Source organism: Nyctereutes procyonoides, unplaced genomic scaffold (assembly GCF_905146905.1).
Source record: "Nyctereutes procyonoides isolate TBG_1078 unplaced genomic scaffold, NYPRO_anot_genome, whole genome shotgun sequence".
NCBI classification, from domain to species: domain Eukaryota; kingdom Metazoa; phylum Chordata; class Mammalia; order Carnivora; family Canidae; genus Nyctereutes; species Nyctereutes procyonoides.
Window position 1 is genome coordinate 21,698,588 of NW_026575036.1, and position 108,381 is coordinate 21,806,968.

The following is a 108,381-nucleotide window of genomic DNA, read 5'->3' on the forward strand; positions in this document are numbered from 1 at the left end:
TCTCTAATAAAAAGAACTAGACAACTTATTCTCAGTTTATATAACTGAGAGGAATAAAAACATTAATAGTAAATTTTATAATAGTACCATAAAGTAATGAAATTAATAAATAGTAACAAAAGCTGTGTGTGGAAAGATGCACCACAGTGATTGTATCTATCCTTGGTAGACCATAGCTAATGTCTATTCTCCATGTTTCTCTACAATGAGCACATATGCCTTAAGTAATAATAATTAAAATATGATTGCCTCCCTTACAACATACCTAAAAATCAATTCCGGATGGACTGCAGATCTAAATGTGAAAGATAAAGCAATTGAGTTTTTGAAGAAAATAGGATAACATATTTATGACGTTGGAGTAGACAAGACTTTCTTTAGAAGAATACATGTCAACCAAAAATGATAAACTGGATTGAAGTAAGATCAGGAACTTATGTTCATCAAAAGATATTATTTATTAGAAGAAATTAAAATGTGGAAGAAATTTTTTGCAAGTCATATATATGACAAAGGACTAGTTTCTAAATATATATAGGTAAGAATCATCTCAGAATTATGGTAAAATTAAGAACTTCTCAAGACACGATTAAGAGAGTAGGAAGTGTGAGGAATATTATGTGCAATACATTTATCTGAGAAAAAAATTGTATCCAGAACACCTTTGAATGACAGATGACCAAACAGAAAAATAGTCAAAAAACTTCAAAATACATGTGATAAAGGAAAATACCAAAATAGCCAACATAGGAAAATATGCTCAACATTAGTCATCAAGGAAATGCAAATAAAAGACGCAAGGAGACACTACTACACACTGGCAAAATCAATGCATTTAAAGATAGAAAAGAAAACAAAAATAAAATATCAAATGGTGGGGATCCCTGGGTGGCGCAGCGGTTTGGCGCCTGCCTTTGGCTCAGGGCGCGATCCTGGAAACCCCGGATCGAATCCCATATCGGGCTCCCGGTGCATGGAGCCTGCTTATCCCTCTGCCTGTGTCTCTGCCTCTGTCTCTCTCTCTCTCTGACTATCATAAATAAATAAATTAAAAAAATTTAAAAAAAAATATCAAACGGTGACAAGGACTTGGTGCAACTGGAGCTTTCAGACACTGCTGGTGGGGATGTCTGAGAAACAAATTGCTATAATCACTTTGGAAACTGCTGAATATAAACAAATACTGTATAACTCCTGAGTATATCCCAACGAGAAATGCATCCATAAGTTTGGAGAAAGAGAGGTACAAGAATGTTCAAGGAAGCACTATTTCTGTAATAGTCAAAAACTAGGGGATCCCTGGGTGGTTCAGTGGTTTAGCGCCTGCCTTTGGCTCAGCGCGTGATCCTGGAGACCTGGGATGGAGTCCCCCCCATTGGGCTCCCTGCATGGAGCCTGCTTCTCCCTCTGCCTGTGTCTCTGCCTCTCTGTGTGTGTGTGTGTGTGTGTCTATCATGAATAGGTGGATAAAATCTTTAAAAAAAAAAAAAACAAGGAAAACTAAACACCACCCAAGAGCCAACGAATAGTACAATAGGTCAACGAATTGTGCTATATGTACACAATAGTATTTTAAAAGGAATGAGAAAGTATAATCTTAACAACTACATGCAACAACATAAATTAATCTCATAAAAATATTGTTTATAGAAAGACCCAGATCCCCTACCCCATCCCCAAGAAAGGACATACTGCATGATTCAATCTCTATGCAATATACAAAAGCAGGCAAAACTATTTAATGCTAATAGAAGTCAAGATAGTGCCCAACCCTTGGGGTAGAGAGAATAGAGATTGGAATAAAGATGAATGGACTTTTAAGATGCTGGTAAAATTCTGTTTTTTTGATCTGGGTTCTAGTTGCACAGATAGGTTTGGTTTGTGAACGTTCATATATCTGCAGTCTTTTGATGTATATTTTCATATCATAATGCTATGTACCATATTTCTGTGTGTATGTGTATAATGTTATATGAAACATTTATTTTTATATGAAACATTTTTAACTAAAATAATTTACTATAGAGAAAATATACATAGAACAACTTAAAGAGAATTTCAGGTAATTAAATATTAAAATAATCTTTTGAAGTAAATATTTAATGTTCCCCCCCACGCCACCCCCAACACAATTTAATCCAATAACCAGAACCTATAGAATCTCATGAGCCTAAAATACCAGGAAAATCCTGACAACAATAAATATCTTCCACAGATATTTTCTGTCACATAACCACATATTGAATTTTTCTTTTAAAAATAAAAAAGGAAAGGGACACCTGGGTGGCTTAGTTGGTTAAGCGACTATTTCAGCTCAGGTCATGATCTCAAGGTCCGGAGGTCAAGCCCCACATCAGGCTGTGTGCTGGGTGGGGGTGGGGAGGTCTGCTTGAGATTCTCTCCCTCTCTCACTTCCCTTCCCCTGCTGGCACTCTGTCTTTCTTTCTCTCAAATACATAGATAAATCTTTACAAAATAATAAAAAGAAAAATAAAGGGCAGCCCAAGTGGCTCGATGGTTTAGCGCTGCCTTTGGCCTAGGGTATGATCCTGGAGATCCAGGATCAAGTCCCACCATGGGATCCCTGTGTGGAGCCTGTTTCTCCCTCTGCCTGTGTCTCTGCCTCTCTCTCTCTGTGTGTGTCTCTCATGAATAAAAAAATAAATAAAATATTTTAAAAAAGAAAAATAAAAAGGAAATAGATATATATTTTCATCCAAAGAATGTATTTGTATTTAATTAAAATATATTGCTAACTACATGATAGCTCATAAGTTAGAAAAGGAAGGAAGGAAGGAAGGAAGGAAGGAAGGAAGGAAGGAAGGAAGGAAAGAAAGGAGGGAAGGAAGGAAAGGAAATTTAATAAGTAAGGAAATTTAATAAATCTTTCTTGATTTTGAGGGATTTATCAGTTTTCTTTTAAACTATGTAGTGCTAAATTCACTCAGGAGAATGTTAGAATTCTGATGAATATAATCATTATTTTACATTTGCAAATTCTTGAACTTTTATATTGTACTGCATGTGATAGTCCATAACCTGTAGGATATTTGATATCCTACAAATCCTATATTGTAGGATATCTTGATAGAAGTATTTTCTGACACATTGGATTTTCATTGAATACATCAGCTGACTTTCTATCCAGATGTTAATATTCCATGAAAATGAAATATGATTGGAAGGACTGCTTTAAAAGGAAGTAAGTTTTTCTAAATACTGACACAATTTGTATGTGCTTAAAAGGTCTTTATATTGGAATAAACTAATGTGTCTTGATTCTGAAAATCGGTCTTTTGGTCAAATACTCTTGAAAACAAGTTCTTGATAGTTTATGGTCTAAATCCATATTAACAAAATTCTTCCTTCTAGACACAGTATTTAATAAGGAATATATTTTGCATTTCATTTTGTGAATGAAAATTCTAGAAATCTTTTAGGGATAAAAAAAGTTCAAGAGACTTACTACCACTATTTTTTTTAATTCTATGCTAAGGAAAAGATATACTCTACTTAGGAAAAACAAAAATTACTTTCTTTTAAGAAGGTGCTAAATTGAAAATAGATACTGTGGCGTTTAATTAGTAGAATTTTTGCCAGAAAATTTAAAAAGGTAAATCAGAGAGCACAGGAACCAGTCTTAAAATTTACCTCCATGACATGAATGACTGCCAAATAAAGTGGAATGCCACCAATATGAGTAGAAAATAAGGCAAGGAACCTTTAGCAAGTCAATGAGGGAAAAGGTGGCATCATTCCAAGGTCTAAAGAAGAAAGGAGTGCTCTCTCCAAGCTCCAGCTTAAATTACAAAACTCTGGAAGTGATGGGAGGGGCTAATAATACAGCTCTGTTCTAGCTGGGGAGATGCCTGGAAACCCATCAGACTAGCATGATGATGATTGAGTGGTTTAAATATAAGACTAGTGGTGTTTGCAAAGAGCCAAGTAAATGTCTGCACTCAGGAGAATATGACACCAAGCAAAAATTCATTCAGGCTTTTTCATTTCAATATATATTTCCACATTTTTTGAGAAATTTTATAATCTATTTTCTAAAACTAAAGAGTATTTTGAATGATGCTCAAGGATGTTGTCACATCAAAGAACAAATATGTCAGGTCTCTTAGTCTTGAGGTCTCAGTGTGTTATCTTACTTATGAACCGCAAAGGCTGAACTGGATAACTTCTGTAACTATTTACAAATGTAACATTTTATTTATCTGTGATTTTATAATTTGAGATAAAGTATAAAATACCCAAGATACACCAGAGAATGGAAGAGATAGTGGGGCTGAAGAAGGTCAACATGAATAGGGGATCTTTATTATAGAGGGAAAGTAGCAAAAATGGATATTGCACTTTGGGATATAAGACAGGAACTTGAAGGAATTCCCTATTCTTTAATGAAACAAGATAAGGTGGAAGTCGAAAGCTGACATAATTATTTTGGCATCCAAAGGAGGTCAATAAAGCTCAGATGGATTACACTTAGTCAACCAAGTTACATAAATAGGATAGAGAGAAAAGTATGCACTGCACGGTTTATTTTGAGATGTTCTATAGAAACAAAATTTATGCATACTGACTTTTTTAGTTCCATCCTTTTACACTGCACACAAATATAGAAAGAATTCCTTAAGTATTAAGGTTGATAAAAACTGAAATGAACTCTTAGCAGAAACACAATGTCTTCATGACTTCATACATGCACACAAGCAAACTGAGACCAAAACTATATTTCATGTCGAGGTGTGTACTTTTTACAGAAAACTAAAGAAAGAAAAACACCTTATAAAGGAAGCATAATTCTTTTTTTTTAAACTCTTCCTTTTTTTTTTTTTTAGATTTTATTTATTTATTCTTAGAGACACAGAGAGAGAATGAGAGGCAGAGACACAGGCAGAGGGAGAAGCAGGCTCCATGCAGAGAGGCTGACGTGGGACTCGATCCAGGGTCTTCAGGATCACGCCCTGGGCTGCAGGCAGGGCTAAACCGATGCGCCACCGGGGCTGCCCAAGGAAGCATAATTCTACACTGTTTTCCTATTGTTTGCTTTTTCCTAATTTTATCTAAAAGTGCAGGAAAGTGGTTGGAAAAGTGAACATTTCAGAGCCCAATTATGAGCCGTGTAAGTAAGTCACATTATCTATTTTACTACCGTATTTTTTAAAAAGATTTTATTTATTTATTCATGAGAGATACAGAGAGAAAGAGAGGCAGAGACACAGGCAGAGGGAGAAGCAGGCTCCAGGCAGGGAGCCTGATGTGGGACTCAGTTCCGGGTCTCCAGGGTCACACCCTGGGCCAAAGGCAGTGCTAAACCCCTGAGCCACCCGGGATGCCCTACCTCATGTTTTTTAACCCATTGCCCAATTTGCATACTTGCTTCCAATTGAGTAGTGAGTATTCAAAACCTAAAATACCTCAAGGCCTCCAGTGAGGATCTTAAACATTTTTGCTAATAACTGTAAGAGAAATTCTAAAAGAAATTTACAATCTATTTTTGGAAAAAGCAATGGTCCTTGTCACAGAGCATGGTAAAACTAAATGTAGTTTTGTTGAATTAATTATTACACATTCTTTTTTGAAACTATGAGCATCAACTATTATCTATATATCTATCACATAATCCGCTTGACCAAAATTATTCAATGTATATGATTAAAAGATAAAATGATTTTCAGCCTGACATAGCTAATTAAGCTAACTCTCAAAAATTAAGGAATGCCTAACACAATCTTTCTTCACTCTTGAGGTTTTAGAGAAATACACATAAGTGTTACTCTAAGTTTCTCTTCCCTATGAGATGAGGCTGTGAATACACAAAAGTTGTTGTATCCAAATTAGAAGCATTGCTGAAATGCAAACAATATATTATCATCTTTTCTCCATTCTTTTAGAAGGAAACAAAAATTTTAACAAGCACACTAAGCTTGTACCATACAGACTTGGAACTTTGAAAATACCTAGATACTCATTTCCTTGAATAAATATATAAAAATAAGAAATGGTAGGCTAATTATATATTATTAATTATAATTAATTAATAATTAATATAATAAGTAATTAATAATAAATTATAATTATTTAGAGACAGAGAACACAGGTGAGAGTGGGGGAGGGGAAGAGGGGAAGAGAGAGAGAGAACCTTAAGCAGACTCCTTGCCTGATGTGGGGCTCAGTCTCACAACCCTGAGATCATGACCTAGCTGAAATTAAGAGTCGGACATTTAACTGACTGAGCCATCCAGATACTCCTAATTATCTATTTTGACAGTGATTTTACAGGATCTTTATCAGAACCTATAGCATTGAAATATTTATTAATAATTCTTATTTGCTCTTTGTCTCATTTAATGTAAGTTACAATGAAGGTAGGAGGAGCAGAGCGGGGAGACTGAGCTATGTGTGAAACCACCATGGAAACCACATCTATGGCCAATCAGTGAGAACTGGTAGACATGATTCTGTAATTATTATTACAAAACTCCAAGTATAAACTTATTTAAATCCCGTGTTTCATTGTATATCTATTTTGACTTAATACAATACTGAGACTTTTTTCCAGAGTCATCCCTAACCTCCATATAACCACAGATATCCACCAGCCACTTCTCTTAAAACTTGGCCTCAGAATCATCTCTTGATGCATAATGGGGACATTTATTCTCTGAATCAATCTCTCCCTCTCTCTCTCCCTCTCCCCCCTCTGCCTGCCTCCATATTCATTTTTCAAATATAGGAACAAGGATAGAGATATGTCTTCTTCTGTGGGATTAGTTTATTACAACTGGGATTGGAAACAAGATTTAGGGTAGTTCATTTTAAGTTACTGTCTTAAAGAATCAGGACAGAATGTTGAAATGGGAGCCAAAGTATTTGCAGAACAGGAGTAATCAACTAAGAAGTGGGGGGAGTAGCAAATAAAATGAGTGATAAATATCTATTGGATTTCACAAAAAGGACCTTGTTGGAGCCATTGGTGTGAAACTGGAGTAGATGAAAGTGATACAAAGGCTGAGGAGGTGCAGACAGTGAACTTAGATGTATTTTCAAGCCACGTCATTATGAAGAGAGAATAGTCTCTGAGAGAGATGTGGTTGAAGAAGTGCTTGTGTTTTCTAAACTTTTTAAAGGCCAGAGTGTCTTGAGGCTCTTTAAAACCCAGTGGGAAAACAAATAAAAAATAAAAATAAAACCCAGTGGGATGAAGCCAGTAGAGAGCAGGTAATCAGGACTGAGAGGAGAAAGAGAGGGCAAGGATGGGATCCTGGGAAGTGGTGGGTGGATGGGTTTTGGGAAGAAAGAGATGGTAAAAAGATGGGTTATAATTCAATAAATATATCAGGGCGGAGGCAGGAAATTGAAGGAATTCCACTCTTAGACACCTGTTTTCCCTGTGATGTACATAACAAAGTTACCTTCTATAAAGGAAGGGCAGGACAGGGGGCAAGAGGCTTGGGGTAAATTGAGAAGGTTTGAAAGGTCTTTTAGTCCTGACACAGGGGGAGATACGGAGAGATATGGAGGCAAAAGTTAAAAGATGGCCTGGAAATATTGAGAAGCCACCTAAGGTTGGAGAAGTTCAAAGTGGCACCAGATTCTTGTTTAGGCCATTTTTTTTCAACAGAACCCCAATAGAAAAGATATTGAGAAAAATAAAATGATATTTCTAAAGATTCCTGAGATTGTACTACTTAATGGAAATTGCATAGCTTGTTTTAGGCTTTAAGATCAATTTAAATACGTGAATACTGAATCTTGCAAGAGGACCAAGATTTCTCATATTTCTAGGTAATATCACTGTCAGCCTACTGAAGGGCAGTGATCATATCTTTTTACATTCTGTCCCAAGGACCTAACAGGGCCAAGCATGCAACAGACTTAGTACATTTTAGTAAATATGTATTGAAAATTACAGGCAAATTGCATGTGGAAAGACATACGGGTACTTTCAATTTGTTACTTTTTCACAGGAATATATTTAAAAGAGACCCAAGTTACCCCTACTCAAAGGAGCTTGTTGTAGCTAATTAATGTATCAGGTAAGCCTTAGAAGGAGGTAGTAGCCAAATAACCGGGGGCTGATCTCAGGAAATGCAGTGAGCACAAGTAGAAATTTCACGGTCTTATTGATGTTCCATGGACTTAATCATAAAACAAGAAATGATCGTAGCTATTCACTATTAACGATAACATTCTGAGATGCTTATTATGTGCCATGATCTGGGATCAGCACTTAGATGAATGTTCTAATCCTCACAACACCCCCGAATTAGGGGCAGGTACTACTAGCATCCTCTGTTCGCACATGAGGGAATGATTCTTGAAGACATGTTTTGTTTTTTTTTTTGAAGACATGGATTAACTAACAGATCTGGTAAGAGGCAGAGCTCATATAGATCCATCTCTCTCTGTCACCAGAACCCACACTTCTTCCCATGATGTCAGTCCATCCAGTGAAATGCCTTCATTTGTCAAATGTGGAAACTGAGGCGCAGGGAATAAATGAGTATTCATATACCTTGTTAATTCTCAAACCATAAATGGAACTCAGACATCTTCATTCCCAGCCCAATAACCTCTTACCCATTCTTGAAAACCATAAGCCCTGACACATTAATTGCTAGTGTTTGAAACTTACCTCAACTCCAATCCACTGACTTTAGTGACCAAAATTCACCCTTGGTTAACTGACCGGATGCATTTTCCATCTCAGTGCTCCTGACCAAACTGAGATGACTCTATTTTCATTCATTGATTACATAGAGAATATATTTTAAACTCAGATACTTGAGAAAAATTTTGAATTAGTACCCCCTCCCTATTCTCCCAACACTGTAATGTAAGGCGAGCAAGAAGCAAAGGCCACTATCAGAAGCTTTTGGGAGAATACTCAAAATAGGAACATGATAGTAGCTAAATATTACTATAATAAGGCAATAACCTAGGCCCATCTAATTTATTAATTCATTTAAAACGCACGGAATCGTACCACCGAAAATGGATACAATTAGTATTCACATTTTCTGGTTGGGGAATGTGAAGTACAGAGGGTTCCTGTCATACATTTAGGAAATGGCAGACTGTATGTGGGTCTTGACCCTCTAGCTCCACAGTCCACACTCCTACTGAGAACCTTTTCATTTATACTCACATTTATAATCATAAGAGAATGTTAAATAGGGCTTCTCCAGGCTTTTTTTTGAATTTCAGCTGAGGCCCCAGATCTGAGGTCAATGGATACGATCTAAAGGATAGGTTTTCCAACTATTCCAGAAGCCATCACCTGGAACAGTCTATGGAAGATAAGGCTAGAGATTTACTCGAGAGGCATTCCTTCTAGGGCAATTTGTAGGATGATTGCCTAGTGATAGAAAGCAAAGAGAAATCTTTACACACACTACTTGGGTGGCACAGTCATAGGGAAAAATCAACTGGCATCTCATTCCCCAATGAGATGCTTCCTTCGCTGCATAAACTCCGTGGCTCATCCTAGGCTAATACAACAATGATGTATGAGAGTCCCTTGGGGAATCTAATGAATTCCTGGAGTTTGGGGTGCAGACTCTATGACTCTTGCCTGGAGTAGTCTGGAGGTGGTGCATGGATGCAGTTGCCTTTGTCTGCTAAATGAGCAGAGAGAAGAGGGCAGTCATGGAAGTGCAGCTTGCATTTCCAGAATTTTGCAGAACCTGGATGCATAAGTTCTAGTGGACCAAGTAAATGCCATTGAATTAAGCCAGATTCCAGCCTAAGAGCTGCTTACCTAACCCCGTGCCTAAGAAACTTGTCTGATGGAGGTAGAAGACCCAGCAGAAAAAGACTGTCTGTGGGGTGCCTGCATGGCTCAGTTGGTTAAGTGTCTAACTCTTGCCTTTGATTCAGGTCATGATCTTAGGGTGATAAGATCAAGCCCTGTGTGAGGCTCGGCACTGGGCATAGAGGATTCTCTCTCTCCCTCTCCCTCTGCACCCCCTCCCCACTTTCTCTCTTTTTAGAGAGACAGAGAGAGGAAGAAAAAAGAAAAACATTGGGTCCACCTTCAGTTCAGAAGGGAGGTGAGGGGCCAAACAATGAAGTGTGTGGGATCAGTGTGTGCGCAGACACAGAGGAAGTTAAATCCTCTGTGTTAAAGGGTAGCCGTGTCTGTGATGTTATGACATGCCAGCCTGAGCAGTGGCCATGGATGAATCACAGAATTAGTTAGAAACTATAGAAACAACATCCTGTGGCTGCAGCAGAACACTCCAAAAGTCACAAGCAGCACGTGTAAGTCCCTTCACCAGAGAAAGAGGGGTTTGGATTTCAGTTTTGGCTACTTATCACGCCCCTATATCCCAGCGCAGGAGAAACTGCATGTCAAGGGTTACAGACACTTAATAAATATCCGTTGAATAAATAATAAACACACTGTCCTCTGTAGAGTATCTCATTACCAGTTCTTGCAAAACAGCAGGTCTGGCAATTCTCACCATATTCCTCATTATTTTTTCAAACTTTTTCATATAATAGCTGTCCAGATCTTCCTCAGTCAAACATGCCTCTTTCCCCTTATTCTAGTAAAAGCAATGTCATCTTTTGTAAAACTTGGTCCTCCCCTGCTTAAACTTTTTGACATCAGCGAAGCCGCCAGTCACAGGCACGTGAACCAGGCTCAACCATTCAAAGGGTCCCATTGTTTTAGCAACAGGGACTGTGTAAAGGATTGGCACAAGACTCAAACCTGGTTAATCAGCATTATTCCATAGAAGTGTCATATATGGAAGCAGAAGAGAGTGAGCCTGTCTTGTCTTGGAGTCATGAAGCTCTCATGCTGAGAACCTTAGAGCTGCTGCCACCAGTCATGTTCACTGTTGTCGCATGGAGAAAGCCAGTTGGAAGGAGGCACGCTGGGGTTCTGTGTGCACGTGTGTGTGCATGAGCGTGTGAGAGAGAGAGAGAGAATGACAGAAGCAGAGGAAAAAAACAAATGTTTCATAAGAAAGGTAGTGATTACAATTTTTCAGTTTAGATTTTCTTTATTAACATTTTCGTGCTGTTTCAACAAAAATTATTTTCATAAATCAAAAGAAAACACAAACATACATAATAGAGTACATATTGGAAAGACACATGTGAATGTTTATCATCATTTAGCTGATCCGGCCTCACCAGGCTTGCCTATTTTAGACTGTTTATTTCAACTCTGTCACCATGTGTGACACTAATGAAGACTCTAGCTTCATAGTCCATGTGCTAGGAGCTGCATTGTTTTCTGTAACACTCCGGAGTCCCCCATAAATATTTAAAGCATGCCAAGCTTGTTATCTGCGAAGGAGATTCCGGGCAAGAAGTGCGTGCTAAAGCTCCCCTAGAACATTAGAATGGGGGTGAGAGAGTCATTTTAAAATCATAAAGCTTTGTAAAATTCAGGCTGACTTCTCCTTATTTTAGAAGTTGTTTCTTAGTTTTCTCCTATATCTTCCTTTGTATATCCTGTTTCTAACTAGATGGTCTTGTTTAGTATTTCTAAAGGAGATCACCACACTGATTCTTAAAATCAAAGAACTTAAGGCGGGGGGGGGAACCTATGGTTGAAAATGAAGCAAACTATAAAATGTTAAAGAAAAGCAAATCAAAATTGTCATGAAACACCAACAGATTTGAAAGTTGAATTATTCAAGACGGCAAATTTTCTGGATTCCAGCTCTATGCTGCAAGAATTGGAAACAGATAACAGAGGCATTGTTATATATTTTTCACTGCCAGCCTTCTGCTGCCACCACAAAGCACCCCAGTCTCTGTCCCCATTGCCAGTCGACAAGAACCTTGCATGGAAAATAACAAACAGTGTCCCTGGTTTTATTTTTCAGCAAAAGACACACCTTTAGATTTTTACAAAGAAGAAACTCCATCTAAAGTTGTACTTAATCCATTTGTGTAATAATGTACCAGGTAAGGCTTGCTTTTATTGTTTTATTTTTTTTCCACAGTTAGGCACGATTACAAATATAAAGACTGGATATAATAGGGTAGATAGTTTTGGAAAATGCATAAAATTCCCATCATTTCTCTCGAACTCATAATCTTTGAATTGGCATCGCCCCACAGTTATGCTAAAATCACATAAATGAGAGACTCTCTCCAACTTCAACTTCCTTGCAAAGTTTGATGCCTTCTAGCTCCACACATTTTTAAAAATAATCGAGGCATCAACAAAAAAACTGAATTAAATCGACTTTTCAAAGACACTCTTCCTTTGTTGTTGCTGTTTTTGTTTTTTAATTTCCTGCTCCTCACTTTAACAGTACTTGTCCATAGGGTTTGTTTCCTACATGAAGGCGGTCCTAGTCTCTGTGTGATTTGAAGAGTTCTGAGGAGGAGCCCTGCCCACATACTTATTTTTATTCTCCTCAGACTAGTTTGTATGAAATCCCACATCTCTAGAAAGCCACAGTCATGCTGCAGGGAAATTCCTGAAACGGGGAGGAGGAGGAGGAGGATGCAGAGGAGGAGGAGGAGGAGGAGGAGGAGGAGGAGGAGGAGGGAGGAGGAGGAGGAGGAGGAGGAGGAGGAGGAGGAGGAGGAGGAGGAGAAAAGCTGGAGTGGGCTAGCCAGCAAGGGAAGGGAAATAGGATGGCAACACCCAGCAAAGGAATAACTAAAAGGGCGTAGCGTCAAAGGAGAGGTGATTTTTTCCTTCAGACTCAAGTGATATAACATGAGAAAGCACTACTACAGAGCCTGGTATACCAAGCTTGTGTACAAGTATTTCCTTCCTTCCTCGCTTCCTTGCCAGTTCTCCATATAACAGAGAACAAGACTGATGGGGGATACCCCACAAGTCCAACAACGGGTTGGAGTTATGCTAACTTGGTAGGTACCATGCTTGCAGCAGACTTGTTCTAGACAATGCATGTCTAATAAAATAAGTTTGGAAGGCCTAAAAGTTCCCACCATATCTCTCAGCTAAAATTACATACAGATGCTGCTCAGTGCCTGTATTAACTTGTAACTGTGAACAAATTATAAGGTTTTAAGATCACAGAAAGGTTTTTGAAGTTGAAAATAACCACCATTACAGACAAAATAACCTGTCACTTCTTTTAGAGTTCAGGAAAATAAAATGTTGGTAAGAAAATAAAACATTCTGGCTTCATGCCAGAACATAACATTACACTCTCCCACATACTTCTAAAGTGCTTATCTTAAGTGTCAGCAAATGGCTGTTTGTTTAAATCCATCTCCCTTAAAAATATTTAAGGTCTTTTCCATTGACAATACAGAGTGTCTGTTATATACAAGATTATATGTTAACTTTGTTCTAAAAGAATAGCATCTGAACTTTTATTTCATCTGAATCAAACTCACATTCATTGTAAAACTCACCCACAAATCAAAGAAAGAAAAATATTTGATATATTTAATGAAAAGGGTGATAACTATCTAGATTTTAATTCCGCAACATGACTTTTTTCTGGCTTTCATTATTTGAAACAAACAACATGCCAAATTTAGAATCTATGCATGACACCTTAAAATGTCTGTCTACAGATATTATATTTTATAATAATAAAGTTTTAAGAAACATGTAACTTCAGACAAAAAGGCCTAATTATCATTTTATTCCATGGTTTTGAAAGTAATTATTTAATCACAATATGTAACTGATAGGAAATGTAAAGGAGGTTGCTTTCACCAACACTCTGATTAATCAGAAAATACGTGGCATTAGCTCTCAAAGGGGAAAAAAAAAAACTAGTTCTCTTCAGATTTCTCATCTGCAGCTGTATTCTATAGAGGTCTAAAAATCATTGAAATGAATTGCCCCAAGGTTCAACCCAAACTTTTTCTTTGAAGGGCACACTGAGGGTAAAGTTTTGAGCCTAATTATTATGCCACTTCAAATACACTCTTTCAGCTGGATCCGTGGAACACAGCCATCCACACACGGGTTCAGCATCGCAAACGTCTACCCTTCTGACCCTTCCTTAGTTCCTCTTCCTGCATGCCACACTTTTCTGGCTTTTATTTTCCCTCTTCCATCTTTCTGACTCTCCAAGAAAAAAGAAAAAAAAAACTAATGTGAAAGAGACTGGGCGTGTAGTTTCACAAAGAGAATCTAGCATACACGGAGTCAAAGCTCTCTGTATCGTTGGCTTCAAATAATGACTACCAGGAAAATGATTCTTAACTGTCAGCTGCACTATCAGGCCTGATATGCCAAAATGCCAGAAAGTTCAAAATCTGAGAGTGCCTTCTGAAGCGTACCATTCATACATCACCCCATTCAGCATGAGGATTATCATTTAATTTTGTATTAGCGGGTCTAATGCTTTTGGCTATTTTGGGATTGTATTAATTGGTCTAAAGGTCAGAAGATCTAGGATCTCCTCTACCCTTAGAACTCTGTGTAACCTTGAACAATTCATGGTTATGCACATGACCTGTTCATGCACATGACCTGTTCCAAATCATTTGTTCCCTCATTGGTAAAATAAGGAAGCTGAACCAAATCAGTTTCTAGCCTATGGGTCAAAACCCCCTTCAGGGCCATGAAGTTGCTAAAAAGGGTCAGATAAATCAAATGTATAACTGAATAAATACAACTATCATACAAATAGAGGTAATATTAAAATCTTCAAATGTGTGCAGATACTATTGCTGTTAGTAAAATAGAAGTTCATTTAGAGACTTATTAAATTCAAAAATGCATTTTGCTACTTTGCATTTTTATGAATCATCCAATAGTAAAATCACGACTGCTATGTGAGCAGTCCCCTGAAAATGGTTGGTGAAATCTGAGATTACTGCCACCTCTCAAATTCTAAAAATCCTTGGAAAACAAATTCCATGCAAAATTCCTAGGCTGCTCTCTAGAAGGACTATAGAAATTTTAAAGTAGAGTTAATGGACATCTCTCTGTCCCATGGCCTATTTTCTGCCTCACTAGCCAAGGGTGACCATTACTGGGTATAGGAGTATGGATTCTAACCAGAATGCCTTCAGATTCCAACTTGAGCTTGGCACACCAAAGACTTTGAAATATGTTTCTTTCTCTGTCTCATAATTACCCACAGATATAGTCTAGCCTGTAACAACTGCAACGTTCTTCTTTGAATGCAAAACATCAGCTATGAATTCCATGTTAGAAAATAGTTTTAATAGACCACATGAGAAATTTCCCATAATACTTTTAGAAGAAAAATAAAGTAGCATTGGGGAAATAAAATACTTCTACAAAGTTAGTCCCAAAAAGATAAGAAAAGCTGTTTTCTGTATCCATTGTGATGCTTTAGATATGATAGATTTTCTCTTTTCTTTTTTTTCTTTCATTAGTCTTATACTAAAATATATGTGTCCCAAACTGCCAAGTGGGCTAACATCCTTAGCAGGGATAGCAACTAATTAATTATTACGATAACTGATAATTATTTCTTTGATTGATTCATCCACTATCTTTATCTCTATTGTCCACATATCCCCACAACCCCTCCAGTGGAATTTTCTCAGGTTTCCATACCTCCCAAATCTCAGAGCTCTGGATCCCTCTCAGCAGAGTTCAGAATGCTAATGCTTACTTTCTCTCTATATTCTGATTTCTTCCAGATAGAGTTCATGTTGTCCCAGTGAAACCACCCCTTTCCCATCCCTGCTTGATTCCAGTTCACTCCCTACACAAGTCCATTCAGCTCTGCCATCTGAATTGTTTCCCTAGAATACATTTACTTACATTAACAACAGCATCCAAGTTTTTAAAAATTCTTCAGTTACTAGCCTACAAAGCTTTACAAGCTGGATGTGAACCTGATTTTTTAGCCTCATCTCCAACCAGCCGAATCTTACTTTTACTTGAATGAATGCACCATGATGTTTTTGTGATGCGACTTCTTGTATCTAGAATATTCTGTCTCCAAAGCCTCCTCACTCCTGTATCCTCCTCTCCTGTCAAGCTTTTATGTAGTCTCCAGGATCCAAATTAAACACCCCTCCTATATTTAGCTTTCTCTTACTCCTTTTTCCATAGTGGAGTTGATTGAATCCTCTGTGAGGCATTAATAAACATCTGTGTGTGATATATCATACTAGACACTGAGGGTACAAACGTTTATAACAAGACAAGTTCTTCCCCTCAGTGAGCAGACTAGTAAAGACTACAATCCTGTAAAGAAATAAATGCTACTTTTGTGAGTTCTATGACAGAAACCAGGATCCAGTGCAGTGGAGCACAAATAACAGAGTGATCAATTCTAGCAGAGAGGAGAGGAAATGGATCAACAAAGGCACCAGAGGGGAAATCATCTTTGAGCTGAATCTTGAAAGAACACTAGATCCGCAACAGAGAATAAATAATGATCGAAGAAGTAGGAAGAGTCTATTCACTCATTCAGGTATTCATTCGACCAACATTTATTGAGTGACCACATGTCAGGCACTGGACTAGGTACTAAAAAACGTGAAGATAAAATACATTCTTTACCTAATAAAAGATAAACAGGTAAATAAGCAATTATATTACGAAAGGTATAGTAGACTGCCTCTAAAATAGCCCCCTGTGTTAAGGAGAATAACTCCAACTTCATCTTTGATATTCAACCCCTGACAGGTTTCATGCCCCAACTTCCCCTTTCCCTTTTGCTCTATATCAAGGTAAGAATATAAGAAGCCTTGGCTCTACCAGTTAATGCTCATGGAAAAGTTCAAACCGCCCTAAATCCATTCCTGTGGGAACCCTCACTAAAGTCCCACTTTCCACCACAATATAAAAACCAAAGCCACTGCCTTCTCTCTTCTCTCAAGACTTTCCGGGCTGGTTTTTGTACCTGCCCTACTTTCTTCAGAAAGACCCATTAGGTGAGTAATAAATATTTATAAACCGTCTTGATGCATGTGTGGTGTCATCTGTCTTAACATGTGAACCGATTATGAGTGGGGGTTTATTGCCCTCCACAGGGCAACCGTAGAACACCCTCAATGATCCCAGCACCCTGGTGTTTATGTTCTTGTATAATCCCCTCCATCTGAGAGTGGGCTGAGCATAACAAATAGAATATACCAAAAGTGATGCAACCTATCAATTTTAAGTAATAGGAGTAAAGTAATCCTGTGCATTTAGATTGCGAAGACTTTAGTTTCTCTCTTGCTCGTGCTGTACTGCTGTCTTCCTCACTTTGATGGTAACCAGCTAGCATGTTGTGAGGTACACTACGAAGTGAGTACTGAGGGAGGACTACGGTCAATGGTCAATGAGGAATGGAGACCCTCAGGATATCAGCCTATATGAAACTGAACCTACCAACAGCAATGTCAGTGAGGTCTGAAGTGGACTGTCTCACAGCTGAACCTTCATATGAGGCCTCTGCTTTGATTCACATGTCGAGTGTAACCTTGTAAAAGACACTTAAATAAAGGATCCTGTTAAGCCATGCCTGGATTTCTTCTGACCCTCAGAAAATGTGATTCAATAAATGTTTATCATCTTAAGGCACTGGTTTTCAGGGTAATTTGTTAAACAACAATAGATATCTCATATAAAGGAGTATAGCAGTGATAAAAATATCCCAAGATAGTATGATACTTCGGGGTGGTGGTGAGGCATGGCTGGCTAACCTAATTGAACATCACGGTAAAGCATGGAGACATGAGAAGTCTGACAAATCCATGAAATGTGGGTGCTTAAAATAACTTAGTATGGCTGAACTAGAAAGTCGGAGCATGGTCTGTCTCTGGCTGGGCCTGGAAAGATGCACTGAAGCAGGATATGCAAATACCTTGTAAGGCCATGTTAAGAGGCAAAAAGAAGTCATTAAAAATTTCTAAATAACACAACAACAGGATCATATTTATGTAACCTGAACCTGTGCTGTTTTCACCCTCTGATTCAGACATGTCTGGGAAGGTTTTAAGGGCTAGTGGCCTGGGCCCTCAGTAATCTGATTGCATGACTAGTCTAGAAATATCCTGGGAAATAAGTCAATCTGTAAGAAGCAAGGGTTCCTAGGACTCTTCGAGTCAGTAAGAGAAGAGAAGGAGTTCTAATTGTAGCAGTGCAGTATCTGCCGCTCAGATTATCCTTCATTCCAGCCTCTATGGATTGATGACTGAGCCCCAAAAAAGAAAAAAACTGCAGTCACAAGCAGAAAATCTAAAAGGACTATTTCACAAGTTTCCCATGAGACTCAGATCCCAAAACAATACCATCAAATCAACAGCAGTGTAGTCAGTAGATTTGGCAGGAAGAAAGGTACTGGCTGCTTTGCAAGGACATTGGCATCTTAAATATTAGACACCAGCACTGGCGTCAGTGCCCTGGTAAGGACTCCAGATCTTCCAGAAGGCATTATTCTCTTCTTTTAGGAGCTAGAACAAGAGAGAAGAAAAATAGTGGACAACAACAAAACAACCCTAAAAACAAAACAAAACAAAACAAAAAAACTAGAGCATACATGAAACATCACTGGTCCCCTGGTTCCCATATCTGGAGAAGAATTTGAGGAAACTAGAGTTTCTTTGATAGGGACATTGGGGGGGGGGAATAAAAAAAAGAAGAGGAATGCTACTTTTTATTAAATTTTATTCTTTATTTTTTATTTTTTTAAATTTTATTCTTTAAGACAGTTTAGATTTACAGAAAAATTGAGCAGATAGTACAGAGTTTCCAGATCCTTACCCTTTGCAGTTTCCTTGATTACTCACATTTTACATTAGTATGGTACATCTGTTTACAATTAATGAAACAATATTGATATGTGATTATTAACTAACAACTATAGTTTATTCAGATATCCTTAGTATTTATCTAGTGTCCTTTTTCTACTCTAGAATTCCATTCAGGAGACCACATTACATTTAGGTTGTCATGTGTCCTTAGGCTTCTCTTGGCTGTGACAGTTCTTTAAATTTCCCTTATTTTCAATGACCTTGACAGTTTTAAGGAGGATTGGCCAAGTATATTGTAGGATTCCCCTCCACTGGAATACTATGGGTTTTTTCTTATGATGGGACTGCATTACAAGTTTGGGGGAGGAGAAATTTATTTTGATATTGAAGTTATGGCCATTTTTATCTCCATACTGCTTTGGCCTGGGAAATGTATAATGTGTTATATTTGTAATTTGGAAAGATCACTAACGTAGAAGAAAGAGGGAGTGTGGGCAATAAACTAAGTGGTGGCATGACCTACTTGGAGGCTGTTGCAATGATTCAGATAAGATACAATAAAGATCTGAGCTAAGGCAACTGTGATCTGAAGAATGGAAGGGAAAGATACAAGATATGCTAAGACCTTAGAAAACGCAGAATTCTAAAACCAATTCTATATGGATGGGAGGAATCTGCAAAAGTGACTGAGAAGAAATGGCTCAAAATGTGGAAGAAGAACCGAAAAAGCAGATTACCAAAGCCAAAGGGAAAAACATCTCAGGAATGCTTGTAGTCCAATAAATGAGAGCCAACATGATCTTTGGACTTGGAAACTAATAGGGTTATTAGTCAGGGACAGCAGCATGAGCAGAAAGTCTGGAAAGTGAATTGGATGAAAGGAAATAAAAAATAGTGAATGCCAATATTTCTGATTCTAATTATAAAGAAAAGAAGAATCATCAGGGTAGATGTTCAAGAGATATTGAGAATTAGGATGTTTAATGATATGTAAGACATGAGCATATATTTGTAGGCCACATGATATGGAAGAAACCAGTAAAAAAAAAAGATTGAAAATATGGCAAAATGAAAAACTGGTCTGAGAGCAGATAAAAAGATGAAATCATTAATTATAATAAGCTACACACAGTATTTACCTATCCATTTTGGGGGGTGGGATGGGGCTTTGATGCACTCTTTGCATTAACCTTAAAAACACTCCTAGGTGGTTAAGTGTTGCGATTATCCTGATTTTATAGATGAAGAAACTAAAGCATAGAGCAGTGTGAGTCAAGATTTGAACCCAGGTAGATAGACTCCACTTGCTTAATTACTACTATATATTGCTTCTGCAAAGCGTGGGTGGTAGCCTGAAACAGCAGAAGAGGTAATCTGCAATATGGAGGGAAAGCAACAAGTGTGGGTGGCTCGGGGTTGTTGCATAATAAATATTTGTAGGATGAATGAAAGAATAACAGAGTGCAGATACAGATATGTAGCTATAGGGGCAGGAAGTTGATGGAGGGCACACTTTACAATACTGTTTACATCACCATCTATGAATGTGTAACACTTCATACATGAATGGTATAGCACTTGTTTCATTACATTACAATTCTGCATTTCACCTCTGTTTCCTCACTTACCTAAATCCCACTTCCTCAGCCAGGAAGAGGCTGGGACCGACCTGTCCCTTGGATTCCTTAGGCCAGAACTGGAAAAGGCTTCAGAAGGTGTCAGAAGGAGCAAAGGAAGGAGCAAAGCTCAATGAAAAGTTGAAATTCAAAAAGCTGAAAATCAAAGTTCCCCATAAAGATGGAGGCAGCAGAAGCAGGGTTGGAATCCAAGAGAATAGAGGCAAGGATTTGAAATCCTGGTAGTCGAGAACCAGAGAGAGGCCTGGGAAAATGAGCTCAACGGGTTGTCACATTCTGAGTCCGACTTTCAGCTGCCAGTCATAGTGATCGATGGCCAAGCTGGCAAGTTTAAAGGGTCATGAGGAGTCAGTACCTCTAGGTAGTGACATCTTAGGGGCAGAAGATTTGTCTTTTTTAGCGACAGTTAAGTTCTTAGCATCTGACACAGTGCCTCTCTATACTAGATAGAGAATGTGTTAAAAACACTGAATAGGCCAGAACACTAATCATCTATGGGTCTAAAATGTTTAGAGTGATTACTATCTAAATTATAACATCTGAATTTGAACTTGAGAATTATGCTATAATGTCATTTGAATTTGCAATATGTCCCTGGTTTATTATTGGACGTTACTTACCCATATAATATATAGTCCTATTTAAGATGATAAATGATTACCCTTCAAAGGGAACAATAATAGAAACACGATTCATAAATTTATTAATCATTCTTTCTAATTACAGAGAGTCATAGAATCCCCAAACATTTTTACTGGATACATGTGCAACCCAGCTGCCTCTCTCTAGTCTTCACATTTCCCCAAGTTTGTCAGTTAAATTTGATCAGGGAAATAGAAACACTATTAATAATTGTAATCAGTAATTTATCATGGAGATTAGACCTTATGAAATTTGGGGAGCTAATGAAAAAACTGTAGAAGACCATTATTTCTGCCTCTGGTGGTTGGCCCGAAGTCACTGTAGGTCAAGATTCTAGTGGTCTGAACATGAAGAGATGTCTGAGGACAAACTGGTACCTGAAAGGTCAAAATGAAAGCCATGTATAGAAACTAGACCCCACATCTGTCTCTCACCATCTTAAAATTCGAGACGCAAATGACCCGAAGAAGGGATGGATCCTCTTCTCCACAGAGCTGTACACCTGCCTGGCCCAGGACTCTAAAGAAGCTGAAGGAATACATAGGGGAGTGGTTAATCTGCTGGCCCTATTTGGGAGTCAAATGATTTATTATTTGTATTAATTTGCTAAATTAGAAAAACAATAAATCGTTTGACTCACAGATAGGGCCAGCAGGTTAGCCACAACAGACGTTAAGGTTCACCAGTGCCTGGAACTCTTCACCAACCTTCAGATCATAGTTGCTGCTGCTTTTCTTATGTCTCCCAAATCTCACATAGATTTGTACTTTGTCGATTGTAACCGAGAACCGTATAGAAAAAGGAATTCTGGGAAATGTCGTTTTGGATTAGCTGGGTGGATACAATATAAAATAACCATAAGTAACACTTACGTGCGCTGCAAATTTGTGTTTGCCCCTTCTTCAGCATCTCCCCTGCTGCAAAGCCCTGCAGAATGTTTCCAGGTTGTTGGCAAAGTCCTCACATTATCTTGTTTCCACTTGAGGGTAGGCACAGCTAAGTCTCTGATGAAACTGTAGATTCCTGAGAGCAGGGGAAGTATGACACAGCACTAGAAGTGACCCAGCCAGTGCACTTCCTTTTACTTCCATCTACCAATAGGAAACACTAGATGTCAATGTCACCTTCAATTCCTAGAACAGCCACTCACAGTACTAGAGAAAGGAGGAAGATTTCAAATGCCTATGTCTAGATAGCTCCACTTCCAGCTTCCATATCTGCCTACACCTGCTCCTCCCTCAAAGTCAACAAAAAATAGGGGGAGGGGCAAGATGGCGGAAGAGCAGGGTCCCCAGGTCACCTGTCCCCACCAAATTACCTAGATAACCTTCAAACCATCCTGAAAATTTACGAATTCGGCCTGAGATGTAAAGAGAGACCAGCTGGAATGCTACAGTGAGAAGAGTTCGCGCTTCTATCAAGGTAGGAAGACGGGGAAAAAGAAATAAAGGAACAAAAGGCCTCCGAGGGGGAGGGGCCCCGCGAGGAGCCGGGCTGAGGCCGGGGCGAGTGTCCCCAGGACAGGAGAGCCCCGTCCCGTCCCGGAGGAGCAGGAGCTGCACCAACCTTCCCGGGCGGGCGGAAAGGGGCTCGCAGGGAGGTGGAGCAGGACCCAGGAGGGCGGGGATGCCCTCGGGCTCCCGGGGACACTAACAGACACCTGCGCCCCGGGAGAGTGCACCGAGCTCCCTAAGGGCTGCAGCGCGCACGGCGGGACCGACCGGAGCAGCTCGGAGGGGCTCGGGCGGCGGCTCCGCGGAGGGGGCTGCGGGGCGGGAGCGCGAATCCCACAGCGCAGGCCCCGGAGCACAGGGCGCCGGGACACAGCCCAGGATCCGGCCTCCCCCGGGACAGGCAGAGGCCGGGAGGGCCCAGGACAGCAAGGACGCTCCTGCCCCGAGCTGAGCAGATCAGCGGCCCCGCCCCGGAGCCTCCAGGCCCTGCGGACGGAGAGCCGAGAGCCCCGAGCCCCGTAGTTCCTGCGGAGGCTGAATCCAGGCTTCCAGAGTTGCCATAGCAACTGCGGCTGTTCCTCCTGGGACCTCACGGGGTAAACAACCCCCGCTGAGCCCTGCAGCAGGCAGGGGCAGAGCAGCTCCCCCAAGTGCTAACACCTGAAAATCAGCGCAACAGGCCCCTCCCCCAGAAGACCAGCTAGAGGGACCAGTGATACTCCCCCGTGTTCCAATACAACTTGTTTTTGGCCACTCTGCACTGAGCAAAATGACTAGAAGGAAAACCTCACTTCAAAAGAAAGAATCAGAAACAGCCCTCTTTCCCACAGAGTTACAAAATCTGGATTACACTTCAATGCCAGAAAGCCAATTCAGAAGCACCATTATACAGCTACTGGTGGCTCTAGAAAAAAGCATTAAGGCCTCACGAGACTTCATGACTGCAGAATTTAGATCCAATCAGGCAGAAATTAAAAATCAACTGAATGAGATGCAATCCAAACTAGAAGTCCTAACGGCGAGGGTTAACGAGGTGGAAGAACGAGTGAGTGACATAGAAGACAAGTTAATGGCAAAGAGGGAAACTGAGGAAAAAAGAGACAATCAATTAAGGGACCATGAAGACAGATTAAGGCAAATAAATGACAGTCTAAGGAAGAAAAACCTACGTTTAATTGGGGTTCCCGAGGGCGCCGAAAGGGACAGAGGGCCAGAATATGTATTTGAACAAATCCTAGCTGAAAACTTTCCCAATCTGGGAAGGGAAACAGGCATTCAGATCCAGGAAATAGAGAGATCCCCCCCTAAAATCAATAAAAACCGTTCAACACCTCGACATCTAATAGTGAAGCTTGCAAATTCCAAAGATAAAGAGAAGATCCTTAAAGCAGCAAGAGACAAGAAGTCCCTGACTTTCATGGGGAGGAATATTAGGGTAACAGCAGACCTCTCCACAGAGACCTGGCAGGCCAGAAAGGGCTGGCAGGATATATTCAGGGTCCTAAATGAGAAGAACATGCAACCAAGAATACTTTATCCAGCAAGGCTCTCATTCAAAATGGAAGGAGAGATAAAGAGCTTCCAAGACAGGCAGGAACTGAAAGAATATGTGACCTCCAAACCAGCTCTGCAAGAAATTTTAAGGGGGACTCTTAAAATTCCCCTTTAAGAAGAAGTTCAAGTAACTCTGAACGTGAATGGGCTTAATGACCCCATCAAAAGGCGCAGAGTTTCAGACTGGATAAAAAAACAGGACCCATCTATTTGCTGTCTACAAGAGACTCATTTTAGACAGAAGGACACCTACAACCTGAAAATAAAAGGTTGGAGAACCATTTACCATTCAAATGGTTCTCAAAATATACCCTAAAAACTACAGAACACTTCTGAAAGAAATTGAGGAAGACACAAAGAGATGGAAAAATATTCCATGCTCATGGATTGGCAGAATTAATATTGTGAAAATGTCAATGTTACCCAGGGCAATTTACACGTTTAATGCAATCCCTATCAAAATACCATGGACTTTCTTCAGAGACTTAGAACAAATTATTTTAAGATTTGTGTGGAATCAGAAAGACCCCAAACAGCCAGGGGAATTTTAAAGAAAGAAAACCATATCTGGGGGCATCACAATGCCAGATTTCAGGTTGTACTACAAAGCTGTGTTCATCAAGACAGTGTGGTACTGGCACAAAAACAGACATATAGATCAATGGAACAGAACAGAGAACCCAGAAGTGGACCCTGAACTTTATGCTCAACTAATATACGATAAAGGAGGAAAGACGATCCACTGGAAGACAGTCTCTTCCATAAATGGTGCTGGGAAAATTGGACATCCACATGCAGAAGAATGAAACTGGACCACTCTCTTGCACCATACACAAAGATAAACTCAAAATAGATGAAAGATCTAAATGTGAGACAAGATTCCATCAAAATCCCAGAGAAGAACTCAGGCAACACCCTTTTTGAACTTGGCCACAGTAACCGGAGAAGGACAAACAGTGTATGTTCTCATTCATTTGGGGAATATGAATAATAGCGAAAGGGAATATAAGGGAAGGGAGAAGAAATGTGTGAGAAATATCAGAAAGGGAGACAGAACATAAAGACTCCTAACTCTGGGAAATGAACTAGGGGTGGTGGAGGGGGAGGAGGGTGGGGGGTGGGGGTGAATGGGTGACGGGCACTGAGGGGTACACTTGACGGGATGAGCACTGGGTGTTATTCTGTATGTTGGTAAATTGAACACCAATAAAAATTAATTTATAAAAAAAAAAAGTCAACAAAAAATAAATGACCTTTAATATAATATTCTCTTTACATACTTAGCATATATTAAGTACTCAGTAAATAGAAGCTATTATATATTATTCTTAGCAATTCACATGCGTGTGCACAAACATATATGTGTGTATGAATATACATCCTTATATATTATCTGTTACTTATATCAGAAGAAAATGATTGCTCTTTCCATATTGAGCACATATGCGAAAGAAAGAAAGAAATTCATCTACATAGAAATGGGAAACGGAGTGGAAGAGGCAAAGAGGTATTGAGTGAGGAAAAGTTCAGTGAGGTAAAACAGACACTCTCATTAAATTAACTGTTGCAAAATCTCATCCATATTCCAATTTTGAATCTACCAACAGATATGCTTGAAAAGTCTCTATGATGTCAAGTAAACTGAAATCAACTGCCCTTGACCTTAGTTTTTAGTATAAAAATAATACTAGAGCATCTGAGGACAGTGAGTTCTAACAAGTTTCCAGGGTTTCTCATAAGAACAGATGGTTGTGTACTAATTTTTCACCTTGTTTTAAGCTGCTAAATCATAACATGTGTTTATTATGCTTAAATCCACAAAGTCGAAACAATGTTAATTTCTTCCTGGCATTTCATATGCTTCAAATGTTTTTTATTGTTTTCCTAAATAAGGCTATTTCAGTCGTATGGTGGGGAAATCTCTGTATTTACCATGTTTTTCTAATTTAGCAAATTAATACAAATAATGAATCATTTGACTCACATTGCTAATGAATTCCCTAATGTGTGCATTACTCACCAAATAATTATTGAGATAATTGTGTGCCAGGTATTGTTCTAGACTCTGGCAAAAAGAGAAATAAGTGTCAAGTATTGTTCTAGACTCTGGCAAAAAGAGAAATAAGTGTCAGTTTCTAACAGATTTATTAAATCTACTACCAGGGTAGACATACATTTTTTCAATCACTACACAATGTGATCAGAAGTAAATACAAAATACTGTATGGTAAGAAAGGAAGTAATAAATATTCTGTAGGAACAGAAAGAAAGAAATAATGGTATTGCGGAGGTGATATTTTAATTGGGTATTAAAAAGAGCGGCTCAGACAGAAATAGTCAAAGAGAATTTTAAGCAGAGAAAAAATGGTGAGCAGTGTCAGGGAGAGCTGAAAGATCCTGAGACATGCTGGTTTAAGGCAAATGATGCCCCAGGGTGGAAGCATTAGCAACAGAAGCAAACAAACACAGCAGGTATATTTGGAAAGGCATTTGGAAGAATTTGGAGTTTGTCCTGTCAGAACAGAACCCTTTAAGGATTTATTTTCAAAATATTGACTTGGCTCAAGTATTCAAAAATGAAAATCAAATAAAATGGTATAGAAGTAATATTTTCCTGAGTATCTCTTCTTCAGTTTTAAACTGGGCACCACGATATTATACTAGATTTCCAAACAATTTGGAATCTATTCAAGAAGTCTGCTAATGAAAAAAAAAAAAAAAAGAAGTCTGCTAATGAACTATGTAACAATGGTACAAAGTAAAGACATTGTGGCTGATACAAGTCTGGGAGTAAGCTCAGAATAGAATGCTGCTTCCAGGTGAGGTTCCTCTCTCTGCCAATTTACTGTGGAAAGATTTATACCTTAAGGATTCAGGAATCTTTTCCTTCCAGGTTACCCATACATTAATTGTATGCTATCTGTAAAACAATGTTTTTAAAGATTCAGCCCTATAAAAATGTAAATAAATATTTAAAGATGTAGAAGAGCAACATATTTCTTTGGCATGAAATGGTGGTGGTGAGGGGGTTGATCTGCATAGAAAAGATGGAAGAAATAAGGAGTCATGATTTTAAAGAGGCCAGGGACTGATTTATTAGAACACAGCGGAAGAAAGTTTGTATGTGGAAGTTTATGTTGGGATGCAACGTCTTTGAATAAATAACAAATAATCCCAAATAATATATTTTTTAAACTTCTATTTATTTATTTATGATAGTCACAGAGAGAGAGAGAGAGAGAGGCAGAGACACAGGCAGAGGGAGAAGCAGGCTCCATGCACCGGGAGCCCGACGTGGGATTCGATCCCGGGTCTCCAGGATCGCGCCCTGAGCCAAAGGCAGGCGCTAAACCGCTGCGCCACCCAGGGATCCCCCAAATAATATTTAAAACAACCCTAGAAGTTCACATTCTCAAAAAAGAAGCAAGAGCATTGATAGAAGGAAGTCTAAAACAGATTGATATTCAGAATGCTACCAGGTCAGAGAGGAAAGGAGCAAAAGAGATCATGAATTTTCAAAACTCAGTGTCAGAATTTCTTAGAGTTAAAATAAGAATAAGCTTTAAAAAAATTTTAAAAAAATAATAAACTTTTATTAATTTCAGTTTAATAGAAAAAATCAACTTATAACCATTGGCTCCTATTAACTGACATAAATACATTGTATATAGTTGTTTTAGGGTATACATTTGAACTTGTATTTTTATTCACTATTTCTCCATGTACTTATATTAATGTACAGTCATTTCTAATTACTATAATGTATTCTAATTAGGATCTCTAGTCAGACCAATGATGTGAGAAGGAATTTCTACCATCTGCAAACCAAAAACCACTGCCATCCATAATCTAATTGAATTACATCTAAAAGGACACTAACCCAGGAATTAGGAGACCATATTTTAGTCCCAGTTATACCGTTAATTTCCCAAGTAGCTTGCTGTGAACTATTTTACCTCCTTCAGACCTTCAGACTTCGTTTCCCCAACTATAAAATGAAATGGTTTTAAGGAAGATCTAAATATCTAGATATCTGGATACCATTCATTCCTTGATTCATTTATTTACTTGTTTATTGATCCATTCAACTGATATTCACTATTATTTATATTTATTTTTATCATATTTATATTTATTTATCCTATCTGTGTCAGATGCTAGAGATACAGCCCCCTGGGATACAGTAGTGGACAAGATCATCAGAAGCCCCTACTCTCTTGCCATTTACATATTTGTCATAGGAGACAAATAATAAACCAAAAAGTAATGAAATAATTTCGGATAGTTATAAATGCTGGTAACATAATTAAGAATATCTAATGAGAAACAAAGATTTTGTTTTGGTACATGTGTACAAATGGATGCAGAATGTGCTTTGACCCACCGTGCTTCATATTTGAGGGATGTTTCTTGCAATTAAATTACCCACTGGTATAAATAGCAAAAATATGATGCTATAGACATTTCACATCTAGTTCTTTATAGATTAGCTGCCCAATTTTGGCAAAAACCCTTTTAAAATATAATTGTAATCTGAAACATAAATAGAATATTAACATAGAAGTAAAAAGACATTAAAGTGAAATGGAAATGAGAAAGGGGTCATTTAGTTGTCCTCTCTTGGGATACCATGACAGATAAGAAGGTGAGTAATATTTGCCATGTCTAAAAGGGCAACACAAAGGTAGAATCAAGAAGACTGTGTATCTCAGTTTTCCTTGTATAATTGCCCTGGGTTATGGACATCTACATTTCCATTGTTTTCTCTCATTAAATAACAAAGGCTTGGCTACACATCTCAGAGCTGAAGAAGGCTCCACCTCACACCTGGTCCTGTATAGATGCTGGAGACCTCTGAATCAAACTGATGAGGAAGAGAGGAAATAGCCAACATAGAATAAAGACAATAAACTGCTTCCTTTCAAGACCACAAATCAAGACTTCATACTTCAACTAAACATGAAATGCTTTCTCCTTCATTTCTTTTATTCTGAAACTGGCCTGGAAAGATAACACTCTCATCCACATTTCTTGGACCATTGCTAGAGTGGATTGGGGGAAGCCTCTGGAAATTAGCCTTTTATTTCAGGCTAAGAGAAAATCTAACTGTGCCTCTAAGTTTTCATAAGCCAACTAAAAGATCTCATTGGTTGATTCCCTTGAATTTACACTGTCAAATTTGAATAAACCTACTGAAGGAGGTTTTCATGATTCAGGATGCATGCCTTTGGGCAGGTCCCTGCCATCCTAGTTAGGGATAAATGTAAGCGAGGCTCAGCTCAGGAACTTTCTAAGTCCTGAAATTGTAGAATCCACTGCTAAAGGACTAGCTGCACCATAAAAATCCTTAGACTCTGGCCAAAGTTCTTGATAATAGAATAGCCTTTGATTATCTTTTAGTGGAAAAGCAGGAGGAAGTCAGTTATAGCTAACACCATCTACTGTATCTGGATTAACTCTCCAGAAGAGAGAGTTGCATAAAATAAAACTCAGTTGCATAAAATCACTAAGAAGGCTTGAAAGGGAAACTCCTTCAATGGGATCTTTCTTTGATTGGTTTGGGTCTTGGAGACTATGGCTCTAACGTGCATTAAAAACTTTGGGAATGGGATGCCTGGGTGGCTCAGTGGTTGAGCATCTGCCTTTGGCTCAGGGCATGATCCTGGGGTTCTAGGCTCGAGTCCCACATCAGGCTCCTTGCATGAAGCCTACTTCTCCTCCCTCTGCCTCTGCCTCTGTCTCTCATGAATTTAAAAACAACAACAACAACAACTTTGGGAATTATCTTGCTTATAGTTATCATAATAATGTTCCCGGTGTGTTGTATTCTCTCAAAAGTTTTAAATGCAGATTCGAAGCCACTAACTACCAAGCTGATGATTTCCCTGAGACTGGAACAGAGGAGAAGTAAGAAGAACGGTTGACAGGATTGTGGCCTTGAGTTGTGGCCTGTGGGTATCACAGGGATTCAACACAAAAATATTCCTGGCCTGTGACTATCCAATAAAAACTATAAGAACTAGAGAGCGAGAGCTGACAGTGGCCCTAATGCCTTACATTTTTATTACTCCTCTCAGTGAAGCTGAGAATCTGATCTAAAGGGGGCAATTGTCAAAAACAAAACAAAACAAAATCACAGGCCTCAAATGGCATTGCTTAGCCCAAGCCACCAAACCATGACTTAACACCTAACCTAACTGCAGTTTCAGCCTCCCCCAGAAATATGTCTTAGATGGTCAGCCAGAAATATTCTGATCAGCACCAATGAGGTATCTGTCATACGGGCCCCCTCCATCCCTCAAAGGAACATGAGGTAATCCACCTGATAAAACCCTCTGCCCTTCCACCTAAGAGAAGATGACCTTGACTGGGACAATTCTATCTTTTCTTTTGCCAATAACTTTCTTATTCCACCCTGTTGCCTATAAAAAACCTTCCCTTTTATACAACTCTGCTGAGCTCCCTTCTACTTGCTAGAGAGGATGCTCCCCTATTTATGAATCACTTAAAAAGGCAACTTAGATCTTAAAAGAAGAAGGTGAAGGAGGAGGGGGAGGGAAGGGAGAACAGAAAAAGATGACTCGGAATGATTTCTCCTGGAGTATGGACATCTATATTTCCACTTTTTTCATTAAATGTAGAACTATTTGTTCCTTTTTATTTCATATAAAGGACATAAAAACAAAATTATAATTTCCTCAAATTTGACACACTATTTGCTGCGATGTGCATATAGAGTTTAGAGAAGGTGTATTATCACTAAAACGATCTGCATATGCAAGAGCAGTCAAGCAGAGCTTTGTTAGAATGAATTTTGCAAGCATATGTAAAGTCAAAATAGAGTGATTGTCAATTTTTTAAGTGAACATCTAGTGTATATTTTAAATCCCTAAAGTCATGTTTTTATCTCAGTTGATTTGCTGAACAAGTACTATATCTTCCAAACACCTCACCTATAAGGTACTTAAAAAAAATAATACACCAAATGGAGTGGAATTTAAAATAGCTCAAATTATAGGTGATGGGGGATGTCTACTTCATTTGTTCACATAAGAGTAAACAATGTTAAATATGCCTCATACTCCCAGAATTCCAGAGAGGGTTGGAGGAGGATCCTCCCTTTACAAAGACATCATATCAAATATAAAAAGTTTTTTTTCTTTATAGGCCAAATTGTATCTCCTTTAAAACATGGATCACTTGGCCCCAGAATGCTCATCACACCAGCTTACAGCAGAACAGCTGCCACCTCATCAAGGGACTCTGGGCAGTGTAGTAAAATGGATGGAATACGTTGGCCTTCGCCAGACTATAACAATGCAACTGCAGAGAAAAATTCGCCCAAAGTAAAAAAGTAACAAAATACTCTGAGAAAGTGCTTCAAGTTCAAAGCTAAAGATACTACCAGAATTTATTTAGATCTACAAATTCTCTCTTATAAAATACAGAATTAAAGTATGCATATTTAAACCATTTTAGATAAAACTGGTTTATTTATGCAGAACACTTTTTATTTCACGACAATATCTATTTTCCAATCTTTCAAAGTAGTAAACATTTTTCGATGTTTCAAAGTAGTAAAGTGAGCCACTTAACACTCAAGGAACAACTAAGTAATTTTTAAAACAATTATTTGATCATTGTAAATCCTCTGAAAAGAAAATTTCTTTTAAGATAAAAGTTTCTGGTCATACTACGTATCCTGTGATATAAAAGGAAAACTTATTCCAACTTTAAGAAAAAATACGACAGCAGAAGTGGCTCTCTGGCTGTTATAAGGAACACAGAGCATTGTTGTGTGTGCCATTGTCCACATGCAACATGACATGACAGGTTTGGTGTAACTGTGTTATAATCCCCAAGCTTTATAAAACAGTGTATTTGTTAGCAAGTCGGTTCTCTCTCTTTTCTTTCAGTCTTTTGCTCTTTGCTTGAGGTACACAGGCACAGCTGTCATGGCACGAACAGGAGGAAATGGCCAGGATAACTTTTATTTTTTTTTATTTTTATTTTATTTATGACAGGCACACAGTGAGAGAGAGAGAGGCAGAGACACAGGCAGAGGGAGAAGCAGGCTCCATGCACCGGGAGCCCGACGTGGGATTCGATCCTGGGTCTCCAGGATCGCGCCCCGGGCCAAAGGCAGGCGCTAAACCGCTGCACCACCCAGGGATCCCCAGGATAACTTTTAAACTGGCTGTGCTATTGCCAAAGATTGCGAAGGGCTGTCCAGCCACAGAAATTTTATGAATCGACTATGATTTGTTTACCCCCTGGATCCAGAGTAAATTTGTACCTTAGCTTTTAGATTAAATATGAGACATGGATTTATTCAGTGGACACTATTCAGTTTTGCTTTCCATTTGAAAGAACGCATCTTGTTCTAGTTGTTGTAAGACTTGCCAAATTGATGTGAATGGTTATAATTCTGTGTATGGCAATTATCCTCAATATGTGGGAGTAAGAGGCTACACTGTATTCTTCCCAATTTGGAAGTAAAATAAATTAATAAGATGTCCTCCTAATCTTAAAATAACATCCTGTTTTGTTGGCATGGTTCCAGGATAATAGCAGAGACCCGCCCTTTACCACTGCACTAAATCTGCAGAGCAAATATACACTTAAAGTATTTCTAAAGTACAAGAAAAAAAAATTGTTTTAACTCTCAGGGTATAACCACATATTAGTTGATGGTTGACATAGTGCATCTTTACTTACTCCTATCTCTTTTGATCTACTTTTACAATCATTTCCCCACTTCTCCATTATCAGCTTCTGAATTATTCTAAACTGCCCACAAGGATCTAATACTAGCTCAGTTTATCTCAGGCATGAAAGCTTCCTAAACACAGCATTGTTGCTTTTAACTCATAGGCATCCTCATTACTTTTAACTTTGATTGTTGCTGTTGGTTGATAAATATAAGCTGGTAACAGCCTACAAATGTTTATGTCCTTAAAATATTTTTGTTTTTGAAAACACAAAATCACCAGTGGAAAACGCAAGAGTGAGTAAGCCCATGTGCTTGAGTGAAGAATGTCAGCTTGCCTGATGGCTGCTTCGACACCTGTTACAGAAATGATGTGAAGGCTAATGGAATAGCAGCCCACACATGTCACCAATCTGGGGTGGGAGACAAATTGGGGTCGCCCTATCTAGCTCTTACTACTTTGATTCTGTTGTTTGTGATGCTGCTGCTGTATGTACTTACAGAAAATGAGTCATTTGGTGCTAGTTAGTTTTAAAAGAATCAAAGTATGGGGGAGCAAGGAGTGTGTATATAGTATATATATACTATATATGTACAATATATAATTATAATATTTTGTGATTCAACATACAAAATGTAAAAAATATCTCTATAGAAATAAAATGTGCATTTTTCTCTAAATATCCCATTAATGTAGGTATTCTGGATTTCAGCCTTCAGTCCTCATTAGTTCTCAACCTCATACTCTTCATGGGAAGTAACTTCTCTTTTCATGATTCCAGTTGTATCAACAGATGTATGATTTCCCAATCTATATTATCAACCCAGTCTTCTCACTTAAGCTCCAGACCCATATGTGTACTAAATCTCCCACATATGTCCTACTTAACATCTCCATATCAGAATGAATCCTGCTTCCCATATGCTTTTCCTTCAGTGTACTCTGTCTAGCGAATGTCACCACCATCCACCCAGTTACCAAGAGCAAAACTGGAGATCCTAGCTTCCTCCTCATCCTTCACCATCTCTGATATCATCAATTCTGGACCTCTCATTCTTTTCCTATCTCGATCTCAAGAGTGACTATCTCACTAGATACCTCCTTGAATACATGTACTATAGTAGCCTTAGATCCCAGGATAGTAAAAGGTAGCGACTCAGAGTACACTTTCAAAAATATTTCTTCACTGCTTGATTACCTGATTCATCATGTACTTAATAGAGCTAACATGTATTTTTAACATTTCATATGTAATTTATATAGCAAACTTTCTTTCATACCCGTGAGTCCATATTTTTGATAAGATACTTGCCGTGTTATAGAATGACATTGATCTAATCTACAGTAAATACTTTTGCTCTGTTTCCTATAAGTCAGAGATGTATTTTATCAGATGGCTCCTTTGGCCATGCATTTCAGCTTCTTCTGGTTTCTCTAGCTGAGCAAAAATTACTACAGAGTGCAAGAAATAAAAGGTGATGGACAGAAGAGGGTGTCTGGGTATGTTTACTTTAGTTTTCCAGCTTCCTAAAGTCAGATTTATCTACTACATTCAGTAGAATTTTAGATCTGCCAGTTGGCACACAATCTTGAGAAAACAGAAAAAAGCTGTTAATGCCAACAAACTTGGTTCTATATCTACTAAACTTTATCTTGTTAGAATGGGCTCTTCATGTGCTATCTACTTCTTCAACATTCAGAATGTAGGTAATATGCATCTCATGTTAGCATTGATATAATTCTAGAGTTGTTACTTCTACATTTTTATCAAACTTTCATTGTCCATAATAGATATGTCCAAAGCTAACCCAAGATATTGAGCCTATCTGCAGTCATAGCCAATGGCCTTTTTCTTTGGACTGTCCTTTACCTTTAACTTTGCTAGTGGTGGGGAGCACCAAGGGAGAATTACGTGGGTAGGAATAAATCACCCTAACATTCTTCATAGTTAGTCCCAAAAGAAAGTGATACTTACACATCAAACAGATAAACTGGCTTCTAAGGCCTACAAGAGGTAAGGGTAACTTGATTAAAAGTACTAAATTTACTGTAACTCAGAGTGGTCTGTGAACCTCCTATACTGACCTAACTGGGAGCTTGTTAGAAATGTGGAATCTAGAAGTGCCTGGGTGGCTCAGTGGTTGAATATCTGCTTTCGGCTCAGGGCGTGATCTCGGAGTCCCAAGATCAGGTTCCACATTGGGCTCCCCACAGAGATCCTGCTTCTCCCTCTGCCTATGTCTCTGTCTCTGTGTCTCTCATAAATAAATAAAATAAATAAATAAAATCTTTTTAAAAATGCAGAATCTAGAGCTCTAACATAGGTATACTGCATTGCACTTTGTATTATAACAATATTCCTCTGTGATCCTGCCACCTTTTGAAGTTTGAGAAGCACTATATTAAATTATACTAAGCAAAAAAGAAAAAAAAGAATTTATCAAACTGAAGGAAGATTGTCAATCATGACATATTTTAAAAATGAAAGTCTCAGAAGAAAGTGAGCAGAGTCTATCTCAATATAGTTTAAGGGAAAGGAAGTCAGGCTTAAAGTATGTGCATTGACAAAGACATCCTTACTGGACTCCATCCTGTAGGAATCCATGCTTGTCATCCAACCTGTCCTAAAGAGGTACAATAATGAGAAATCATAAACTCATTTATGACCAAAAGACACTTATGGACCAGATAAATGTACCCTCTAGCAATTATTAGGACTCATAAAGTCTCTACTCACTCTATATGATTATTCTTATTTTAGAAGAACTCCTATTTCAGTCCTTTTATCCTTATGGATTCAGGAAAGTCTTGTTTGATAATCTAATGAAACTTCATTTCAATTCTGAGCTCCTTTATTAGTTTGGATAAATCTTATATGGCTCTATCTGCCTGTTGAACTTGTCATCTTGGCTATATAACAGGTTGGGAAAAATTCAAGCCTATAACATTTTGTAGTATTCAGACTTTCAGTGGCTTGGTCTCTCACTCTCTTCTTTCTTAGGTCATTGTCCTTCATTCTTCCTTCCTTTTTCATCTTCCTTCCTTCCTTCCTTCCTTCCTTCCTTCCTTCCTTCTAATTACTTCTAAACCATTAATATAGTATCCCATAAAAATCTCTTTGTTGAAACCATTGTGCAATCTACATACTTAGGAAGTATAATATAAGAAATTCCCTTGTGCATTCTTCAAAATTGGCAACTTATATCCTCAGAAAGCGTGACTGCAATTCTCCTTGTAGCTGATGGGATGAGTTGGGATTAAGGAATGCCAAAGGGTTAGTACCAAGGGGTAAAATACCCATTGGCCGAAATCACTGTAGGAGTTTCAAATAGAGCAAATCTTTGTGTTGGACCCAGTGTCCATTCATAAGTAACAGTAGACCTTCTCTTTGATGATCTAATGGTGGAAATTCCCTGCATCCTAGCCAGCAGTGAAGAAATGTTGCTTCAAGCAAGATTACTGATGCCTTTCAATTATATTAAAGAACTAGCTCAAACAACAGTAAGTAAATAAATGAATGAATGAATGAATGAATGAAATTAAATAAATAAATAAACGAATATGTGTCTTGAGAGCAAGTAGTGTGTGACAGAAAGAGCATTAAGTTGGGAACTCTGAGAGCTAGTCCTGGGCTCTGGCACTATGTAGCAATAATAGGTGAGTTACTTCATGTCTTAGACCCTCATTTCTTCAACTATGAAATGAGAATATTGGATTAGATGATCTTTAATATCCCATCCAACTCAAACATCCTTTGTTCTATAATTCATCATGGAAAGGACTTCAAAGAAGAAAATAAAAGTGGGGTTTAAACAAAATAAATGAAGAGAAAAAGGAGATACATAAAGGAGAAAGAGGTGAGGAGTGGGATGAAACATTTTCAAACTGCTTGTCTGAATAAATATAGCTACTTCTTTATGAACAAATGAGATCGATTTAAGGGACGAATTTCTGTTGGGCTTGTAGTCTATGAGGATTCTAAGTGAGGCAGTATTTTCTCACCGGCAGAAGAGAATCTCGTCTAGTAACCAGACTGAATTTCGGTGATGAGCTTGGGACTCCATAGAATAGAAAGTGTGTATTTTCAGGAGATAATGTGGACACCCAGGAGACCTCACTAGAGAGGCAAGAGTTCTCTGCTCTGTTTCACAGAAGCTGCTTGGCAGCAAATCCCACAAGCATGCTACTTGTCTTTTCTCATACTTTCTACATGAATGAGAGGAGCCAAGAAAATAGAAAGTATCAGCAAGAGCTCTGTTAATAACTCCAAACTAGATGCTTACAGTTTGATAGAAAAATTAAGGTTTTAATTTTATAATCACATTCTTTGAGTCTCAAGAGAATGAGAATTGAATGGGAGGGATGTCCCTCCTCCCTTTTTTCTCTTTCAGTGTAATTATTTTAGAAAAATTATTTCACAGTGCTGATTTTAAAACTTTCCCATTTAACTGCTCTTTCATTTCTGCAGAGCCTGAGCAACTCCCAAAGTTCAAAGATCACAGTTCTTTACAAGGCACTCAGTATAACATGATTCTGTTCACACAGAGCAATGAACTACAGTATTTCATGTTCTTTCAGATGGTAACTGTTGGCAGGGAAAACTATTGGTAATCCTTTCCACAGCTGCAAAAAAAAAAGCCTCTGTGTATCATATCACTAGATCTAATGGCAACCAAAATGCACAGTACCTTAACAAATCTCCAAATCTACTCAAAAATTCAAGATGACCAAAGCTTCACGTGCTAACATTAAATGATCTTATTTACAGAACGTGCATATTAAAGTTGTTTGCAACCTTGCATGAAATATGCACTAAATTTAACCAATTTCATCTGACAGTAGTTTATTTGGCTAGGATGCACAGTATTATGTATTGCCAGGAAGATTGCTGTTTAATAAGCGGAAAAAAATGGAGCTCATAAATGTTTGTGGAGGACTGGAATGTTCTACACTAAGACTAAATTTCAGTAATGTATTATTTAAAAATTATAACAACACTTTGGAATTTGAAGTGTCTGATGTACTGTGTACCAATAAAGCTGTATACAAATACCCTCTGTTTTGAGACAAATCCAGTAGCTTCAGTCTGTCCATTGCCACGCAGAGGAGTTAAAAAACAACAAACAGGGAAAATTTCTCCAGAGTCAGCATTAAAAGGAAATTATTCTGCTACAGAGTTTCTTCAGGATTAGATGTATTTCCAAATACAAACTATCAGCCAAAAAATAACAACAAAAAATTTGTCAGGGAAAATTTCAAGTGACTCAGAGATTCTCAACTGGAAATCAAAGTCAGTAAATATGCTGAGGGTGGGAGGTAGGGTTTGAGGTAGAAGCAGTAACTGGGTTTTTCTTGGTGTAGGGCAGGAAACAGAGCATCTTTAAGCGTGTCCCATTACTTAAATGCAGAAAAGTACTGACTGAAACAGCTGAGTTTTTTCAAAGCTTTTACCCCTCAGTTAGTCTGGATAAAGTAACTTGTTCTAAAGTTAATTGTAGGCTTCTTTTAAATACAGTGTGAGGGGCTCCAATTTATGATTCTCTTTTTCGTTTATTGCAAAGATAAAAGTGGTGTGTGTGTCTGTGTGTTTCAGTTGAAAGGCTTTTTTTTAAGTTCATGTTCTGAGACTATACTCTTGGTCTTCTTAGCAGAGATATATTTTTGTTTCATTGATATGTTTCTGAGTAATTCTTCATTAAATGCTTAAAACCACATCATCTCAGTATGTGTTTTAAACATTTTCACTCTTTGAAGCAATCTTCCACAGAACTTAAACAGAAAGCATGGGTAATCTGCCCAACACTTTTATAGTCTAATAAAAATGTTTTTATAAAAAAGGCATTAGAGTCACTGCAAGGCCAGTGGAAGATAGAGATGCAAATGTTATGGTTCTTACCTCCCAGGAGGCTTACAATTTAATGCACAGAATAAACAATTATATATATATATACATATATATATATATATAACTATTGGGGAGTAATATATATATATATATATATATTTTAGAAGAGGAAAGTCAAATTAAATATTTGTAGCATCAAGTTCTATTTCATTCTCCAAGGAAAATACATTTTATTTTCACTTAGTGTAGAACAATAGGGAATGTCCATCCATATTGGCTTTTTTTTAATAACTATATTAAGATATAAATGAAGTGGATAAACTTCATATGTTTAAAGTTTATAATTTGAAAAGTTTTGACGTAAGTATACACCTATGAACCCTCACCACAATCAAGAAAAAGGACATTTTCATCACCTCCAAAAAGTATCCACTTGCCTCTTTGGGATCCATCCCTCCCTCCATTCTGTCTTGAGGCAATCATCGAGTTGTCTGTCCCTACAGAGAGGTTTGCATTATTGAGGACTGTATACAAATAGACTCGTGGACTATGTATCCTTTATGTCCAGCTTGTTTTACTCAGCCTGATGATTCTGTAATTCACTGGTGTGGTTGTGTGGATTCATATGTTCTTCTTACTGCTGAGTAGCATCCATTCTCTAGTATACAACACTTTGTTGATCCATTCTTTTGATGAGTATTTAGGTTGTTTCCAGTTTGGGACATTTACAGATAAAGCTGCTACGAATCATCATGGAAAAGTTTTTATGTGAACATATACTTCCTTTTTTTTGTTGAGTGTCATCTTAGGCATGAAAAGATCAGGTCATATGGCATGTGGAGGACTGGAAAGGACTTAAATGTTCATTTAAGGAAAGTGCCAAATCGTTCCAGTGGTTTTGCCATTTTCCATCCTCTGCAGCAGTAGACGAGAATCTCCTTTGATCCACATCCTCACCAACACTTAAAATGGTCTGTTTTTAAAATATTAGACATTCGAATATGTGGGTTGTGGTATGTCATTATGGTTTTTTTTTGTCATTATGGTTTCAATTTACATTTCTGTAATGACTAATAACTTCAAGCACTCTTTCAGCTTCAATTAGGCTGTTCCTCTCATTATTTACTTGTGAAAGTTCTTTGTATATGCTGATAACAATTCTTGTCTGATATGTGTTGCAATCATTTCTACCAGTTTGTAGCTTGCCTTTTGATTTTCTTCATTGTGTGTTTTGAAGAGCAAAGTTTTGAATTTTGATTAAATCCAATTTATCAAAATTTTTTCTTTTATGACTCATGTTCTTGTGTGTTTTTTTTTAAAAGATTTTTATTTATTTATTTATTTATTTATTATTGAGAGACAGAGAGAGAGAGAGAGGCAGAGACACAAGCAGAGGGAGGAGCAGGTTCCATGCAGGGAGCCTGACATGGGACTCAATCCCGGGTCTCCAGGATCACACCCTGGGCCTAAGGCAGGCGCTAAACCGCTGAGCCACCGGGGCTGCCCTTGTGTTCTTGTGTTCTAATAAAGAAGAAATGCCTCACCCACATTTCCTCCTATTTTCTTCTAGAAATTTTATCATTTTAGATTTTGTATTTAGATTATTTTTGAACTAATGTTTATGTATAATGCATAGTAAAGTTGATTATACTTTCCCCTTCAGACAATCCAGCACCATTACTTGAAAAGGCTTTCCCCATTGAATTGCCTTGTCACCTTTTTCATAAATCCACTGGTTTGTATGTATAGCTATGTTTCTAGATACCTTGTTTAGTTTTACTGATCTGTTCATTTTATCTCCAATGGCAAACAATAGTAAGTCTTAAAATTTAGTAGGGTAAATTTTCCAACTTTGTTCTTTTATTTATTATTATTATTGCTTTGTTTACACCAGATCTTTGTGTTTCCATGGAAGCTTAAAGAAAAGTCTGTCAGTTTCTACTAAATAGCAAATTGGAATGTGGATTGCATTGATTGTACCAGTCAATACCCTAAAAGAATATTGGCCATCTGAAGAATGCTGAATCTTCATTATATCTACATTTGTGTAGTATTTCTTACATTTCTCTCAGAAATGTTTGTAGTTTTCAATGTAGATGTCTTGGATATTTTCTTTTACATTTATTCCCAGATTTTTTAAGTTTTAGAGAGGTGGACTTGGGTGTTACTCAGAATAGATTTTTTTAAATTTTGTTTTTCTTTTTCTTTTTTTAAAGATTTTATTTATTTATTCATGAGAGACACAGAGAGAGAGAGAGGGAGGCAGAGACACAGGCAGAAGGAGAAGCAGGCTCCACACAGGGAGCCCGACGTGGGACTCCATCCCAGGTCTCCAGGATCAGGCCCTGGGCTGAAGGCAGAGCTAAACTACTGCCACCCGGGCTGCCCTAAATTTTGTTTTCCAATTGTTTGCTGCAAGTTTGGAAAAATACCACAGACTTTTGCTGTATTCTGTAACGTTGCTAAAAAATTCATTTGTTACCTCTAGTAAACATTCTGTACATTTTCTTGGACTTTATACATAAATAATCAAAGAAAGCATCAATAAATAGGGACAATTTTACATTTTCTTGTCTGCTTTTTATGCCTTCCATTTTTTATTCTGCCTTTCATCAATGACTAGCACCTTTGTTCAATATTGAATAGATTGGTAAAGGCAAGCAATTTGCTCCTAGTGCCAGGAAAAACAATCCAACTTTTCACCATTAAATAGTAGCTGTAGGGTTTTTTTTGTTGATACTCTTTATCCATTTGGGAAAGCTCTCTACCATTCCTACTTTGCTGATACTATCATGAATATATGTTGAATATTGTCAAAGGCCTCTTGTGCATGTATTGAAAGGATATTTTTTTCCTCTTTTTCCATTAATATGGTGAATTTTATTGATTTATTTTTTTTAATAAATTAATTTTTATTGGTGTTCAATTTACCAACATACAGAATAACACCCAGTGCTCATCCTGTCAAGTGTCCCCCTCCGTGCCCGTCACCCATTCACCCCCACCCCCCGCCCTCCTCCCCTTCCACCACCCCTAGTTCATTTCCCACAGTTAGGAGTCTTTATGTTCTGTCTCCCTTTCTGATATCTCCCACACATTTCTTCTCCCTTCCCTTATATTCGCCCTCACTATTATTCATATTCCCCAAATGAATGAGAACATACACTGTTTGTCCTTCTCCGATTGACTTACTTCACTCAGCATAATACCCTCCAGTTCCATCCACGTTGAAGCAAATGGTGGGTATTTGTCGTTTCTAATGGCAGAGTAATATTCCATTGTATACATAAACCACATCTTCTTTATCCATTCATCTTTCGATAGGCACCGAGGCTCCTTCCACAGTTTGGCTATTGTGGACATTGCTGCTAGAAACATCGGGGTGCAGGTGTCCCGGCGTTTCATTGCATCTGAATCTTTGGGGTAAATCCCTAACAGTGCAATTGCTGGGTCGTAGGGCAGGTCTATTTTTAATTCTTTGAGGAACCTCCACACAGTTTTCCAGAGTGGCTGCACCAGTTCACATTCCCACCAACAGTTTAAGAGGGTTCCCTTTTCTCCGCATCCTCTCCAACATTTGTTGTTTCCTGCCTTGTTAATTTTCCCCATTCTCACTGGTGTGAGGTGGTATCTCATTGTGGTTTTGATTTGTATTTCCCTGATGGCAAGTGATGCAGAGCATTTTCTCATGTGCATGTTGGCCATGTCTATGTCTTCCTCTGTGAGATTTCTCTCCTAGAGGAGAACACAGGCAACACCCTTTTTGAACTTGGCCACAGTAACTTCTTGCAAGATACATCCACGAAAGCAAAAGAAACAAAAGCAAAAATGAACTATTGGGACTTCATCAAGATAAGAAGCTTTTGCACAGCAAAGGATTTATTTTTCAATGTTAGTTGACCTTGCATTCATAGGAAAAGTTCTATTTGATCATGATGTCTTATCCTTTTTGTATTGTCAGACTTAATTTACTAACATTTTGTTAAGGATTTTTGTGTGTCTATTCATGAAAGACTTAATGTCTCTGCAGTTTTATCTTTTCCAGAATGTCATATAGCTAGAATCATAAGGTATATAATCTTTTCAGATTGGGTTCTTTCACTTAGTAGTATGCATTTATGCTTCCTCCATGTTTTTCATGGTGTAATAAATCATTTATTTTTGCATTTAATAAAATTCCATTGTTTTGATGTAGCACAGTTTATCTATTCACCTACTGAAGAACATCTCAATTGCTTCCAAGTTCTGGAAATTATGAGTAAAGCTGCTATAAACATCCACATGCATATTTTGCTGCATAAGTTTCAACTCCTTTAGGTAAATACCAAAAAGCACAATTGCTGGATTGCATGGTAAGGATGTTTAGGATTATAAGAAACTGCCAAACTATCTTCAAAAGTAGGGTTGTTTTATATTCCCACTAGAAGTGAATGAATGTTCTTGTTGTTCTACATTCTTGTCAGCAATTGGTGATGTCAGTGTGTTGGATGTTGACCATTCTAATAGATGTATAGTGGTATCTAATTCTTGTTTTAATTATAATTCCCAAATGACATATGATGTTGAAGATCCTTTCAAATGCTTACTTTCCATCTACATATCTTCTTTGGTAATATCTATTCAGGTCTCTTGTCCGTTTTTAAATTGGGTTGTTTTTTTATTGTTGAGTTATAAGAGATCTTTGTATATTTTGAATAATAGTCCTTTCTTTATGAGATGTGTCTTTTGCAAATATATTCTCCTAGTCTGTGGCCTATCTTATAATTCTCTTGATATTGTCTTTTCAAGAGCTAAAGTTTTTAATTTTAACAAAATACAGCTTATCAGTTTTTTCTTTCATGAATCTTTGGTGTTGTATCTAAAAAGGCATTACCATATCCAAGGTCATCTAGATTTTCTCCTATTTTATATTCTACAAGATTTATAGTTTTGTATTTTACATTTAGATTTATGATCTATTTGAGCTAGTTTTTGTGAAGGGTACAAGGTCTGTGTCTACATTCATTTTTTCCATGTGGATGTCCAGTTGTTCCAGGAGCATTTGTTGAAAAGACTATCCTTGCCCCAGGGAGTCCGACGTGGACTCAATCCCCGGTCTCCAGGATCACACCCCAGGTTGCCAGTGGTGCTAAACCCCTGCGCCACCGGAGCTGCCCTATTTATTTATTTACTTATTTATTTATAGAGACAGTGTGAGCAGGAGAATATGGGGCAGATTGAGAGGGAGAGAGAGAAAATCTTAAGTGGACTCTGTGCTGAGCATGGAGCCTGACATGGGGCTTGATCTCATGACCCTGAGGTCATAACCTGAGCCTAAATCAAGAGTCAGATTTAACTTACTGAGTCACCCAGGTATCCCAGCTGTAGATTTTTTATAGATATTCCTTTTCAGGTAGAGGAAGTTCCCTTCTATATCTATTTTTCTAACAATGTTTATCATGAGCCATTGTTCCATTTTGCTAAATTCTTTTTCTACATCTACTCATATAATCATGTGATTTTACCTTTTTGTTGATATGACAGATTCAATTAATGTATTTTCAAATGTTGAACAATCCTATCATACCTGGGATAAATTCCACTTGCCTGTGATATATAATCCTTTTTACATATTATTGGGTTCAATCTGCAAATATGTTGTTGAGGATTTTTGCACCTATGTTTGTGAGAGATATTGGTCTGTAGTTTTCTTCTCCTATAATGTCCTTGTCTATTTTGGTATTAGGGTAATCCAGGCCTCATAGAATGAGTTAGGAAGTACTCCTTCCGCTTCTATCCTCTGAATATAGAGACCTAGCATAATTTCTTCCTTAAATGTTTGGTAGAAATTCACTAGTGAACCTATTGGCCTGGTGCTTTCTCTTTTGGAAGGCCATCAATTATTGATTTGATTTCTTTAATAGATACAGGCCCTATTCATATTGTCTATTTTTTCTTGTGTGAATTTTGGCAGATTTCATCTTTCAAAAAATTGGTCTGTTTTGAGTAGGTTATGGAATTTGTGGGCATAGAACTATTCTTATCCTTTTAATGCCCATAAGCATTATAGTGATGTCCCTTCTTCGACTTCTGATATTAGTAACTGTGCCCCTCTTTTTTTTTCCTTAGTCTAGCAAGAGGCTTATCAATATTATCAATCTATTTTAAAGAACCAGCTTTTGGTTTCATTGATTTCTCTGTTGATTTCCTGTTTTCAGTTTCATTGATTTCTTCTCTAATTCTTATTATTTCTTCTCTTCTGCTTACTTTGGGTTTACTTTGCTCTTCTGTTTCTAGTCTCCTAAGGTAGAAACTAGATTATTGATTTTAGATAATTTTTTTCCTAATGTACGCATTTGATGCTATAAATTTCCCTCTGAGCACAGCTTTCACAAATTTTGACAGGTTGTGTTTTCATTTTCATTTAGTTCAAAATGTTATTTTTAAATTTCTCTTCAGATTTTTCTCTTTGGCCCATGTGTGTTTTCGAAGTGTGTTGTTTAATCTCCAAGTATTTGAGGTTTTTCCTATATTTCTGTTTTTGACTTCTTTGTCAACTTCATTGAAGTCTAAGAGCAGAAATTGCATGATTTTTATTCTTTTAAATTTGTTAAGTGTTTTTAATGGCCCAGAATACGGTTTCTTTTGGTGAATGTTTCATGTGGGCTTGTAAAGAATGTATATTCTGCTATTATTGAATTAAGTAGTCTATAGATGTTGGTAATATTCAGTTGATTGTACTGTCGAGTTCAACTATGTCTTTGCTGATTTTCTGTCTGGGGCAGGGGCATGTCCATGTCTGAGAGAGAAGTGTTAAAGTCTCCAACTATAGTAGTGGATTCATCTATTTCTCCTTGCAGTTCTATCAATTTTTGCCTAATGTATTTCGATGCTCTGTTGTTAAGTACATGCATTTCAAGGACTGTTGTGTCTTCGTGAAGACTTGGTCTCTTAATTATTATGTAATTCTCCTCTTTATCCCTGATAACTTTTCTTGCTTTGAAGTTCTCTGTCTGAAATTAATATAATGACTCTCACTTTCCTTGACTGATGGCATATCTTTCTCCATTCTTTACCTTTTTTCCATTATTTACTTTTAATCTATATGTGTCTTTATTTAAAGAGGGTTTCTTGCAGACATATATAGCTGGGTTATGTTTTTTAATCCACTCTGATAATCTCTGTCAGAGATCTCTTAATTGGTACCTTTAGACAATTGGTGTATAAAGTGATTACTGGCAAATTCTAAATTTTTTTCAGCTCAAGTATGCCTTTCTTCCTTATAAAACAGTTATAATAGCTGCTTAAGATCTTTGTCTAATAATTCCAATATCTTACCATCTGCTAATTTTTTCCCTTGATAATTGTCCACATTTTTTGTTAAATACTGAATAGTTTTCCATTGTATACTGGACATTGTAAATGTTTTTAGACTCTAGTTCCTGTTATAATCCTCTGGTACATGCTGATTTTTATTTAGCAGGCAATCAACCTGGTTAGGTTTAGACTATAAATTCTGTCTTGCTTTTTGTAGATGGTGGTTCAAATCTCAATTCAATTCTAAAAACACTTTCTCTGCTTGTTTCAGACTATTCCCGGGGGGGGGGGGCGGGGAAGAAGAAAAAAGGGATTCTGAGACATCTGTAGGCTTATACACTAAATTAAGAGATCCTCTTTCCTGGCTCTCTTTGTTCTGAGAATCTCTCTTCACTATTCAGCCAAGAGGCTCCTTTGCTGGTTTCTCTGCTAGAAGAGATGAGTTTCCTATCGATGTTTCAGTCCTTCCTGTATCCCCTGCTGACATGTTGCTCTGTGACTTGGGCCTATGCTTGGGCAAAGTGCAGAGAAAATAATGGAAAATATACACTGTGTATTCACTTTTAATTCTCTTCCTCCAATTTTTGTTTACTTTTCAGAGTCTTCAGGTCATTTTTATATGTATACATATACATAATTTGTAATTAGTAAGAAATATGGGCTATAGTCAGCCTGCACCACCATGCTAGACCCTTACTATTTAAATTAATGTTTCCCAAACTGTGGGCTTGACCACTTGTGGGTCATAGCATTAAATCAGTGGAAACAATCAACAAAACTAAAAGGCAGCCTACTGAATGGGAGAAGATATTTGCAAATGACGTATATGATAAAGGGTTAGTATCTAAAATCTATAAAGAACTTATCAAACTCAACACCCCCCAAAAAAAAAAAACAAATAATGCAGTTAAGAAATGGGCAGAAGACATGAATAGATATTTTTCCAAAGAAGATATCCAGATGGCTAAGAGACATATGAAAAGATGCTTAACATCACTCATCATCAGGAAATAAAAATCAAAATGATGATAAGATACCACCTTACAGTTGTCAGAATGGTAATATTAACAACATAGGAAACAACAGACATTGGTGAGAATGTGGAGAAAGGGGAACACTCTTACACTGTTGGTGGAAGTGCAAACTGGTGCAGCCACTGTGGAAAACAGGATGAAGTTTCCTCAAAATTTAAAAATAGAACTACCCTACCATCCAGCAATTGCCTTCTAGGTATTTACCCAAAGGATACAAAAATGCAGCCTCAGAGTGGTGCATGTACCCTGATATTTATAGCAGCATTATCAACTATAATCAAACTATGGAAAGAGCCCAAGTACCCATTGACTGATATACAGATAAAAAAGATGTAGTATACATATACAGTGGAATATTACTCAGCCATCAAAAAGAATGAAATCTTGCCATTTGCAAGAATGTGGCTGAGCTAAAGTTTATTATGCTAAGCAAAAGAAGTCAGTCAAATAAAGACAAATACTATATGATTTCACTCATTTGTGTAATTTAGGAAACACAACAAATGAACATGTGGGGAGGTGGAAAAAAAGAAGAGAGGGAAGCAAACCATAAAAGACTCTCTTTAACAGAGAACAAACTGAGGGTTGATGGAGGGAGGTGGGTGTGGGATGGGCTAAATGGCTGGTGGGTATTAAAGAGGGCACTTGTTATGATGAGGACTGGTTGTTGTATAAGTGATATACCACTAAATTCTACTCCTGAAACCAATATTGCACTATATGTTAACTAACTAGAATTTAAATAAAAATTTGGAAAGAAAAAAAGATTAGTTCAGCGGACTGTTGCCTCACATTTCAAAAATTAAGTCCCTAAATAATCTATTAGGGCCTAGACTAGATTATATCAGATTTAATCACATGTAATAAAAGTAACTTATTTTATAACATTTTTATTTTGAACATCTACTATGCATCGAAGACTGTTTTACATTATGGGAAATAAAGTAATGAATATAACATGCAAGCATGCATATGTTTTTAAAAGGTGGATTGGGGGCAGCCCTGGTGGCGCAGCGGTTTAGCACCGCATTCAGCCCAGGGCCTGATCCTAGAGACCCGGGATCGAGTCCCACGTCAGGCTCTCTGCATGGAGGCTGCTTCTCCCTCTGCCTGTGTCTCTGCCTCTCTCTCTCTCTGTGTCTCTCATGAATAAATAAATAGAATCTTAAAAAAAAAATAAAGGAGTTACCTTAAAAAAAAAGGAAAGATTTTTAATTTAGTAGTATATATTATACTAAAATATGAAATTTAGTACTATATCATATGTTAGACAAATAATAGGGAAAAAAGATTCTCATACCTGTCTAGTCCTGTGTGGATGGATTCTGTGGGGACTATGGGAAAGTGTGACCTCCTCAAATTTACCAGTGCACTGACATCCATGTGATAATAACTGTACCATATCAGAAGAAACAGAAATCTAAATTTCCTAGGCGATGATCAGTAGCAACATGAATGGGAGACCATATCAGAACTAAGAGCAAGCAAGAAACTGACTACAGTGTGGGTTTCTCCCAGAACTTGCATAAATAAATGCAAATACACCACATCATAGAGTGGAAAGCTAGAATGACTGTTGTTAAAAATTCTTCTACCACTCCACAATGAAGAATTGTCTGCTGACCACATTTATCTTTAAGCTGCAGGCCCCCTGATATGGTACCCAGGTCTCTCTTCCCACGATCCCATATTCTCTTTTCTGGTACCCCCATCATCACATTCCTATTTATTTCTTTTACAGGACAGTGTCAATTTTCCTGTCTTTAACTTCTCATTTTCAACTTCTTACCCCAGAGCTGACAGTACATAAATGTCAAAATCCATTCCATACCATCTATCACTCTACTTCCCTTAGCTAGAAAGGCTACTTTTCCTTTGCATTTAGGGTCAGGTCAAATTTGTGGTCTTGAAAGGCTATTGAGAACCTTACTTTGACCCCTGCACTTGGCAAAGGAATAGAGCAAGGCCCTGTTTTCTTCATGTCCAGTAACCTCCAGGAGTTCCTGGAGGCAGGAGATATGAGGGTGTGTTTCTCACTTCAAATGCCTCTGGCAACTTACTGGATAGTCAGTGTTTATGTGGATCAGAGAATTAAATATAATCATATATGCTTTTTTCCTCTTCTAAACTTTGTTGCAAATATGCTTATTTCTAGTAGAAATGCTACTCACCTATTTCTGATATGGCACTAATATTTGAGATGGAAGTACATAGTACAGCTTCCCATTCTAAATACATAGCAGAAATCATTAACTGAATTGCTCCCTGTAACCCACTTCCTCCACTCAAAATGTTTCTCAACACAGCCCTAAGGCAGCTACTGTCAATCAATCTATATTGAAACAGGAGATGAATTATATTTGCACTCTCTATTTTTGGTCATGGCAAATACTTTCTCAGAAAGTTGTGTTTTTTACAGTTTTCACAAATAAATTTGCATTCCTATAAGATAACTGCGGACTGAAAAAGCAATGCCCAATCTAATTCTCTCAAGTTTCTGTAGGCATCATTTTCAGCCATAGAAAGAATTAACTAAACATATGTAGCTAGAGAAACTGTACATTTAGACAAACACAAAGATTCTTTTTAAAGAACAAATATTTCTTTCTAGTCTGCTTTTTTAAAAAAAGGTACAGATCTGGAAGCAATTTAGTAAATTTACTGCATGTAAATTATAATTAACTTTAGACAGAAATCATTTGTTTTCTTAAAATGAGGTAGATAAACTCAAGGGCAGGGAGATCAGGTTCAAATCTTAATCCCAGAATTAAGTGAGGCAGAAAGAGACCCATTTTGCAATGCCAACTATAAATATATGCTAGGCTGCTTGAATTGTTGTCACTGTCCTCAATGCTACAGCACTATTTTGCAGTAATAAAATCTTACGTGTGTATGGCTTTGACTACACAGAGACTTTATGAATGTGATTATTTTAATTCAATCTGTTCAGCATATTTTTATAAGAGGAATTAGAATTTATATACCACAAGTTCTAAGTCTGAAAATGTAATATCAAATTCAATTAAAGTTTATTAATATGAGTATTAATGAAATTCCTTTATCAAAAATAACACCAATAACTGAAGCAGCAATTAAAATTCTGCTTTTAAAAGAATCAAAACAGTGCTTTCGAGAGTCCACTCCATTTAGATTCCCTTCTGAGAGGATCTTCTGCTCACAGCTTTTGCTGAGTGAACTGAAGACCCTATGCTTCTCCTCCCTACCCCATAGATTGCCAAACAGGGGGCAACAATTAATTCTAAGGTAACACATAATTAAGTCCACTGGAAATCTGTATCATGACTTGGTATAAAGACTCTGAACTGAAAGAGGATAGCCAAGCCAATCAAGCTCATCTTGGAAAGCTAAAAATAATAAGTATGGAAGAAAATCCAGTTGGTGGTGAGCTGTGCAGCTGGAAGGTCAGGTGGACCCAAAGGTTAGAACAGCCATTTTGGACCATGAGTAAGATAAGTAACCAAAGGAAAATTTGGAAGAGATAGAGAACACAGAGAAAAGTAGGTAACTGAGCAGTACCTAAAATTTAAAGAGTAGTTGCATCTCTCTGCCTATCGAGGAGTCTGAGATTATTGACTTTTCTGGGGACATCTCTTAAGGATGAGGTTTTGAAAATTATGTCTGCAAAAACAGACCTGTGCTGGGCAGTAGATCAGGCTCAAGGCATTTGTTACCTTGGAAAACTACAATGGCCACGCCAGTCAGGGTGCTCAATGTCCAGTACTCCAAGGAGATGGCCACAGCCATCCATGGAAACATCATTCTGGCCAAGCTTTTCATTGTCTCCTTTTCTATCATGCTTTTAGAATTATCCATCTCATAAATACAGAACTTATCCAGAAGAAGTCAAAAGTAAAATTCCTTTCTCCTATTCTGGGACCCAGTCTCCTCATGTCCTCTTAGACATTGCCTTATCAGATAACATATCTCCCCACTCACTTTTTCACTCAGCCCAAATACATGGTTAAATCTCTCCCATCTAGGGACATCTGGGCGGCTTGAACGTCTGTCTGCCTTTGGCGCAGGGCGTGATCTGGAAGTTCTGGGATGGAGTTCCACATTGGGCTCCCTGCAAGGAGCCTGCTTCTCCCTCTGCCTATGTCTCTGCCTTCTCTCTGTATCTCTCATGAACAAATAAATAAAATGTTTAAAAAGAAAAATAAATAAATAAATAAAAAATAAATCTCTTCCATCTTAAGTCTTACAGCACTGCATCTTGCTGTAGGTAAGATATTTTTCCTTCCCTTCTCAGCTAAAGCATTTGGAAAGCCTGTAGATGTATCTATACTTCACATCTCTCAGATAAGTGAATGAATATGTAAGCTGATGACTCTCAAATCCTAAACTCTACTCCTCATCTCTCCCTGACCTACTTAACATATATTTCTTACTCTCTACTAAACCTTTCTATTTGGAGGTCTCACAAGCATCTCAACTCTACAAGTGCAAAACTAGATTACTTCTCTTTATCTCCAAATCTTTGTTTTCATATCCCCTATCTTATCTTATTTAAGACCAAGCAATACAATTTGGAAATCTAGGACTCATACTAAATAACCACCTAATTCCACACTCTGCTTGCTAAATCTCGTCAATGCCACCATATTAATCAAATTCCACCAACTCTTCCCCCACCTTGTTTTCTACCTGCTACAGTCTTCATTAATGCCCTCTGGCCTCTCATCTGACTAGCGCAATGTTTTCTAACCTGGATCTCTCTGGTTCCTGCTTTACTCCTTTCCAATCTATCCTTGAAACAGTCTTCAGGGTGTCCTTGTTTGTCACTTTTCTACCAAAAATGACTCAGTGCTTCTCATTTGCATGATGCTCTGGATAGGCTTCCTTTCTAACTCTCAAGATTTTCATCTTTTGTTTCCAACATGCAGTTCACACTAAACAGCTTAACATTACTCAAAACAACTCTTATTTTTCCCTCTGCTAGAATTTGCTTTCCAATTTTATATTCTATATCTTAACCAAGATTTAACCTAAAACTTATCTCCTCACTAATGTTTTTCCTCATTCTTTTTACCTCCGTCTCATTTCTTGTCTTAGCTAACACTTCATAAATTACAATTAGGACTATATCCTTGAGCATATTGTGTTGTAATTAGTCACTATTCAAATTACATACTATTTAAATTAGTTAACTATTTAAATTAGTTGTTATCTGAATTACAATTAGGACAATAACCCTGAACACACTGTGTTCTAATAGTTACTATTTATCTAATAGTTATTATTTATCTGTCTCATGCAAAAGACTGTAAGAACCTTCAAGATATATCTTACTTAGTTAAGTGAATTGATTTTTCAATTTGTACTATTCTTATCTGAGGTTGACATTGATATTGTGTTGTGGATTGAATTGTGTCCCCTAAAATTCATATGTTGAAGTTCTAATTCCCAGTACTTCAGAATGCAACCTCATTGGAGACTTTGTCTTTACAAATGTAATCAAATTAAAATGAGGTCATGTGGGTGGGTCCTAATCCAAAAACCCTGTGTCCTCATATAAAGAGGAAATTTGGCCATAGAGACACAGATAAAGGAAAGATAATTTAAAGGGATTAGGGGAAAATTTTTTTAAAAAAATAAAGGGATTAGGGAGAAGATAGCTATCTATAACCAAGGAGAGAGGCCTAGAACAGCTCCTTCCATCACAGCCCTCTGAAGGAACCAATCCTGCCAATGCCTAGATTTTAGATTTCTAGCCTCTAGAACTGTGACACAATAAATTTCTGTTGTTTAAACCACTTAGTTGTGGTACTTGGTTTTGACAACCCTAGCAAATTAATACATATTACAGTTCAGCAATTACTTTTTATACATTTGTTTGCTTGTTTTTAATTTGCCATTTTCATTAAATCTTTACTTAAATCTCTCACCTGCACTCTGGGCAGCTTACACTGGGCCTGGTGTTGCAATATTTTCATTATTAAATATCTTCCTCTGAATATCTTTCCAATTCAGTAAAATACAAATACTTGTGTACTCTTGTTATAGTTCTCCTACAAAACTTCCATTGGATCTTGGAAATACTTTATTAAATTTAAATTTATAACTATGTTATTTGAGGCTTACTTTGCATTTTTTCTGGTTCTACTACTTTTTTCACCATAATTACTTTCCTCTTAGATATTTCCTCTCTAATTAAGTTAATCAATCAGTATACCCTACATAACTTCTCTCTGGACTTATAAACTTTATAATTCATTCATTTTTCAGACACTGAAAACCTATAGGATTCAACAAATTTGTCCAGGTGCTGAGGGCAGTAAAAGTAGACAGCCATCAAATAAATTTAGTCCTTGACCACAAGAAGCATGAAATCAGGCATAAGGGACAAAATAAGTATATTAGGTCTTGAAATTTTGACACATATGTCCAAACATGTTTATAATCCTCAAATACCAGCATATCATTTCATCAGCGATCTCACTGCTAAAATGGATAATATAATAATACAAGCATTGCAGGGTTGTTTTGACAATTAAATGAAATAAGGTGTCACAAAAAGCAGCATTGTTGCATGAGGTTATGTGTTTGTCTAGACTTTCTTACCTGTCTATGACTCACATCCACACACTAGCCTTGAAGCACTCACAACTCAAAATGATATCTCAGCAAATAGTATGTGCCATGGAGTTTTAAGGCTTCTTGAAAATCCTCAGAAGCCGAGAGTTTACCCTCCACAAATGGTTTCCATTTAAGTAGGAAGGAGGGGTTCAGAGGAAGTAGAAGTCACATTTACTTGAGTTAGAAAACATCTGATTAAACACATTAAATAGCTTGTTTATACTGGAATTTCAGAACTTTTAATATGTGAATGTAAATTGTGAATATTTAAGAAGGGTTATAATATTACAGAATTTTCCCAATTTATATGATCACAAAGACCTTTTTTCATGGATTGATGGGAACAATATTGTTCATATAACTAAGCCTGGGAATTCCGTTTTGCAAAACAAATTCTGAACTACTGAGGACAAAAACCTTCACATCTTTCTTTTTTTTTTTTTTTTAAGTAAGCTATATGCCCAGCATGGAGCTCAAAGCAGGGCTGGAACATACAACCCTGAGATCAAGACCTGAGCTGAGATCAGGAAACAAATGAGGAAACAAATGGTTAAACAACTGAGCCACCGAGGTACCCCTTAATTATCATCACCCTAGGTTACAAGCTGCCCTGCATTTCCATAGCTTCACACTTTTTGTCCAAGATGTTCAATTTATTTGGTGTATCCTTTCCTCCCTCCCCACATTTTCAACCATTCCCAGCTCACAACAAACTATCTCATCACTTCATCATTCAATATACTGGAAACACACCATTCTTTTTTCTCTGAAGACTTCCTCTAATCTCCAGATTTATCTCTTATTTCTTCCTCTATACTTTAATTGAACTTTGAACCTGTCTACATTCTAGTACCTTCCATGGGTAGAAAATTATTGGTTTATGGCTATTTTCCTTACTAGTTTGTCACCTTCTCAGAGGCAAGAACTGAATCTAATTCCCCTTTTAATAACTACCACTCAGTCCAGTTGCTGGCCCACATCTTCTCAATCCACACCAACTAAATAAAGAATAGTATAATTAAAGTTAAACAGTACAAATATATAGATTTAGGCTTTTACTATGAATAACTGACATCTGATCCAATGGGCAAGGGATATTAGAAAAGTTGTGAATGTCTCACCAAATAGCTGGCCAAAGGAAGCAGGCTGCAAAGAAAAAGAAGCAACGAAAGAGATGATGAAATTAAGGGAAGTCCAGATTTACGGATCAATCAAAGCAGGTGCAGTAGGTCTCAATATTAGAAAGATAAGGCACTTGGAGGTCAGAAACATTATTTTTAAGAGCTTAAGATTTAGAAGTGAAAGTAGGAATGTAAAAGACTTGTATAAGATTTGGAGAAACTTCAGAAACTAATCAGTGAGAATTACAGAGAGGCAAATTCCAGCTTAATCCAAACTAGAAATATTCAGGCTATATGTAGCTGGATAGGAAAAATGGACATGTGAGTCACTGGAGTTGGTGAGATCACAATGTAAGAGAAGACTATACATAATCTGTGAACATGAGTAGATTGGAAAACAATAGTACATTGTGATCTAAATGCTTAAATCACTATTTAAGGAAAGACATGGCCCTAGAAATCAATAGTGTTGCTGATTAAGAGCAAGACTATAATATAAGGAAACAGTATAAACCTCAAAAAAGGAGAAGTATCCTGTGACTTTAGTGAATTCATTTATCAGTTCTATTAGTTTTTTGGTGGAGTCCTTAGGGTTTTCTATAGATAGTACCATGTCATTTGCAACTAGTAGAAGTTTTACTTCTTTCTTTCCAATTTGGATGCCTTTTATGTCTTTTCATTGTCTGATTGCTGTTATTATGTTGAATAAAACTGGTGTACTTATTGATGGTAACAGAGAGTGCTGATTTCTTTTTCAGATCTGGTGAATTAGGTGGAAAGAGAAAATAATTCATTTTGAAAACCGTCTCACTCAAGAGGACAAGAAGTTTAATTAGTGATGTTTCTTTGATGAGGTGAGAAGAGAGGCAGTGGAAAGAGTATGTGCAAGGACACACAGTAAAATATTAGCAGGTTTGTGTGAGGGACAATGGCAGATTTACTTAGAAGAAGTTGAAAATAATTCATTATTCTGTGTCAGGTTAATATTTTTTGCCTATAAAAGTATGGTGCAGAATATCAGAGAAAGTATTCACTGGTTAATAATATTTATAAGTCACTTAAATTTTATAAGGTTTTTAAAGCTGAGATACTTGGATCCCTTCAAATACCTGACCTTAAAAAGATCAGTTATAAAAAGCATTTACCACTAAAAGTAGAAATATCATATGATCCAATATACACTACTGGATATTTATCCAAAGAAACAAAAAACACTTATTCAAAAAAGATATATATGAACACATGTTTATTGTAGCATTATTTATAATAGCCAAGATACAGAGGCAACCCATGTTCATCCATTAAAGAATGGAAAAAGAAGATGTGGTATACACACATATGTGCCACACACACACACACACAGGAATATTACACAGCTATAAAAAGGATGATTTGGGGCCATTTGAGACAACCTGGACTGACCCGGAGGGTATTTTGCTAAGTGAAAATAAGTCAGACTGAGAAAGACAAATACTATATGATTTCACTCATATGCGGCGTCTAAAAAAACAAAGCAAATGAATGAGGGAATAAAAAGTAGAATCAAACTTATTAATACACAGAAAAAACCGATGGTTGCCAGAGGGAAGAGAGTGGTAGGTTGGGCAAAGTGGATGAAGGGGAGTAAGAGATACAGGCTTCAAGATATGGAAGGAATACATCATGCAAAGAGACTCACAGCATAAGTAATATAGTCAATGATACTGTAATAGTGCTGCAAGGTGACAGGTGGCAACTACACTCTTGGTGAGATAGCATAATGGGATAGAGGGGTTGAATCACTATGTCGTACACCTGAAATTAATGTAACATTGTGTGTCAACTCTACTCAAAAAAATTTTTTTAAATGCACTTATCATAAATTTAGGAGGGACACTGACAAATTGGGAAATGTTCCTGGCAAATGTGACTAGAGTTGAAGAGAACCAGGAATCCATGTAATAAATATGAAAAATGGTTTTAAAGTATGTATGTTTAATGTAGAAAAGTCTTAAGAGAGGCATAAAAATTCTATATATTTAATTTTTCAGGGAGAGAAATTAGAATTCTGCAGACTTCCGGAAGGTAGAACAAGAATTGATCTGTGGTAGCCTCACTCCTACGGGTAAATCGTGACTTGATATAAAGAAAATCTTTTCACAAGTAGCACTGACTAACAAGTTGGCTGCCTTTTGAGGTAGCTGGCTCCCCAAAAAGAAAATTTTCTAACAAAAGTGCCAAAGTATGAGTATTACATTATTATTTATGATTCCTACATTGGGAGATGTTTGAATTAGATGACTGCTAAGGTCCTTTCAAACTCAAGTTCTAGGCTCAATAGTAGCGCATGTTCAGAAATCTGCTTCACATTTTAAATAAAATTAAGTCAAGCACTTTAAGGAGGAAAGTTGGTATTTCATAAACTCCATTTTATTTCAGTGAAATGTGTAAGAGGGTTGATATATCAATAAGTTTTTTTAAAAAACATATCTGGTTTTAAAAACAATGGATTTATTATTATTATTATTATTCCTGGTTCCTAAAAGAATGAAAAATATTAGTGACTGAGGTTTGGTAAGTGGATTTGGAGGAATCAACTTATGATTCATTTAAATGAATTCAGAGGAGGTTGACTAATATTTTCATACTTTATGTCTAGACTAGAAGCTTAAAAAGCACACCTGTGACTCCCTAAGCCTCTGAGAAATCATGTCTGGTAAGACGGTTCTGTATGAAGAATTAAAAAAAAAAAAAACCCTCATCACTCACAATACCCACAACTATGAATCTGGAGACTGGGGATGCTGAAAGCCATCATTGTGTTGGCAACCCAAGTGCTATTTACATAGGAGTCCAGCAGATCTCCCAAAGAGCTTCAGCCTGTGTGCCAGTTCAGAATGTATATTCCAGAAGTAGCTCAGGGAGGGCTGATTGTGGGAAGGGAAAAAAAAAAAAAACAAAACTGTGAACCATCTGTTAGTTTCCACTCCATAAAATCTCACCAGCCTTCTTCATAAATCAATTCCAGGGCCCCAATTCTCTTCTCCCCTCCCCAGCCACTTCTCAGCATTTGAGGTCCTGTCACTCTCCCAGCTTAACATTTGAGAAGGACAGATATTCCAGAAGTAATGCTGAGTGTATTTGTTGTGTTTTAAGCTAAAAATGAAATCGAATTCTTTTAATTTATCTCACTGGGTACATACAGATTTATTAATTGACTGGAAAATTGTTCATCCCAAGCTTGCTACAATATAGAAATTAATACAATAATTCCTTCAACAATTAAAATGTTGGTAGTAATCTTTAAACCCTGGTTTTTTAGCAGTTTAACAGCTTCTTAATATAAAATAAATTGTTTAGTTCTCCTCAATATATAACACAAAAGCTGAGCACTCTGGTTAAAATAGCAGTAAGGGGTCTGAACTCTACCTACTTCACCTCCCCAGAGCCCTGTCTTTGAATGGCCCATTCGTTCCAGAGGCAGCTCTGTGACTTAATAGATGAGAAAGACATGGAAATAACTAAATTGGCACAAGGCAGAAATTGGGGATATAGACAAACGAAAGATTAAAACCTATTAGGAAAAAAATGTAAAAAAATAAAACCCAGTATGAGTATTTGGACAGACACTGCAGAAGAATGTACCATTTGTACTGTACATTGAGAAGCAAGCAGAAAAAAAAGAGAGAAGCAAGCAGGGTTTTGACAGAAAATATGAAAAGAAAAAGAGAGGAACAATGTAAGTGAAGGAAGAATTGGATCTTAGAAGCAGAAGTGTGTTTTAAGAACAAATCACAAAAGGCAGACTATTGGTTTTGGTGTCTGTCCCAACAGGTCTCCCTCACTCTAGAATGATTGTTTGGCTGGGAATGTTGTGGCATTGCACAGAGTAGGTTTACGGGCCTTACCTCTGCGCTAAATAAGCTTGCTATTGAGAGAGGAAGATGAGACAAGTATGCTAAATACAGGTAATGTTAATACAAGTCCACAAGCATTTATTACTGAATTGCAAGAGTCATTCAGAGGTAATTATCTTAGGCTCCCCAGTTTGCTTTGCTCATTTTTCTTCTACCATTTCTACTCTCATAGTGGCTGAAATTTCCCCAAAATTGATGAATCCAAGAGAATTAAAGATGTTACTAGATCACAAACCACTCTGGAGCTTGTTGCCTTTCTTGTAAAACGAAGAGGTTGGATTAGAAGGTCACAAACGTCCTCTCAAGTAATAACACTGATCTGTATGTACAAATAGAGTCAGCATATATTCTCTCTCTCTTTCCCTCTCCCTCTCATCCTCTTGCCTTTCCCCCATCCCTTTAGTTCTCTCTCCCTCCTACATTCACAGTAAAAATGACATATGCATTTTTAACAATAATTTTAAAACAATAATAATTTTAACGGTGCCTGGGTGGCTCAGTCGGTTAAGTGTCTGCGTTAGGCTTGGGTTATGATCCTAGAGTCCCAGGATTGAGTCCCACTGGGCTCTGCACTCAGCGGGGAGCCTACTTCTCCCTCTCCCAGTGCTCCTCCCCCTCTTTCTCTCTCACACACTCTGTCTCAAATAAATAAATCTCTAAAAAATAATTTTAAAAACTGCTTAATTCTTAGGCTAATCTAACATTTTTATTCAGAGGCATTTTATCTCTAAGTGAATATTCTTATACTGTGTGTTCATAGTCTACTAACATAATAATATGTCATGTATGTATTATTATACACATATGATGTGGCTATAAAGAGTGTATATATAAAATGATTGATGTCAAATATGGGCCAACATAACTATTAAACCTGGAATGAATATCAGAGATAGCTCTGATAAAGTAAGGTCCAATAGGTTAGTTATTTCACAGTGGTCTTTCTAAGGCTCATCAGAACTCTCATTGCCTCCAGGGTTCAGGTTCAGAGCAATGATTAGGTCAAGTCTAAGAATTTTGTTTGACCGGACACTGGCCACACTTCCTCAGTCCTCACAAAAAAAAAAAAAAAAAAAAAAAAAGAGGTAAATTCTCACCTCCCTTGAAGAAGTTCATCTGTGGTAATCCTGAAAGTGCATGAGGGACTTGGAACCTTTCAGGACTAGTATTAATCCAGGCCCCAGACAGACCAGTTCCACTCAGAACTACACCAGTCCAAGTACTCACTCTCCTGGTAGACTAGACACCATGCACTCACAAAAGTTTCTGTTACATGCTGCTTCCTAATTGTGAACATTTGGAAGGAAGGTGAAAGCTGAACTCTGCAGAAATGTGTGGACATGCTGATCTAGATGATCCATTTAATTCAGCTGAATTAGAAAAGTTCTGAAAGGTTGGTGAAGCACAGGGAATAATCAGGTAAACCATCCATACAAACTGAATTCCAAACAATCTTGTATTTCATATATGTAAGGACATTTATGTTGTCTCAATCATGTTAAGTGTTATAACTCCTTATAATTATTTGGATAATATCACAATGGAAATAATAAATAAATAAATTTATCTAATTAATAACAGTTGACCAAACTGTTATATGAGGACAAGAAAACACAAGATAATCTGCTTATAGAAGATTTCAAAAACTTCAGAAAAGCCTTATTGAGTAATGTCTGTACCAGTGTAGAAGAGAAGAGATCACATGAAAATCTGCATTCAGCAAATCTGAGTAGTCAAAATACTTGTGGATATCTTAAGCTTTCTGACTCTGGGGGTTTTAACAAACTTTGCCATACATTCTGACATTTGTACATTCGTAATAATATATATTCCTGGGAGAGATATTTAAAGTGCACTAGAGCAAAACAAAGAAAGCCTTTCTAATCAAACAAACCACACTATAAACACACTCTTGAAATTAAGCTAAGTAAATTTTATAGAATTGTTGGATTAAACTAGCCTCTAATTATACCAGAACCAATAGTTATGCAATGATTATATCATGGGTTTGTCAGCATTTCCTTTTAACTCCTTACATTTAGTAATTAATAACGTGATCAAGAAATTTTACTTTCAGCTAAGGCTTGATATGGCATGGCCATAATTTACTATGAAAGCAGTAACAACCACCTCAATGAAAACACAGAAAGAAAAATAGATTTTGTAGGAATTCAGTTTTTAAACCTTTTACAATAGTATCCATTTCAGCTTTGTATTGGATAATTGTAGGTTGTTAGCACCTGATACAGTTGGTGCTCATGTGTTATTCCTATAAAATCAAGTTTCTAAATTTCTAAATAACTTTAGAAAGAAGATTTTTCTAAGTTGCCTTTACCATTTTGTATACAGAAATGGTAAGTCAGTCACAGAGTGAAAATGTATCACATAGACAGCGATTTTAAAGAAAAACAGATGATCAATTTCTTATTTCAAAGTCACAGCCGATGCTCTATGTGATGAAGAAATTGGCTTTGAAGCTTTTGTTGAGAAAACAACAACAACACAACCATTTGAAGAAGTCAACACGATATTTGAAACAGATTACTCATGTTGAAAACAGAGCCAATTTTAGACTGTAAATAACAGAATTCTTTCAAACTGTTGTGGCTTTCCAGGAAATCAATTTTTTAATTGCTTGTGAATATATGAATAAATTACATATTCTCTCAGGGAACAATTAGAGTGAAGTAGTAACTACATGTTTTAAACTGGCTTTAATAAGAATAAGATTAAATATTGAATAATAAAAGAATGGAATTCTGTCCTAAGGCAAGGGAAATTATTTTCAGTTTCTCTCCTTTATTGCCACCATGACAGAGGATGTCTTACAGTATGCTGCTACACACTGCCTTACAGAAATATGAACTGTCTTGCAATCATATTTATACTGTCCTACAGTGACATTTAGATAGTAACTTAAATATCTTGATCTTATCAAGTTTTTTGGTTAAATTTTAAACATGGCTGCCCTACGGTCTGAAAACCATAGAATTAATTCAGACAATTGAGTGAACTTCCCCCAAATCATTCACTGACTGTCCCTGGCATATGGAAATGAGATACAGTTTGTGCTCTCTTCCCAAGGTTTGTCCAGTGTTTCTTGATCATGGAGTTCAATTACTTCCCAATTTGGGGGATTAATTAAAGACGGTAAAGCGAAAGCCCCAGGAAGATATTGTAAAATATCCCATGCTAAAAAGATTATGTGGTTTAGGCTTGACAAATGTGAAGTGACATCTGCTGGGCCCTTTTGTAGAAACAGATAAAGGAACTGGCTCATCAAGAAAAAAAAGAATCCTTACCAGGAACCAGTGAGAGGAACATCGTGTACAAAGAAGCAGGGCTAAGCAAAGGATTCACACATATTGCTCTCGGGAGATGAAAGGGAGTGGTTTTTAATTCATTTTATGTAGACCATAGATAAGAAATCTTCTAGATCAAAGCCTAGCAACATAATGGAAACTAGTTGAATACAACTAGGTCTAAAAACATCTGTCAAGGGTTTAATGTGCAAAAATGAAATACTGTGGTTGTACTAGATGATCTTTAAAGATCCTTTCAGCTCTATTGTATAATACTATATTATAAAATAAGAACTTAAAAGATCCTTGATGTGTCCTTTGGTGTTGGTACTTTATAATGGTAGAAAAAAAAGTGTGCCTTACCTCACCATGAAAAACTGGGTTATGGCAAGTGGTTGAAATACAAATTTTTAAAATTATATGAGAATTTCAAATGCTGTGTCATTTTCAGGCAAGATTTCCTAGACTTTAATGTTTAAATGTTCTAACTATTGGATAAATATTGGCTATTTTAATAGTAATTGAGTCATTGAGTATTTTCAAGTTTATTAACTAAATTTTGGCTCCTAGGCTCTTATGTTTGTAATATGCTCCTTACCGCATTGCAATTGCCCTTTTACAGATGTTGCAAGGAACCCTCCTAGGGGCATTACCCATCAGAGGATAAGCTGGTAACTTCATTTTGTAAAGACTCACTTGAGTAGTCTCCCATAGTAATGAAAGTGTCGAGTCCATGGGCCCCATTATTCTAGTCAAAAGACAACCTTAAAGAGATAGATCTTCCTGATCCTGTGGAGAATCATGCACAATATCTCCCTTAGGTATTAAATGTTCACCTGGCAGTGTCCTGGTCCTGTCTGGAGCATATACTTAAAAGCCATTTGGTTTTTAAAGGATTTTTTTAAAAAACTGTCCTGCTCAAGTGTGGAACAGCTAGTTACCTGCAAGGAAGCCCCCCAGGATAGTTTTACAACTAGAGGACCCTAGAACTCTACTAGGGAGGAACTGGAGCCTTGATCAGCGGATGAATTAAAACTTTGGACTTGCTACTTAAAAGGGCTTAAATGCTGCAATATGGGAACAGTCTGGAGAATAGCATTTATAGCACGTGAAGGGCAGAGTAAGTGTTACAAACCCAGAAGCTTTTGGATACTAGACGAGCATATTACTTTACTAATGGACACTGAGGACTTTCTCATATAACCAGGGCAGCTGCTTATTTTTACCACAGGGAAGTGCTTCCACCTAGAATTGCCAGGCTTTCTGATTTTTTTTCCAGGAACACCTAGAAATTTTAATGTGAAAACTCTATTTTTAAAGAAGCCAATGAATTTAAGATTTTTAAAAACACTATGAAGGCCATACAAAGCAAATCTATAGGGGTAGATTCAGCTCAGAGGGTTTTGTACACAGCCTCTAGTGTAAAGCACATTTTGGTCACACATGGACTGTCTCCATAACTAGATTGTAAGCTCCTAGAGAGAAGGACCTTGTCTTCAATATCCTGCCCTCCCCCCAATGCCCAGTACGATAGCGAGTGCTTAACATGGAGTTTCAATCCACACAAAAGTATGTTCATATATATTGACACCACTAAAAGGTTCACTTGTAGGGAGTTACAGAAGAGTGTTTGGCAGAAAGAACCCTCTGGTTTCCTGATTTTCAAAGCCCTTGGGGGCCCGTGTTTTGCTTCCTTATTTGGAGTCTTAGACCTAGGCTCAATTCTGCTCCCCCAGCCAAACTTTCTCACCCCATCTCTATTCTTACCTTATCATCATTCACACTCTCTCTACAGTTGTGGGAGGTGATGGGTTGTGGAGTAGACAGACAACAAATTAGGAGTCTGCGGGGGAGGAGGGGAATGCCACCTGCATTGGGTGAGTCCTTCCTTAGCTTCAGTTGGATTAGAAATTGAAATAAAAATTATTTTCCACAAGCTACTCCAGCAATCTATACAGTGCATGCTTATAAGTCTGATATCAACTGTTAAGATCACCCGGCCTAGGGTCAGCCAGAGAAAGGATGGAAAATGCCTAGAGATCTTGTCTGGCTCCAAAGGAGGTAAAGCCCAAACGACCATTATTGGAAATCTTTTGTTTTCTAGATCCCTGAAATGGACTCCACCCTTTAATATGTAAATCTGTTGATCAAATTTTCACACATATTTCCATATTAAGTCAGTCAGAATGTCTGTAAAGGCTACTGTGCATTAAAAGTTTTGGCTTCACTGAGAGTTTCCTGTTAGAAGAGGCTACATTAAAATAAAAAGAAGAAATCCATTAGCTTGAGGTACATTGATATTTCTTATCATCTTGGAAATCTGTCTTTGGTGTTTTGGGTTTTTTGTTTTTGTTTTTGTGTTTACCTCCCATACCATGCAACTCTCCCTAAGTAATATTATTTACTCCTGTGGCTTCGGTTACATCTATATGCTCATGCCAAGTATTTGAACCTCTGTCCTATAGACCAAACCACCTCCTAGATCACTCTTGACCCACACATACTTACATGGCTTGCTTTTGTTCATTGGTCAGAATGCAGTTTAGTAGCACTTTCTCTGATGAACCTTCTCTGACTTTCTTAGACTAGTTTTGATATCTTCCCTATATATATCATTTATTCATTCCTATTGCAGAATTTCTCCCATTAATGTGTTCATCAATCAATAATTATTAAATGCTAGGTTCTTAGAAATATAAAGATAAGTAAATACAAATACATGCTGTACAAAGAAGCAGTCTGGTGTAGAAGAAAGATAAATAAGCACCACAAAAAGGAAAAATTACAGTTAGAATAGCCACTACAAAAGAGAGGCATATTGTGCTATGAGAGAATAAAATATGGGTGTTTGAACTAATCAGGGAAGTCAGGGATTAGTATTCGACAAGTACAAGTTAACTGGGCAAAAAGGGAAGAAATAGTATTCTTAGTGGGTGGACAAATGTGTTGTGTTCTTAATAAGTGCCATTTTATCTGCTAGTCTCTCCCATTACACTGGAAACTACTAGGGAGAAGGGACAGTATCTTATTCATAATTATATTGCCAATGTTTATAAAAGCGTCTGGCATATAGTAGATATTCAATAAATATTTGTTACTTCTAGGCCAACACCAATATCCAAGTGAGTGCTGGCTGATGAGTGAGTCCCCCAACAGAATTCTACAAATGACCTTCTGAGCTCTACCCCAGATCTGCTGAAACAGAATTTCAGTGGGTAAAGCATGAAGATATGTATTTTTATTTTTTTTATTTTTATTTTTTGAAGATACGTATTTTTAGAAGCACTTCCTCAAGTGGTGTTAATACTTATCAACTTGTTTTTTTGATATTTACTGATACTTATTAGTCTAGGCCAAGAAAATGATCATACCAGGAATCAAATTTAAATAAGGACCTTCTCCAATAGCTGAGAATCCAGACAAAAGGCTGAATTTCCTTGCAAAGGTTGAGCAGGATATCAACAGAGTCCCAACCATGTGGGCTGCAGATTCACAACAGAATTCAGTATCAAACAATGAAATGTCAAGCCATGATCCTATTCATTAATAACATGCATTTATGGAGGACATGCAATTTAATACTCAAGATCTATGCTGAATGATTTGTATGAACTATGTGCTCTTAAACCTCACAGCAACCCTCTAACATAGCATTTTATTATTCCCAAATAACAGATAAGGAAATGGGCACAGAAATTTTCACTAACTTGCCCAAGATCACACAATTAGATAGAGTGCTACAAAGTCAGGCAATCGTCTGCAATCCAGTAGCTGCAAACATAGAGAATCCTCCAACTGTAGACTCAGCTTTGCTTGGCAAAGCAGGAACTCACAAGAGAGGAGATGACCCTGAATCAGTAGAATCTCCTAATTATACTTGCATTACCAGAGGGGAGCCTACGCTAGCTCAGCTTGCAGAATAGAGGAAGGTAGAACAGTGTCTAAAGGGCCTGGTTTCTCCAACCCTTACATGACAGCCCAACAGCCCTTACTATTGAACAGTTCTCTGAAGCACGAAATCAGCTCCATTTGTCCCTCTTCCTTCACTCCCCATCCCCTACCAAAGGAAGCCTGTCTGTAGCTTCTTGCAGCTGAAACTCTTGATCCAGGGGAGAGATCCACAATGCAAGCCAACACTAGATCTTTTCTGTGAGCAACTTGTATACACTTGCCAGACCAATAACTGAGAGTGAGGATCTCATGCCCCTGCAAGCCTTAGGTCTCTTCAAGTCTCCCTTTCCCTGCTCAGGTATTTTATTTTTTTTATTTTTTATTTTTTTATTTTTTTATTTTTTATTTTTGCTCAGGTATTTTAGATGCAAATCAACAAAACTGCTGATAAGCCAATTTACAACTGAGGGGAAAGGTTCCAGTCTCCCCTTCTTACTGCATCCATAACCTTTTGTAAGCAATTAAGTTCCAACATTCCTTGATACTGAGGGCTGGAAATAGCTCCTTCCTCTCAGTTTCCCTTCATAGATATCACTCTCCCCAAAAGACTAATGACCCATGTTCTCTCTTTGGCATATTTGTGTTTGATCTCCTAGAAGAGGAGGTGAAAGTGGTTATTGGTGCTAGGGTCAGCTATCTAATTTAGTAAGTAAGACCTGCAGGAAAGTGGCTAAACTCAACTTCTGGAAGCTCCCTGAATATAGGACATAGGGATTTTAGGATTCTTTCTTCTTAGCTTTTGACCTTAGCAAAAATTCAAGAAAAGCAGGAAAAAATCTCATTTGACATCCTGTTATAAGAGACTCTCCATCTTATTATATTCCATTCTTTGTCACTTCAAGGGAGTCTAGAACTTTATGGTGATAAGGTAAAATGTATAAATTGATACTTTATATTCCCATAATTATTTTTCCTCCATTTCCTAAATGCCAACCCAACTAAGATAATAGATATGTATTATTGGAGAAAAGTTGTACCAAATCTATAATTGCCAGTAAAGAGCTCCAATTCACACCTGCCATAAGTTTAAATAATAGGCCACTTGCTTGGATTATTTTCACTCTCAATAAACGGGGGGAAAAGCTCAAATGAAATCAAGTCAAAGTAAATAAGAACAAAGCCACTGGGAGTATGGCCTGAAACAGCCCTCTGTAGGTAGAATGTCTTGGTTTAATAAAATTGCCTCCTCCGCACTTACTTCTCCTTCAAAAGTCAGTCCATATTTGGTGATTAATTGATATGGAGTACAAACTCCTTGCTCGAACTCAGGACCACCCTAGATCCAAACCTCACCAAAGGTTGGCTGAAGCCTTCATTTGGATCACGTCATAGCTCAACTCTTTTCTCTGTTCAAATCCTGTTCTTGTCACATCCTTTCTTCAGTGCTGATCCCAAGAATACTCTCTAATAAATATCCTACATATTAATCTCTTCTGAGTTTCTGGCAAATCCAACCTGAGATATGGGTAAAGGTCAGAATTATAAAATTTTGTAAGTTTCATAGGTACTTTTGTTTAAATTCTTGAGAAAATATTATTTAAGGATATATTTTAGAACATAAATTAAGATGACAATTTTAGACTTTAGGGTCTAAAGAGTATTTGGCTTAAATTTAAATAATCTCAAAAGAAATTATGGGAAATGGAACAATTAGATTATTTTTAATGATAGTGTTCTCTATGATTTATATAATGTTTCATTTTTTATATTATTTGTATGATTTTAAAAAAAGACATTGTATGGGTGGATTCCATCAAATAAATTAGAGCATTATTTATCGATGGAAAAATTGGAAGAACAGTTAATGCTGACTTAGAAGTAAGAGCAGACCTGGTAAACAGTAGTAACTTTATGCTGAGACCAAAATCCATTACAAAAAAACATAGAAAGATCACTATCTTTCTCCATGATTTGAAAAAACACAGTTAGGAAAACATGCAAGTACATTGGAATGACTTCTTTTTCTAGCAACATTTTGCAGGAGATATATAGGAAATAAAATATGCTGTATTTAAAGATGTTTCTTCTTATCCATTACAAGCTTTTATTAACTCTGGCCAATAGATTCAATAAAGCTATATCAACGGCACAATGAAAAAAATATTTCTATATAGAGGCATTAGTACAACAACTTATATAGGTTGAATTTTCAGAAGATATGTTTTAAATTTGCCATTATACCATACAGCAATTTTGTCCAATGTCCCAAGAAAAGGGAAAAGTTTACCTACCCTACTTGTGTACTTCTAATCTTTTGTAATTTTACAAATACACATAATTGTATAAGCTTATAATTGTACATAGTTCTTGGATTTATGTTTAATTAGAATTATAAGAAAAGTTGATAATTAAAGAACTTAAATATAGTCTCCTGAAATAGTTTAAGTTTATTCTTACATCCTGGCAGTTGAATGGCTTTTGGGGTCAGATGGCATTTTCTTTAGGCACTGCCTAAAATTCCTTTCTTTGTAAGGAATTGAATCTAACTATTAATTGTGTCATTTAAATTTATTTCTCTATTTTTGAAAACAACTTCCAAATGTTTTAAATGATTGTCACCTTCATCTCCTAGAAATACATAGCTTCTTATAAATGTGAAACTCTGACTGCAATACACATTCTAAAATGCAAAAAACCCTAAAATTATGACTGCATTATCAATTTCGTATTAATTTTAGTACCCAATTGTACATTCATTCTCCTAATTAAAATAATTTGATTAAAATACATTCTAAAAATATACTCTTATACTTTGGTTTAGAGCAGTAAAGCCTTGACTTTATTAAAATACGATGAGCAGATTGAACTCTACTTGCACTATTTACACATTTGTAACAATTACAAATGTTTAATTTCATTTTTAAAAGATTTTATTTATTCATGAGAGAGAGAGAACAATCAGAGAGAGGAGCAGAAGGAGAGGGAGAAGCAGTCTCCCTGTGAGCAGGGAGCCCAGGCTCAGGGCTCAATCCCAGGACCCTGGGATCATGACCTGAGCCAAAGACAGGCGCTTAACCTACTGAGCCACCCAGGTGCCCCAGTAAGTATTTAATTTCAAGTAGGATTGAAGGATTGGCTCTTTAACTTAAAAGATAGATAATACCAAAACAATAACAAAAAAGAATCCAAACTGGGGTTTATTATAACATCTGATACACCATCCCTTAAAAGAGAAGAGAACCAGTATGTCATGGAAAAAAATTGGGGTTTCACTACTTAACAGCTCTCTGAACATGGATGATTTTCTAAGTTGTAAACCTGAAATCCACTAAACAGGGGAGTAGCATACAATGTGATGGTGAGATTAATCGAGGTAATGTAAGTAAAACATTTAGCACATATAAAATCCCTGGTACATAATTAAGATTTTTAAAAATTTAACTATGATCAATATCTGCATTAAAAACACCTGAATTCCTGTTTCTGTTATTAGCTGCAAGTCCTAGGGAAGTCTTCAAAGTCCTCTGGTTTGTATTTTCTTCATAAGTGATATGGGGCATTTATAACACCTGAATAGTCTTCTCTTCAGGTTTATTTCAGAGATTAAATGAGATCATATATGTGAAAGTGCAATGTTAATCATAATGACACTATGTGTTCACATGTGGAAACTGAAAGCTAAAAGCTGGACACAAACTGTCCAAAGTCACGTTGCTAGCAGGTAGTAGGGCCAGGATTTGAAACCAAACCTTCAGCTCCTGAACCCAGGATTTGGTTCATTTTATCACATAGCTGCCTCTCATAAAGTTTTTAAGAATTTACTTAGCATAGGCCAAGGTTAGTCCCAGAGCCTGGGATAGGATTAAACCAAAAACAGAAGTGAAGGATCCTCAGCTGCTAGGGTGAAAGGGCACAGGAGCGCAGGTTTAGGACAGTTAATATGCCAACCATTCCTTTTCTAATAATAGTCCTCCCAGTCTACTGAATTCAATGCTCTGAAATCAATCTTTGGCTTTCCCTTCATCACTCGCAGTTGTGTTTCCAAATCCCCCCATTGCTTTCTTTAAAATGATTCCATCATCCACACTCCTTCCCATTCCTACTGCTACCACTCCTGCATACTCCCTCTCTGGATTCCAGAAACAACTTTGGCTATTTAATTATTGTGAGCTGAATCTTACAGAAACATCACTTTTAAAATTCAAGAGAGCTGGGATCATCCAGTGGTGTGCAGGAGCTAGCTCGCACCAGCTAGCAAGAGCAGATTGTGAGCCTATCTCTTCTCAACTCTGAATCCCCCAATGCCACGTTAATAACTTGAAATTGGCTCTGGCAGGTGTCTTTAAATTACAGATCCCAGTGAATGCTATGAATCAGGACTTATTTTCCCCCCAGAGAGCCAGTTGTTCAGGATTTAGCAGCATTGATTATACCTGACATATTCATTCCTTGTAATACCTATAAAGGTACTACAGATGGTGTCTGGCATATAGTGGTGCCCAATATAAATCTCCTAAAGAAACTAAGTAAAGTCACTCTCCTCCTCAAAAATCTATGCATGTTGTCCACCACAATTAATAGTCTAACTCTGCTGTCTAATTTTCTAGACCTCCCTAATTTGGTCCCTCTCTACAAAGTCAAAATTGTTTTCACTTTTCCATCCCATAGGACCCTTTCCACTTAAGCTGGTAAATCTGTCACTGGCATTGGCATGCTCTATGATTAATCTGTGCCTCAGCTCTTTTCTTCCTCCCACCTAGAAAGTCTCTCTCTCTTTCTTTCTACTACTAGTCCTTTATGGCCCAAGGTCAAATATCACATCTTCCCTCAGACTTCAGACCATTCTAAAATCTTCTGATCTCTATATAGTTAGTCCATTCATTGGGCATTTAATTCCTTTGTATTCTTTAATTACGGTTAGTTTTATTTCTGAAGATATATCACAAACCTCTTTAAAATCCACGTCTTTTTTTTTTTAAATTTGTATTCCCCCAAATCAGGTAATATGCAGTAGAACTCAAAAAGCTTATCTAGCCCAGTGGTTTCCAAATACTTTTCTGTGGTCTAGTATTGTTCTGATCCAAAACATTTTCTCAGATAAATTTTGGACTTCTCCTTTTGAAGCAGGTGCTGCCCACCCCCCACCTCCACCAAGCTCACAAGAACCCTTGAGCACCCTTCATGCAGCCCTCATTGACCAGTCATCCCAACTGTAGCCAAAACTATGGGGGAAATCATTGCTCAGACTTCCTCAGTTTTCCCAGAACATTTCAAATAATTTTTTTTCTATTTTGCTTGAGATTTCTATGTGAAATAGTACTTTTTATATTCATCTGTGAGAAAATAACATAGTATTGGAAAAAGTTATGCATGAGTAAGATCTACTTAGTGGTATATAGCAGAATATAGATTCCCAAACTGGCAATTATTCATGGAAATAATTATGCTATAAGGTTTTATGCTATAAATGTATACATTTCAATAATATTTCCACTCCCTGCATGTGCATGTGTGTGTATAAATCTCTTTTCATGGTAAAAACACTCTTATTCTGCAATTAAATCCTTCCTCCCATTTTTTTTGCTGTTAAAATGGTTGTTTTTTATGAAATGATGAAGGTAGTAGAATAGAGCTGTTAATGGCTTAACTTGCAAAATGTGAAAGTTGATAATTTAATAATTTTTCTCCTATACTCACCCTACCATAACTTTAAATATGTCTGTATATATATTTATATCTATATATTTGCATATATATACGTGTATATGTATGTGCAGTAAAGGTTAACTCAGGCCTGATTTGTTCAAATGCTACACATTCCAAGAGTCCTCCTTTGGCTCCTGGGAAATAACATGTAAGCCCTGGGAATATCCTGCCTAACCAAGTGATTTTGCCTACCTGGGCCTTGGGCCATGTCAGATACTTTCTGCTAAAAATGCGACTAATGATAAATGCCTATTTTCATTTGCCTAGGACCCTCAGCCATGCTGTGTGAGTTTGACTTCTGGAGTGGACTAGAGACTGAGTACCTAAGGTCAGTCTGTGGAGCACTCCATGACTATTTGACTAACCCCCAATATCAACCATGGACACCAAAGATCCGGTGTGCTTCCTGGTTGGCGACATGTATTGTCACATGTCACTGCTGGGTGTGTGGAACACTAGTGGGAGAATACAATGGAAAGCTTGAATTTTGTTTCTCCCAGTCTCTGCACTCTGCACCTTTTGCTGCTGATGATTTTAATCTGAGTTGTGAGTCCCAGCAAATCAATCTCCGATACGATATATATGTGCCTGAATGTATGTATATACACACATTTCACCAGTTGTGAAATTCCAACGCTTGATAAACACCGATCTCAGTTCATCCTTCTTCATCCCCACCTTCACACCCCCTTGATTCTACCCTAGCTCATGTACCTCATCTTCTGGTTCCTTGTCTCCATTTATAAATGAGGAAACATAGGACTAGGGAGATTAAATAATTGTCAATATATTTAACTATGTAATATAATTATTATATTTATAATGATTTTAAATATAGTTAACATTTATTGTATCCATACTAAGAGTTAGGCACTATTCTAAACATTTTTCTTACTTTCACTCATTTAGTCTCCACAAAAATCCTAGGAGGTAGGAACCAAAATTTCCATTTATAAGTGAAGAACTCTGAAGTGTTGGATGACAGATTTGCCAGAGGTATATATATTCTGGTTATTCTGAATCTAGACTTCAGCCCTTAACCAGTATGTTACAGTGTCTCAGAAAATTACTCACTGCAATTGCCTCTATCACACGTTCTGTTCACTTCCTTGGGGTTATTAGTACTTACTGTCTACACCAAGGCAGTCAGGGAGTCGTTCATAATTAATGACCCAGACCAAAGAATGTTGGCTTGTACAGCAGGGCCAATGTGTTTGGCCACATGAGCTGTGCAATCTGCCACATGTCCTATGTGAGTGGCACCTCCTGGAGATGTTCAATATAGTGGTCTTACACTGAATCTGATTGGTGGGTAACTAGGCAATCTGAGAAGTTAAAAGCCTAATGCAGGGCAATACAAGGTTTGTGACAAGGGACCATTAATTTATCTGCAAGTAACATTGCATTTATTTTATTTTTTTTTAATTTTTTTTTTTTTTATTTATGATAGTCACAGAGAGAGAGAGAGAGAGGCAGAGACATAGGCAGAGGGAGAAGCAGGCTCCATGCACCAGGAGCCCGATGTGGGATTCGATCCCAGGTCTCCAGGATCGCGCCCTGGGCCAAAGGCAGGCGCCAAACCGCTGCGCCACCCAGGGATCCCTAACATTGCATTTAGAGTATAATGGTTAAATGCTCATGGTGTGTTTGGCTAAGAAACTCAGAGGATGCAAAGAATGTGTCTGCCCTTAATACCATCTAATAAGAAAAATACACCAGTGAGTTACACACTAATTGTAAAACAAAGAACTCACTATAAATACAGATTCCCCAGGTCATCATTTTTTACTTACAAATAATACAATAAACTCATCATCATTTACTGGGATGCTACACAACTAAGCAGTGAATAACACAGATTGGAATTTTTGAATCCCAGCTCCATTCTAGAGGCTTTGTGACCTTGGCCATGTTTCTCAACCTCTCAGTTTCCTCCTATGTAAAATGTGAATAATAGTAACAACAGTATCTATCTTGTATGAGTATTAGAAGGCGCAAAATGAGTTAACATTTGGAAATGTTTGGCACAAGTTCTGATATGTGGTAAGTGCAAGGGTCTATTAAGTAAGTATTGTGGTGCTTAGAGATTGTTTTCATTCCGAATGGTATACCTTTCTTAACATATTTCATATATTAGGAGACTTTAGTCAGTTTATGTTAGGGCTCATTTGGGAATAGGATGAAGGGGTAACAGAGAAGGGGAGATAATTTTTATTTATCTCATTCTGTTCCTCACCATCAGTAAAATAAAATCTCCTCAGGATGGGGAATTTCTGGTTCCAAGGAAACTAAACACACTGAACATGCCTCACTTCACAGAAGCAGCCACATGCAAAACATTTTATAAACTCTTAAAGGTAAGGTGGGAAAATTCTCCAATTACAATCCAAATCCAAATTGCCTCAACTGAATTAGATGACTTAAGACAAAAACTATAAACTTCAGGGACTCACAAACATCAATTCAGTTTCAGTTTACTTCATAATTATCTTCTGCAGTCCAAGCAATCTGACAGTAATCAAAATTCTAATATGCAGTGACATTTAGAATCCTGGCTTAGATAGGTACAAATAGCTTTAGAAATTTTCTAGAGTCTAGTAGGAAAAAGCAGTGGAACAAAAGAAAGACTTCTATATTTGTAGCATTGCCCTTAAACGAACTATTTAACAGAAAAAATAAGAACTGAGATACACAAAAACTGAGATACACTACCTATTCACCTCTGAAGTATTTAAAGGGGCAGTTGACATTTACATTGTTGAGGTAGTTATATGCTTGTTATTCCATATTTATTTACTTTGAAAATAATATAGTAGCTATTTTAACTTATTTTTTAAATCTTTTACCTTATTCATTTACCTTTTTCCTATAAAAGGAACTCAGATTTTTAAAAATTTTTATTTATTTATTCATGACAGACAGAGAGAGAGAGAGACACACACACACACAGGCAGAGGGAGAAGCAGGCTCTGTGCTGGGAGCTGGACATGGGACTCAATCCCGAGTCTCCAGGATCACACCCCAGGCTAAAGGCGGCGCTAAAGCACTGGGCCACCAGGGGTGTCCAGGAACTCAGATCTTAATGATTCATTGACAATACCAAATTTAATCATAATCTCCTCTCAGCTTCAATATAAATCAAAGTTTAAATATGCATATTTTACTGTTGTCATGACTCTCTACTTGTTTTGAAGTGATCTTTCTGAAATGTGATCTAAATAACAACCTTCACTGATTTCACTGGAAAGCAACAGAAAATTCTGTGATAAATTATCCAAATAATTTTTCAGACACTCTGAGCATAATAGCTTTATTTTTACAATATCTGTTAAAAATATAAGATCAAGAAAAAGTGGTTGCAAGAGACTACACAAATTATTAAATGAATAAAATGCCTCATTCTTCTTCTTCCTATACACTTGGACTTTAAAAAAATGGAATGATAGAAATAACTTGAGTAACCCCAAAGAGAAAAGGGAAGGAGAGGAAAAGGGAAAACACAAGGAAATTTTTGAAAGATTTAAGCTAAATAGATCAATAATTATCTTAATGTAGAAAAACTAAATACTTGAATTAAAACTCAGAGATTATTAGGATAGATTATATTTAACAACTATATGTTTACAAGACACACATTAAGATATAAAGGCCCCAAAAGTTTTTTTTCTTTTAAGTAGAAGAAATATACCAGGGATCCCTGGGTGGCGCAGTGGTTTGGCGCCTGCCTTTGGCCCAGGGTGCAATCCTGGAGACCTGGGATCGAATCCCACATCAGGCTCCGGTGCATGGAGCCTGCTTCTCCCTCTGCCTGTGTCTCTGCCTCTCTCTCTCTCCCTCTCTCTCTCTCTCTGTGACTATCATAAATAAATAAAAATTTAAAAAAAAGAAGAAGAAATATACCAGCCAAACATTAACTATAAGAAGACAATATATTTATCTATTTATACTTCTAAGGCTATATCATACAGAATAAACTTTAAGGCAGAAGCATTACCAAATACAAGGAGAGACATTTCATTATATATCAGTGTCAGTCCACCAATAAGAGGTAAAATTCAAATCTGTATGCACATAGTAATATAGCCTCAAATGTATAAAGCAAAATTTGAAAAAAACTAAAATTTGATAAACATACAAATAGGTAATTAGGATGGAAGATTTTTTAACACACTTCTCTCAGCAACTGACAGAACAAGAAAACACACACACACACATACACACACACACACAGTGAGGAGACAATTTGAATAACACAATTATCAACACTGACCTAACTGACATATGTAAAACTTTGCACCCTAAACTTCAGGATACACATTGTTTTTAAGTATACATAATATATTTACCAAAATTAACAAGTAACAAAGCAAAGTAATAAAGCAAATCTCAACAAATATAAAAATATTGAGTTCATAAAAGTTTTATACTACAATAGAACTAAGCTAGAAATCATTACCAAAAATATTGTCTTTAAAAACCTCAAATATTTTGAAACTGGTTTTAAAAACTTCAAGTATTTTGAAACTTAGGAAAACACTTTTTAAATAGCTCATGGGTTAAAGAAAAATATATAAATTCTAAAATATTTTAAGCCAACTAATAATGAAAACATAGTATTTCAAAACCTGTGGGATGTAAAATGGAACTGTGCTTAAAGCAAAATTTATGTCTTTAAAAAGAATGCTTATTATATCAGAAAAAATAAAGACTGAAAATAGATCATCTAGGTATAAATTTTAGAAAATTAGAAAAAAAACAATAAGAAATTAAATCCAAAGAAAACAGAAGAACAAAAATACTAAGGAGCAGAAATCAATGAAATATAAACAAATCATAATAGAAAAAAATCAACAAAGCCAAAAGTTTGTTCTTTGAAAAGACTAATAAAATTTATAAATGTCTGAAAATACTGACCAAGAAAAAAGTAAAAAATATACAAATTACCAATATCAGGAATGATTTCTAGTTCCTACCAATATTTGAAGATAATAAAAATTACTGAAAAAGTTATGCCAATTAATTTCAAATTGACACATTTCTAGAAAAACACAACTTATCAACAAAGAAAAAATAGAAGCTTTGAATAGTCCTATGTTTGTAAAATACATATTTCTATATCTATTAAATGAATTGAATAATAATAAAAATCCTGCCACAAAGAAAAATCTAGTCACTGGTGGCTATTGATGAATTTTAGCAAACATTTAAGAATCAATATTAATCTTACTCAAACTCTTCCCCAGAATAGGAAATAGAAAATAGTTCCCAACTGAATGAAATTTTATAAGGAAAAATAATAATGGAAGTAGATTTTTAAAATGGTTTGATTGCATCATCAATAAACTTTAGACACAAATACAATTTTGTAACTCCTAGAAATTCTTTTTATCTTGTCCTGATTTTGAACTTTAAACAGAATTCAAAGAAGGAGCTGCTTCTTTGTGTAACTACATTTGTACTAAAAAGATAAAGGAATTCATGTATTTAATAAGTCTTTATTGATCACCTCGGTTCTCCCTTCTTTTTACCTTCTCTCCTGACAGTGAGCTTTTCCCTACTACATACAAACATGCTCAATTGCCTCTTTTCCTCAAAACTCCCCCCTTAGCCATGCAATTTCCTCTGTTACCATACTGCCTTTCTTAACCATCCAGACTTGAAAAAATTAACCCTGATCTAATTTTCACTTCCCCTTTTGTCTATCAGTCTCAACAATCTGATTTTCAAACATTTCACTCAAACTACTTTTAGAAAGGTTATCCATGAACTCCAAATTGCCAAATGCAATGTAAACTTTCCAGCCTTTATTTTACTGGAGCTTCTCCTGCATTGACACTGTTAACATGTACTGATTCTCAAAACTACTCCCTTGACAACCTTGACAATAATCTCTTCTGGCTTTCTAATCATTATGTTTCTGCCTCTTTGGATCCTTCCTCTTCTGATCGCCTCACATCTTTCCTTCATGGACCCAAGCGGTGTCCAGACTGTTTGAAGTACAGTTTCAAAACAGCCTTTCAGAAAAAGTTAAAGGAATGCAAATTCAGTGCTTATGTATATGAGGTAGAACTGCTTCAATATATTTCTAAATAGACCACTAGACAATTTTTTAACATAGGCAGTATTTTTATTTAGCAAAATTTTTGCATATCCATAATTGCCATGCTAAACCTTTAAAGAAACATTTTACTTTTGCTTATTACCAAAAGTTTAAAGTCTAAAATATAAAATGTAATATATGTTAGCATGTTATCAGAAATTCTGATTTATTAATTTGCTTTAATCTGAATTAAAATTGCTTCCAACTTCACCTTCCATTGAAACACTTTAAATGACTTGAAATGCATAAGGAGTTGTATTACTATACTTAAAATAAATAGCAATATTCAATAGAAGAAATACCTACAAGTTTAATTTCTGTCTTGCTTATCTTTTGAAAATTTGGGATCACTTTTTTGCTTCCAAGATAAATCAGAATTTTCAGAGTTTAAAAGATAAGTGACAAGGTTAATAAGATATATATTATTCTCTCTCAGACCCTTCAGAGTTAAACCAGCTAATCACCAGGGTTTAAATTTCATATACAGCACAGAACCTGGGATATGTTCTTCCTGAAGCACTTCACAATTAGCCCTTTCAACAAGTGAAATAAGAATTTGATTATCATCTTCATCTAATAGCCCAAGGCCTTTTCCTGGTAGTCACTTTGCTCTAAATTAAACTACCCATGAATATGCAAGTCAGTAATTATAGAGGAAGTATATAATATTAACCAAGAGAGTTCTGACTGAAATGTTAGAAAATTATGACTTCTGAGTACCAGGAAAATATTTAAATTAGCTTGCCTTTTGAGAAAAAAAAAAGTTGTGGAACAGTTTTTGCATTTGTCAAACACTTGTCTTAGATCAGGAGAACAGGTGCTCTTCACATCACTGTACACTGCTACTACATTTTAAAGTCCAAATATGTCCTCAGATTAAGAAGCAAATGTTATATGAAAATAACCACCTGTAAACTCAATATATAGATTCTGGTCAATTTCCTGAAAGCAGTATTTATAATCAAGCTGGGAAATTTTATAAAATGGTAAAATGTATGTTAAATTCATACAGGCAAATCATTTCAGCTATTTGTCTACAGATTACAGTCTCACATGGGCAGTTGGTGGCTCATCTCATAATTTATAGCCTACTGATTAATAATCTAGTCCATCACAAAAGTGGATAAAACCAACCATGAAAATTTAGGATATTTATTTTAAATTTCCAAGTCTTTCTAAAAATATTTTAAAGACATTGTCTGACAAAAGACTATATTCTTTAGTTTATCTCTAGTGCTTATGTAATCCTCTCATCAAATAAATAGGAGTCATTAAGGAATGAAAATTTTTTAAGTAGGAAAAAAGAACTTGGTGAATGAGGAAGAGCTTGTGTGGAAAGGCTATTCTACTTGGAAAGGGATAGCTCAGGCTTTTAAATAAATGTTCGTGTTTAAAGGATATGAAGTTATTAAATGGAAATAGACCCTGTAACTCCTTCATTGTATTTCAATTCATTCACCAAACATGTGGCCATTCTTATAAATTCTCTCTTCCTATATAAAATGCCCGGCTGCCCTTTGGGTCACTCCGAAGGGGTCTGTGAAAGGTAAATATGTGCCCTGGCATGTAACTCGATCTTAAGAAGGAGCTCACTAATTTCCATTCAGATAACTCTTCGTAGAATGAAACATGTTGTAAAAATGCTGGTGACTTCTTTGAAAGGGCCTGCATACTCATAGTATAAAGACAGAATAAAGGAGGTCATAATAGTGTGTATGATGTCTGATGTCTGATTGAGGTAAATTTGAGCATTTACAAGAGGTGTTTGGACTGTCTGTTTCCCATTAATGATAGAACAAAGCACAAGTGGCAGCTACTGCCTTTGCCTCCCCACCCACCTCAGTTCACCCCTGTCAATCTTAACCGCAACAGATTGTTCTCTTAACTGACACGAACAGAAGTGCTCCACCATGAAACCCTATCTTTTGACAACGACTCTCCTAGCAGAACCAGAGTAAGATGAATGAGGCAGAAAAGAACACTGAATCAGAGTATCGTCTTACTAAGCCTCATCTTGCCTTACTTCCATACCAGGTTTCTTCTCTGCTCCTCAGCACAGAAGATAATGGGCTAAATTTGTCCAGGGTTCCTTTTCATACCCTTTCAACTCCCACACCCTTCTCCCTCCCATCTTCCCAGTCACAGCTCCATAACCCTCTTCAAGGGAAATCTCTGTTTCCTATTAAAGTGGACTTTCTCAGTTCTTAACCGCCAACAAACTCCAGTTCTTCCAAAATGGCTACACTGAAATAACAACTGTAATAAATTAACCCATTCTAATGGGGATGGATAGAAAAGCCTGAAACCACCCTCCACCCCACCCCTCCAAATGAATACATTCTGGCAATATTTTAGAATAGTATTTTCAGGCCAAATAAAAAAGGGGGGCAACTGGGGGTTGGGTGAAACCTAATCTTCTCCTCTCTTTTTCTCCTCTTATAAAACAGTTTCTATCTTATCGGTTAACTCCTAAATTAGACATGCTGTCATTGAAAAAGTCAAGTACCAGAGTTTGAGACCCTCTCTGCAAGTTGCTAGCTCTATTTCCTAGAGCAAGTCATTAAACTCTAAGCCTTAGGCCCATCAATTGTAAATGAAGTTTGTAAAAATATCAAAGACTTGTATGGATCAGAATGGCTTTTATATAAACCTGTAAAGCATTATAAAAATGAAAACTTTGCTTTTGCTATGTAACAGTCCTGTCACAAACCCTACCAATTGCATTGTGTGACTCTTAACTTACCAGTCATTATGATATTTTTTCTAGTTTTAATCAATAAACAATCAGATTCTTCACTGCTGCATTTTAAAAGTTATTACTGCTTTAGCTCATTATAATTGATAACATTTTTCTAATGATTATATGTGGTACATTCTTTGTGAAAAATAACCAGGCAAAAATAACTAAAGGTAAGACCTTGGTGTATGGCCAAGCTGTCATCATTGAGGATGGGCTTGGCTTGTGTGAAGAGAAGATGGTTGAATTACCAGATAGTCCAGGACAGAAATATATTGTCTGTGTGCCAGGTAGGTAGCAAAGAAATTAAAGCTCAGTGATATAACTAAGCATAGCTGTGGGAAACAAGGAAGAGGTGGACCAGATCCACCAGTTTCCAGGAAAGCTATTACAAAAGAGGAGATTAACATTAAAGAAAGGGTTAGAGGGGCCCCCTGGGCGGATCAGTGCATGAGCGTCTGCCTTTGGCTCAGTTCATGATCCCCCAGTCCTGGAATTGAGTCCCTTATCAGCCTCCCCATAGGAAGCCTGCTTCTCCCTCTGCATATGTCTCTGCCTCTCTCTCTGTGTCTCTCATAAATAAATAAATAAAATCTTAAAAAGAAGAAAGAAAGAAGAAAGAAAGAAAGAAAGAAAAGAAAAGAAAGAAAAGAAAGAAAAGAAAGAAAAGAAAGAAAGAAAGAAAGAAAAGAAAGAAAAGAAAAGAAAAGAAAAGAAAAGAAAAGAAAAGAAAGGGTTAGAGAGTCATGAGTGAGAAGGTAAAAATCACAATGTGGCCACATCTCTAAGTAGTGAAAATAGTGATCCATGGTTAAGATCCTGACCTATAGCTATTATGAAAGACAGATGGTCACAAGTTGACCTATACTTCCAACACTTACCAACAAAGTATAATTATACATTTTATTCTAAAGCTTCCCAGAACCTTTTTCTCACTAAAATTAATCTGAATTTCTTTGGCAGTAAGAAAATACAATGACTGGCTAGTTCAAGGTCATGCAGTCCTAGGAAAACCTAAGTAACAGATTTTTTATAATCATTTTTGATGTTTCTAAAAGAGATGAAGATAACTTTATCTCTTTCAAACATCTCTCTTCTTTTGAACACATTCTTCACATTGATTTAAACATCTGTAATCATGCTATATGTTGGCTTCTATCTTTAAAAAAATCTATTATCAGAAAAATGTTCCATTTAAATGTCAAAGTAGATGAAAATTTATTTTTGAAATAGGATCTCCTGTACTATTCCTTATTTCCATGATAAAATCACTTATCTTGAAGGGTCATGAACTCTTTTTATAAGAAAATAGTTCATGAGGACTCATGTCATCATCTGTGACCCATTATCTTTCTGAAAACATGCTATAAATGGAATAATACACTGACTACATTGTTTTGACTATAATGGATCATTTCAACTATTTTAAAAGGACATAAGGTATAGTATTATATTAATGAAAAATGTGCATGTGAATGAATTTCTTATAGCTTTTTAAAATAAAAATTAGCTCATTGTTTAAACAAAATAAATTTTACTTTTATATCTTCTCTCCAACAATTTCAATGTTAAAAATTATCAGTTTGATTTTCTTTTTATTGCGGACTTCAGGTTGATCCTTCTTTTAACTGAAATCCAAGGGTCTCCTCTGTGTTTACTTTTGCTCTTTGAGCTGTATATACTATCATTTTTATCATGGAAAATGGTCATGTTCTTTAATTGCATAAGTTTTTTTTTAAGATTTTATTTATTCATTCATGAGAGAGAGAGAGAGAGAGAGAGGAGAGGCAGAGACACAGGCACAGGGAGAAGCAGGCTCCATGCAGGGAGCCCGATGTGGGACTCAATCCCGGGACTCCAGGATCACATCCTGGGCCAAAGGCAGGTGTTAAACCACTGAGCCACCCAGGTGTCCGGAAGTTTAGACTAATGGTTCAAAATTACATTAACAAACTAATGATTTACCAAAAATAGTGATTTTCTCCCATAAGTAAAAAATGCATCTCCTTAGATCTTGAAAATGCATAATAAATTTACAGATGTTCAGGGAGAGAATGGAGCTGACCTAGGGAATGAAAATGTAGAACACCTATGAGATATGGATATGATGAATATGACAGAGTTTTTTTTAAAAAATGGAATTAAGAATGAAGAAAATCAGTCATGATACCAAATAGAGTAAATATGTATTATTCAAGAATTCCTAGGATATTAGAAGAGTGGAAATGTAGCCAGATGAAAAGGATGTTAGGATGTAGAAAATTTCTTGTCCTCTTATGAGGTACAGATTTTAAAATACATCTAAGGCCAAAGAGAAAAGAAAAATCACAAATTACAATTACACTATACATTGTTAAAATCCAGCATATTTGAGATATGTTCTTTCCTTTGTGATGCTGATATAGAAAATTGTCAATAAAATGTGGCAGAGCAGATCAGATGCAGAAATGTCTAAGGATATTTTAATAGTAGTTATTTCACAATAATGATATTATACTATCTTTTTATTTTTCTAAGTTTTTCCTAAAATTCCTATATGATTTTCCATAACATATACCCTTTTAAGTATAAGAATGGAGAGTTGTCCTGGGCAAAAGGTTGGTAGTACATTACTTATGTTTTTACAAATCAGTTCCTTTTCTAAACTTGTTTTGATATCTGAGAGCTAATATAACATTTTTCTCTATTAGATATAGCACTGAAAATGACTGTGTATAGGCAGCCAATTTAAACATTTATTCAGTTTATTCAGTAAATGTTTGCTGAACATCTACTATGTGCCAAGTATTATTCTATGTGCTAGGATGCAAAAATGAACAAATCAATAGAGATTATATAATGGTGGCAGGAAAGAGCTTCTGAACAAATGAGCAAGTCAAGTGCAGACAAGTGCTATGGAGAAAAGTAAATAGAATGACAGTGTAAAAAATATTTCACAGTAAAGAATAAGATACAATGAACAAATATATGCATATAAACTACCCTGCTACATGACACAGATGAAGCAAATGGGGAAAGTATGCAAAAGACAATAACATTTGAAAATTGGCCAACAAAATGGAAAAAAATGCTTTTTCTCTACACACAGTCTCTAATAGAGTCCAGATATGTTAATAATCTGAAATAGTATATAGAGTTGTGGGAAAAGACCTTCTTTCATGTAGTTTTCAATAGCACACATCTGTACAGAAGGATATCTGTACCAGGGTGTAGTTTATAATAATAAAAAATTAGAAATAATTTAAACACCCATAGGTAAGGGGGTAGATAAAATGTGGTACATATTTAAGATGAATGATATAATAAATATACATATATATACATACTATATATAACTACATCAATATATTTTATCCCAAAAACATTTTGAGTAAAAAGGAGACAAGTTGCAAAATGACCAGAATAGCTTGTTAACATTTTGTGATTTACATGCACACACCAAGCAAACAAACAAAACAATGCCATACGTGCCATACATTTTCTATAGATATATCTAGACAGAGGTAAAAGTTTCGTGCAGGTACTAGAATAACAAACTAAACATGGTAGTGACCTTTGGGGAATGTAAGGTGGACCAGAATTGGGAAACAGAGGTCAAACGGAATTCTAACTTTATCTGTAACATCCCACATTCCAAATTAGATAGACTATATATTCACACATGTGGTAAGCTGAAAATGTCTCCAGAGATATCAGAACCTATAAACACCACCTTATAAGACAAAGACTGTGCAGATATATTTGAATTAAGGATTCTGAGATGAGAAGATTATCCTGGATTATCTGGATGAATCCCAAAAGTAATCACAAATTTTCTTACGAGAGGTTGAGGGAGATATGACACAGAGGACAGAGCAATGTGAAGGTGGAGCAGAGAGATTTGAAAATGCTGCCCTTGAAGACTGGAGAGATGCAGCCATATGCCAAGGAATGCCAGAAGCCACCAGAAACTAGAAGCCAAGGATGCCTGGGTGACGCAGTTGGGTAAGTGTCTGCCTTCAAGTCAGGTCATGATCCCAGGGTCCTGGGATCAAGCCCTGAATCAGGCACTCTGCTCTGCAGGGAGCATGCTTCTCCCTCTCCTGCTCCCCCTGCTTGTGCTTGCTCTCTCTCTCTCTCTCAAATAAATAAATAAAATCTTGAAAGAAAGAAAGAAACTGGAAGCCAAGAAATGAATCCTTCCAAGGAGTGTCCCTGCCAATGTCATGGCCCAATGAAATTGATTTCTGACTTAGACCCTCTAGAACTATGAGAGGATAAATTTCTGTTGTTTTAAGTTACCCAGTTTGTGGCAATTTGTTACAGCATCCACAGAAAACTAATAATATCTGCACTTATATAATCTTTTTCAAGAGTACACATGGGGAAAAGGTTGTTAATAACTATTATTTCTGGTTCATGGGTTGTAGGCAATTACTACTTTCTTCCTTTTCTGAATTTTTCAAATTTAAAATAAAGGAAAAGGACAACAATAAATATCAGGAGAAGGAGAATGAAAAAGAGAGACATTCTAAGAAACCAAGAATTGGACCACTTACGCAGTTTTACTTTTAGAGCTAAAATTTCTCGATTAGGGTGTTAATTACAGCATATTAGTTTAAAGATTATATACTTCTCTAAAATGGACTAATGTCACTAAAGCAAATGGCCATTCCCTTTAATTTGGTTCATACACAATTTCAAAGCCTTTGGTGTATCTTGGAGAAAATCTAGGTTGTCTGGAATACTCTTAGATCCCTTGATTGTTTTTAACACCTTGGAATTAGCATTACACCATTAACCCAGCTTGGCCTAGGGGCTTCCAAATCACAGCAAGTCCTTAGCCTCTATCTAATACAGAACCTCGAACCTTGTGTGAATAACCACAAAGAAATGACCAGTGACTGTCCACATTTAGTCCATATTAGTAGTCTTAAGGCTGGCTTATGCTTATCTGCAAGTATACAGTACCTACACCGGTGCCTGCTGCCACCCCTTAGTTTGCAGCTGCATCACTCTACTATTCATTGATAGTTTGAAATTAATTAATTTTCATAATGATTCAAAAATGTCCCAAGACTGCCTGATAAAGAGGGAAGCTTTCCTTTCCCACATCCCCTTTCATAATAGCCATTTGCCCCCTAACAAGGAAAGCCATAATTCTCTTCCCTCCTGAATCCTACTATGATATTTCCTCAGGAAATACCATAGCATAAAAAAAAAAGAAATACCATAGCATAAATAATCACCCAAGGACATGTAAACTAATTAGGGGAAATAGCCCTATATGCATCTCATTAAGAAATATATTACCAGTAAGGTTTATTTTTCTATTTACTATTCATTTATCATTTGTATATTCATAATAATCATGATGGTAATTTAATTCAGAAATGTTTTAGACTTACAGTTATATGGTCATAGGACATAAAAAGCTGAATCCCAATTTATATACATATTGTTATGACAAATAGGTGTGAGAGAATGCTTGTCTTAGTATAGGTCTACAGTAAGCAAGGCGCCTGGAGTGAAAACTCAGACTTTAATGAGGAGTATAAACCCTGGTCATCTGAACTAGGGAAAAGAACATAAAGGTAGAGAAGGGAGGAAACAAACATAAAGGAGGGACAGATTTGTTATACCCAGTACCAAGGAGACACAAGACTTGGAAGGAAAGTTATTTAACCCAACAACCTTGGCCATATCAAAGCAAAGGTTTATGTGTACTGGCAAGTACATACATTGAATCTTTCCAGAGCCAAGAGGCCTTAGACCTGAGACTTTTTAGCCATTCACCTCAATTTTATGTTACTTAAAAATACAAATCTCTGCTTTTTTTTATTTTATGTGTTTTGCTATTCTAAAAAGAAACTATAGGAAAGAAAACTCTAGTTTTACTCTTGCAAAACAATTCAGCTTCTTTACTTTACATTTTGATACCACAACCAAACTTCTCTGCCTTTAAAAGAACAAACAAACCAAATTTATAGCCTTTTAGGTGTTTAATTTAAGGATTTTGGAATACCAACTGTTTCATTAATCCTAAATTTTCCATTCAAGCATCCAAACATCTTGAATTATGAAGGGCATTTTCAACAGGAAGACAAATAATTACATTACCTTTAGCTTGGGCATCTGATCAAGGAGTTTCCTGTCCCATTTGGGCAAGAATTTCTATTCAGATTACCAGTCAGATAGATGACCCATTATCTTTTTAATCAAGCTAACAACTCTTCAATCATGGTTACAATGAAATCAAAAGAAATACAGAAACATACATTTTATAGGTGGGAAAGATGCAGGTCACAACACAGCAGAATTCACTGCTCTTTGTGAAAAGCTTCTCATTGCTTCTTTAACAACATAAAGTAAGTTAAAAACCACACTAAAATTCGCTTCAAATATAACTTTCAGACCTACAGCAGTACAGTGCCAGTCTATAATTTAATTCACAACCCATATTAGATATAAGGATCCTTAAATACCCTCAAATGTATATTAAAGGATACCTCCCCACCTTTCTTTGGTTTCACTGATTCTTTTTTTTTCTGAGACACTACATCTAGGACATTTTATATTTGTTACGAGATTATATAAATTGTGTCTCTCTAGCAGTTCTAGTTAGAATACAAATACTCTTTTAGTTCCTACATTGCTAGACCAAGAAAATAACTATAAGAAAGTTCTTCCCCTCTTGAAGATTGTCTCCCTAGCCCTACAGAAGCTGAACTGGGAATTTGATAAGGAGTGGCCTGCAGATCAATAAGGTGGTAGAATGAAACTGTTTGGGTGATTCTCTAAATGTTTCAACACTCTAGTGTCAAGAGATAAGCCAAGAGGCTATTTCTCTACCTCTTAGCCCTTAACTAATTCTTTATGCCAAGGATCCTGTGTCCTGGTTTTCATTGAAAGGTTGTTTAAAAATCCAGAGATGACTGTTTTCTTTTCTAGATGAAATGCTTTAAATTGTTATTTAAATAAATATTGTTATTATCCAAGTAAAATAGTCATTCAGGTAATTCTTATCTTTGAAAAAGGATTTATCAAGGACAAAAGTTCCCTCTTTTTTGTTGAAAAGCTGAACAATTTTCTACTGTGTTTCCTTTTAAGTGGAGGCCTCTCAGTAATGTCCAACCCTCAATAATAAAACTCTGGGGTGGACCCATCAGCTCTGGGTACATCATTATTTTTCAGGATGATTGGTGATTAACAAATGCATTATATCATCAACTTGCATTTAGTAAGTGCCCAAATGAACATAATATTATGCTGCATTCTGTATGAGGCAAGTTAAACCGACACAATCCCTACCCTTTAGGAGGAAATTATTCATATTTATCAGATAGCAGCATGATGTAATCCGTGGAGCATTGAATAAGAGCACATTTTATTCATGAGAATCACTAACTGATACATATCTTTAGGTATCCCCTAGAAAAGCAATATCAAGAACTAGAGGAGTTACTTGTATCTTTTGCCTATGTATTCAGATAATGACTCTAAATCTCTGCTTCATGTCACTAAGGAATAATCTAGCCACCATAAAATAAATTTTAGGGAAATTTCTATTTCATCCAGTTAATCATTAAGCTGGTTATTGCAGAGATTCTCAAAGAGTAGCAAACTTATAATTGCCTAAAAATAAGTTTAGGTGGTACATGAAAGAAAATTTTAATAGTAATATATTTATAGGAATGTATATTAGAAGTAATTTATATATCACTCCATAAATTTTTATTTAAAATTTTGATATAAAATATCCTTTTAGATATTTTAGTTTTGTATTAAAATATATTAAATAGTGTGCAGATATGGAAATAGTCATTAAGGTAGAAAGGAAGAAAATGAGCTTCGGGAAACATTAAGTTAGAGTATGAGCTTAGTATGCAAATAGAAGGATTTCTTTCTATTTTTAAAAGTGTAAAATACCAAAATGGTCGGTTGGCTTTTCACATAAAATTCTAGTTTTCAGTTGTGATGTCCTGGTTTTTTTGTAGAATCAAAATAGAATTAAAATACTATGTAAGAGACTATAAACACATCAACAAAACCTATCAAAACTATTCATCAATTAATTTAAAACTTACATGCTAATAAAACAGAAATCATTCTAGTTACAGTAAATAAAATATAATAAATAATTAGGAATAAATTTGGCAAAAGAAGTAGATTGTGTACTGAAAACTAAAACTAGAAAACATCATTGAGACAAATTAAAAACCTAAACCATAAAAAGATAGTTCATGGGTTGGAACCCTTAATATTGTTAAGATGTAGTACTCTCCAAATTGACCTACAGAATCAATGCAATTCTTAGGAAAATCTCAACTGATCCTATTGAATAAGTGGATGAGCTGATTTTAAAATTCATATGGAAATGTAAGAGACCCAGGATAATCAAAATAATCTTGGAAAAGAACTTAGAGAGAACACACACTTCCTGATTTTAAAACACATACAAATCTATAATAATCAAGGTGCCTGACTACTGGCCCTCCCCACTAACAAAAGCCTCTCAGGGGACAAGACACAGAGCGCTCTGCTGGTCAGTACCCCTGCAGCCCCAGCGAATGCACTGTAGGTTGGCATCTGGTCTGACGGTTGATACTGCTCAGCTACAAGCTCATGACAGCCCCAGAATGGCCTCTTAACAGCACAGGAACCAAAATCAGCCCACAACAAGCAAAGTGGGCCACTGCAGCCAAATGGACTGAAGGCAAATGAGGTTCAGCCACAACAGTAGGGGGTATGCAATACACATAAGAGGCACCCTTGAATTGCCTGGTTCTGGTGAACAGAGGACATTGTGCTACTTGATACACAGGATCTCTTCTTCATTAGGTCACTACCTTCAAGAGCAGAAGCTGTAGCCAATTTTCCTAACACATAAAAACAAACAAAGAGAGTTAGAGAAAATGAGGAGACAAACTCATATGTTCCAAATGAAAGAATAAAAGCCATAGCAAAAGAGCTAAATGACACAGAGATAAGCATCATAAAGAATTTCATAGTAATGGTCATAAAGATACTTACTGGACTTAAGAAAAGAGTGGAGGATCTCAGTGAGAGTTTCAACAAAGAAAAATATAAAAAAAGAATCAATCAAAGATGAACTCAATAACTGAAATTAAAAATGCAGTAAAAAGAATCAATAGTAGATTAGAGGAAGCAAAGGAACAGAGCAGTGAGCTGGAAGATAGAGTACTGGAATATGACCAAGCTGAACAATAGAAAGAAAAAAGAATTTAAAAATATTAGAATAGGTTAACAAAACTCAGTGACAACATCAAGCATAACATTCACACTATAGGGACCCCAGATGGAGAGGAAAGTTAAGAGGGGGAGGAAATTTTATTTGAAGAAATAATAGCTGAAAACTTCCCTAATCTGGGGAAAGAAACAGAAATCCAGATCAAGAAAGCAGAGAGCCCACAACAAAATTAACCCGAGGTCCACACCAAGACACATACTAATTAAAATGCCAAAAAGTAGAGATAGTATTTAAAAGCAGCAAGAGAAAAAAAATTGCATACAAGAGAAACTCGATATGGCTACAAGATGATTTTTCAGCAGAAAATTTGCAGGCCAGAAGAGAGTGGTATGATATATTCAAAGTACTGAAAGGAAAAAACTTGCAACCAAGAATACTATTCTCAGCAAGGCTATCACCCAAATAGAGAGATAAAGAGTTTCCCAGACAAACAAGTTAAAGGAGTTCATCACTGCTAAACCAGCCTTGTAAGAAATGTTAAAGGGAATTCTTTAAGTGGGAAGAAAAGGTCATTATCAGGAGCAAGAAAATTACAAAAGGAAAAGTTTTCAGATACATATATGAAAATAATTCACTTTCTGCTAGAATGGATAAACTTTAGACAAATAATATGAATACTGTTTTGCTGACAATGCTCTAAAATAATTAGCATCCATCATTGGCAAGGGGCACTGTGAGCAATAATGCATAGTGGCTAAGATATTAGATTGGGAGCCTGATTGCCTAGATCGAAATCCACCTCTCACTCACCACCTGTATGATCTTTGGCAAGTTACTTAATCTAAGTCTTAGTTTCTACATTTATAAAACAGGACTAATACAACCTCATAAGATTATTGTAAGGTGAGGATTAAATAATAATGTCAAGTGATTTGAGCAGCATCTGATGCATAGTGAGTATCCAGTAAATGCTATTATTATTTCCTGACCCTACCCAATGATTTATATGCCACTGTATTGATCTACTAAATCACAATAAATACTTGGGCTTATTTCCCATGCCTTATATACACCAGTATAATACATACTTAATTGCATAATGCACATTAATATAATGGATGTTACTGAAGTCTTATATTAACATAAAAAAATAAGGTAAATTCTCCGGTCATTAGTCTTCTTTTGAAAATTTTCCTGGCTATTTTAGCATGATTTTTTTCCTAAATGCAGTTTAAAAATCCCTTTTTTATCTTCAAATTCCAAAGCACAATGCTCTGAAAATAAGGCTTAAAATTGTACTTAACTATAGATGAATATGGACAGAAATGACATCCTGAAAGTACTGAGTCTTCCTATCTATGCATATGCTATTTCCTTTTATTTATTTTACCCTTTTAACCTCCCACATAAATAAATATAACCACAATAATCGAATTTTGTACTTTTATTCATACAGATCATGGAAGAGATAAAACTTTATCTGTGTGCACACATGTACATGTGTATTTGTGTATGTATGCATATATTCACATGTATGTGAATATTCACATATATGCACAAACACAATGAATTTACAAAAGAAATTCTATAGGAAATTCTAAAAATACATATTACAATAAAGTATTAATAAACATATCACTTCCAAACATGACTCCATTAAAGGGGGAAAGATTATTTAAAACATACTTATGAGGGGATCCCTGGGTGGCTCAGTGGTTTGGCACCTGCCTTCGGCCCAGGGCGTAATCCTGGAGTCCTGGGATCAAGTCCCACATCAGGCTCCTGCATGGAGCCTGCTTCTCCCTCTGCCTGGGTCCCTGCCTCTCTGTGTGCATGTGTCTCTCATGAATAAATAAATAAAATCTTTAAAATAAAATGTACTTATGAGTGTGTTCAACTAAAAATTAATCTCAATACTTTATAATTAAACTATGTATATTAATAACTTACAATGTGTGAAGAAATTACAAAAAAGACTTGTCTGCTAAACTGACAAATTATCATATACGTGTATCATATACACACACAAACACATCCAACTTTGTACTTTCTAATTGAGCTTATGAGGAGTTCACAAAAGTTATATGTGCCTTAGAGTTGTTAGATTTCACGACATTGGGATTTCTACTTGAAATACTTTGTTCACATTGGATAATCAATATGTACAGGGTGAATGGACACTATTTAACATTTTTCTTTACAAGATGAATGTTCATCATTAATCATTTCCCTTCCAGAAAGTCACCTTCTGATCTCTTGTTAGAGAGAAAACAAAAGGACAGCTTCTATGTTCCAGCACGTGGACTGAAACCAGCTCCACAGAAATAGTCTGAAGCCAGAGTCATACTGTCCAACTTCTATTCCATGATATAACAAATACAATGCTTAGCCCTAAAAAGTCCAGTAAGTCAAAATGGGGGATCAGGTGAAGTATAACACAAATCAATGGCAAAAACCCAAAAAGTACATCTGAAACAATACTGTAGACTAACCAGAGGCACACTAACCAGGAAGCTAAAGAAGATGTGGATCCTCTTATGTGCACAGGCCACCTCTGAAAGGCCAAGATGGGCCATATCAACATGATGACATGGTCATTTGTTTTATGATTGTGAAGATATTTTGTACTCTGATTCTTTAAGAAGCACCCTTCCCATATTACATAAACCACAGGCCCCACAAAACCCCAGTCAGCTCCAGCTCTTCACTCTTCTAAACATACTTTTTATGGTTCTTTTGGAGGTGAGGGAAGCTATTTTTTTCTACTAAATGTTAAGGAAATGCTATCTCTTAACTTTGTCAGCACATCTCTTGGATATCTCCATCCTGTCACCCTGATAAAGCAAAGGAAAGATGAAGAAACGGATGAATAAATTCCAACTAGTTTAAACTTCTAATTGAAAAGAGAAAAGAATAGTTTGTGAAGAAGGCTAATTTTATTTCACAGAATACTAGTGGCCAACAAATAATATTTGTGCACTCCAAAAAACATACTGACATTATAAACTCCTGGCTATGGAGAAAAAGATCAAGAAAGTCCTCATTGTATCATCATCCCCCTTTGTACTAAAACAGCTTCTTCCAGAAGCAAAGAAAGGAAAGGAGTGGGCAGTAGATGCCTCAGACTGTCCCCAAAGTTTTATTTTGGTTATGATTTCACATAGCAGGACTGATGAGAAAAATGCTAACATTAGTGAGGAAGCATAACTCTTTAATAAAATGACATCTGCTTGAAAGTCACCTTCAAGAATTCAACCTTTTCAAGTGTAAAAGCACTAAAAAACCTCAAAGCTTTCCTTCATAAGGTATAAATTGAGCAGAGTGTTTCTGGGGCGGGGGAAGAGCATAGCACATTTCTCATATCTTGCAAATGCAGGTGCAAAACGGGGAGAAAATTGTGGGAAACAAATGATACAAATAATGAAGCAAAAGATCACCAAACCTGAAACATTCTTGAATTGATACTCCTTAAACTTACATAGAACATAAGTTTTTGAACATTGCTTCTTCATTTTAAATTTATTTATGCACAACATGAACATATTAAAGAAATGCAATATCTAACATTGTTACATTCAGTAATTATTAGAGAGGTTTATTCGGCCACATGCTTATGCACTTCTATTCTCTTTGGTGCTAGCACAACTAGCTAGTCCAAATGTCTGTTATATGATGCTCATCAGGATTTCTAGGTCATCTACTTTGTCTCAATCAAGTGCAATGTTCTCTTCTTTATTTTAGCCACACTTAAAGCAATAATGTAGGAGTAGTGAAATGCCACTTCACTAAGGAGCTTTATTTTCATCTCAGATACTTTAGAGCAATTCATGTTCTTTATACGTGACCTGGTTTGGTTAATAGACAATTAGAAGTTATGACTAATGTTATACCCTTACTATTTACTTATTGTTCCTATGCCTTATTTCAAGTACATCTCAGTTGTAAAGCTGACTAGATGCATAGTAGGTTATAATATGTAAACACATTGTGATTTTTATATCAAAAATTTATATGACTAGTATTCTTCAATGATTAATCAAAGTAATTAAATACTTCAATCTTTGTTTTCAGAGCTTCCTTAACCCAAAAGAACTCACATATGGTGGTGGAGAATCCTTACTACCCTTTAACCATCCTCTCCCTCTTCCATAATTAAGGAACTTATGACATTTTAGTCAGACTTAAGGATGCACAGAAAATGAACTACATTTCTAGTCTCCCTTGTACCTTAAAGTGGCATATGACTAAATTCTAGCTAAGAACATGTAAGCAAAACCATTCTTTAAAAATAGCTGCTTCTTCTCTCTCCAAAAAGAGCTGGCTCACACCATTCAGTCCTTTTTACACCCATTTTTTCTTTCCTGCTTTTTAGAATGTGGATGGAGCCAATTTGGACCATGAGTAGACTTTGGGAATAGAAATCTATGTATTATAGAAAAAGATAGAAGGAATATGGTTCCTGAGGGATTTGTGGAACAGATTCCCCCTGTAGCTCTGCACTGTCCATTTTGGAATTTTATTGATATGTAAATAAATTGTTCTCTTTTTGGAAACACTGTTATTTTGGGTTTCTATTACTGGCAACTGAATATTATCATGTCTAATACATGATATTGCACCAGCTAATTTCCCTGGTCTTCAGTGCTAAATACTAAGATACTTCTCTATCATGTACATCCTCTTTAAAAGTCTCAGTATAGGAAAACATTTTTGTACACCACTTACAAGCTTTACAATGGCAATGAATTGCTATTTATGTCTGATATAAAATAATGCATATCTAAATTTACTGCAGCTAGCTACAGAAAAAGCGGAAAACAAAGCTAATTAAAAAGTTCCTTGGACCTTTTATGGGAAGCTAAACTCTGCATGTGACACTCTAATCAAGTATAAGTTCTTAAAATCTCTTTGTTATCAACTGGCCAATAATTTATCTACATCATAACTTTTGAGGAAAGGAATCAGACAGGAGCCTGTTATGGAACTTCAGATACTCTTGGCTGAATGACACCTTCAGAAAATAAAGAATAATAAGGCAAGTTTTCATATCTAGATCCAAACTCCAGATATGTTGGACTTCCTTGAGCTAATTTATGACCATGATAGAGTTTTATCAGTATAAATAAATGAAATAATTAGGCCCAAATTATGTCATGAAAAAAATAGTATGATTAGTTGAACCATTCATTCATTTATTCAATGAACATTTATTAAACTTCTTCTTTGTATAATTTCCCATGCTGATTTCTTCCTACACACAAATAAAATAACCCTCTGCCAGAACATCACATTTTTATATGTAAAGAGAAGTACTTGCTTCATCATTGTACTGGAAATTGTTATAACTTGCATTTTTTAATTAATAACTAAAAATAAATCAGTTTTAACAAGAGCTGTTAAGCCTAAGGTAATAGTATAGTGAGACTATTTAAACGATTCTGATTCATTTATCAAATAAAAATTGTAATAGTTGTACTACTGTTTCATAATTGTAGATAATTTAATGTATTAACTCATTTAGCAAGTATGGTTTTTGGGTTTTTTTTGTTTTTTTTGTTGTTGTTTTTAGCAAGTATGTTGACATGTGTACACACACTTCTGATTGACTACTCGGTGTTACATTTTATTAAGTTACAAAGAACATGTATTGAGTAAGACAATATTACTTCCCTCATATATAATGTGCAAATTGGAGAATGACTGACAAGGGTATTTCACTAGAATTAGATTGAAATAAAAAAGGACAGAGGCTTCAGGAGCAGAATGAAGAATTCAACTATAAAAGGGTAAATGTTAAGGCTTGACTAAAGGAGATCGAAGTAGGTAAAGATCTAAGTTAATAAAATCAACAAAGGCAGGCTGGAGTTGGCAAGTACCTTGGACCCTAATTAAAAATCAGGTAGATAGGCATCAGGGAGGACTTGAAACTATACTAGAAGACTGAGATGACCAATGAAAGATTCCGAGTAACACAACAGCAGAAACTCCAGCCAAAGAGCTTAGCAGCAAGGGCTCAGGTTCCTACTAGGAGACTAAGAGCAATAGGCATAAGCAATCAGCAGTAAAAATGGGGTTTATTGTTGAGTTGAGGAATCTGTGAGCCTAGAGCCCCCTATATGTTCAGATCAGGGCTAGAATTTGTCTCATTGCAAGAGTATGGTGTGAAACTTCAGAAACACTTGGCTGAATGATACCTTGAGAGAATAAAAAATAATAAGGCAATTCTTGATATAGAGATCCAAACTCTAGATATGTTAGGCTTCCTTGAGCTAATTTATAAATGTGATAGAGTTTTATCAGTACAAACTGATACTGATATCATTAAAGTTGCAAATTGTGATCCCTTAAAATCAAGAGGTAGGATAACCTAGTGGAGACCCTGATACAATATTCTTACTTTGGTAGAATTAAGTATTACTGATTAGTCTTGCATCTCACCAAGGAAAATGCATAATTTACATTATTTTTTTAATTTTTATTTATTTACAATAGTCACACACAGGGCGGGGCGGGGGGGAGAGAGGCAGAGACATAGGCAGAGGGAGAAGCAGGCTCCATGCACCAGGAGCCCGACGTGGGATTTGATCCCGGGTCTCCAGGATCACACCCTGAGCCAAAGGCAGGCGCTAAACCACTGTGCCACCCAGGGATCCCATAATTTACATTATATTATACATTATATTTATTATATACATTATACATATAATACACATTATATTATATATTATACATATATAAGTATATATATGTATATATATTATACATATAATATACATTATATTATACATTATAATTACATTATATAAGACATTTGGTTTCAAATGTGAGAATATGAAGTTTGCCCTTTAGGCCCTACATCTGATAGCCAAACCCTGAGAGGGAAAACCCAAGAGGTTGAGTCACCTTAAATCAAAACAGCCACTGTCGATGCTGCTATGAGAAAAAAGCAATCAGAACACAGAGATAGGCAGTATCTTAAGCTCCCTACATCAACATAGAGAGGGGCTCAGGTCTTTATGGACACCAAAAATTTGTGCCAAAATCTGTTTATTTAGCTTGATGTAGGACTGTAGCCTACTGAGTTTTCATAGAAATTTCTATCTTACCCAAATTTTACCTTCTCCTGAAATTCTATCATCTTTCAAACAAAATAGAATCCTGGTTTTTTAATTTAGATTGATAAAAAAAAGAAGCAGAGGTAGGGGTGTTTTTCAATCCACATATAGTTTAATATGTGAACTTTCATCAATGATATATGTGTGATTATCAACAGGTAAATCGTTCTGCTATCATGAGCATAAAAAATAGTAAAGTTTGAACAAACAATAGATAAAGAGATAATGCCATGTGAAAATCAAAGAGCAAAATTTCTAAAAGAAAGAAAGGAAGAAATCTAAAGTAAAGGGGTAAAATTACAAATGGGCTTTCAGACAAGCTGTAAGTACTCCAGGCCATGAAGGATGATTGAAGACTTGAATTAAAAACAGATTCAACCAACAAGAAACATATTTTGTAAGGAAGGACAGATGTAATGGCTTGAGGGGAAGAAAGGAAGTAAGCGATGGAGCAGGGAACATGAAAGAGTGACTCAGCTATGCAGTCACAGAAAGGTGATCAAGAGAAGATGAGGTTGAAAAGTACAAAACGAATAGAGACTGACTTTGCAAGTCAAGCAGGAAATTTCAAATTAATTTCAGGGTTCACTTAGACATTGTGAAATGGTAGCTGATACATAATAAACCCTCTCCTCTTCTTAAAATTCTTGAGATAGGAAGAGGGAAAGTTTGCAGGGAAATGAACAGGGAGAAATTCAAAGAAATTAACAGCTGTCTACACATAAGAAAGCACTAGTAGGAAAAAAAATTCAAGATGAGACAATTCATCAATCACCAAATTTAGTACCATCAGTATGCAAAGTACTGTGCTATGGAAGAATGACCTTAGTTCCACCTCTTAAAATATCATCTCATTCAAGCTCTTGGCTTCTTTGAGCAAAAGGATCTTTATCCAAAAGTGAGGATAACAACATATATTTAAAAGAATATTATCAGGACTAAATCCAATAAATTGTGGTAAATTGCTATGTAAATGATATGCATCATTGTTGAAAAAAATAGTAGCAGACATTTATTTCAGAGTATTTTTAATCAGAAGAGAAAAAATAAATAATCTGAAGAGAAAACTACTTAGACCAGTAGTCTTGTGCCCCAAGGGAAACAGTGAGGGAGCAGGAATTCATTCAAGGCAATCCAGCTAGAGTTCATGATTCTAAGATACTTGGGTATACTGCGTTAGCCCCTGATTTCAGGGAATTTGTAATCTAGTTTAGGGGAAAACATATGGAATATTGAATAATAAGATAACAAAAAGACATTATCATAAAGGAACCCATGATCCCATATTAGATGAATTTTAGAGACAGGGAGATTTGTGCTGGAATGTTCCTAGAACACCTCCTAGAAAAGACTTGGGTTATGCCTATAAGGATGACTGGAATTGGATAATCAGGATGAGGAATAAGAATAGAAGAAAACAGAAAAATAATGAGGCTAAAAATTTAAAGCACAGATATTCAGAGTACTGAGTCTGTTTATATTAAATAAAGAGCTAAAAAATGTAATATAAATTTTAAATGCTACTTACATTGCATTGAAATGGAAGAAACTGGCCACAAATGATGATACTGTTCCACCACAGAGGATGTAACTCTGAAAACAATTCATTACATTATTATTTGAGGGATGGCTAAAGTAAATGACTATGTGATACACTTATCAGAGACCAAAAATCAATGGAAGAAAATAAAAGCCAAAATAAACACAATAATAATTTTGTTAAAGGAATTATTTTCTATTTAGACAAAACAATACTATCAGGAAATAACCTAGTTTAAACATATTACTCCCTACTTTTCATGCTTACTTCAGATTTAAGCAAAAGTATATTGTTTAAAAACTGCTTGTTTTCATTGGCCTTGAAAGAAGTTAGGAAAAGAAAAATTTAATATTAAGAATTTTTAATGCTATTTGAAAAACTCCTAGACCTTATCACAACCTGGTCTTACGAAGTATAAAAACTGCATTGTACCATCTCTACTTATTTTGTGGGAGTTTTGAAAACACTGAATTGAAACTCAAAGTGGAATCACAAATATAAACATGCAAGAGAAAAGGAATCTGTGTTTAAATTAAAATTAAGCTGACAAAAGTTGCTTTCAGGGAACACAGATCTAGAACAAATTGTTGCTCTCTTCATCTCTCTCATTCTTCTTCTTTAGTCTTCCAGCTCCTGCCAGAAGTGCCAAATGTGAATGCTATGTCTGTTGAGTTAGAAGCATGAGAATATTGTTCAGGTGGTCCTTGGGCAACTTTTGGTAAGACCCTACCACATCATTACCAAAACTTTTCTTCCACTGAAGCATTTCTTATGAAAATACAAATAGTATCTGGCAGGAGTAATGCATTCCAGTATTAAAAGCATGATTAACATTTCATTACCAGCTTAGCTACCGATTTTCCTAGTAGGACTTATCTCCCTGGATGACTTACTTGAGAGAATGGGAAATTAGGGAAGACTCTGGCATGGCTTATATATTATTTAGGATTCTTTAGTAACAAGCAACAGAAACCAAACCTGGCTAGCATAAGTCAAAAGAAAACATAAAGATATGAGCAGCTTACATGCCATAAAGGAGAGCTGAAGAACAGGCTGGAAGAAGTGGAGCTAGACGACTCCAGAAGATCTTTCCAACTCCATGTGTCCACAAGTGCTCAGATATAAACAACAGTTACTACTTCACACAAGAGTCAATTCCCACAAGAGTAATTGATTTGCCTTATTCAAGTAGCTTACCTTACTCTTGACAACACTGGGGAAGGTCAGAGGAAGCATTTGGCAGGAAGAATTTCTTTGGTTTCTGTAGGAGAAAATAAAAGATTTGGATTTTCATCATGTCACTACTGCACACAACAAAAGAGTTTATTTGAAAAGAGCAAATCAGAGTACTACTAGGAAAGGGAATAGAATCTGGGCAGCCAATGAAATCAAATATCAAATAGCTACAATACAAAGTCTTTGTGAATGGTTCCCAAGTGAAGCAGCTCTGGACACCAAAAGTCAGTGTCCTAGAAAGAAATAACAGCTTTAAATGCATATTTATTCAACACATAAAACAGAAATTATTGAAACAATTCATTAATTATTGTTTGAGCAACAGCAAAAATGACTGAATATAGAATGTATTAACTAGACACCAAAAACCAGTAAAAATGTTATACCAAATAAAAATAACAGCATTAAAAAGAAATTTAATGGATACACTAAAAATATACAATTAGGTAAGAGCACAGGCCCTGGAGTGACCCTGAATAAGCTACTCAATCTCAAATAATTCATGTAACTATGTGTGCCACAAACACTGCTTTCATCCCAGAGACAAGCCAAAATTCTTGACAGTGGCATATGTAACATTTACAAGTCCCTGCATAAACCTGAGGAACACATGAGGTCACTTCTCTTTTAGGTTTCTCATTAATTGTTTAATATCATACTGTCTTTTTAGTAGGAAGTTTAGGATTTCCCTTTGGGCTCTTCCTTTCCCCGTTCCAAAATCCTTCTCTACGCAGTGGAAAAGAGGCTCATTCTGTCTTCTCCACTGAAGCAGAGAGGAAACTGATTCTGCCATTGTTTCTTTTTGGTATACAGTATTACTGTTGAAAGCTAGTTCAAGAGACTGTCAGACTGTGCATGTCCACTGGTGACATGCATCCCTGCTCAGGCAACCTCAGGTCATGAAGAGAGGATGAGCTCACTCATCCAGGGATAAACTCCACGGAGGTTGCCCCACACTTGGTTCCCAAACTTACACAGAGCTGTTTCCATTCTTTACCACATTAAAGACTAAAGACCTAGAATTACTGACCTTTTTTCCTCAGGATCTGAGAGTGTTTTGCTTTTATATTCTACGAACTCAAAAACTCAGATTACATCATCTTCCCCCTGACAGGGAGCATTCTCAAAAATTGTCCTAAGAAATGAAATCCTCAGTCTCTCCTAGGCATGACCACCCCTTTTCCCCACACACACTTCTGAAGGAGTCTACATTCAGTGTCTCTCCAATATGGTTCACTGGGCTATGGGAAACTCTCCAGCTGATTGTTAAATAATCACTTTTGACTTCTCTGTTCTTTGAAATCAAGTTTAAGCACAATTTTCTTATTCTATCTATAATGCCAAGTAATCCTCTTTTGTGAGCACAGGCTAAATCAGTTATATGAATTCTCTATTTGCTTCTCAATGCATGCAGGAAAAAGTATATGGCCTCTAAGGCCATACATGATCTGGCACACACTGTTCTGAAGCTTATCTCATACCATACATCCATTGCCCCAGTGACACTAGCCTTCACTTTCTTCCTTGAAGATGCTACATTCATGTCCTGCTCATTGCCTTGGACTTGGCACTCCCTTTTGTAGGCTTTCCCATAACTCTTCAAATGGCTGGTCTAACTTCACTTCTTGGCTTCAGTGTCACCACCTCAGAGTCCTTCCCTGAATTCCTTCACCATAGTCACTCCCTAATTGCATCACACAATTTTATTTCTTCTGTAATCTTATGATTTATCTTTTTTATTGTTCAGTTTGCCATCTCCTACTAGAAGTGTCCTTCTTCTTGTTCATTGCTGTTTGTGACTCCTAGAAGTTGCTGAAACTAGTAGGTAATCAATAAATATGTCTTAAATAAAATGAACTAATCTATACGAAGCATTGCTTTTTGTTGTTGTTGTTAGTATCTATTTCTCTATCTGTAAAGATGAAGATAACATCTGTGCTCTGGGAGGATCAAATAAGAAAAGAGCTTATGAGGGCCCTCTGATATGATACTATCACAAACGTGTAATTATAGCTGTTCATAAGATATTAGAAATAGAGAATTGATAAGCACTTACCTACAGGCTCTGAGCTCCAGGGCAGGAAGTGTATCTATTCCCCTTATCACCATGTATTCCATGCTTAGCATAGGGTTGTCTGCCGTGTAAATGAATATTTGTTGAATGAATGGATGAATCCATAAATAAGCAAGCACACTAACTCTTTGCCTCCAGAAAGACTTCCATCTAAAAAGAATAAATTTAATTGTAGTCCTTAATGAAGAATTACATCAATATTTTTGCATTCTTTTTTTTAAGATTTTATTTATTCATGAGAGACACAGAGAGAGGCAGAGACATAGGCAGAGGAAGAAGCAGGCTCCCTGTAGGGACCCCAATGTGGAACTCAATCCTAGGACCTGGGGATCACAACCTGAGCCAAAGGCAGATGCTCAACCACTGAGCCACCCAGGTGCCCCAATATTTTTGTGTTCTATTCTTCATTTATTCATTCATAAGAATTATTGGGTGCCTACTATGTGCCAGACACTGTGCCAAATGCCAAGGATACAATGATAAAAACTAGCAAACCAACCAACCAACCAACCAACCAACCAATAATGTCCCTGTCCTCATAGATCTCAAAGTATGGTGAGAGATATTAGTCAATTACTTACAAAATTATTATGCATAACTATTTAAGCTAGATGTTCTCAGACAGAACATATATTTTGGGTATTAAAGAAAATAACTTTTGTTAAGAGAGAACTGGATCCAGGAATATACAAAATAAATAGATATTTTTGGCTCATCCACACAGAGGTATTAAATTAACTACAGAATGATTCACATCTATAATTTGCTTTCAGGGGAAATTTCCTCTAACTCTCTTTATCCTTCATACTTCATCCATTTCTCTTCACTTCACCACCCCCTGTCCCTGGCAACCACCAATCAGTTTTCTATATCTATGAACTTGATTTTTTTCTTTTTGATTTCACATATAAAAGACATGCTGTGATTTTTTTGTCTCTCTCTGACTTAAATTCACTTAGCATAATGCCCTTGAGGTCCACCTATGTTGTTGAAAATGGCAAGATTTCATTATTTTTTATTGAATAATATTCCATTGTATATATTTATATACCACAATGTCTTTATTCCTCCATTAGTGGACACTTAGATTGTTTCCATTTTTTGGTTATTGTAAATAATGTTGCAATAAACATGAGGGTACATTATTCTTTTTTTTAATTTATTTTATTTTATTTTATTTTATTTTATTTTATTTTATTTATGATAGGCACACAGTGAGAGAGAGAGAGAGAGAGAGAGAGAGAGAGGCAGAGACACAGGCAGAGGGAGAAGCAGGCTCCATGCACCGGGAGCCTGACGTGGGACTCGATCCCGGGTCTCCAGGACCGCGCCCCGGGCCAAAGGCAGGCGCCAAACCGCTGCGCCACCCAGGGATCTCAGCATTATTCTTTTCAAATTAATGTCCTCATTTTCCTCAGAAAAATACCCAGAAATTAGATTGCATGATCATATGTTAGTTCTATTTTAATTTTTGGAGGAAACTCTATACTGTTATCCATAGTGGCTGCACCAATGTACATTCCCATAAAGAGTGGACAAGGGTTTCCTTTTCTCCATATCTTAGGCAACATTGTTATTTCTTGTCTTTTTCATAAGAACCATTCTAACAAATGAAAGGTTATGTTTCATTGTGGTTTTGCTCTGCATTTCCCTGAATGAATGTTGACTATGTTCTCATGTACCTCTTGGCAATCTGTATGTCTTCTTTGGAAAAAATGTCTATTCAGATCTTCTGTTCAATTTTAAAATCAGATTTTGTTTTGCTATTGAGTCAATGAGTTCTTCATATACTTTAGATATTAGTTTCTTATCAGATACATTATTTGCAAATATTTTCTCCCATTTAGTAGGCTGCCTTTTCATTTTGTTGATGGTTTCCATTGCTGTGGAGAAGCTTTTGAGTATGATGTAGTTCCACTTATTTATTTTTGCTTTTGGTGTCAGATTCAAAATATAATCACCAAGACCTTTGTCAAGGAGCTTATCACCCACGTTTTCTTTTTAGTTTTATGGTTTCAGGTTTTTAATCCACTTTAACTTTTGTGTATCATGTAGGATAGTGGTTGAGTTTCATTCTTTCACGTGGCAGTTAAGCTTTCCAAATATCATTTACTGAAGACACTTTGTTTTCCCCTTTGTATATTCTTGGCTCCATTGTCTTAATTATGTATGTATGGGTTTATTTCTGGGCTATTTCATTCCATCAATCTGTATGTCTGTTTTTATGCCAATACCATACTGTCTTAATTACTATAGCTTTGCAATAGAGTTTGAAATCAGGGATTCAAGTGATAGCTTGACTCTGTAGATTGCTTTGGATAGTGTAGACAAAACAATGTTGATCCTTCCATCAGCATGATACATCTTTCCATTTATCTGTGTCTTCTTCCATTTCTTTCATTAACATTGTGTAATCTCAATATACAGGTCCTTCTCATCTTTAAACTTATTCCTAGGTATTTCACTCCTTTTAATGCAATTGTAAATGAGATTCTTTATTTCTTTTTGTGATAGTTCATTAGTGTATAGAAACAGATTTTTGCCTATTAATTTTGTATCCTACAATAACTTTACTGAATTTATTAGTTCAAAACGTTTTTTGAGTCTTTAGGGTTTTCCATGTATATTGTCTGCAAATAGTGAAAGTTTTACTTCTTCCTCACCAATTTGGATGGCTTTTCTTTTTGCTGTCTGCTATGGCTAGGATTTTCAGTACTATATTGAGTAACAGTGGTGGGAGTAGACATTCTTGTCTCGTTTCTGATCTTACCGAAGCTTTCTGCTTTTCACCATTGAGTATGGTTGGCTGTGGGTTTGTAGTAAATGGCCCTTATTATTTTGAGGCACGTTACCTCTATACCCATCTCGCTGAGAGTGGTATATGTGTTATATACCATTAATGTGGTACACCACATTAACTGACTTGTGGATGTTGAACAATCCTTATCACTGGAATAAATCCCACTTGATCATGATACATCATCCTTTTAATGTATCATTGAATTTGGTTTGCTAATACTTTGTTGAGGATTTTTGCATCTAAGTTCATTTATTATATTGTTTGCACATTTAAAAAAATGTTAATTTCCCTATTGCTTTTATATGATTCCCAGGAGGAGGAAAAAGCCCATGTGTACAACCATATTCATATTATAAGTGACCTGAAGGTATTTTGGCAGAGACCTAAGTTTAGCTCTCATCTTGTAGACTTAATGCTTTGTCTACTTTTAGATGACATTAAACTCAATTGTAAAATCAGTAACCAATGATTTAAAATGTTAAGTTCTCTAACTTGTCTAATTAAATGCATGTAGAATATTTCCCAACAGCTCCTATAAAGAGAAATCTTAATCAACTACAATCACTAGAGCAATTCAGCTGATTATAAAAATACCTTGATTTCTCATGTAGAAAATGAATGCATGATAAAATAAGTATTCTAACACTCCAAAAACAAAGAAAATTATAGGAGAGCCCCCAGCTTTTCTTAGAGCATTAAAACATGAAGAATACCTAGTACAGTAGGATGACCTGGGAGGGAGTTACAAGAACAAAGATATATTTCACTGTGAAATTAGAGTAGGCATTGAAGTTGAAGGCTGGCTCCTAGTGAGTTTTCTTTTGGGAACGCTAAGCAACCATCAGTACAAAGGTCAACAGAAGTATCTTATGAAACCAACGACTTATGACTTTTTGTGGCTATGGAACTCATCAAGTTACTTTTGACAAATGCAGACTGAGAGCACAGAGGCATGAACCAAAAAGAGAGAAAAGTAAAGGTAAAGAAGAAGGATATAAGTGAGAGTATTCATATTTACAAATATTAACACTTTCTAATTTTTTTTAATGTAGCCTTAAAATGATTAAAGATAATGAAGAATTTTCTCCTCGTCCTCCTCCCCAACTCCATCTGGCTCTATATAACGTAGTGTTCCCCAAACTTTTCCCCTCCAAATGTAGAAAATGGTATGTGTATCACACTAAAGTAGACTGAAGAGATTTTAGGAGTATGAGTTAGTGAAAAAAAACATTGCCGGACAGCCCGGGTGGCTCAGCGATTTAGAGCTGCCTTCAGTCCAGGGCGTGATCCCGGAGACCTCGGATCGAGTCCCACATCGGGCTCTTTGCATGGAGCCTGCTTCTCCCTCTGCCTGTATCTCTGCCTCTCTCTTTGTGTCTCTCGTGAGTAAATGAATAAAATCTTTAAAAAAAATGCCTTTCTTTATATAAACATGATCAGAAAATGAAATACATACAACTAGAGAAGATACTGACTACGGAGTTAAGGTTTCAAAATGAAGAATTTTGAAAAAAAAATTTTTTTAAGATTTTATCTATTTATTCATGAGCAACAGAGAGAGAGAAGCAGAGACATAGGCAGAGGGAGAAGTAGGATCCCTGTGGGAAGCCTGAGGCAAGACTCGATCCCAGGACCCCAGGACCTGAGGCAGATGCTCAACCACTAAACCACCAAGGCATCTCAGTCTTTTCAAAATTTTAATGAGAAATTTGAGCTTATTTCTCTAACCACAGTGTTTCAGCAATGGATTTTTGTGTGTGAAATGGCTATGGTCAAAATGTATCATTAAAAAAATTAGTGTGGCAGTGTCTAAAACATAGTAAATTTTGAATCTTTAATAATTATTCAAAGTTTACAACATTTCAAATTATGTTTGAAGAAGCTAACAGCTCTTCCTAGTCTTTAAAAAGTCAATGTTAAAACATTTCACAATAATGTAAATAATTCTTGTATTTTCATCAAATTTCTCTTATCAAGTAAATCAAACTAATCAGGGAGCTCTGATTTGTAGAACACAGACTAGAGCAATCATCCTGCATTTAATTTGGATGTTATTGCTGTTTTTATTATTTTAAGGACTATTATAGATACTATACCACACAATTCTAACTTATAGAAGACTAACATTAATCAATATATTTACCCTTTTGTACAGATAACACAACAACGTTAGATCACTAACTCCGTTTAGCTCCCCCTCAGGCTCTATGTTTTATTATTCTTTTGTAACCCAGAAGATATTACAGACATTACCATTTTACAAAGTCAGTATTTGTTTATGTTTAACCACATACTTGCCACTTTTCTTGTTCATCGTTCATTCATCTATTTTAGGCTTCTGATTTAGGATCCTTTACCCGTTGTCTGAAGTCTTTTGTTGTTCTTTTTGTTTGTTTTGGAATTTCTTCTAGTGAGTCAGTGCTTAGTTGGAAACTTTCTCAGTTTTTAAAATATATTCTATCATTGTTCTGGAGAGCCAGCTATCACTCTTAATCATTCCTTGAGAATAATCTTTCCCCGGCTGCTTTTAAGATTCTTTTTTTTTTTTTTTAAACTGATGCTCTGCATATTCACTATGATGTATCTCAATGTAGCTTTCTTTTTACTTACACTGTTTGGGATTCACTGGACTTCTTAAATCCATATTTTAGCATCTTGCTATTTTCGGAAAATTCTCAGCCATTACCTATTCAAATGTTGCCCCTACCTCATTCTCTCTCCTTTCCTTCAGACTCCAATTAAATGTATTTTAAAGTTTCTCTTTGTCCTCCATGTATCATCTCTGCATCTTTTTAAATCCCATTTTTGTTCCATTCTGGGTTTCTTCTGAACTACTTTTTAGTTTACCAGTTTTTCAATTTTGTGTAATGTTAATTAACAAGTTAATTAACAAGTTTTACGTTTTGATTATTAAAATTTTCACTTCTAGAAAGTCTATGTTCTTTTTCAAATATGCTAAATTGTTTTAGCTTCTAGTTCCCTACACACTTTCAAGCTTGTTTCTTAGTATCTCACTTCTTTAAAAAGAATAAACATGAGATCCATATGTAGAATTCTGAAGTCCTGCATGTCTATTTATACTTTTGTTCCTGTGGGTTCTCATTCATGATGCCTTGCTTTCTTCTGTGATGTTCACTGTCTTTGAACATTTACTCAAAACCTGGATAAGGTGACTTCATTCAAAAAGAACACTTGTGTTGGCTTCTATGATGTGACCGGAGTCACTGTCATTTAATTTCAAACCAAGTTCATAGCTTAAGGGTCTCTGGATTCTGTAAGAAAAAAAGATCTGGTTTCTAGCTTGGCTCCATGTTCTACCTTTCTCAAGTTTCTTAATTGGACTCAATCTCTATGTCCTCATCCATAAAACAAAAATAATAACAGTACTTATTCTATCGGTATATACTAATAAGTTGTAAAATGCTTAGCACATAGTACTCAATTATTGACAGCTATTATCATTACGTCATTTAAAGTGAATCTTCCCCCAATTTGCCTTAAGGTCATAAAGAATTAGAAATATACAGGTCAGCTTAGAGATAGGCAGGAATTAAATAGCAAAGTAAACAACTGAGACATTTTGCATTAGGCTTCAGCAGCACAAGGAAGTTATCACCATGGGCCTTGAAACTAAAGAGCTAGGTTAAATTCTCTGCAATGTAGAGTAGCTACTTAACCTCTTTTGGCGCTAGAGATTTCTTTTGTAAAATGAGAATAGTTATACTCCTTGAGCTTATTCTGAGCAGTAAATGAAAATTTACAATGCATTTAGTATTTAAATAAAAGGTAAACATCTTCTGGGTAGTATAACAAAGATAAAATTATTTTGACAATTCTGTAAAAGTGGAAAAGCAATCTAACAAGACCCATTTCTCCTAAACTTTCTGTGAGGGTAAAGAACTATTTTAGAACTTTCCTGAGATTATATATATTATAATATATATTTACCAAATAAATTTACTAAGTTATGTTTGTGGTATTCATTCAGCATTTTTAACCTATTATATGTTAGACACTGATGAGTCCCTAAGGTATAAGGATGAATGCCTTTGAATAGTTAGATGAGCCAGATATTTAGTCAAATAAGTATAATGCAATGTGACTAATGAGACAGTACAGACATAGACAAGTGTTATGAGAACATGGATTTCACAGACAAGATATTTAACCTAAGCAGAAAAGACATTCTACCAACAAGAATGGGAAGTTGAAATGTAGAACATAGGAAAACATATTTGGGAAAGAGCAAAAAGAGCTAAAA

General features: G+C 36.3%; 1 long non-coding RNA gene across 1 annotated transcript; it reads right to left on the reverse strand.

The window, feature by feature from the left end:
• Window positions 1–21,219: 21,219 nt before the first annotated feature.
• LOC129505618 (uncharacterized) lies at window positions 21,220–99,265 on the reverse strand. Its single transcript, XR_008663570.1, has 4 exons — window positions 99,036–99,265; window positions 97,999–98,063; window positions 21,794–22,012; window positions 21,220–21,298 (listed from the first exon to the last, which is right to left on the reverse strand). It is a non-coding gene; the product is annotated as an uncharacterized LOC129505618 (long non-coding RNA).
• Window positions 99,266–108,381: the final 9,116 nt, after the last annotated feature.